The following is a 129,629-nucleotide window of genomic DNA, read 5'->3' as shown; positions in this document are numbered from 1 at the left end:
TCTAGATTCTCTCCATAGTTTGGCTATTGTGGACATTGCTGCTATAACCATTCAGATGGGGGCACCTGGGTGGCTCAGTGGGTTAAAGCCTCTGCTTTTGGCTCAGGTCATGAACCCAGGGTCCTGGGATCGAGCCCCGCATCGGGTTCTCTCTGCTCAGCAGGGAGCCTGCTTCCCTTCCTCTCTCTCTGCCTGCCTCTCTGCCTACTTATGATCTCTGTCTGTCAAATAAATTAAAAAAAAAAAAAAATTCAGATGCATGTGCCCCTTTGGGTCACTACGGTTTGTATCTTTAGGGTAAATACCCAGTAGTGTGATTGCCAGGTCTCAGGGTAGCTCTGTTTTCAATTTTTTAATTTTTTTTTTTTAATTATTTGACAGAGAGAGATCACAAGTAGACAGAGAGGCAGGCAGAGAGAGAGAGAGAGGGAAGCAGGCTCCCTGCTGAGCAGAGAGCCTGATGCGGGACTCGATCCCAGGACCCTGAGATCATGACCTGAGCCGAAGGCAGCGGCTTAACCCACTGAGCCAACCAGGCGCCCTGTTTTCAATTTTTTGAGAAACCTCCATGCTGTTTTCCAGAGTGGTTGCACCAGCTTGCATTCCCACCAACAGTGTAGGAGGGTTCCCCTTTCTCCACATCCTCGCCAGCATCTGTCATTTCCTGACTTGTTAATTTTAGCCATTCTGACTGGTGTGAGGTGGTATCTCATTGTGGTTTTTATTTGTACTTCCCTGATCAAAACCCGGCTTCTTTAAAGATTTTTTTTCTTTGACACTGGTTTTTAACAACTTTATTATGATGTACCTTGCTGTACAGTCTCCTCAGGTTTATCCTCCTTGGGTTTTACTGAACTTCTTGGATCTATAAGTTTATAGTTGTGATCATTTGGGAAATTCTGCTTTATTTCTTCAGATAGTGTTTTTGTCTCCTTTTTGATTTTCTATTTCTGGGATTTAGTTTATGCACATTGGCCTGCTTGGTAGTGTCTGGTGTTTCTTGTTTACCTGTGTGCTTTATTTATTTGTGTGTGGTGTGTGTGTGTGTGTGTGTTTGTGTCTGTACTTTATTTTGAGTCCTATCAGTTGCTATGTCTTTAAATTCCTTGATCTTTTCTTTTACAGTGTTGATCTGATGTTAATCCCATATTAATGTTTTTTCATTTCAGATACTATTGTTACCATCTCTAGAAAACCCATTTGGATCTTTTTATAGCTTCCATTTTCCTCTCCATCATGCACGTGTTACCCTCTACTTTCTTGAATATATGAAGCATTTTTACAATATTCATCATCCTTCTGTGCTAGTTCTTGTATGTCTGCCTTTGCAAGGTCACTTTCTAACGGCTGGTCTTTCTTAGGGTCATAGGTCATGTTTCCTTCTCTTTCACATGTCTGGTGTAGCAGTTACTAGTTCATACTTCATTGCTTGCTTGTGATGCTAGAACGTTTCTCCCTTGCCAGCTAGCCTGATGCTAAACTCACCGTTGCAGTTGCTGGAGAAGGGGCCTCTCTTCCCAGTTCTGTGTGTTCTGCTTATTTCTGTTCTTGACACAGGCTGGCACACAGGATGCACGGGAGCTCACTCCAATAAGTTTCTTTGGCATCTTTTCGGGTAGTTTCCTGGCTGCAAATTTAGCAGCACTCCTGTGGTGCCAGCCCTGTTACTCTCTCTATGTCTGGAAGGGGGCAGGCACTGCCAGGCAAGTTCTATGGGACCTCGTCTGGCCTTCTGGTGGCTTTCCGGTGAGTTCATCAGCACCTTTGCCCACACCCTCCCAGCTCATTTTATTCGTGCCCACATAGGTAGTTGTCGGTCATCTCCAGGTTTGGCCTGGGGCAGCCCAGTGAACTTTACACCATCCAGTGGGCTGTGACCACCCACCTCCCAGGTGTGAATCCTTCCCTTGGGTGCCCCCCTTCACCATTAGGTATTCTATAGAGTTTCTTTTGTTTCCTTTCAGTTAACTCCTTATAAATAGTTAATAATTCTTCATACTAAATTTCCCTTGTTAAAAATACCGTGTGGTTTCTGTCTCCTGGCTGGACTCTGATAGACCTGGCATTTCCTTATCGAATCCTGGACATGGTGAATTTATGTTGTTGGTTGCTGGGTTGTTATATTCCTTCAAATAGTGTTAATCTTGGCCTGGCACACAGTTAAGTTCCTTGGCATCAGCCGATCCTTTAGAGGCTTGCTTCTGAGCAGCGTTAGGGTGGGTCCAGAGCTGTCTTTGGTTTGTAGGTAATTTGGCCCCATTATTAGGGGCGATGCCCTTCTGGGGATTCTGCTTGATACGCTGTGAATTAGGAGGCTTTACCATGGTGGCTTGTGGGAACACAAAGTAGGACCATCCCTGTGTGAGCTCTGGGGATCTTTCCCCTCTGCTCCTTTCCAGGGATTCCTGCCCTGGGCTTCTCGCATAGTTTGTTTCACACGGGTATGGAGTCCTCAGCCGAAGCCTCAAGGGGACCCTCTGTTCTGTCCCTGGAGTTCTGCCCACTGTGCAGCCCCTCTTCCCCAGCACTCTGCCCTCATGTTCCTTGCCCTCCTGACTGCCCCTTCCATACGGGAGATGGCCGGCTGGGTCTGAGTTTCCCCTCGCTGCACTGTAGCCCAGAACCACCTTGGCCGTGGCAGGTGCAGTCACAGGGCTCTGGCTGTTGGGTTTCCCTTCTCACTGAGATTGCTGCTATCTGGTGAAAGGAGACGCATCACATCATCTCTTGTCCAGTTGTCCTGAGTTTAGGGGGCCCTGGTACTCTGTCTTGAATGAATAGATACATAGCCAAACAGATGTAATGGCCTGTCAGGAGCTTCATGAAATTCAGAATATTTGGGGCTCTCTGGCTAAGCCAACACTGTTAATATGCTTTTTTTTTTCTTTTATTAAGCAGTCGCACAGATGGGAACGGGAAGATGGTGCAGATTGGAAGACAGTGACGTGGTGGCAGCCTGGAGTCGGCCCCATAGCAGGCTCACCTTCACCATCTTGTGTAGTTGTGTCCTTGCTGGGCTGAGGTGCTTGCGAAGATCAAATCAACACCTCCTCACAGGAGCTACCGTGAAGAAAGGAGCTCATCACCCAAGAATTTGGAAGGGTGGTGCCCCTGCCCTGCTTCCGTGGCCCACCATGATTCCAGCAGTCTTCAGATGATGGGGAACTGGACTGACAAGGCCACCTACCTCTGGGGACTCTGGCCTTGGCCTGGACTCCTTCTCTGGCTTCGTAGGGCCCCCTCCGCTTCTGCCTGAGGCCCTGTCCACGGCCACAGGTGGGTCGAGATGGCTGCTGGTGGCCACTGCTGCCCTGCTGCACTTCCACTCTGAGGGAAGGGCACCGAGCCCTGGGAGCCGTCATGCTGGCAGCACGAAGGGAGCCTGGAAAGCCAGCCTTGCAAGGTGAGGGGACGTGTTTTCTAAAGTGGTATACAAGTGGGGTGAGAAGCAGGACTGCTCCCCAGAGCCCGGAAGGTCTCTGCACCTGCCTTTCCTGTTCTCCACCCAGCAATATCTTCCCGTCCCCACAGCCAGGGCTCTGCCAGCCTGAGATTCTTCCCTGGGGGTGGTAACCCAGACCTCTGAGGGGAGAGTGGTGGCAGGGCCCTGAGTCTGCCCACATTCAGGAGTCCAGGACAGGCAGGCTCTCTGGGGAGCCCCATGGCTTGATGGGGGTTTGGGACAGGCCAAATGCATCGTCCTTCACTCATGGCAGACCTGATGAGGCATCTGTTCTGGGGGCCAGTTAAGAGTGAAGGCTGAGGCACTGAGGGAGGATGGTTTAGCGGGAGCCTTTTCATGTGGCCAAGCCCCATAGGCCGTCACGCAGGCATGCATCCCGACCCCCCAGGGAAGAGTTCATTTAGTGAAACATTCCAGCCTGAAGCTTCCTGGGGATGAGAAACACCAAGGGGAGCTTGGGGACTGTGGTCTCCTCCACACTAGCAGGTCCACATTACTTTAATGTTCTACAGTCTAAGGTCCAGAGCTGCTCTGAGAATGGGTAAAGAGAGGCTGGGGACTAGTGGACACAGTGACTGGGGAGGCAGAGAAGACATGGGATTAGCCCTCCCAGTGGGCCCATCCAGGAAGGATTGGGCAGAGTCAGAAAAGACAAGGGTCGGTAGTGAGAGCTTCAGTGGCCACTGTGTTGTGGGGCTGCACTGTCCTGAAGGTGTTGGCTCCTGGGACCACTGGTTCTTGTGAGGATCCTTCTGGGCTCACATAAGGGCAGCTCTTCCTCTCCACAGAGGTAGGCCCACACCAGGGACTCTGGAGTCTGTTGTCTCACAGTCCTCAGCCTCTGCCTGGGACTTCCATGACAGGATGAACTGCTCCTGACTCTGCCCTCTTGGCTGTGCTTTACCCAAATAACTACTCTGATAGCTCCTAGCCCGCGGGAGCCTTTCCCTCCCAGTGAGAGCTGGAACTTCAGTGCGCCCCCATCACCCTTGGTTGTATGTCTCCGTCCCACAAGGATTTGGGATGTGGAGGCTGAGCAGCCTGGCCTGGTGGCAGAAGCCTATCCTTTCACTCTTTCCTCAGAGAGGACTGGGTCAGGCCCCTTTGTGTGAGATGCTCACACTTAGACGGGGACAGCCAGAGCGGCTGGAGAGGGTGGAGAGCATCTGCAGCCATTGTTCTGTCAAGAAGGCCCCCTCCGATGTTCATCCTTCCATTCAGCAAGTACTTGGTGAGCACGCACTATGGGTCAGGGCTTGTTTAGGTGCTGATACATAAGCCCTCGCTGTCGCTGGACTGTATCTGGTGAGACGGGTGTGCATCGTGAGACGTGATTGGTGGTAAGACGAAAATAAGGATGCAGGGGCAAAATGTGCTAATTTCAGTGGATGCTATGGGAAGGTGACATCCGGGAAGAGGCTTGCGTGAAGGAGGGGGCAAGCTGTGTGGCCATTTGGAGGCAGAATGCTCAGAGGAACAGTGCAAAGGCCCTGCGCTAGGAGTCCATTTGGGGAACATGGTTGAAACTGTCAATGGGTAACAAGCTGTGGCGTTTATAGCTGAGCCCCATGGCCAGTCCTAGGCAGGAAGCACAGCAGTGACTTGCCCTTCTTGTAAAAGACCAGCCCTGCCCATCTGGCCAAGAGGGCAGAGTCCCCCCGCCCCCAGAGGAAGGAGGCCTGGAGCTGGCCGTCTGCAAGCCCAAGGCTCCTCCTCTAGGAGTGAGGTGGTAGACCTCAGCTGAGGACACATGATCCTGTTCTCCGAGAAGCTACAGAATGAGCTTCTAGGATGTAGAATTGCTATGTCCTGCTGCCATCTTCATTGTAGGACTGGGCCGGTAAGGAGATAGACTAGAGGGTTCAGACAAGGACACAGAGGTCTTCAGGCCCAGAGACTCTTGGTCAGACCAGACGGACATGGCCTTTGTTCCTTCTGGCTATTGCTCATTGGTTTGCATACCTCTGCACAGGCCACATGCAGCTCAGAGATGTCCATGCAGCCTACGCTAGCCAGACCGGCTTGCTTTGTTACTAACCCATATCCTGTCACACACCGTGCCTGACGCTGAGTCCGCTTACCAGGTACCCTGACAGGACCAGGCAGGGTGACAGACCCACCAGAGACTGCAGTTTTGGAGTTGTCGGACAAGAGACTTTAGCTGATTGATATATTAAAGCAAAGAGGTAAGTTATGGAGCTCCACATACAATTCACAAGAAATTAATGAAAAATCTAAAATGGGAAGGTATGACTAAGATTTAAAGGTTAGTAAGTAGATGTAACCGGAGGTAAGAGGCAGCTAAAGAAAGGATTAGTGAACTGGAAGGTCAGTCAGAATTCCCCCTGCAGGTGCACCACAACCAGCCCGCACTGCCCTGTGCGCCGGGCCTGCTTGTCTCTTCTGTAGCTCCCCAATCTTGAGCAGGGCACTGGTGGTGAGGGGTTCCTGCCAAAGAAGGTTCTTTGTGCTTGGAGTCACTGGAGGGTCTTCAGAACTTGGAGAATGTGTTTCAGTGCAACGTTATTGGCAGTGCTCCTGGCATGTTGGGACCCGTCACTAGAGCTTTGCGGTGCTGATGAGATCTTTGGGGGCCTCGGATCCATCGTCAGAAACATGAGTGTGTTTCTATTTATGGTCTTGGGCTAAACTTATGCTAACCTCTCTACACCTTAAAAACTGCCTTTTTACAGCTGTCCTTTTGTTTGCTTCTCCCCTGAATGCGGAGTGAGTGCAGAAAGGTAGCATTGAGGTGAGGACTGGTGGGCTTGGGGAAGCGGAGGGCCATGTGTTTTGCAAGGGGTGTGCACTCGCTGTTCAGGCCTCACATCGTGGGTCCCGAGTGCCACCTGTTCGACTGAGGTGATGGGCACGGGCACAGGAGGACGTGGGGGCCGGGGCTACTGCGAACGTGACTGACACTGTTTTGGATCATAGCAGTTTAGATGCAGGTTGTTCTGAGAAGTTTTCCACCCTGGGCTAATGGTTTCTTTATAATGAACAGACATAAATTCATGAGGGATGTTGATGTAAGGCAGGGTCACGGGCCAAGGCCAGCATGCTGACCTACACAGGTTGCTTGACATGGATTAAAGCAGTGTCATGGCAGAGACCTCAGCCTTTTATCTGAAGGCAAGGATGGAAGCCCCGTGTCTTCTGAACTGCTCTGTGGGACAGTGAACACCCTTCCTAAGGGGAGAGAGGGAATACAGGCTGAGTCCGGCTGACTGCAGGGGAGGCAGGCCTGCAGGGCTGTGATGCTGTGGATTCTGGGAGGTTCTCGTCAGCTCAAACCAAGTGCCAAGAGGTCACTTGGAAGTCCCATAGTATACCCTGGGCTTCGAGACAGGAAGCTATGCTGGGTTCTCTGGAGGGTCCATGAGGAACGGATGTCCCCTTACTCAGCCAGGAGGGTGCTGAGGGAGGTGGGGAGCAGGAGGTGAGCACGTAGCCCCACTGTGTTACACATTTGTCAGTGGAGGGACTTCTGTGTTCCAGGCACTGGTTTAGGCACAGGAAGTTTGATGGAGCGGTTGGACGAGGTCTCTGCTCTTACGGGGTTTGTGTTCCAGTCCAGAGGCCAGCCTTAAGCAAGGGTAAACAAGTAAGAGCAAACACTTTAAAGAACCAAGAAAACAAGTGCTAAAAGTCATGAAGAAAGGTGATACTGGGATCATGTTCGTGGTAAGGGCTGTTAGGGAGAGGACGACCTCCCTTAAGAGGTGTTGTTTGAGCTGAAACCAGAGTGACAGGACAGCCCAGCTTTGCAGGTGGAGCAGAGGCCCGCAGCTGGAATCGCTTCAGCTTTCATCTCAAGGACTAGGAGAAACTGATGACAGATTTTTTTTTTTTTTAAGATTTTATTTATTTGTCAGCACAAGTGGGGTGGGGGCGGGTGGGTGGCAGGCAGAGGGAGCAGGCTCCCCAGTGAGCAGGGAGCCTGACGCAAGACCCTGGGATCATGGCCTGAGCCACCCAGGTGCTCCATTTAATTCTTCTTTTTTTTTTTTTTAATACAAATTTTTTTTTAAAGATTTTATTTATTTATTTGACAGAGAGAGATCACAAGTAGACGGAGAGGCAGGCAGAGAGAGAGAGAGAGAGAGAGAGAAGTAGGCTCCCTGCTGAGCAGAGAGCCTGATGCGGGACTCGATCACCAGGACCCTGAGATCATGACCTGAGCCGAAGGCAGCGGCTTAACCCACTGAGCCACCCAGGCGCCCATTTAATTCTTTTTTTAAGTAGGCTCCACGCATGGAGGCCAGTGTGGGGCCTGATCTCACAACCCTCAGATCAAAACCTGAGCTGATACCAAGAGTCGGACACTTGACCAGCTGAGCCGCCCAGGCAGGCACCCCAATGGAATATTCGTTTAGACAATGACATTTATTGTTTTTAAAGGATCCACATGGAATTAGTAATAGATCTCATATTTTAATCTGTCGTTCCTTCTCTTGAAAAATTTATTGATGAGATCATTCTTTGTCCTGCAGTTTCGCAGTCTGGATTGTGCCGTGTCCCCATGGTGCCGATGACTGATGCATCTCTGTCCCTTGTAAGTCAGTCCTGAGATCTAGAGGCTGCATACGTCCCCGGTGGTTTTGGCAAGCTCCTACCTAAGTGCTGTTGTGTCCTCTATTGAGGTGTGGACAGCTGGTTGTCTTCTGTGAGATAGTAACCACCGACGAGGAGTGCCTCTGGTAGGGTCCCAAATTGCTGAGGCTCACGTTCTGGCAGCCCCTCACTGCTTGGCTGGAGTGCTCCTGTACAGAGGAATGGCTCCTCGCTAACCACTGGGCGACTGGGTGCTCCCGTCTACATAGGAAAGGCAGGGAGACTTCCACTTGCGGAGTAACAGGCTGACTCCTTTTTTCGTTTTGCTTCATTTTTTAAGATTTTATTTATTTGACATAGGGAGAGAGGGAACACAAGCCAGAGGAGAGGGAGAAGCAAGCCTATGGCTGAGCAGGGAGCCCGATGCAGGGCTGGGTCCCAGGACCCTGGCATCATGACCTGAGCCGGAGGCAGACGCTTAGCCACTGGGCCACCCAGCTGCCCCAGACTGATGGATTTTTTTTAAGTCACTATGCACTCGTGCATTTAAATAGAGTTGAGATTATAATTATTCTCATTAGCAGTTTAGAGAATTAGTGAGAAGATGGGTATTCAGTCTGTTATAAATGACGAAGGCCAGAAGAGAAGATCTATTCAGTATAGGAACTACAGATAGCGTAACTCAGGCATATTCATTATGTATGTGTCAGACCCACACATTCCTGTTCGGAGCACCCCTACGTAAGGTCCCGTAATTATTCTAAGGGACTGCCTAGGCCAAAAATATCTACCAGTTCCATTAATTAAATAGGTAAGTCTGAACAACTTAAGTATTTATGTCCTAGCAACTTAAGAGGCATTGGGAAAAGTAATGTACAGTCCCTACCTTACAGTGGTTCGTCTTAACGAGTTTTGACTTTACAGTGTGCAAAAGCAGCATGCCTTCACGAGAACCCACACCTCAAGTTCTAAATGTGGGTCGGGTCTATTCCCGGGCGAGGGATCCGTGGCAGGATCCTCTCTCGGGATGCTGGGCAGTGGCAGGAGCCCCAGGGTCCAGCCGGCCACACGGTCGCAGGGGTGAGTCTGTCTGCCCTTGGCAGCCGTTCTTTTCCCACTGTCGGCACAGCAGTCCGCAGAGTAACAGATACTGAACGTGCCGTTATGAAATAGGGTTGGTGTTGGAGGATTTGACCCAGCTGTAAGCCAGTGCCCGTGTTCGGAGCACGTTTCAGGAGGCGAGCCTTAAGTTATGGCGCTCGGTAGGTTAGGCTTATTGAGTGGATTTCAACAATATTTAAACCTAACAGTGGAAAGTTGTGCTTCTCAGTGTGGTCACTGCGGTTATCAGGACATAACCTTTACGGTAAATTGAGGAAGATCTGTATATACGAATTTGAAGAGAAAACACTTTCAGTTAAGTCACTAAAATTACTTAGGAATGGAAGGTGAGTGCCTGTTGGGCACTTGGAAATCTTGGAATCAGAGTGGACGCTGCCGTCATTGGTGCCCGTTGCACACGGATTTTACAGTGATGACAGAGCCCCGCGGCCATGCAGACGTAGCGAGAGCAAACGCTGAAACCGTGGGCTCTGCCCCCACAGCGCCCCCCCACGTTGAGTTCAGCTGTTCCCCTCAGACGCTGCGAGTATCCTAGAGCGCCCTGCAGGGCCCGTGGGGCCAGACGCGCCTCAGTGCGCCGTGTGGAAACCACAGCTGTGGGTCCTTCCTGTTGCCGTGGACATCCTTGCCGCAGGGCGACATGTTGGTGTGAAGTCACCCCCACCCCAGAGCGTTCAGGAGCAGGGCAGGGGGTCTTGTGGCATTTCCTGTGACTCGCCGCCCAGCCACGTGCATGGAGGCGCCCCTCTGTTGCCGGCCTTAGTGCTTAGAGGACTTTCTCCTTGGCCTTTGATTTCAGCCACATCGGGGCTTAAGACCCGGCTTGGACTTCAGTAAACCATTGTGATGTGCAGTTCCCTTTCCTGTCTCTGGAGCAGGTTTAGTCCAACCAAAGACGGTGTCAGTCTGTCCAGACCGAAGTGAGCTCGCTCAGCCGGTCAGAGAGGGCCGTCTGCTGTTGCTGCTAGTTCCCGGCTGTCAGGACTGAAACACGCCAGAAGCTCGGGGCTTCCTGCCCTTCCCGGGCACCGACTCTGTGTCTCCTTACGGGGCTGGGCATGGAGGAGCGCACCCCTGACTGCCCACTGCTGCTGCTGGCCTTGGCCATCGTGGAGGCCAAGAGAACGTGGTCCCATTGTGTGCATGCTCTGAACCGGGGCCTCTGGAGGCCTCGGGCGCTGGCTCCTCTGCAAGGTCACGTTCCCCCGTCCACAGGAGCGAGCCTCGGGAGCTGCGGGCCTCTGAGCATGAGGAAGAAACGCGCCTGTCCGCTGAGTTTGGGATTGCGGGTCACCTAATGAGCTGACTGATGGAGGAAACGGTAAGGGTGACAGAAACAGACCATTTGCGATTACTATGCTTAAGGATAAGAGGACTTTTTAACGAGGTATGAAATGTGTGTTCCGTGGAATGCTGTCGCTTGATACTTAAACCTAAGAGGAGGGCAGTGACAGTTTTATTCCCATTTTATAGATGAAGAAAATGAGGCTTAAAATGAGTTAGGATGCGGGGCATCTGGGTGGCTCAGTTGGTTACCCGTGTGCCTTCGGCTCAGGTCATAATACTGGGGTCCTGGGATTGAGCCTGGCATTAGGCTTAGTGGGGAGTCTGTGTCCCCCCCCCATCCCTCCCTCCTGCTTGAGCACATGTGTGTGCCCTCAAGTGAATGGACAAATCTGTCAAACAAACAAACAAATGGCTGAAGATGCAGCTGGTGAGCAGGCCCAGACCCCCCCCCAGCCACAGCTCTTCTGTGGGCTGTGTTGCTTCTCCCGGGGGCCCAACTCGGAGGGGAGTCATCATCCCTGGCTCTTGGTTCCAGTGGGGCCGCAGTCAGGACCCAGGAGGGAGGGCACAGACCGCGCCTGGGGGCTCTGCAGAGCACGAGGGCAGTGTTTTCCCCAAGAGGGCGTGCCAACAGGTGCCTGCGTCCCGTGTGTTGAGAACCGGAGGGACCAGGCAGCTCCCGTGAGTGACACCTGTGCCGCCTGTGGGCGACATCCCATGTCTGGTCAGAAGCAGGGCTGGTGGCCTCCCTCCGGGTTTGCTCCCAGGCTTCGCCGCCGGGTTTCCCACAGAAGGGCCGGGCGGGGGTGGGGTGGGATGTCTGGGCAACGAGCACGGGGGAGAAGGGGCTGCAGTTCCCTGCGCTGCGCGCGCCAACACTCTCGCGGGCGGGGTCTGGAGTTGGCTGTGTTTAGAAACTCGGACTGCAGACGGGAGAGGCAGCAAGCCGATCCTGGGTCCGGCTGTGACGGGCGTGCTGGCAGCTTGAGGGCCAGGCCACCTGACTGCACAGGAGGGACACGTGAACTGACGAGTGTGACAGCTGCGGCCGTGTGTCAGCAGGTTTTCATTACCTTGGGCTCCTGGTCTTGTCGGTTTACCTTCTGGCCAGTTTTTCATCCGCTTTGCGTCTCCTGCCCTGTGACGCTCCAGCAGGATCCACACTACCCTGTTGTCTCGAGGCCGCCCCGTACCCCATCCTTATATGGGGAGACCCTTCCGGCCCGCTTTTCTCTCACAGAGCTGGCCTTGGAGACCACAGCCATCCCCTGATGGGTGGAACCCCTTCCAGGGGGTCAGAATGGCTCCCAGAAGAGACCTCTGTCCTAATCCCCAGGACCCATGAATTTTACTTGGGTGGCAGGACACAGACTTAGCTGCTGTGATCAAGTTGAGACTTTTTTTTTTTTTTTAGAGCTTATTTATTTGACAGAGAGAGAGACAGCGAGAGAGGGAACACAAGCAGGGAGAATGGGAGAGGGAGAAGCAGGCTTCCTGCTGAGCAGGGAGCCCGATGCGGGACTCAATCCCAGGACCCTGGGATCATGACTCGAGCCGAAGTCATGACTGAGCCACCCAGGTGCCCCTCAAGTTGAGACTCTTGAGATGGGGGTAAGGTTCTGAGAGTCTGGTGGGAGGCTAATAAATCCCATCCCACGGATCTGGTAAGAAGGGCTGAGAGACCCGCAGAGAGCAGCGTGTTGCTGGGGGCAGAGGGGGGTGACCTGGAGCCCCCCGGATCTGGAGATGCAGCCCCTGCCGACACGCTGACTTCAGTGCCATGAAACGGATTTTGGTCTCTAGAGCTGTTAGAGAATACATTTCTGTCCAATTAAGCCACCAACTTTTTAGTGACCTTTTTCTGTAGACACAGAAATCATCCCAAACAGGACAGGGATTCTAAAGCAGAAATGACCAGAGGCGAGGGCCGGCCCAGAGCCTCCAGCTGCTTGACAGTGTCCCTGAGACTTAGTCGCCTGAGTTACCTCCCCCTAGAACACACGCTCCTTCACCCTAAATTCCCACTGCCTTGCTGGCAGCAGAGGTGGGCCCCACATCCCGCCGCTTCCTGGGGCCCGGTGGCCCGCAAGGTGGACCCATGAGGAAGCAGCGGTTGCCCCTCAGGGGATGGCTGGCTTTGACCCGAGGCTCTAGGTCAGGCTGGGACCTAGCCAGGCTCGCACACACCTGCTCCTTTCCCCTCCCTGGGAGAGCAGCATTGTGTGAAGGACGAGGGCACCTTGGCCAGTTCATTAGAATTTTTAAAACCAAGTGCAAATATTGTCAGGTGCTCTGTTTGCAGGAGCCTGTGCCTGTTGAGATAGGTGCGCGCCAGCCACCCACGGACGTGGGAAAGCCACACAGGCAGCACCATTGTTCTCTGTCCCCCAGGTGAGGCCCTGGACAAGGTCACGGCTCCCTAAACCTTTAAAACCCCAGGGGGAGACGAACGTTGCCTGTGCTGGGACTCAGCCACAACTCTGCATGGGTCTCTCACCCTTGTTTTTTAATTCACTCTCCTTTGTAAATATTTTCTTAAAGCAGCAAGAAGAGTGTTGATACCAGTCAATCAGAGAATATCGATTCCTGATTCTTCTAAGAATTCCTATTGCCATCGTAGAAGTTGACCTTCAGGTGAGTGTCTGGTGCCTTAAGGGCAGTGTGACACGGGGCCCCTGGAAAGTGGGTGCTAGGCCTAGAGGCCACTTGGGAAGAGCCTTTGCCCGTCCTGGCTGGGTGGGTGCCTGGGACAGGGAGGGTTGTGAGCCGGTGTCCTGGCAACAGAGGGTCAGGGGCCGCCTTGGGCTGGCGACTCTTACAGGGGCTTGTCTTCTGGCGGGTGGAGGAGGGAGAACACCCAGGGCCCTTCACTGTCTGGCTCTCTGGACACTGGGAAGAGGGTTTTGAGTCTCACCCCAGCCTGCTCAGCACGGCCCACAGAAACGGGATGACTGAGACTCAGACTCTACCAGCCGCTCCTGGTCGGACGCTGGGGGACCACGGGGTACGGTCCTACTGCAGACTCACACATAAACACCCCTCCTGCAGGATGAGGGGTGCCAGGCTGACGGGGGCACTGCTCGCCTTGGCCGGCCTGCTGCAGGTGGCCCTGTCCCTAAAAATAGCAGCCTTCAATATCCGGACTTTTGGGGAGACCAAGATGTCCAATTACACGCTCTCTCACTACATCGTGCAGGTCAGTCCAAGCCGGGCTGTTCCCGAGGAACCCCAGGGCAGGGAGAGGGGACAAGTCTAACAGGTCCTGGGAACACTGGGCCAGCAGTCCGTCCTGAGGGTACCCACAACCCAGGGTGTGCAGAGCCTCTGGTGAAGAGAACCCACCCCGTCTGCTGTGCCGTCCCCCGGCCAGCAGCAGAGTCCCACGCCAGACCATGCATGAAGGCGCCCCGGGCCCAGCTCCCCAGCGTCCAGGCAGGCTGCCCCGCTCAGCATCACTGTGGCTCTGTCCGTAGATCCTGAGTCGCTACGACATCGCCATCGTCCAGGAGGTTAGAGACAGCCACCTGACAGCCGTGGGGAGGCTGCTGGATGCTCTCAACCGGTGGGTGATGGCAGTGGGGGGGGCCCGGGGAGGCGACCCTCCCCCCAGGACAAGGTACAGCTGCCGAATGGAGACAGGAGCCCTGCAGGAGGCCCTCTGACAGGGACTTCCTTTCCTTCATCCAGGGATGACCCAGACACCTATCATTATGTGGTCAGTGAGCCTCTGGGCCGCAGCAGCTACAAGGAACGCTACCTCTTCTTGTTCAGGTAAAGCCCGGGCACACACACAAGGGGGCCATCCAGGAGCACTCCCGGAAGGCTGGGTGCGGGGGGCCCTCAAGGGCAGCAGTGTGTCCTGTGGGGAGGAACTGGAGGCCACAGACTGCGGGCCTTGGGCTCTGAGCCCCACTGTGTGCTGCGCACTTGGGCCCGGCCGCAGGCTCACTCCCGGCCCTCCCCAGGCCTGACCAGGTGACCGTGCTGGACAGCTACCAGTACGACGACGGCTGCGAGCCCTGCGGGAATGACACCTTCAGCCGCGAGCCCACCATCGTCCGGTTCCACTCCCCGCTCACCAGTACGCACCCCTTCCTGGGATCCCTGGAAAGCCCTGGTCACCCCTAGTGCTCTGGTCTGAGGTTGAAGTCACTCAGGAAAACACCCCCTTGGGATGGGCTCGTGCCCCCTAACCCCGCCAGGGCTGAGCAGGACATCTCCGTAGAGGTCCGGGAGTTCGCCGTTGTTCCACTCCATGCGGCCCCCCTGGACGCAGTGGCAGAGATGGACTCGCTCTATGACGTCTACCTGGATGTTCGGCAGAAGTGGGACCTGGAGGTGAGTCCCCGGCCCCAGGCCCTGGGGGTACATGCCGTGTGCCCAGGCCAAGTGGCTGCCGTCTCCTGCTAGGATGTCCTGCTCACGGGCGACTTCAACGCTGGCTGCAGCTACGTGGCCCCCAGCCAGTGGGCCTCCGTCCGCCTGCGCACAAGCCCAGCCTTCCAGTGGCTGATTCCTGACACCGTGGACACCACGTCCACGGCCACGCACTGTGCCTACGACAGGTAGGCAGGGACGGACAGGGTCACCTCCAGGAACAGCCTTGACTCCTAGGTTCAGGTTCCCAAAACCTGGGTCAGTCACCCTCCAGCAGTCTGGGGCCCTAGCGCCTGGGTTAGGGGAGGGGCTCCCTCAGCCCAGCGAGGGCCTGCTGGACTCCAACAGCCCCACTGCGTGACCTTTCCCAGACTAAGAGATGGGGGGGTACGGGTGGCCAGCCCCGGGGCTGACGGGGACCACCTTGTGCGCGGCAGAATCGTGGTGGCCGGAACAGTGCTCCAGCACGCCGTCGTTCCAGACTCGGCTGCCCCCTTTGACTTCCAGGCTGCCTACGGCCTCAGCAGCCAGCTGGTATGTGTCCTTCCCTTCAGCTCTCCTGGGGCTGGGGCTCCGGCCCGCACCCCGGGGACTCGCGGCTGTCTCCGTTCTCTGCACCAACATCAGAGAGCCGTGGGGGGCCGAGCAGGCAATACTGTGTGCAGAGCAGGTCGTGCGCCCCCGTCCTCACTGTGCGCTTCCCCACAGGCCCAGGCCATCAGCGACCATTACCCGGTGGAGGTGATGCTGAAGAGGGTCTGACGGGAGTGGAGCCCGGGACGCAGCCTCCACCCGCTACAGCTTTGCCTGTCCTCGTGCTCACACGTCGGGGCTGAGGACCTCCCCTACACACGGCGCCGCGGGGGTGGCCTGGTCGCTCCCTCTGCCTCCGCAGTGAGTGGGGGGTTCATGGCAACCCAGCGCCCTACCTACCTTCGCAGTCCCAACACCGGTTCACTGCTTAGATTGACACAAGTTTTTAAGTAAAAAATGCTTTTAAGTAAATAAAGCTCACAGCAGGTGTTGTCACAGGGGGCACCTCCTCCTTTCTCCGCGGCTGGTCTCGGCTGCCTCTTTCTTCGTCACCCCTGCTGCAGCCCGAGTCCCTGCGGGGAGACGGGGCCCTTCACGCCGGTGGCCCCTCAGTGTCGCTCCAGGGCCTTGACGAGCAGGTGGTTGAGGCGGCCCACCATGGGGCGGAGGTCGTCGACCAGCCCCGCGGCGATCATGGCGTTCTCGTAGATCTGAGAGGGAGGGGGAGCCCGTCAGTGGGAGGACACGGCCCTGCAGAGGGGAGCGAGGAGGAGCACTACTCCTCCCAACCCAGGGTTTCAGGGGTGCCTGGGGGGCTCAGTTGCTCAACTCAGATCATGTTGTCGGGGTCCGGGGCTCTCTCAAAATCTTCACAAAAGAGTAAGGGCGCCTGGGTGGCTCAGTGGGTTAAAGCCTCTGCCTTCAGCTGTCACGGTCCCAGGATTCTGGGATCGAGCCCCGCATCGGGTTCTCTGCTCAGCGGGGAGCCTGCTTCCCTTCCGCTCTCTCTGCCTGCCTACTTATGATCTGTCTGTCAAATAAATTAAAAAACAAAACAAAACAGGGTTTTAGAGGCAACAGGTGCCCCAGGCTCACAGAATAAGAATAGGCGGTGCTGCGGCAGTTCTCTCGGACCCGGAGACGCACCTGATCCACCAGCAGCTGTGCCAGGTCCGGCTCGCTGTCCCGCAGCTGACTGAGCTTCTTGATCAGCGCGTGTCTGCGGCACAGAAAACACCAGAGTTAGCATGAGGGCCTCTGTGTTGTGAGGACTCTTCTGAGGTTGGGGTGATCGGAACCTTCAAAAAAGTGTAGTAGGACGGTCCTGTGTAAGAAAAAAAGCAGATAATGTGAATTCCAGAGGCTATACCGAGAAAACCAGGAGAATTCAGAGATTTGATCTGCAAATACAGCAGGTACCAAAGTTAATATATGAACAAGACATTCGATGTCAGAAACCCTACTTAATCCATACATTTAACAGATTACCTTAGTTCAGGTAACTAAAGTCTGTAAGCATGGGGAGAACAGCCGGGGAAGACCATGCCTAAGTGTTAAAGCGTATTTTAAGGCTCCAGTGATTGCACTGCTGGCTCTGAAAAGCCAACGTCGGGGGCCCTTGGTTGGCTCCGCTGGTAGAGTGGAGGCCTCTTGATCGCAGGGTCCTGATCCTGCTTAATATATAAACATATGAATAAACTACAGCACTAAAACAAAAAGAAAATTGCATTTTGGAGTGCCTTGGGGGACTCTGGGTTAAGTGTCTACCTTCTGCTTGGGTCCTGACTCGGGGGTCCTGGGATCGCGCTCTGCTCACTGGGGCGCCTGCTTCTCCCTCTGCCCCACCCCCTGCTCAGGCTCGCTCTCTCGCTTGAAATAAAATCTTTGGAAAGTGTACAAGAGGGAGGGTAACTGGCCAAAAACCCAGAACACTACTGGATTTCTAGTAGATTCCATAGATCAAAAGAAATACAATCATTTAGAAGAAAACAATTTGAGGACTGCTGAAGCTGAAACAAAACATGCAGAGGTCAAAAAGGGAGACTGGCAACGGCATGAGGAGAGCATTTCTGCACAGGAGAAAACACCATAAATCCCATCTGACCTTACTCATATGCAACCTACATCAAAATTGAGAAGTTTTTGGTAAAACTGAAGGCGTTGAAGAAATCGAAGCGTGTCTAACAGAGGACAGTGGGAGTCCCCCAGCACGGGTGTGGACGCTGCCCTGAGACGCAGCGGCCCATCTCAGAGCACCGGGTCCAGCAGAACCGCTCCAAGGCCGCTGGCAAACGCGCGCCCCTAATGTGGGCCGCACGGGAGACAAAGGTGCAAGGGAAAGGTGGCTGTGAGTTCCTTTGGTTCTTCCCATTTCTGGACCAGATGAACACGTTACCAATTTTAAAAGCAACTGAAATTTCAAAATCGTCTCTGGCAACAGAAACGAGCACCCGGGACAGCCACCTCCCAGCACCATTCTCGGGCCGCCATGAAGGCCAGTCCGCGGGGACCGGGAACCAGCCACAAGCCACGTCCAGTCTCACCCGCTGACTCCGTGTCTAGTCATCCGGCTCACGAAGCAGAAAAGGAGACTCCTTCCTCTCCCCGGCAATCTAAACAAAATTTATGATTATAAACCAACATGAAAAAAGCTTTATGATAATTAAAAATAGTAGAGCACACAGCGGTGCCTGGATGGCTCCGTGGGTTGAGCGTCCAGCTCTTGGTTTCTGCTCAGGTCATGGTCTCAGGGTTATGGAATCGAGCCCCGTGTCTTACTCCGCGCTCCACAGAGCCTGCCTGAGGTTCCCTCGCCCTCCCCTCCTCTGCCACTCCCACGCTCTCCGAATCTTAAAAAAACCATTAAAAAGCAAAAACAAAAAAATGAATACAACAACTTAAGACCAGAGTCCAGGAAAAAAATACACCAAATGGGCTATATAGTAAGTATGGAAGAAGACAAGCCTAGAGAGGTTTGCTTTTTGCTATTTTCTAACATTTTTGGTAACTTGGCATAATTTCATTTAAAAAATTATTGTAGGGGCGCCTGGGTGGCTTAGTCGGTTAAGCAGCCAAAATTGTTGGTTTTGGCTCAGGTCGTCATCTCCCCGTCATGGTATCGAGCCCCAATGCTCAACAGAGTCGGCTGGAGATTTCCTCTCCCTCTGCCCCTACCTCCACCAGGTACTCCCTCTGTGCAAAATAAATCTTATGAAATCATTGTATACAAAATCCCCCCAAAAGTTTTCATATACAGCTGCAAGTTAGAAGATGAAATTTCAGGGCACCTGGATGACTTACCTGCCAGGGTCCTGGGATCGAGCCCCACATCGTGCTCTCTGCTCAGTGGGGGGCCTGCTTCTCCCTCCCACTCCCCCTGCTTGTGTTCCCTCTCTCACTCGCTCCCTCTCTCTCAAATACAAGAAAGAAAAAACAACAGATCGAGCATGTTCACGGATGAGAGAATGGACATACCGATGCCAATTCATTCGAAATTGGCTGGGGATCTCAATCAAAAGCTGAACTGCGTGTGCGTGCGGAACCTGTCAGGCCACCTCGTACAGCGCAGATGTGCAGGAGGGAAGATACCCTTGAAGGGAACTAAGGGGAAGGTCACTGAACACAGACCTGTGGGGAAGACCGTGTGCTGCGGCCACTGGACAGAGACGTCCAGGCGGGTCAGCAGGGAGAGGACAGGCGTGAGCGGCTGGGTGTTCATGTGCAGTGAGATACGATGACTCTTACATCCCAAACCAATTAGAGATGGACTAAAACCAGCCCCAAAGCCAAAACGTTAAAGCTTTTAGACAGAAACGTTAGGAGAATACATTCGAGACTCTGATGAGAAAGATTTCTCAACGAGACCTAGAAAAGCACCGAACACAGACCTGTAGCACGGGGGGTGCGCGAAGTGGGCGAAGGGGTCGCAGGGCTCCGACTCAGCTGTACAGTCACAGGAAGAGCAGGACCGCACGGGGAACCGCTGGGACCGCACAGAGACGGGGTAAGGGACGTCGTGGCGAGCACGTGGTCGTGTCCGTAAACGTCATTGTTTGTCCAAAAGGGACCCCGTATGTCAACCAAACTTCAAATTAATGAGTTTTTTAAAATTATGACTTCGTTAAAATTAAGAACCTCTCGGAACACATCTTCAGGCAGATGAAGACACTGGACGAAGATGCAACTGAGAAAGTGCAAACTACAAGAACAGGACAAAGGACAGTCTCGGGCGTGTCCTCAGAAAGCCAAGCTAAAGGGTGCAAAGCGCAGGGCCCGGGGCCTCCCGTACCAGCTGCACGTGGCAGCAGCGTCTCCTCACCCCACGGAGGCCACCGGGGCAGGTGAGCCTCAGGCAAACATGGGCAGGGACCAGACAGGATACAGTGGTCCAAGCAACCCGTCCCAGCAGCCCCCAAACGAGAACGACCCCCAAGTCCACCAGGAAAGGCTGCATCACGGTGCCGAGGCAGAGCCCTGCCTGTTACTCCGCCCCGACACGAACGCCCGCCCCCTCCTCCGGCCACCGTCCGCTGAGAAGCGAAGGAGGTACGACCTCAGAAGCACATGCCTGGGGACACCACTGACAGGCCACCCAGAGCTGTGTCCAGGACACACGACAGTCAGACTAGAGCACAGTGAGGAGCTCTGAGTCTCTACAGTGAGGGCTGTGGGGCCGCTGAGGAGGGATTGGCCACACCAGGATAGCAGGACACAGGGGCATCCAGCCGCCAGCACTGCCGTGTTCTAGAACCTCCCACGGGGGCTGGGGTGGGGGGATAAACTCAATGTAGTTGGATCACACAGCTGGTGTCTGCAGTTCCCAAACCGCCCATAAGCCTTCTGCCCTTAGTAGGTGTCAGGCGTGAGCCGTACCCCCATCTGCGCAGCATCACCGCGCAGGGGCGAGTCGTGGGTGCCCCGGGTCCACGGCGCCGGGAGCCCACCTGGGGTTGATCTCCAGCGTGGGCTGCAGCAGCTGAGCGCGCTCCTCCTGGCTCTTGGCCAGCTGCTGCATGCGCAGGAAGTGCCGGGCGGCCCCCATCTCCAGCACGGTGATCATGGCGGGGTGGGTGTCCAGTCGCAGAGTCACCTACAAGCAAGGCCGGGGACCGGGTGAGGGCACAGCGGGAGGTAGGGGGGCCCTGGGGTTGCAGGGCCTTGACCGGGTCAGAAGCTTCCCCAGGGGACAGCAGAGAATGCAAGTCTCTGGGGACACCCTCCCCGCCGCCCTGCACCACTGAGAAGGGAGCGGGAACCGCAGCCACATCAAGTTCCTGGGACCGAATCCTGAACGGGGACCCCGTGTCCCTCACAGCCCCCGGTTTCTCATGTATCAGTGGCTGTCCTAGGGCCATCCTGCCTGGTTGCCCACGCCCCTCGGCCTCACAGGGGCCACTGACGTCCTACGACTGTGGGGAACCCCGCAGGCCCGCCCATCCCGATGGCCTGAGCCCCCTTCCCGCAGACCATGCTCTCACCAGCCCCGCCCAAGACGCTCCCAAGGGACTTGGCATCCTCCGGCGCACCGCCTCCCCCATGCGTGCACACGCCCTGGGAGGAGCAGCGACATGCCCGTCCCCACCCCAGACCATGGCATCCCCCGCCACCGGGAGAGCGCACACCAGGCCAGCCACTCAACAGGCAGCTGTGGGGTCACGGAGGTGGCCCGTCTCTCGAAGGCCTCACCTTCACATTGGTGACACGTGACCCCAGCGCGTTTCTCATCCAAGCCATCAGGTCCTCTGTCTCCTTCTCCGACAGGCGGTCACCGGCTACGGGGAACAGAAGGGAGTGAGCCCTGAGCTGCTACGGGCAGCCCCACCCTCTGCGGTCGTCCCAGGACCTGAAACACTTCTGCCCCGGTGCGGGCTGCAGGAAGGCTCCCTCCAGCCCCTGCTGGCCACCAGCACAAGGACAGAAGCTTCCCAAGAAGCTCTTCACCTAAGGGCGAGCAGCTAGAACGACCTCACAGAGGACTCTCCCGGGGGTGCGGGGCTGAGCCGGCAGAGCACGCGACTCGTGCTCTCGGGGTCACAAGTCCCAGCGCCACAGTGGGTGCGGTGTCTACTTTAAAAAAAGGACACTTTCGGGGTGCCTGGGTGGCTCAGTGGGTTAAGCCTCTGCCTTCGGCTCAGGTCATGATCCCAAGGTCCTGGGATCGAGCCCCACATCGGGCTCTCTGCTCAGCGGGGAGCCCCTGCTTTGCCTGCTCTCTCTGCCTGCCTCTCTGCCTACTTGTGATCTCTGTCAAATAAATAAATAAAATCTTAAAAAAAAAAAAAAAGACACTTTCAGTTGCCTGAGGTTCGTGGAATTTTGTAGGAGTTTTCTTAGCAGGATGATTTCTCATCCTCTCAGGAAGCCACGCTGGACGGGGCATGGGAGGGGTCCCAGGATCTAAACAGAAGTGGCTCCTGACAGCTGCTTCTGTGCAGGCTGGGGACGGGACAACAAAGGAGCAAGGAAGACCCCATGTCCACAGCCCCTGGGCCTGCCTCCCCTCGCGCCCGGCCACCGCCCTCGGCTGGGCCCAGACGGAAGGGGAGCCGACCTGGGGCCCCGGCCTCCAACTTCTCCTCCTTGTAGTGGTCAACAACGATGTCCGTCTCCACAGAGATCAGCTTCTTCCTGTCGAACTCGCGGAGGTGGAGCAGAGTGAGCTCATCAAACTGCTCGAAGCAGAACAGAACCTACGAGGGCCGGAGGATGCAGCGTCGGGCTGGGGACGTCTGCCCGGGACCGGGGAGAGGGGCGTGGGAGGCGCGGGCGGGGTCTCGCGTCCAGAAAGGCCACATCAGAGACCCCGGGACCTCCTGAGCCGCACGGATAAAGGGGATCACCAGACGGCCCTGAGCGGGGCCCGGGCTCTGTCAGAGCAGCAGGAACAGCGACTCCACGGAGGAAGCCACGTCACCCCCAGAGACGCAAATCAGCAGCAGCTCAGCTGGGCCTCCGGGCACCCAGACGTCACCTCGCGCTGCTTGGTCGTCCAGTGTCCCGGGGCCCATTCGGAGCCCACTCAGCCACTGTCCGTCAAGCAGAAGACCCTCCTTCGGGCGCTCAGACACCGGTTATCCGGCCCTGGCCCGTGGCACACCCACCTCCGTGTTTTTCTGCTTCACAGCTTCGTAGTAGGGCGAGTGCTCGGCCAGCTGCCGGCTGGGGGCGCACAGGTAGTAGATGGTGCGGCCGCCGGGCTGCATGCGGCTGGCGTAGTCCGGGAGGCTCGTCAGCTGCCCGGCGGGCAGGGCCGAGGACTCGTACCGCAGCAGCTTCGCGATCTCCTCCTGCGGACAGAGGCCAGCTCGCTCGTTCCAGGTCCTGCCCTGACGGCCTCCCAGCCGCCTGCCACACACCTCGGAAGCCTGTGGCTACGGGGAGGAAGGGCTCTGGCCGGCCTCACCCCCGCCTGCTGGGCCCAGGGCTGGCGCTCAGCCCCTGGGGGGCTGCAGGGGCTCTGGTGGTATCCGCCGGGTCCCCCATCGAAAGTCTAGGGAACCCTGCAGAGAACCTTCACCCCAGGAGGTCCAGGGGCCTGGGGAGAGGGTTTCTCCAGTCTCGTCCTAGGAGTGACCAGACATGTCCGTGGCAGAGACTTTCCCGACCCAGCATCCTCCATTCTAGTCACGGACCCTGCCTCTTGGGCACGAGGACACGGTGCGGAGGCCACATTCGCAGGCTTCCCTACAGCACAGACTAGCCCAAGGCGGGGTCCGGATGACAGTACACGGACGACAGTGGGCGTGTACCGAAGGGGGGGGCTGTCGTCCTCCTTCCTGTCAGCTGAAGTCAATGGGCCTGCTGGTGCCCTATCCTCTCGACGGGGGAGGGGCCTGCTAAGGACTGAGGAGCGACAACAAGCTGGGGCCTAGGTCCCTAAGGCCACCAGCCCAGATGTGACTTGGGACCTAAACTGCCTAGTCTACACCACTGATTTCTCGATTATCCAGCACAGACATGCGAGGGGGGACACAAGACGGGAGCCTGTTCAGAGGCGATGTGCGATGAAATGGCACGATGGGGATGCAAATGCCACACGTGCTGTTTACCAGAAACCCGTCACTGGCAGCGCACAGATGTTCAGACAGGCCTGTACCAGGAGCCGGCGGGGGGTCCTGCCACCAGCCAGCAGCAAGGACGGCCCGAGGCCCAAGCCCCACGGCCTGAAGAACCCCCTGGGGAACCCCAGACACTTGGTCGTGTCCTTCCTCACCTCCTGCTGTTCTGGTGCAGAAGATGAAATCCCGGCCCTGGGAGTACCTGCTTAATGGGAATGGGTGTCTTTTTGGGAGGATGAGAATGTTCTGGAACTGGATGGTCGTGGTTGCACCACTTGTGAACATATGGCCACTGAATGCTCGCTAAACTGTTGACTTTTTGATGAATTTGGGGGCAGCTGAGTGGCTCAGTTAAGTGTCTGCCTTTGGCTCAGGTCATGATCCCAGGGTCCTGGGACCAAGCCCCGTGTTGGGCTCTCACTCAGCAGGGGGCCTGCTTCCCCCCCCCCCCCGGCCCACCTGCCTCCCTGCCTACTTGTGCTATCAAATAAATAAAATCTTGAAATATATAAATAAAATGGGTGAATTTTATGGTGTATGAATTACATGACAATTTAAAACTGGCCAGAAAATGTTTATGGGATGGTTATGGGACACTTTTAAGTAATTAAACTGAACTCTGGCCCCAGGGACACTGCATTAAAGGATTTCCACCAATCACATGGTGAAAATGCCCTGAACACCCTTCCCACCACAAGAAACAGGCACCTTGCACTGTCCCCTGTCTTATGTGATCTCCAGAGCACCCCAAACTCTTGTGGGAGGAGACCATGCACGCCCACCTCCTTCCAGCATTAGGCCGGGAAGAGTTCGGGGCTGCATGACACGGTAAGAGCGCTCGGAAGCGGCGCCAGGCCTGCCACGTCCTGTGACGGAGGCCCGGAGGCCAAACGCTACCTTACCGACCCCTGCACAGCACCCCACTAGGCCATACTCATGTCCCAGGAGGCTCAGCTTTCGGGCCTCCACGGAGCATGGCAGCCCAGAGAAACGCCCAGAAACCCGTATCATACCTTGACTTCCTGCTCAGCAGTGGTCACGATGCCCTCCCTCATGAATAAGCCATAATCTTCAAAAAACTTGGCATATTTTTCGGCATCTTTTTTACTCTGGTCAATGAAGAATTTTATTAGCCTCTGCTGTAGAAGGTCCCGGAGTTTCCTGCAGAACAGAAATGCATTTATCCCAAACAACTTCTGAGAAAAGATCAGAATGGCAGGAAAAACATTCATTCCCACTAATAATCACAGAGTGAAAATAACACCATTTTGATGAAACTAAAAAACACGAAGCAAAAATAAAGGGGACCCCCGACAAACCCCAGTTGGGGAGACATGCCCCCGAGAGGCAGGAATGAGAACCGACCCCCTGCGGGGGCCACGGTCTCGGTTCCCACTGCAGATCGCACCTGAGACCAAGGTCAGCAAGCTCTATGGACCGGCTCTCCGCGGGGGTGCACGGAACAGCCCCCATGCTCAATGGGGAAGACCAGGCTAAAGGAATGTGAAAAGCCGCCAGGCCAAACACCACATCCTCTAACGGTTCTTAAGGACGTGAGAAAGTACCTCACGCTGGAAAGATGAGCAGAAAAATCCCGACATGGAGAGACCGTGGGGTGCGCGTGCGCCAAGCCTGTCCCCACCACCTCCTACGCACTGCAGTGTGTCTGCGGGGATCCACACCCACCCCCCCCACGCCGGGCACTGAACCGGGGCTGACACAGCGCATGCTACAGACACAACCAGCTGTACAAAACTCAGACTTTGGGGGGATTGGGGTGTTTACTGTGGCATTACAGAGTGACATAAAATTATAAGCAGATCCACTAATGGAATTACGGGCATTTTCATTTCCTTGCCAATATTTTGCTTTTCTTTTACAAAAGCAATATTACCATGTGTTTCTATAATAACGCAGGAAAGGGGACCAACGGTCTCATGTTCCCCTAAGCCCTCCCTCTTTGCTCTTGTCCCCAACCTCTCAGTCCCTCAGGCAAAGGGCAGAACAGGACAGCACCCACACCTAGGGTGGGGCAGCCACAGTGGCTAGGACTGGACATCGAGCCCCAGGAGGGTGACCATGCAGCCCGGTGTGGAAGGTCAGAGGCCATGAGCACAAGGGGAGGGCAGCAGCCACGGCATGGTGGGGAACTGGTCCACTTTCAGGTTAGGGGTGACAAGAAGCCGATGGCTTATGGTTAAAGACAGCAGCACACATGGGAAAGGTCAAGACCGATGTCCCAGTGGTGCCTGCAGGTCATCGGAGAGGTCGCCAGACACAGGGGCAAGCTGGTGTAGACGCACACACACGCACACTCACGCACACACACTTCCTGGATTCCTCAGCTGACTGATAAAAGGCCTGGGAGAAAGGACACCCCAGCAGCATCGGCAGCCCGAGGGCCCAGATCCTGGCTTCTTGCCACCATGCTCCAATCAAAGGAACCAGGGCACCTTCACGGAGTCAGCGGTCCCGGGGTCAGGGCAAGACGGAGGCGAAATACAAGGAGAGCCCCGACTGTCTTGGGCCCGAAGCGACGGCGCGGAAAGCAGAGCGCGGGCGCGTCCAAGGGCAGGGGCCCGTCCGGCCGGGCTCCTTCCTGCTGGCCACAGTCGGGGCGTCGAGACGCATGAGGACAAGAACATACCAGAACCCACAAAACAAAACGGGTGTTCAGTTCCTACAGATAAGTTTTAGGTATTTAAAAATGAACACATACTACAACAAATACACACTGAAAGTCCGAGGAAGCAGGGCGCCTGGGGGCTCAGCCGGTCGGATTTCTGCCTCCGGCTTGGTCGTGAAGTCAGGGTCCTGGGATCGAGCCCCGTGTCGAGCTCCCTACTTGGTGGGGAGTTTGCTTCCCTCTGCCCCTGCTTGGGCTCCCTCGCTCGCTCTCAAAAAAATAAAAATTTAAAAACCGTTTGATGGAGCAACCAGCAGTTCACATGGCTGCAAAATGCCACCCCCACGTATGCCGGCTTAACTCCAAAGGGGAAAGGACTAAAGTGACACAGACACTTGACAGACACCCTTCGTCACGTGCCACGTGAACATCCCCAGCAACGGGACAACAAGTCCAAAGTCAGGCCCCACGTGCCAGGCTGCAGTCACTGTGCAGCTCCTGCCCCTGGTAACACACGGATTCGAGTCCAGGTGCACCACTGACCGGCCTCACTGGTCTGGGACTGTTCCTGCAACCACGACCTGGTGGCGCCCCCTCAAAAGACAACAGAGGCTGCCCGGGAAAGGTCACGGTCAGTCCGGGTGAGCGCCAGCACTCAGCACTCAGGAGACAGGAGCTATTGCTACAGTCGGGGTAGGGGGCTGAGAAACACAGCCACCTCCGCCCACAGGGATTCCAGAGCGACGTCTCCGAGCGATGAGCGCCTTCACGCTATCCGTGACCTTCCTGGACCAAGATTAGATCCTTCCTAACCATCGTCCTCTGCCTCCTCTGCCTCACAGGCGGCGTGCCTGGAGTCTCCCCAGCATGTCCAAGTGGGGGCGCATCTCCCCACACACAGCCCCCCAGGCCCAGGCCCGCCGCAGCACCACACCCTGCCGGGACCCTTGGTGGCAAAGGTGGGCGCCCCATCCCACGCGGGTGCCTCGCCGGCCCCTCGCCAGCGGCTCACCTGATGAGTGCGCTCTCCTGCAGGAGCTCCCGACTGAGGTTCAGGGGGATGTCCTCACTGTCCACCACGCCTGCGCGAGACACGGGCCGTCAGGACGCTCGCAGGCCCGCGGCTCTGCCCAGCCCTCAATACACACCCCTCCACCTCCCCGCCTGTCACCGAGACCACACGTGGGTGACAGCAAACTGGCAAAGGACAAGGAGAGGAGGATCAGTGGGGCAACACCCTCTGGCCCCAAAATCCTGCTGATGTCTGAGAGCGGACGCACACAGCCCGGTCACAGCAGCGTGACCAGAGCGGCCAGCGGGAAGCTCCCAGGGAAGGGGGCTGAGCAGCCTTCCACGACCGCTCAGCCGGACCCTGCACCCATGGCAGATGAGCACCCCCCACCTCACCCGGAGCCGCGCGGTCCCTGGCCGGCAGCACGGCAGCCCACTCGGCGAAGCTCGGCCACGGAGCCCTGTACCTCGAACGAAGCGCAGCCACTTGGGCAGGACGTCGGTGGCCTTGGTCTGGATGAGGACCTTGCGGCTGTACAGTGCGATGCCGGAGCCCAACTCCCGGCTCACGTCAAACATGGATGGTTTCTGGGGGCGAGGAGAGAGCAGTGTTGGGGAGCTCTGGGGACGACGCTGAGAACCACCCCTTCCTACGGAGGTCTGCGCCGGGGAGCTGCGGGGGGCGTGCGCGGACCCAGAAGGAAGAGAGGTCAGAAGCCGGAAGCCCAGGGAGGAGCCCTACACGCTCTCGGCAGGGGGAGCAGGGAGTGGGGCTTCCCCGGGCAGCTGCGGCGCCCGCCCCGTTCCCCCTGGAGGACACCAACGGCAAAGCGCACGTCCCTGTGAGCAGGGCCAAACCCACTGCGGCCGGGGACCAGACACAGCCCACGGGAAAATCCAGCTCATCACCGGGCTGGTGTAGCCTCAGAACGGCTTGTTCACTTCGTTTTCAGTTATTTATTTTTCAAATGTTATTTATTTATTTGTTTGAGGAGGGAGGGGCAAAGGGAGAGGGAAACAATCCCACGACCCATGAGATCACAACCTGAGCCAAAACCAAGAGTCAGATGCTTAACCAACTGACCTGCCGGGCACCTAACTTGTATGCTTTTATTTTTCAACTTGTACATTTTTAAATGGCTGTGAAAGCAGGCAAAGGTTTCTTATGTCAAAATACGTGAAATCCATGGGGCGCCTGGGTGGCTCAGTGGGTTAAAGCCTCTGCCTTTGGCTCAGGTCATCATCCCAGGGTCCTAGGATCGAGCCCCGCATCAGGCTCTCTGCTCAGCAGGGAGCCCGCTTCCCTCTCTCTGCCTGCCTCGCTGCCTACTTGTGATCTCTGTCAAATAAATAAATAAAATCTTTGGGGAAAAAAAAAAAAAGTGTGAAATCCAAACTGCCGAGTCTGCAGTTTCTTAGAACGCAGCTGGGCTCCTCTGCATCCTCTGGGCGTCCCTGCTCCGGGGGCAGGGCTCCAGAACGTGTGTGGCCCGTGAAGCCTGAACTAGTCACAATCGTCCCCCAAGCCCTGCTCTAAGCCTGCAGCCTGCACGCACACCACACTGGGACCTGCTGAAACGGAAACTCTGACTCAGGAGGTCCTGGGAGCACTGAGGTTCCGCAGTCCTAACGAGCCCCCGGACAAGCTGGCACCGGCGTGTGGAACTCAGCAGTGAGGGTCTCACTTTCCAAAAGGGGGAGCCACAGGGCGTTACGAGGGCGGCAATCAGAAAAGGCCAGGAACCTCTTCCAACCACCTAGCAGGTTTCCCTGTTGCAGGATTCATCAGAACCTTCGCCATGCAGCTGAGCTGGGGGTCTTAGGGGCCAGGCACAAGGACGGAGTGCCCACCAACGCATCAAAGCACCACGGAGCCCCGTGTGGCCGCGTGGCTCGGGGGCGCACCCGCGTGCTGCCCTGAGGGACTCCCCATGGCTCTACAACAGCCAGGCCTGAGCGCCTGAACGTCTCTGCTCTACCCCAAGACGGCACGTGGGACCCCCCTCACCTAAAAACCCTGTTCCCCTAACCGGAGACATGAATTCTGCTTTTATTCGGATGCTACCAAGTTAATTCTTAGGATGTCCACACTGCTCTGTCCCCACTCAGGGCCAGTGCTCCCGGCGCCACGGGGGAGGCCCGCCCGCACCCCACGGAGCAGCAGCCCGGGACCGCCAGCCGCACCCCCGCCGCCGGGCCTCACCCCATCGGGCACGTAGAAGACACTCCGGATGTTGAGAGGCGCGTCCGTCCTGTAGTGCAGCGTGTAGCGGGGCTTGTCGTGGGCCTGAGCCACGTAGCGGTAGAACTCCTCGTGCTGCCACTCGCCCACGTCCTTGGGGTCCATCATCCAGACGGCCTGGAAACGGGGACACAGGACGCAGAGGCTCAGCAGTGCCCTCCCCACAGAGCTGGGCCGCCGAAGCCCATGGCCCCAGTGATGGCAAGTCCACCCCGCAGATGACGCAAGGCCCAGCCCATGGGACAGATCAGGGCGGCGGGCTTGGGGGCAAGCCCCCGCCCCCGACTCCAGCATGGGGAGGAAGGGGCGTCCCACAAAGACACACAAGAGGCTCGAGAACAAGGGCCCCCTCCCAAGACAGGGGGTCAGGAAAGGCCAGCCCAGAGGTGCACACATGCCTGGGGTACATCACAAATACGACAACTGAACGGACAAAGAAACATGGTCTAGCCATGGACTGTGACTCCGCCGTAAAAGGAACGGAGGACTGACATGGGCTCCAGTGTGGATGATCCCCAGAACCATTTCGGTGAGAAGCCAGATGCAAAGGTCTCAGTGTTTGATTCCACTGATGTGACATGTCAGGGGCAAGGGGAGGAGAGATGGGGAGCGACTACTAATGCAGGGAGGTTCCTTTTTGGGGTGAGAACATTCTAGAAAAGACTATGGCTCTGTGAACACACGAAAGACGGCCAAACTGCACGTGGTGCACGTGGACAGGACACAGAAGGGTCGGGACCTGGCCTTCCACGAGGGACCCCCACGCTGGGCCTCAGACAGCGCCACTCAGCCCTGACCCTGGAATGTACCAACGGTTCCCCACAGCCACCTGAGGCCGCTAGGCAGCCGAGGGTCTCACCTGCAGGGTGTTCATGCGCCTGCCGTTGAGGTACAAAGGGAAGCTGACGAAGTTACTGTACTTTGTCACCACATCTTGAAAAGACAAAAAACACACACCAACAATGAATACAGGAAGACTCCGGATACACAAGAGCTCTGAAGTGACACAGCATGCCAGACGGCTCCGGGCCAGTGGTTTCACGGGTGCGAAGCCAGGCCACGGTAGGGTGACCAGAACTCTTACGAGAACCAGGGATCTGAGGCCCCAGCCACCACAAACCCCCACACCTTCTTGGTGGCTGACATATGGAAGGTTAATGGTGAATCCTGGAAACCCTCGGCACCTTGGATAAGCACCCGGTCAGAACCGGAGGAGAAGCCCACCGCGAGGAAGCCCCGCTCTTATTCTCCGCGAAGCGGGCACAGGCCAGGCCCCGGGGCGGGGGTCGACGGGGAAAGAACCGCGTGCAACCACCGAGGGCAGAAGACAGAACCCAACCCCACAGCGCCAGCAGGCCCGGCCTCCCTTGGCCGCACGGAGCCAGCCGGCCCAGGCGACCAACCCGAGTGGCGCCCGAACCACCACGCCCCCCGCTGCCCCGGCTCCCACTCGCCTCGGACGTGGGCCTCGCTGGCGAACTCCCTGCTGTCCGGCCTGAGGTGCAGGATGATCTTGGTCCCGGTTCTCACTCCTGAGGCTTCAGCGATTTCAAACACCCCAGACCTAAGATGTGGGAAAGAGAAAGCCAGCTGCACACAGTGAGGCTGACGGGGCCTCCATCGCACGTCCAGTCACTCTTCCTGGGACTGTCGTAAGCAGGGCCCAAGCCCACCCGCAGAGACAAGCCTGAGTGCCACCATTTCTGAGCCCAGCTGAGCCCCCGGCTACTACTGTCTCCACCATGGAGCGTGGCTGCAGGGTGTGGCTCCCCCATCATGTGTCATCTCGTGGGCTCTAAGGTCACCCAAGGTGGTCCCAATGCCGAAAAGAAAGAGCAGATGCCCAGGGACCGCCCCTAGGTCAAGCTAAGCCCCCTCAACCCCGTGTTTCAGGCAGAGAAACCGTTTTCAGAGAAGAGAGGGGGACGCACCCCCACAAGTGCCTTGTCAAACCCTGGCCCATCTCCTCTGAGTGCCGCCTTCTCAGAATTAAACAGAAATGGCAGTTCTGCCTGAGGGAGACGGGCTGGGTCCGAAAGAGCCCCTCTTGCGTGCGCCACCGGAGCCCCACGGCAGACAGGAGCCTCCACCGGGAAAGGACTCGGAATGAAGGTTTGAGCCTATTGAAGTGCACGCCTCCATTTGGCCAAGGTCCAATTCTCCTCAAAGAGAGTTTTGAGATTCTTCCAGAACATCCACCCAGCGACCCTGAGAGCCACGGCCCCCAAGCAGGCTGCGGAACAAGTGAGCCTCTATAAAAGGCCACTCCTCGGGCCCAAGCTGGCAGGGGAGGCGCGGGCAGGCCCACGAGCCAAACCCAGGAACTCCCACAGAACAGAGTCCAGCGAGGCTGCCCTGGAGCAGAGGATGCATGGTGCCCGCCCGGTCCTAAGGCCAGCGACTCTCAAAGGAGCTCCGCCTGGCAGAGGCCACACTCCAGAGCACAAACACGAGGGACAGACAGAACGGGCCATCTGCAGGGGAAAGAGTAACCGGCTCCCCAAAGAGTGCGGTTCGGGCTTCACACAGGAAGCCCAGGAAGGTGCACTGACATGCCATCAGGAGACTCTCACTTTCCAAGGGAAGCGCTGATACCCCAGCTGACTCGTGCAGTGTGCATCAGGTGCGCCCGGCCGTGGCGGCCCCAGGGAGCTCCCTGTGTGTGACGTGAGGCCTGCTCTCATTTACTCACCCATCTGAGAGCCACTGGTAACCGGGACTGCCCGGGTCCGTTGAGCGGGAGTAGACCTCCACTCTGTCCGCCACCATGAAAGCGGAGTAGAAACCCACTCCGAACTGGCCGATGATCTTGCTGCTGGCCTCCACCTGGTTCTGCAGCGCGTCCAGAAAGGCCTGTGGTGGTGAAGACTGGTCAGACGGAGGGCAGCCCCTCCCCCTGGCAGAAAAGATGTCTGTGACTCCGTGTCATCCCCCTAGTGCTGGTGGGGACCACCCTTCATCCTCAAGACAACCACACTGAGTGGTTTTTCACCGCGTGGTCTAGCCCAGGAACTAAGGCGGGCAGCAAGGTGACTGGCCCGGAGAGCCCCAGCTGAGCAGCATGGGGACTGGGTCTGTATCTGACTCAGAGCCCGTAAGCCTGCCTGTTGGCAGGAGGCCTGCAGGCCACACTCCCCGGTCGCTGGGGTGGCAGTCTGAGCAGGCAGGGTACGGAAAGAGGGACCCCCGCAGTTCTCCTGAATGTGTCTTCTGGGGTTTCCAAGATTCCAAGCTTCAAGGGTAAATGGTATATACCACATTCACGCTTGATACTGTATCAGAAGGTGCTTAATTTTTATGACTCATATTTATCAAAGTTTCTAAGATTAAAAACGCAGTAAAACACACACACTTGTTGCTACGACGCCGTCTGCGAGACAAAAGTGTTCTATGTGGCCCAAAAGGGTGGCTGCAGACCACATCTGGGTACCGAGCACTCACACTGGGGCTGGTGTGCCCGAGGAACCAAGCTTTAAATTACATTTAACATGAATTCAAACAGGCAGGTGTAGCTGGTGGCTACTGTATGCGACAGCACAGACCTTCCTTGACAGAAACAGAATCAAAATAATGGCAGGGAAGAACAGTCATGGCAACGTACTTTCTTAAAGGCAGACTTTCTGCAAGTCACTTCGGACCCAGGGTTAGACCATTTCAAGTGCTTCTGTCATTTCGTGGTACCATTTTGGGCAGCACATAGGCCCACAAAACCAAGGAGAGACATGCAGGCAGCCCAGGGCCACCAGCCTCCAACTTGCTGCTGGCAGAGGTCCGGTGACCACCCGCCCCTCAAGGGTCACACAGCAGCTGCGACACCCAGGGTGCGTCCTCCCCACAGAGCCGACCACCCACCAGCGTGACCTATTCTTGTGAACAGGGCTGAGGATGGAGAGGAAGGATGACCACCTCTGCCGGGCCCCTCCACCTCAAGCAAGTCCTGAGTGATGGAGAAATGCAGAGCCAGAAGGGTGCATTCCAGACCAACAGACAGGCTTGGAGCCTGAGGTCGGCTGATTTCTAGCTACGGAAAAGGTACTGAATTCTACCTCTTCGTCTACAAGGAAAAGAAACCAGGGGTCCCCATGAAGGGTAAAGTGCCCCCACAGCACCAACACGGAGCTGGCACATGAAGCCTGCTGGGTCCTGCCCTCTCTGGTCAGGGCAGCCTCGGGGACAGAGCCCCGAGCCCTGAGGGCAGAAAATGCAGCACCTGAGAAGGGGACTGTGGGGTGGGGGGTGGGGGGAATGGAGTTTACCTTTGATCCTGACCTGGCGATCGTTCCCAGGTTGGCTACCAGCTCTTCCTGTGTCATCCCGATGCCAGTGTCCTGAGGAGAGAGGCATGCTAAGCTCCAAGGCCAGCACCTGGGAGCTGGGACGGACGTGGGCGGACAACCCCGAGGGGCAAGTGGCATCAGTTACACGTGCCAGGCAGGACTCAGGGAAGTCAAAGCACATGCCGTCACGGGGACCAGTTCTAGTCCTGGGGGCCAGGCCGCACCAGAACGAACCCTGCTAGCAGAGAGACCCAGAGAGCCAAGAGACAGAAGAGAGTCCAGAAACAGCTGCGCAGATTGTGTCCCTTGATTTGTGACAAAGGTTCCTAGAGAACTCGACAGGAAAGGAAAATAGATGGCGCTGAAACTGCACCCACCCTCGGCCCCCCTCACACCAGGTCCCCGACAGCTCAGACGCACAGAGGACGGGCAAAGACTGCACAGCTTCTACACGAAAACACAGGAGGAAATCGGACCGTGGAAGAGGCAGAGATTTCTTATGTTCCTAAAAGCATGAGACAGAAGGAAAAAGTGATCAACCAGGCTTCACGACAATTAAAATCTTTTGCTTTTTTTTTTTTTTAAGATTTTATTTATTTATTTGACAGAGAGATCACAAGCAGGCAGAGAGGCAGGCAGAGAGAGAGGAGGAAGCAGGCTCCCTGCTGAGCAGAGAGCCCGATACGGGGCTCGATCCCAGGACCCTGAGATCATGACCTGAGCCAAAGGCAGCGGCTTAACCCACTGAGACACCCAGGCGCCCCATAAAATCTTTTGCTTTTCAAAAACCACCATGAAAATTAAAAGGCAAACCACAGACTGGGAAAAAAATACTTGCAAAGTATGTATCTGATACGGATCTTAGATCCAGAATGTATAAAGAAGTCTTGTAACTCAATTAAAAAAACAAATGACTTGATTAAAAATGAATCAGAAAGGCGCCTGGGTGGCTCAGTTGGTTAAGTGACTGCCTCTCGCTCAGGTCATGATCCTGGAGTCCCCGGATCGAGTCTGCATCAGGTGCCCTGCTCGGCAGGGAGTCTGCTTCTCCCTCTGACCTTCTCCCCTCTCATGCTCTCTCTCTCTCAAATAAATAAATACAATCTTTAAAAAAGATGAATCAGAAATCTGGACATTTCACAAGGAAGATACAGAAATGGCAAACACCTGACAAGATGCTCGTGACTGACCATTAATCATGAGGGAAACGTACATTAAAATCCCACTGTGGGGGCGCCTGGGTGGCTCAGTGGGTTAAAGCCTCTGCCTTCGGCTCGGGTCAGAATCTCAGGGTCCTGGGATCGAGCCCCATGTCGGGTTCTCTGCTCAGCAGGGACTGCTTCTCCCACTCTCTGCCTGCCTCTCTGCCTACTTGTGATCGCTCTCCCTCTCTGTTAAATAAATTTTAAAAATCTTAAAAACAACAATAAGAACAACAAACCCACCATGGGCGCCCGGGCAGCTCAGTCCGTTACAGGTCTGCCTCACACTGGGATCATGACCCCTGGGTCCCGGGATTAAGCCTCACGTTGGGCTCCTTGCTTCTCCTTCTCCCTCTGCCCCCCCCGCCCCCGGTCATGCTTGCTCGCTCTCCCTCTCTAGCGCTCTTAATTAAAAAAAAAAAAACAAAAAAAACCAAAAAAAAAAAAACAAAAAACAAAAAACAACCAGGGGCGCCTGGGTGGCTCAGTGGGTTAAAGCCTCTGCCTTTGGCTCGGGTCATGATCCCAGGGTCCTGGGATCGAGCCCCGCATCGGGCTCTTGGCTCAGCGGGGAGCCTGCTTCCCCCTCTCTCTCTGCCTGCCTCTCTGCCTACTTGTGATCTCTGTCTGTCAAATAAATAAATAAAATCTTAAAAAAATAAAAATAAAAATAAAAAATAAAAAACCACACCCAGCCGCTGGAACAGCCCCAATCTCTGCAGCCAACAGTAGCCGGCACTGGCAAGGACCACAGCAGTGACCTCTAGCCACCACTGCCAGGCAAGCACGTGGGGACACCTGCTGCGGTTGGCTGGCGGCTCTCACAGTTACACACTCTCCTGGAGCCAGCAACCCCACTCCTAGGCATGCACCTGAGAGAAATGAAAACACGTGTCCAGAACAGCTTTACTCCTAACACCCCAAACTGGAAACAAGCTGAAGGTATGTCATGGCGAGTGGACCCCGAGCGCATGGCACACGTGCGGCAGAACACTTCTCCGGGAGAAAACAGGACACGCACTGCACCAGGGTGAAGCTCACAGCATTCTGCAGAGGGCAAGTCAGACCAAACTGTGTTTCTATGAAATTCTAGAAAATACAAACCCGAAGGGGCAGAGAGCACATGAACGGTTGATGGGCTGGGGAGGGAGTGGAGGTCTGGGGGGAGGAATCAGGATGGTGGTGCACTAGCAATGTGTGCACTTGAGCCCGCTGAACTTTACTGTGTGTAAATCTTACATCAGTAAAGCTTCCTACAACAGCAGCAAAAACGGCACCCACATGCAGCCCAGACGGAATGAGCCACAAGACGGCACAAGAGACCCCCGCCAGCACCGTCCCAAGCAGCCAAACCCAGCTCCCTGGGAGGCAGCGGGAAGCCCAGGTCGGAAGCATCCGCTCAGAGCCCCCGACGCTCATGCTTCTGCCTTGCAGGCGTCCCCCCAGTTCGGCCATCACCCCAGACCCTGAAGAAGCTGTCTCGGCAACATAGGGTCCCTCATTCACAGCTTAAGGAGTCCCCTGCTTCTGTTTTCTTTCTGACCTTGCTATTTTCAAGAGGCTACAGAAGCCCCGAGTACTGCTTCATTTAAAGCAAGACCACCGATCCGAACGGCGGGCTGTGACGAGACAGTACTGCAGGATACTCAGTGATGCGGGGAAACATGCATTACGGGAGAAACCTACAGTTAAAAATGTAAAAAGGGGACGCCCGGGTGGCTCAGTTGGTTAAGCCACTGCCTTTGGCTCAGGTCATGATCCCGGAGTCCTGGGATCGAGTCTCACATCGGGCTCCAAGCTACATGGGGAGTCTGCTTCTCCCTCTGACCTTCTCCCCTCTCATGCTCTCTCTCTCTCTCAAATAAATAAATAGAATCTTAAAAAAAAAGTAAAAAGGGAACACTAAAAATAACACAGAACTTAACAATGTTTAGCTGTGTAAATAAACGCAGACATCAAAAACCCACGCTAACAGTCATCAGCCTCAAATGATGGGGCAATTCTAAACCTGCTTTTCTGTGTGCCCGTGTTTTCAAATTTTCTACATTGAACAAGCATTATTTTTACAGCAAACTAAAACAAGAGTTGACAACGAAGGCAGATGGCACGTCACTTGGAGCCTGGAGAAGGAACAAAAAGGCTCGTCCGGCTCCCCTGGCCCAGGAGCGCAGAGGGCCGGTGCCCGCGGCGGGACACCCGGAGGCCCACCTGGATGGTGATGGTGCCTTTCTCCCCGTCTGTCTGCAAGTGGATCTCCATTTCCGGCAGCGTCCGGCCTTCCGACAGCAGCTTGTGGCGCAGCTTCTCCAGGGCGTCACTGGCGTTGGAGACCAGCTCGCGTATGAACACCTGCGGGAACAGAAAAAAGGTGCTAGCACCGCGGGCCGTCCTGGTCAGCAGCTGCAGTGTGCGTTCCAAGTCGGGGAGAAATGCCGAAGAATATTCTGTGTTTTAACCATAAAGACTTCCCACTTTTCTCAGAGACGGTTTCTCCAGGGCAGGTCCCAAAATGACTGAAGGCCCAGGGCTTCTCTCTGACGCAGCTGCTTTTAAGGAGTGAACCCGAACCTTGCTGCTCGTTCCCGAAAATCAAGCAGGTGCCAACCTGAGACGTCAGCTCCATCTTGAAGAGCCCCGTGCCCCCACTGCTTGCCCGACTCTGGACAGGGATGTCAAAATATCCCCCAACAACTGTTTCTTCTACTCCTTGAAAAGAACTCTCTGGCTTCCTTCAACAAAGGCCTACCGTGCTCAGGGGAGGAAAAGGCCACATGGCGCAACCACCTGTCTGTGTCTGAGAAGCACCTTTCCTTCAAACACACCTTCCTCCTGCAGGTGTGGGAGGAAGCGTGGTGACGGGACCCCAAGAGCACAGAAGCTGGAGCTCACGGGGACGCCTGAACATGGCATGCAGCAGCACGAGACCGGGAAGTATTTCCCAAAAAGTCTCTCTTAACTTCGGAGTTTTGTGCTTTACCCTTCCTCAAAATTCCCCTCTGTACTCTAGCAATACGAGCATGGACACGACGGACTGTTTGTTCTCGCTTCTCCCACAGCCTGTGGCTCCTCACTCCTCCCAGCCCCAGCTCTCTCCACATGGGACCGGGGGCTTTGCTCCAGCAGCCCCACCGTCCCATCTGGTGGCCACCCACCAGGTGACACGGTAACACAGGGCCACCGAGCACACTGCCACCCCCACAGAAGTGAACCCCAGGGCCCCCACGCCAGTATCGAGGGGTGGGGGCGGGAGAGGAGGGATTCTAAACCATCAGCAAAAATAACTCCTGGAGTCAATCTAGCACAATCTTCGGGGCCTCTCTGTCCATGAAACCCAAATGGATTTAATAAAAACACTCGTGCTGGTAGCTAAGATCCAGGTCTGTCCAAATCTGATGTGTTCTTACAGCTGTATACTACCAGGCATGTCTCTAGAACAGCATAAAAATCGTTTTTTTCAAAAGGAAACGCCACTAGCAGCGGGACTGAGGAACGGACACCGCACCTCTTTCTCTGAGTACAAGGAACGGGCAACAATGTCCAGAAGCTTCTTTGTCTCAGCCTGGAACTCGTGTTTGGAAACGGAACCTGGTAAGGAATCACAGACAGACGCAGTAAAATGCAGTTTCTATTTTCATGGAAGAATACGCGATATAACATTCAGAAAAATGTTTCAAGTAACGAATTTTAAGATTTTATTTATTTATTTGACAGAGAGAGATCACAAGTAGACAGGCAGGCAGAGAGAGGGAGGGAAGCAGGCTCCCTGCCGAGCAGAGAGCCCGATGCGGGACTCGATCCCAGGACCCTGAGATCATGACCTGAGCCAAAGGCAGCGGCTTAAACCACTGAGCCACCCAGGCGCCCCTCAAGTAACGAATTTTAAACATTTTTCAAAAGAGTGAACAAAAGGGGTCCCCAGCTGGCTGAGTCAGTGCAGCGTGCGACTCTTGACCTTGGGGGTTTTGAGTTCAACCCCACGTTGGGTGTAGAGATTACTTAAAAACAAAATCTCGGGACGCCTGGGTGGCTCAGTGGGTTGAGCCGCTGCCTTCGGCTCGGGTCATGGTCTCGGGGTCCTGGGATCGAGCCCCGCATCGGGCTCTCTGCTTGGCAGGGAGCCTGCTTCCCTCCCTCTCTCTGCCTGCCTCTCTGTCTGCTTGTGATCTCTCTCTGTCAAATAAATAAATAAATAAAATCTTAAAAAAAAAAAAAATCTCTTTAAAAAAAAAAAAGTGAAAAAGAAATGAAGTCACTGGGGCTCTCACGCAGGAGGCGTCAGAGAGGACAAGCCAGGGGCACCCCCTCTCGCCACAGGAAGGGGCAAAGGGAGCCTCCCCTGCTCCCCACCACTGAGACCTGTCGCTTTAGGACAGTTCAAGGACCTGTTGAGGGTGGCACTTCCCAAGGACGTGAGAATCAGACTGGCTCTAACAATCAGACCCTAGATTCTATTCCTCAAAACCGTGCTTTCTGGGGCCCCAGGCTAGCTCAGCTGGTTAAGCGACTCCCTTTGGCTCAGGTCATGATCCCAGGATCCTGGGACTGGGCCCCACATCAGGCTCCCTGCTCAGTGGGGATCATGCTTCTCCCTCTCCCACTGCTGCTTTGCGTGGTTGTGCTCTCTCGCTCTGTGAAATAAATAAAATCTTAGGAAAAAAAAAAAAAGTGGTTTCCAAATTAATTATTCAGAAAGCAAACAAACAAGATCTCACTTCTTAACCCAAACATCAAAGACTGTGTTGTCCTCTCACGTGAAAGTCAGAAATGGACACACGTGGGGACTGGCTCTCGACAGGCTCCGGAGCCCGCTTTTCTAGACTCCTGAGCTGACAGGCCAGCTCGAGAGGGCACGGCCAATGCCGGGTTTACACCCCGCTGCCATGATCGCTAGCAGATGTGCCGTGAATCCCCACTCCGAGAAGGGGGCCGGCCGCAAGCTCACGGGTGACCACCAGGGGGGGCAAGACACACCAGGACGGGGGCGAGCCGCTCCTGGCCAAGCCGCTCCTGGCCAAGCCGGAAACGGAGGATGCTTTGTTTGGGGGGAACCCTCCCTCCCGACTAAGACCTTTCGTCTGAAGCAAGTGCGTGGCTCTATCCATCACTGCCTCTGCCTCAAGAGCTTCCCCGGCCCAGTCTCACAGTACCCTGCACAGTCTCGGTGCTGCTGATGATGGAGTGCAGGGGCTCCTCTGTCTGGCCTTCCGCGGCCTGCGAGCTGAAGAACCGCTCAGCCTGGAAGCTCGATGCCAGGCTTCGCCTGGGGCTCCTGGACAAGGCCGGGGTCTGCCAAGGACACAGAAAAGGGTTTCCTGGAAAGACAAACATGCAGGAAGAACACTGAGTAAGACATCGGAAACACGTCTGCTGGGTCCTGCAAACGCTCCCGTGGGGATCTCTAAGGCAGGCCGGTGCTCAAAAGCCCCATTGTCCCCCAGGGGAAATCGAAGTGACCGGACGCTGAGCAGCAGTGGGTAACTCAGACGGGACTGGGTGCACTCGGGGTGGCAGGGCTGGACACACGGCAGGCACGTCAGCGTACACTTTGGCGACATACCCTCACACATATCAAATTCCAAGAAGAAATCCCAACTCAGGCAGAGCTGCAGGATGTGGGCAGAAGCCTTCGTCCCCACTGCCCATGGGGTCCCCAGAGATCCTGCACAAACCCACCAGGGTCCAGTGTGCCTCGGTGCTCACGGTGTCCCAGAGCCCAAGTCACACACAGCGGCCTTCCTTACTCTGCGACAATCATGAAAAAGAGGAGGAAAAAAATACAGCCCTAAGAGGGATCCAAATTTTTCTATTAATGTTCCGAAATAGTCCTCACTGTGTTCTAAAGAGACCTCAATGACAGTTTTCCTTTTTGTCCGAAACTGTCAGGTTTTTTAAAAAAAGAGCATTTTATTAATTTTTTTTTTTTTACAGATTTAATTTATTTGAGAGAGAGCGAGAGAGGGCATGAGGTGAGGGAGAGGCAGATGGAGAGGGAGAAGCAGTCTCTGTGCTAAGCAGGGAGCCCGATGCAGGGCTCGATCCCAGGACTCTGGGATCACGACCTTAGCTGGAGGATGACGACTGAGCCACCCAGGTGCCCCCACAACTGTCATTTAAAAAAAAAAAAAAAAATAGTGTATTTAAAAGCTAAAAACCAGCAAATGATCTCCCCTACCTCATACTCAGGAAGGGGGCTCACGGTGTCTCACGACAGTTCTCTGACTTCTTCCCAGCAAGTGGACTGAGGAACAACAGCGAGGGAGGAAGGCAAAGCCCCCGCCCCAGCTGTCTGCAGCCTGGCGGGCAGGACAGCCACCCTCTGCGGACACCTCCAGCCCACCCGGCAAGACGGAGCCCACCCTAGCAGCAACCCTTCAGGACAGCACTGCTCACGGACTCCAGGACCATCAAGCCAAAGCAGGCTTGGTTTAGTCAGTGCTTAATGCCCAAGGCTTTCCAGGAGACAGGTCGGACACTGCAGGACACCCCGCATGAAAGTCTAGATCCGTGGGAGCTGCCCCGCCTGCTGCGTACCACACACGTCCAGTCAGAAAGGAATGATTCACAATGTCCAGGAAGGACCTGGAGGTTTCAAAACAACATATCAACTTGCACGTTCCTACAAGGTATAAAAACTGGCCTCTCCTTTAAGCTTATTCCTGGATTTACAAATAACATGACCTTTGCCTTTACCTCTATGCACTACACCTTAAAAATATCTAAATAAGGGCACCAGGATGGCTCAGGTGGTTAAGCCTCTGCCTCTGGCTTAGGTCATGATCCTGGGGTCCTGGGATCGAGTCCCACATCCGGCTCCACACTCAGCACAAAGTCTGCTTCTCCCTCTCTCCCTCACCCTGCTCATGCAAAGCTCTCTCTCAAACAAGTGAACAAAATCTTTAAAAAAAAAAAAAAAGTCCAAATATTCAATTTCCAAACAGTTTAAATATTTAATTATCTGGGCCCACCTGCATTGTTCACTTTATCCACACAGCTTAAAAATTAAAATAACAACTTAAATAAGGGCACCTGGGTGGCTCAGTCAGTTAAGCCTCTGCCTTCTGCTCAGGTCATGATCCCGCTAGTCCCAGATCGACTCCTGTATCGGGCTTTCCGCTGACCTTCCCCTCTCTCATGCTTTCTCTCTCTCAAACAAATGTTAAAAATCTTTAAAAATTTTTTAAATAAAAACAAAGAACACATCCCATTATTCCATTTCAGCACACAGAGCTCCTTATTCTTTTTAACGAACAAGTAACACCCCGCGGCAGTGGCCCTGTGTTTAGCACCCGACTGCTGGAGGTTTAAGCTGCTTCCAGGCTTGTGCTATTAGAAATAATGCCCCGTAGTGCCAAAGAGTCACCTACAGCACATCACCCTGCTTTATGGGCGGCAGGAGCCGTGCGAAAGATGCACATGTTTTACGCCCCCATGCACAAGAGACACAGGCAGGAGGAACCAGAAACCTGTGAGATCGTTTCCCGGGGCTGCTGGAACGAAGCACCCCCGCCGGGTGGCTAACAACAGCCCAAACAGCCCCTGGTGGTTCTGGCGGCCAGAAGTCCAAGACCAAGGTGTCGGCAGGCTAGGTTCCTCCCAGAGGCTCTGAGAGGTCGGTCCACACCTCTGCCGGCTCGCGGTGCTGCCAGCAGTCCCAGTGTCCCTGACTCGAAGCAGCCTGGCTCTGATCTCTGCCTGTTGTCACCCCCCAGGTGTGTCTCCCATGTCCCGATCTCTGCGTAAGACGCACCAGTGGCGCTGGATTTGCGGCTTCCAACTCAGTACCCCTCCCCTTTATGCACACCTGCAAAGACCCTATTTGCAGACAAGGTCACTTCCACAGTATCCGCGGTAGCACCCTGACATAACTTTTGGGGGCACACAATTCAAACCGTAAGAAACGGATTACCTAGATGTGTGCCATTTCCTGGGCTTGCTGTGGCCAAGCACCACGGACTGTGCAGCTGAAACCACAGCAACCGTCCATCTCAAGCTCTGGAGGCCAGAAGTCCAAAATCAGAGTGTTGGTGGGGCCGGCTCCTTCTGAGACTCTGAGAAGAACCTGCCATGGGCCCCTCTCCTTGGCTCCGTAGCCTCTGGTGTCCCTCGGCTTGGACATGGTGTTGTCCCTCTTTGCATGTCACTCTGCGTCCAAATCCCACCGTTTCATAAAGACATGGTCACTCTGGACCAGGGCCAGCCCTAACGGCCTCATCTTAACTTGGTCAGCAGCAAAGACCCTATTTCCAAATAACCTCACACGGACAGGTCACGGAGGTCAGGATTTCAGCATCTTTTTGGGAGGCAGCAACTCTACCCCTAACAGGTATATGGGGACGAGACAGACAGAGTAAGGGGGTGGGGACAAGAGAGCAGAGCTGAGGGGAATGTGACCTTTCTGAGTATGCCCTTTTGTGTATCTAACTCTCAGAACCACGGTTCTCGCACAACCGAAGAGTAACCAGAAATGCCTATGGGGTGTGGGGAGCACTCAGAGAGAAACCGTAACAGATGCCCAGAGCCGTTTTATGAACATAAGCACCTAAAGGACAAGAACTAACCTAAGTGGCTTCAGAAAAGGGTGCTGTGGGGGGTGCCTGGGTGCTCAGTTGGTTAAGTATCTCCCTTTGGCTGGGGTCATGATCCCAGGGTCCTGGGATCGAGTCCCACATCAGGCTTCCTGCTCCTTGGGGAGTTTGCTTCTCCCTCTGCCTCTGTCTCTCGGGAATAAATAAAATCTAAAAAAAAAAACCAAAACCCCCCAAAACGGTGCTGTGGTTGTCCAGGGAGCCTCCGAGAGCACCGCGCACAGGCGCTGCAGCAGCATCGTCACCGCCTCTAAAGCCGTTTTCGGCAGCTACTCAGCTCAGGCAAGTAAGTACCCTGTGGTCCCCAGTCAGGAGGAAGCAGTCGCCGAAGGAGGAGGGGGAGGCCTGGTGGCACCGCACTGCTAATGGATGCGAGAGTCTCAAACATGGGTGTGTGTGTGTGTGTGTGCGTGTGTGCACGCACACGTGTCTTCACATGCGCGTGCGTGTGTGTGTGTGTCTGGCCCGGAGGCCAGGAAACAGCAGCAGCAATGAGCACACCTGCACAGGGAGGACAACTGTCCCAGAACGGGCCACTCCCAAGTCCCTGTCTCCGGAAACACCTCAGTCCTGGGTGAGCTGTGCTGGACAGTGACCCTTCCCGGCACCCAGACCCTGGTGTGTAACTGCCGCTCTCCGGGGCTGCTGGTGAATACAAAGATGGTGCCAGAAAGGGAGGAAGGGACCCAAGGATGGGGTGCTTGAAGAGTGCACAGGCTCCCAACAGGAAGGCAACCCCGAAGGAAAAATCTAGGACCGTCTGGGCAATAAGAGGGTAACGGTCCGCACAGTAAGCTTACAGCCAGCGAATAAACTCATTATCTGTTAGTCCGTGCTTAACGGACTTGTAAATCACCGGGGGAGAAAAGACCTCTTCCTCACAGCAGAATTAACTAGTGTCTAAGGAACGGAGGACACTGTCACCACGGGGCAAGCACAGTAGCAGCTGTGATGGTACAAACGGCTGATGGTTTAAACGTCCACGAGAACATTTGCACAGTCTCACAGGACCCCCCACAAGACACCCATCAATTTCAAAAAGAAAACCAGTCGTTTGCCGAGAAGTGACAGATACCTCCTGACCAAATGACCACAGTCACTGTCGCCAGGAAGAAGACGGGTCAATGCCCTGCAACCGTGGTAGCGTGGGAGGGCAGGGCCTCCCTCCCCCAGTCTTCTTGCCAAAAATGCCTCTCAACCTAATCATAAAACCATCACCAAACCCAGCCCGTTCCAGCGCTATCCCATGAAATCACGGGCAGTACTCTTCCCGGCCGCCATAGTCCTGAAGGACACCCCCAGACCGAGGAACCACCACGGCCGGAAAGGCCCTGCAGCGTAGGGTCCTGAACAGAGAAGGACGTCTGTGGGGAACCGGGCTCAATGTGCGTAAGACGGGCCCGCGAGTGAGCACCACGGCTACCGCAGTTTCTAATCCTCGTACCACGGTGACATAAGATGCTAACATCAGGAGAAAGTAAGGGAAGGGGACCCTGCGTACTCCTGCTGGAGCAGCTCGGTGAAGGTTCAAAATACTCCAGAACAAAAACTTTCAAAGCAGAAAACAGAACTCTAAGGAACGTTCTCACACATGTGTCATCTCCTTCCTGCATGGACACACGTCAGGGTACAGATCTGTAAGTGGGGTCCCCGGGTCCCAGGTTATGTCCAGTTTACACCGTGGCCGATGCTGCCAAGTCACCCTCCAGGGACCGCTGGCTCACATCCGCATGGGCGGGGGTCACCTCACACACCGGCCAAGACGGCATTAGGGAAGCTCTGGACCTTTGCCCACCTTTTTACTGTAGTTTTCATTTACGTTTCTCTTGCTACGAGCAAGACTGAGCACCTATCCATATTTTTAAACATTTTTTTATTTCTTTTTTTCATGATGAACTGTTGATATCCTATGACCATTTTCCTACTATATTTTTCTGACTGACTTTTAAGAGCACTTCATAGTTTCATGTAGTCAGTCTTTGCTGTGGTTTTCCAGTAAAACCTGCACCTAGTGTGACAGTGATGAGACGGCAGGCATCAGCACACGCCCTGTCCCCCATGCAGAACAGCAGCCTGGCCGTGGGCCCAGGGGCTGCCTCAGTCTCCCTGCCACCAGCCCCCTCCCCGCATCCTCGTCCTGCTCGCCATTCTGGCATCTGGAGAGAACATGGGCGAGGTCCAGGCTCCATGTCAGCATGTCCAGGGCAGCTCGGTCCTCCAGACGCCCCCTGTGCGCTCCTCTCGGGAGGCCCCCCCATTGCCCCGACATCAGTCTTGGAGAACAGCGCGTCGGTGATGCCTCTGCACTCACAGTCAAGTCGCTACAGGGGTTAATGGCCCGGATGCTGGGCGTGGATGATGGTGGGTTGTGGCAGAGTCATCGGTGGTCCCTCGCGGAGCTTCTAGCACCGGCACAGCTTCTGTTCCACCTTCCAGCTGGGGAGCAGGCCAAGCGCGGCCGCGGACTCCGTGACATTAACGCAGCTGTCCTGGGCGAGGTCACGGCCTTCCAAAATCAGTCCTACTGGTAAAGGCCTTCCTCACGCCAAGATTCAACACCGTTTTCCTATGTCTCACTTTCCCTACTCCTGTTGTTTTCCCCACTGAATATGATCTTTTTGGAATGATCTGCTATTCATGATGGGAGAAACAGAAGTCCTCCTCAACAGGAAAAAGGAACAAACAACCAATCCGTATTTCCAGCCAGGGCTTTCAGAATTCCCATTATAATTCCAAGACTAGAGGGATCAACAGCACTGCTGAGAGCAACTTTCCACGCTGCCTGGACAAGTAAACCAAAAGGGGACCCCGCCTGAGGGAGATATGAACACTACCTACACCGCAGCAGTCTTCATGCTGCTCTACACCCTGAAGGAAACACCACAAGCCTCGGTGCCAGGCGGCAAGCACTGCGTGTTCACCTGTGCGGTGCTTCGGGGTCACACAAAGTGGGAACGATAGTTTGGATCTGACACCGCACACACCCCTGCCAGCGCTCACGCCATCTCCTCCAGCTGCAAGCACGTCCCTCTCTCCGCCCCAACTGTTTCAGAGTCCAGTGTGAGGTGCTCCCGTCCCCACACCCTGTAAGCGCCCCTCCCACTGTGAATTCACAGCACTCACTTCCGATGCCACTCGCCACTCATTTCCAACTGCAGCTCTAAGCCAGCTTGTGGCATTTCTAGGTTTTTTTTGCTTTTTGTTTTTTGTTTTTTTTTTAGTAGGCTCCACACCAGTGCGGAGCCCGGCTTGACCTCACAACCCTCAGATCCATACAACATTCGGACACGTAACCAACTCAGCCCCCCAGCCACCCCTCTAGTACTGACTTTGCTCACAGAGAACGTGTCACCACCCCAGGGCAGGAACAAGTCTCTTTCTTAGTACCAAACTCAAGGAAGGCAAGAGCCCCCAAACTTCTCCCGACTCCCCGGCCTCTAGTGCAGAAGCAGCTCTCGTTACAAACATGCAACTTTTATCACCACAAACATCACCATGCGCAGACACAGGACATTTGTCAGTTTAGTGGTCCTGCAGGGCCATGTCTCATGAGGAAGCAAGAATTAAAAATGTTCTGTGTCAATTGGGGCGCCTGGGTGGCTCAGTGGGTTAAGCCGCTGCCTTCGGCTCAGGTCATGATCTCGGAGTCCTGGGATCGAGTCCCGCATCGGGCTCTCTGCTCAGCAGGGAGCCTGCTTCCTCCTGTCTCTCTGCCTGCCTCTCTGCCTGCTTGTGATCTCTGTCAAACAAATAAATAAAAAAAAATTAAAAAAAAAAAAAAAAGAATTAAAAATGTAACTGCCTACAGGGGCAGCCAAGTAAGGCAAAGAAGTCCAAACACACGGGGTACTTTTTTGTTTTAATCACTCATTTCCCCTCTACATCTACCATTGTTCTTAATATGGTTGTTTTTTGTTTTTTTTTTTTAAAGATTTTATTTATTTATTTGACAGAGAGATCACAAGTAGGCAGAGAGGCAGGCAGAGAGAGAGGAGGAAGCAGGCTCCCTGCTGAGCAGAGAGCCCGATGCGAGGCTCGATCCCAGGACTCTGAGATCATGACCTGAGCCGAAGGCAGCGGCTTAACCCACTGAGCCACCCAGGCGCCCCTGGTTGTTTGTTTTTAAAGATTGTATTTATTTATTCACGAGAGACATACAGAGAGGCAGAGGGAGAAGCAGAGGCAAAGCAGGTTCCCCACTAAGCAGGGAGCCCAGTGTGGAACTCGATCACAGGATCCTGGGATCATGATTTGAGCCAAAGGCAGACGCTTAACACACTGTGCCACCCAAGCACCCGTTCTTACTAGGGTTTTGCTTCTTGTATCAACATCTACTTTGTTAAGGATTATTTATTTATTTGACAAAGAGAGTGTATGTGCACAAACTGGGAGGGGCAGAGGGAGAGGGGGAGCAGGCTTTCCACTGAGCAGGGAGCCCAATGTGGGGCTCAGTCCCAGAACCCTGAGATCACGACCAGAGCCAAGGGCAGACACTTAACAGACTGAGCCCCCCAGGCGCCCCTTATAACGACATCTTAAGTACTTTAGATACAGACACAGTATTTTAAACCATGAGAAACATATAGACTGTTCTCCTGGAATTACATATCCCAATGGACAGTCTCCCTTTTTACTTGGGGAACAGGTAAGAACAATGTAACGATTTACTACAGAGTGCCACTTGCGGGTCAGCAGGCTGAGTTACAGCCTCCACCCAAACCTCCTGTGGATACCAACCATGGACTTCGGAACCACAACAAAAGGACTGCCTAAAAGGCTCTGGAGAAATCAGCAAAAGCAGACATGCTCTGGATGACAGCGGACACTTGGAAGGGAAGAGCACAGAATGGGGACAGGCTCAACCAAGGGGGGCTGGCTGATGCACACATGATGTACACTTTTTCTGGCCGGAAGAACCAGAGGAGAGAGTAGAGTAACCATAAAAGGTGGAAGGCGTGTGTGTGCGCAGAAAGGAGAGAGTAAGAGAAAGGGAGCCCCCAATTTGGGGAATAAACTCTTTTAAGTCTCTGGCTGACCCCCGGAACCATGCATGTGTGGGGCAGGCTGCAAACAGCCCATTAAGGATAAAAGAATTGAACGGTTCTGTTTGTGGCTGGGCTCCAACCAGTTTAATAACCCACCTGAAAACAAGAACTACTCTTCAGAGGAATATAACAGAATCTAGAGACTCCACAAGGTAACGTCCACCATGTCCAGGATGCAATAACAAGTTATTCCACACACAGAAAAGCAGGAAAACATGACCCTTACGCAAGAGAAGGGTCAATCAATGGTGACTGGTGCCAAGAAGATTCAGATGTTGGAATCAGAGGGTTTTATAATAGTCATTACACTACTATATGACCTACAGCAAAATATGCTCAAAATTAAAGGTGGGAAATTTCAGAGACATAAACTGTAAGAGAAGAACCAAGTGAAAATTCTAGGCATAAAAAATACAGTATCTAAAATTTAAAAATTAATTAGGAGGCTTAACAACCAAGTGGAGACACCAAAGAAAAGTCTGTGAACTTGAAAATAGACTGACAGGAATTATTCAGTGTGAAACAGAGAAAAAAAGACTAAAAACAAATGAACAGGGTCTCAGGTATAGACAGAAAAAAAAGAAAAAAGATATACATGTAACTGGAATTCCAAAAGGAGAGGAGAAAGAGAACAGGGCAGAAAAAAATACTTGAAGAAATGATTGAAAATTTCCCGCAAAGTTTGTCAAAGACATCAATTTACAGACTCAGAAGCTCAGTAAACCACGAGCAGGATAATTTCAAAGAAAAGCACCCAGGCACATCACAGCCAATTGCTGGAAACCAATTAAAAAAAAAAAAAAAATCTTAGAAGCAGCCAGAGAAAAGTGACACATTACATGGGAAAATAATAATGTGAATGACAGGGGCGCCTGGGTGGCTCAGTGAGTTAAAGCCTCTGCCTTCGGCTCAGGTCCTGGTGCCAGGGTCCTGGGATCGAGCCCCGCAACCGGCTCTGCTCAGTGGGGAGCCTGCTTTCCCTCCATCTCTCTCTGCCTGCCTCTGCCTACCTGTGAACTCTGTCTGTCAAATAAATAAATAAAATCTTAAAAAAAATAATGTGAATGACAGCTAACTTTCCAGAAGACAACGGTACATCTTTAAAGTCTTAAAGAGCAGACCAGCAGGAAAAGAAATGCTGTAATTCTGTAGGCTGAATGGAAATGTTACCAGATGGAAACGTGGATCTTCAAGAAAGAAGGCAGAGCATCAGAAACAGCAACCCAGATAAATATGTAAGTATCTTTCTCTTAATTTCTTTAAAATATATACAACAGAGCACCTGGGTGGCTCAGTCGGTTAAGCCTCTGCCTTTGGCTCAGATCATGATTTCAGTGTCCTGGGATGGAGCCCCAATAAAACACAATACACACAATAACTTAAGTAAACTTAAAACATTGTCTTATGGGGTGACACATAACACAACTGTCACATAAATGACGGAGTAGAGAGAGGAAAAGCACACTAATACAGCCGCAAGGTTTTACATTTTCTACAAAATACCACAATACTAACTAATTCTAAACAGACTATGGAAAGGATGAACACTGCATTCACCAGACAAACCACTAAAAAAATGACACAAGGCAGCATAGCTAAAAAAGCATTAGATGAATTAAAATGGAATTCTAAAAAATATTTACTGATCCAAAGGAAGGAAAGAAAGGAAGGAGGAGAAAAAATGAGAAGAGACAATAAAACGATAGAGATAAATTCAACTACACCAAAAAATGCATTTTATATTAATGGACTAAATGCTCCAATTATTAGGCAAAGATCGTCAGAATTGATGAAGCAAGACCTAATGACACATGTGTACAGAACAATCACTTTAAATATAAAAACAAACACAGGGGCGCTTGGGTGGCTCAGTGAGGTAAGATCTGACTCTTGATACCGGCTCGGGTCATGGTATCAAACCCTCCACAGGGCTTGTGCTCAGCACAAAACATGCTTGGGCTCTTCTCTCTACCTTCCCTCCGCTTCTCTCCCTCCCTCCTCAGCCCTCCTGCATACACTTTCTCAAATAAATAAAATCTTAAAAAAAATATATATATATATAAAAACATAGATACACTGAAAAGGAATAGACAGAACACGAGATACCATGCACAAAGTCAGCCCATCAACGGTGGAGGGGCCATATGAATATCAGACAAAAGAGGCTTCAAAACAAGTATTACCTGAGAAAAAGAGGGGTATTTCAGAATAAAAGATACAATTCACCAGGAAAGCTTAATCACAAAATATGTGTCTAATAACAGAGCTTGAAAATATGGCATTAAAACTAAAAGAACTAGAAGTGCCTTGGTGGCTCAGTTGGTTGGGAGACAGACTCTTGATTTCCGCTTAGGTCATCATCTCCAGGTCATGGGACCCGCTAGTGCCCAGCTCCCCTGCTTGTGCTGAGCCCGGAGTCATCCTGAGATTCTCTCCCCCTCTGCCCCTCCCCCAACTCTTGGCTCTTCTCTTTCTCTTGCTCTCTAAAATAAAGATCTTAAAAACAACAACAACAACAACAAAAAACGAGGGGCACCTGGGTGGCTCAGTGGGTTAAGCCTTTGGCCCAGGTCACAAAGGTTAACTTAGGTTAACAAAGGTTAAGCCTTTGGCCCAGGTCACAATCTCACAGTCCTGGGATCGAGCCCCATGTCAAACTCCCTGCTCAGCAGGAAGCCTGCTTCTCCTTCTCTCTCTGCCTGCCTCTCTGCCTACTTGTGTTCTCTCTCCCTCTGTCAAATAAACAAAATCTTAAAAAAAAAAAAAAAAAAAAAAAGAATTACAAGAAACACACTCAGAGCTCGAGATTCAATATCCCTCTCTCCACGAATGATAGGAGACCAAAAGAAAAAATCAAGAGACAGATAGTCTGAAATACAGTATGAAATACTTTGACTTAATGGATACTTATGGAGGGGTGCCTGGGAGGCTCAGTCATTAAGCATCTGTCTTGGGCTCAGGTCATGAACCTGGTGTCCTGGGATGGAGCCCCATAATGGGCTCCCTGCTCCACGGGGCCTGTTTCTCCCTCTCCCATTCCCCCCGCCTGTGTTCCCTTCCTTCTCTTGCTCTCTGTCAAATAAACTCTTTAAAAAGAAAAAATAAGGATACTCACAGAATACTATATACCCAAGTGCAATATATAGTTCTTTTTGAAAGTATTTTTTTTTCAAATGCACATGGTATATTCACTAGGAAAGACCATAAAGTGGGCAGCAAATCGTAATAAATTTAGAAGGGCTCAAATCATACTAAGTAAGCTCTCTGAATACTACAGAACTAAATAAGAATCAGTAAAAAAAGTATCTAGGAAAATATCCAAAGAATCTGGGAACTAAACAACTAAATGATCTATAGGTCAAAGAAGAAATCAAAAGGAGATTACTGAGCAATAATGAAAACACCATATTTTGTTAAAAGCTGTGGGGTCGCCCACAGAAGCATGCAGCAGGAAACTTACAGCTTCAAATGCTCGGGTTAGAAGACAATTCTAAAAATCAACGACCTAAGGTTTCGTCTTAGAAAAAGTACAAAGTCAACGCAAATAAAATATAAGGGAGGAAATAACAGCACAAATCAATGAAACAAAAAATAAACACTGAGGAAAATTAACAAAGCCACAGCTGATTCTTGAGAAAGATCAACAGGAGTGATGGGTAAACCCCCAAATTGATCAAGAAAAGAGAGACCACCCATCCTTAACATCAGGAATGAAGGTGGGGTTATCATTACAAATTCTACAGACATTAAAAGGATAATAAGGAAACATTCTGAACAAATTCATGGCAAAAAATATAACAACTTAGGTAAAATGGTAAATTCCTTGAAAAAAATTAAATTTATCCAGGGTGACAGAAGATGAAACAGGAATTTTAAATTGCTTTATATCTAATAAAGAAACTGAATTTGTTTTAAAAAATATTTCCACAGGGCGCCTGGGTGGCTCAGTGGGTTGGGGCCTCTGCTTTCGGCTCAGGTCATGATCCCAGAGTCCTGGGATCAAGCCCCGAGTCAGGCTCTCTGCTCAGCGGGGAGCCTGCTTCCCTTCCTCTCTCTGCCTGCCTCTCTGCCTATTTGTGATCTCTGTCAAATAAATAAAACCTTTAAAAAAAAATTTCCACAAACGAAAGTGCAGGCTGAGAATTTTTATTGGTGAAATATATCAAACATATGAAGAGGCAATAATATCGTTCTTTGCGAACTATTTCAGAACAGAAAAAGAGCAGATATTTCCTGACAAGTTTTATAACATCATAACCCTAATTATCAAAGTCTGCCAAAGACTTTGATTACATGTGCACAATAAATAATAAGAGATCAATATCCCTTATGAACATAGACATGGAGGTCCTTAATAAAAAATCAGCCAATTGGGGCGCCTGGGTGGCTCGGTGGGTTAAGGCCTCTGCCTTCGGCTCAGGTCATGATCTCGGGGTCCTGGGATCGAGCCCCACATCGGGCTCTCTGCTCAGCAGGGAGCCTTCTTCCTCCTCTCTCCTCTCTCTCTCTCTGCCTGCCTCTCTGCCTACTTGTGAGCTCTGTCAAATAAATAAATAAAATCTTTAAAAAAAAAAAATCAGCCAATCAAGGGGCACCTGGGTGGCTCAGGTGGTGATTGCAGGGTTCTGGGATCAAGTCCTGAATCAGGCTCCCTGCTCGGTGGGAAGCCCACTCCCCCTGCTTGTGTTCCCTCTCTCACTGTCTCTCTCTGTGTCAAATAAATAAATAAAATCTTCAAAAAAAAAAAAATTAGCCAATCAAAGCCTGCAAAATGTAAAAATGATACTACATCATGACCAAGCAGGTTTATCCCAGGGATGCAAGGCTGTTTAGCACTAGCCATCAATCAAGTAATTTGCTACACGAACAAGCAACGGGAGAAGAAATGGCACCAACGGGCTCCGGATGAAGAGCAATGGAGAGCGGTGCCGGACCAACAGCAGCGGGCAGGCCCACCCGCAGGAGGCAGCAGCCATCACTATGTCCCCAGGACTGCTGCCACTGTGGAATGCAAGCCAAAATCCCCAGAACTTCTTGGTTTTCAAAATTAATAAGGAATTCAAATATTTATGTGAAATCTGACCTCAAATATTTGCAACTACTTTTTTTTTTTTTTTTAAATATTTGGGCCAAACACAATTTGTTTATAGCCAGAATTAGCCTGTGATTGCTAGTCTGCAAGTCCTTTCTAATCTATCTTGAAAATGAAGTCCATGAGAAAATTTACCAGCAAAGAGAGAATGAGTAAAGCTTCAAATAAAGGCTCCTACTCCTGTTTGGTAAAAATGGATCAGGAAACAGCTTTTATGGAACTAGATGATCTTTATGACCTTAGGGTAAACAGAGGCTGGCAAACATTTTCTGGAAAGGGCAGACAGTAAATGTTTTAGGCCTTCTGGGTCCTGTGGTCTCTCTTGCTCAACTCTGCCATTACAGCAGGAAAGTGGCCACAAACATGTGAAAGTATAAGCATGCCTGGGCCCCAATAAAACTTTATTTACAGGGACGCCTGGGTGGCTCAGTTGGTTAAGCGGCTGCCTTCGGCTCAGGTCATGATCCCGGCGTCCTGGGATCGAGTCCCACATCGGGCTCCTTGCTTGGCGGGGAGCCTGCTTCTCCCTCTGCCTCTGCCTGCCACTCTGTCTGCCTGTGCTTGCTCTTGCTTCTCTCTCTATGTCAAATAAATAAATAAAATATTTAAAAAAAAAAAACAAAAAAAAAACTTTATTTACAAAAACAGGCGGTGGGCCTAACCCAACCCACAGGCCTTAGCTTACAGAACCTTGGGTGAACTACAAAGGAAAAGACTGGTATAGCTGACAAAATTAAGATTAAGAACTTCCGTTCATCAAAAAACAAAACATGGGGCGCCTGGGTGGCTCAGTCATTAAGTGTCTGTCTTCGGCTCAGGTCATGATCCCAGGGTCCTGGGATCCAGCCCCGCATCAGGCTCCCTGCTCATGGGAGGCCTGCTTCTCCCTCTCCCACTCCCCCTGCTTGTGTTCCCTCTCTTGCTGTGTCTCTCTCCATCAAATAAATAAATAAAATCTTTTTAAAGGGAGACGGGGCACCTGGGTGGCTCAGTCAGTTAAGCATCTGCTTTCAGCTCAGGTCACGATCCCAGGGTCCTGTGATTGAGCCCCATGTTGGGCTCCCTGCTCAGGGGAGTCTGCTTCTCCTTCTGCCTCTGCCTCTCCCACACTTTACCCCTTGAGCTCCAGTGCATGTTCTCCCTCCCCCTCTCAAATAACCTAAAACCAAAAGCAAAACAAAAACAGAGGCCAGGATGAAAGTGGAGCAGTGAGCCGCACCTCCCTGGTGTGGTGAGAGGGAAAACACATTTCCAGCCAATCGTTACTGAATGACAAAGGATAAAGTGATAGAAGATTAGCACCCATAAAGAATAGATACAAAAATACACAATAAGAAAAATCAACCAATCCAGAAGAAAATACTGGGGCAAAAGACATGAATAGTATTTCACAGAAATTAAATAAATGGCCAATAAACCATGGAAAGAAGATGCTCAATTTCATTAACAATTCATCAAAATGAATGAAAATCATGACTGAAACATCACTTTGTAACCATCAAATTCACAAACATTTAAAATGTCTGAAAACAGGGTGCCTGGGTGGCTCAGTGGGTTAAAGCCTCTGCCTTTGGCTCAGGTCATGATCCCAGGGTCCTGGGATCGAGCCCCACATCGGGTTCTCTGCTTGGCGGGGAGCCTGCTTCCTCTCTCTCTCTCTGCCTGCCTCTCTGCCCACTTGTGATCTCGGTCTGTCAAATCAATAAATAAAATCTTAAAAAAAAAAAAAAAAAAAATGTCTGAAAACCCTGAGTGTCGGTGAGGACCCAGCACAGCAGCAACTCCCTCTGGCAGAGCTGGGGAAACGTACCTCAGGACCCACACAGGAAAACTGTCACAACTGTGCGGTAACACACCGTGCCCCAGCTCCGACCCCGGTTAACCTTCGCCAGCTCCGATGGAGGGGCAGACGCCCACACACCCACGTTACTTCAGGGGCAACTTCCAGACAGTACTTCCAGTGGCCTGTGGGTGAGCTGCACAGGGCAGCAGGGACTGGCCTGACCCTGCGGAGGGGATCTGGCCACACTGGTCAAGACGACAAATGCACACACCCTCTCATGTCTGGCAATTTTGCGAGGGTACTTTGCTCCCTGGATACATCCCACGCACTGGAACACAGTACAGAACAGCCTGGAAACCACCTACATGTCCTGCGGGGAAGACAGGACAGTACCACGGAGCCTCCCAATGCGGAGCCACTCCTAGACTCCTAACACTACCATGTGGCTGTCAGCGGGGGGGAAAAAAAAAGGAAGGCAGGAAACTGTGATGCGTTACAGCAAGCCCTGCAGGGTCTGCTCAGTGACTAAAACACAGCGACAGGGGCTCACCTGTACTTCCTGCGTTCACATGAACGCAGGCAGATGTACGAGCGACTCCTAACCCAGACACCGTAGGAGGGCGAGGGCCAGGACATGGAGAAGGGGACCAAGCTGAGAGCCAGACTTCTCAGTGCACACCTTTTCAGTCAAATGTTTAGTCACTTAAAATTAACAATAAACTCTTTTTTAAAAAATTAATTTGAGAGAGAGCATGAGAGACAGCATAAACAGGGGGAGGGGCAGAGGGAACAGACCCCCCCTGCACCACTGAGCAGGGAGTCCAACATGGGGCTCAATCCCAGGACCCCGGGCTCATGACCTGAGCTAAGGCAGACGCTTAACCGGCTGAGCCACCCAGGTACCCTATAATTAATACTAAACTCTTAAAGTGGCTGTCACAAAAGAGCTAGCCCCTTCCCAACAACTATCAATGCTGGGGTCACGCACAGGCCTGTACAGATACACCAGATGAGGATCCAGAGTAGAAGCCCCTGGAAGGGCCAGGGGACAATGAACAGGTTGATGGTCGGCCATAGCAGAATATATATATATACATATATATATATATACACACACACACACACATATATATATATATATATATTAAAAAAAAAAAAGAACACTGTGACACAGAAAAATGAGGTAATCTGTGTGCCAAGTGTCCCAATGCTACATTATCTCTGAGATACATTAAGAAATAAACCTGGCCCAGGACAGTGGTCTGCAGATGCTCCCGTGATGTTTAAACACGTATGTACGTGTACACATACATGGACATTATTCTCACACACCAAGTGTATCTCTGCAAGGCCACGAAGAACCTGGCTAAGGGGGTTGCCACCAGGAGGGTAACTGGTGTCTGAGGGTAGCAGTGACAGAAAGGTGCTTTTCAGTGCACACACCCGTGTGCCGTTTGAGTTCCTTGCTGTATCTATGACCTATTCATAAAATAGCCTATCTATAAATAAAAACACACTAAAAAAATTTACTAGGCACATAAAACACATTTACAAAGGGATCAAAAAAGCTCAGCCATTAACACATCCCTATAAAAACACCATCAATTTTTTTCAAGGAAATGGAACAAATAATCCTAAAATTTATATGGAACCAGAAAAGACCCCCGAATAGCCAGGGAAATGTTGAAAAAGAAAACCAAAGTCGGTGGCATCACAATTCCAGACTTTAAGCTCTATTACAAAGCTGTAATCATCAAGACAGTATGGTACAGGCACAAAAAGAGACACATACATCTATGGAACAGAAGAGAGAGCCCTGAAATGGACCCTTAACTCTATGGTCAACTAATCTTCCACAAAGCAGGAAAGAATGTCCAATGGAAAAAAGTCTCTTCAGCAAATGGTGTTGGGAAAATTGGACAGCCACATGCAGAAAAATGAAACTGAACCATTTCCTTACACCGCACACAAAAATAGACTCAAAATGGATGAAAGACCTCAATGTGAGACAGGAATCCACCCAAATCCTTGAGGAGAACACAGGCAGCAACCTCTTCCACCCCAGCCGCAGCAACTTCTTCTCAGAAATATCACCAAAGGCAAGGGAAGCAAGGGCAAAAAGGAACTACTGGGACTTCATCAAGATCAAAAGCTTCTGCACAGCAAAGGAAACAGTCAACCAAACTAAGACAACTGACAGAATGGGAGAAGATATTCGCAAATGACATATCAGATAAAGGACTAGTATCCAAAATATATAAAGAACTTATCAAACTCAAAACCCAATCAATAAATGGGCAGAGGACATGAACAGACATAAATGCAAAGAAGACATCCAGATGGCCAACAGACATGTAAAAAAGTGCTCAATGTCATTTGGCATCAGGGAAATACAAATCAAAACCACAGTGAGATGCCACCTCACACCAGTCAGGATGGCTAAAATTAACCAGTCAGGAAACGACAGGTGTTGCCAAGGATGAGGAGAAAGGGGAACCCTCCTACACCGTTGGTGGGAATCCAATCTGGTGCAGCCACTCTGGAAAACAGCATGGAGGTTCCTTAAAAAGTTGAAAATAGAGCTACCCTATGACCCAGCAATCGCACTACTGGGTATTTACCTTAAAGATACAAATGTAGTGATCCGAAGGGGCACATGCACCCAAATGTTTACAGCAGCAATGTCCACAATAGCCAAACTGTGGAAAGTACCTAGACGTCCATCAACAGATGAATGGATAAAGAAGATGTGGTGTATATATATATATACAATGGAATATTACGCAGCCATCAAAACCCCCAAAATCTTGCCATTTGCAATGAAGTGGATGGAACTAGAGAGTATTATGCTAAACGAAATAAGTAAATCAGAGAGAGACAATTATCATATGATCTCTCTGATATGAGGAATTTGAGAGGCAGGGTGGGGGGTGGTGGGGGGGCAGGGAGGGAAAAAGTGAAACAAGATGGGACCAGGGAGCGAGACAAATCATAAGAGACTCTTAATCTCAGGAAACAAACTGAGGGCTGCTGGGGTGGGGGTGAGGGATAGGATGGCTGGGTTATGGACATTGTGGAGGGTATGGGTTATGGTAAGTGCTGCGAATTGTGTAAGACTGATTATTCACAGACCTGTACTCCTGGAGCATATAATACATTATATGTTAATAAAAATAAATAAAATTAAAAAAAAATTTTTTAATAAAATAAATTTTTAAAAAAGAAAAAAGCTCAGCGAAATGTCCCTGGATAGGAAGAGTAAATATTTAAAAACATCACTTCCCTGGGCAGCTGGCTGGCTCAGGTGGTGAAGTGTGACTCGTGATCTCAGGGTTATGAGCCTGAGTCTCACACTGGGCATAAAAGTTATTTAAAATAAACATGGGGCGCCTGGGTGGCTCAGTGGGTTAATGCCTCTGCCTTCGGCTCAGGTCATGATCCCAGGGTCCTGGGATCGAGCCCCGCATCGGGCTCTCTGCTCAGCGGAGAGCCTGCTTCCTCCTCTCTCTCTCTGTCTGCCTCTCCGCTTACTTGTGATATCTCTCTCTGTCAAATAAATAAAATAAAATCTTTTTTAAAAAAAAAAGTTATTTAAAATAAACAAAGACAAAAATCGGTCTTAAAATAAACCTGTATTTTTTTTTTAAAGATTTTGTTTATTTATCTGACAGAGAGAGAGATCACAAGTAGGCAGAGAGCCCAGTGTGATGCAGGACTTGATCCCAGGACCCCGAGATCATGGCCGGAGCCAAAGGCAGAGGCTTAACCCACTGAGCCACCCAGGTGTCCCAAATAAGCCTGTATTTTTAACATGAGCCCAGTGAAAACTCAATTTTAAACTATTCAACCTAATTCTAAAATTCATATGGAAAACTAAACTTTTGCATGAGTAGCCAAGATTATTTAAAACAACGAGGAAAGACTATTAACTGTGTTAAGCATATTAACTTAAAGCTACCATATTAAAATTAATTTCCTCTCTCAATATTATATAAAAAATTGCAGATAGGCTATAAAAGTGAAAATAAAAGTTAGAAATACTGGAAGAAAACATAAGCGCTATTTAAAAAAAAAATATTTTCTTTATTTATTTGACACAGAGAGACTGAGCACAAGCAGGTGGGACAGCAGGCAGAGGGAGAGGGAAAAGCAGGCTGCCTCTCTGAGCAAGGGGCCCGATGTGGGACTTGATCCCAGGACCCCAGGATCATGACCAAGCCAAAGGCAGGTGCTTCACCAACTGAGCCACCCAGGCACCCCTATAAGAGATATTTTAAGAAGCATTTTTGGTGGGGGGGCTGGGTGGCTCAGTTGGTGAAGCCTCTGCCTTCAGCTCAGGTCATGATCTCAGGGTCCTGGGATTGAGCTCCACATCAGGGTCCCTGCTGAGTGGGGGGTCTGCTTCTCCATCTCCCTCAGCCACTCCCCCTACTTGTGCTCTCTCTCTCTCCCCCCCTTTCTCTGTCACATAAATAAATACAATCGTGGGGGTGGGGAGAAGGAAAAAAGCAATCTCCAGAAACCTACAGACTCAATTTCCGGGAGCCCTAACATCACCCTCCCCTTACTAGAATATAAACTCTTACATAATCAGTCACTCCTCACCCCCCAGTGCAGCTCCTTCTGCCCATGGGTCCTGTCCCCGTGCTTTAATAAAACCACCACTTTGCAACAAAGACGTCTCAAGAACCTTTCCTTGGCCATTGGCTCCGGACCTCAACACTCCAAAGTACATCATAATCACCTGTGGTTTTCATTCCAGCCTCTGGAGGGGGTACGAGGTAACCCCTCAAGATTTGCCTTTCCTACCAATAATGATCATTCTGACATCTTTTTCTTTGACTTAAGGGGAAATGATTTCTAAACAAAATACATAACTCAAGAACCATAAATTTGTGGAGCACACAAAAATTAAAACAAACAGAATCAATCATAAAAGTTCTCATCACTTGCTGGCCCCGTTGACAGAGCACGCAACTCTTGATTTCAGGCTGTGAGTTTGAACCCCACACTGGGTGTAGAGATTACTTAAAAATACAAGAACATTTTAAAAACAAAAATAAATAGGGTGCCTGGGTGGCTCTGTTGGTTGGGCGGCTGCTTTCAGCTCAGGTCATGATCCTGGAGTCCCAGAATCAAGTCCTGAATCCGGCTCCCTGCTCACTGGGGAATCTGCTCCCCCCCCCGACCCCCTCCCCTCTCATTCTCTCTCTCAAATAAATAAATAAAATCTTTAAAAATAAATAAAAATAAATACAATTTAATTTTTTTTAAAGATTTTTTTTAAGATTTTTTTTATTTTTATTTATTTGACAGAGAGATCACAAGCAGGCAGAGAGGCAGGCAGAGAGAGAGGAGGAAGCAGGCTCCCTGCTAAGCAGAGAGCCCGATGCGGGACTCGATCCCAGGACTCTGAGATCATGACCTGAGCCAAAGGCAGCGGCTCAACCCACTGAGCCACCCAGGCGCCCCTTAAAGATTTTTTTTTTAATTTATTTATTTGACAGAGAGAGAGAGAGAGAGAGAGATCACAAGTAGGCAGAGAGGAGGTAGCAGGTTCCCTGCTGAGCAGAGAGCCCGATGCGGGCCTCGATCCCAGGACCCTGAGATCATGACCTGAGCCGAAGGCAGAGGCTTTAACCCACTGAGCCACCCAGGCGCCCTACAATTTAATTTTAAAAATATATACATGGGGATCCCGGCTGGTGCACTCGGTAGAGTGTACAACCCTTGATCCCATATACATGGACGACTGAGAACAACCGCGCTACCAAAAAACCAAACGCAGTCGGCAGACAGCAGAGGGCCAGCTTGCACACAGAAGGTCACTTACAGGTCTGTAACAAAAATGCCAGGAGCTTAACAGAACAGGGCAATTCCCAAAAAAAGAAACACCAGTGGCTCTGCATCAGGAGACGCTTGACACATGCAGGACTGAAGAAAGGCGTGTGGAAACAGGACAGCATGTTCGCTGTCGGGGTAGCAGAGATTTTAAACCAACGTGAGACGCGCGCCGGGGAAGGTATGAGCAGCGGCAGGCGGCGTGGCCTGTGATTCCGGCAAACCCGGGAACAGCCCGAACGCCCCTCGGGGAAGGGCCGAGCGCGGCACCCACACAGGAGACGGCACAGCCGGCAGCGGCGGACAGGGACCCCAGATGCCGCGCTGGAAGGGCGCGAGAGGCCCGACGGCCGACCCGGCCGACCCGGGGGGCCCCCCTGCAGCTTCTCCTGCCTAAGGAGCGGGGTGCGCGCCCCCCTGTCGCCGCAGGGGCTTTTCCGCACCGCTGCGCACTAAGGGAGGAAGGAGATTTTTTTCACTGTAACAACCGGTTCTGGAAAACAGCCCTACTTTCTCAGTAACAAAAACTTGGAAGGATTTTTCTCAGAAAACTCCCATAACCTCAGCCGGCCGCTGAACTCCGTGCAGCGTCGCACCCACCCGCCACATCGCGGTCTGAGACTCGCACACCTGACCCGGCTCCCAGCTGTCCCCGCAGCACGCCAGCCCGCGGCGGCCTCAGGATCCTGGCACCGGCCGCTGCCTCGACTTGAGCCGCCCTTCCGCAGCCCCCTTCCCCTTCCCCGCGGCGGCCTCCCTGCCCCCTCTCTAGCAGGAGGCCTTCTGCTCTGCTCTCCTCGCCAGTGCGACGCTCACCCCACGTTACTCGTCTCCACCCCAGCACCTCGCAGGTCAGGATTGTGTCTGCCTGGCCCCGGGGGCGCACAGGAGGCAGCGGGATGGTTCCTGAACTGCTAGCACTACCCAACGTGGGAGACCGTCTGGGGGCTCTCCTGGACACTCTGCGGTCTGTCTTTCCCACAGGACACTGGAGTCAGAGCAGGCCCTCAACTAACACGTGGTTCTCTTCTCAGAAGGCACAGACACTGAACTCAGACAGCTTCGCAGATTACAGGTCTAGACTGGTGACCCACCAATCCTGGTGGCTGGTTTCGAAATCACTGAATGTGGGTTAAACAAAACAAAACAAAACAAAACAAAAGAAAGAAAGAAAGAAAGAAATGGAGAGGCGCCTGGGTGACTCAGTCCGTGAAGCAGCTGCCTTCAGCTCAGGTCATGATCTCAGGGTCCTGAGATGGAGCCCTGCACTGGGCTCCCTGCTCAGTGGCAAGCCTGCTTCCCCCCCCCCCCCCCCACCACTCTGCCTACTTGTGCTCTCTGTCAAATAAATCAATAAAATCTTTAAAAAAAAAAAAAAAAGAGAGAGAGAGAAAGAAACATCAACTCTCTAAATACAAAGAAACAAAACAACAAAAAAGGAGGCTTTAGTCACCCAAGACTATTCTTGCCCTAACAACTCCTCTTTCTCTATTAATTTTTTGAAGATTTTATTTGACAGAGAGAGCAACCGCGCACATGCGCACATGTAGGCAGAGCGGCAGAGGCAGAGCAAAAGCAGCCTCCCGCTGAGCAAGGAGCCCGACATGGGGCTCGATCATGACCTGAGCTGAAGGCAGATACCCAACCGACTAAGCCACCCAAGTGTCTCCCCCGCCACCCATCTTTCTCTTTTAAAAAAAAATCTGCAGATGGGGCGCCTGAGTGGCTCAGTCGTTGAGCATCTGCCTTCGACTCAGGTCATGATCCCAGAGTCCTGGGATCGAGCCCTGCATCAGGCTCCCTGCTCGGCGGGAAACCTGCTTCTCCCTCTCCCACTCCTCCTGCTTGTGTTCTCTCTTGCTGTGTCTCTGTAATAAACAAAATCTTTTAAAAAATAAAAAATTAAAAAAAAAATTAAAAATCTGCAACTAACAAGTTTTGTAATCTAGTTTCCAAGCCCACATCTGGAAATTGGCAGAGGAGGGAACATGGCCCCAGGAAGGCCTGATTAGCTAAATAAGAGGAAAGAAAGCTTAAAACACAGCAACACCCAAATAGCAGTTTCCCTGTGGGGACACGTTATACATGGGAGTCGTCCTACCCCATGGCCCTCAAGGGCCTTTATGTTACCAGAGAAAACCACAGACTATCACAATGACCCTGAAAAGATCCAAGGAAGGTTCAGTTACGTTCTGTCTGATGTACCTGTTTCAGAAAGACTTCCAATCATAACGGCTAAAATGAAATGTTTCGCTTCTTTAAAAGTAAGCTTCATAGAAGGTCCCCTCCGGCGCTCTGCTCTCCACAAGCTCGAGAATGTCGGTGTGTGTGAACACAGTGGCACTGAGCCGCACTGGCTAGCTGACACATCCACTTCCACCAGAGGACGGAGACCTACTTGTTAATAGTGCTGCCATATAATCTGGTTTTTAAATTTTATTTAATTTTTAAAAGATTTTTATTTATTTATTTGACAGACAGAGATCACAGTAGGCAGAGAGGCAGGCAGAGACAGAGGGGGAAGCAGGCTCCCAGCTGAGCAGAGAGCCCGATGCGGGACTCGATCCCAGGACCCTGGGATCATGACCTGAGCCGAAGGCAGAGGCTTTAACCCACTGAGCCACCCAGGAACCCCGGGTTTTTTTTAATACTATATTCATTTTGGCTATCTCAAAATTAAGGGTGTGGTTTTTTTTAATGTTCTAATCACATATCTTGATTATATGGCTCCTAAATAACGGAACTGCTCTTCAAATTAGTTAAGCCCATGCCTCGGAACACCTGAATTCCATCTACCTAATCTGTGGGGGTCGTCCGAGGGAAAAGCAGGCAGGGAGGATGCCCAAGTAGACATCAGGTCTCTAAGCTACAACTTTCATAGTCTGTCATTCCCAGTGGCTTTAGGAGCCGTATCAGAAATGAAAACCCCAAAATTGATCTTTACCAAATGCTACAGAATTTCCTTGTAGAATAAGCAAACAGCAGCTTCCTAGTAAAAGTCGAGTCTTCCGTATCCAAACCCAGGTCAAGATGCCAGGGTCCTGGGATCAAACCCCACTGGGCTCCTTGCTCAGCAGGAGCCTGCCTCTCCCTCTCCCTCTGACTACTGCTCCCCCTGCTTGTTCTATCAAATAAATAAATAAAATCTTAAAAAAAAAAAAAAAGAAAAGAAAAATTCTAGCTGGCTACACTGAAGGCACTGAAAATGCAATTCAAGAACAGCCTCTGGCTTTGAAAGAAAACATTTTTTTTAAAAGATTTTATTTATTTATTTGACAGACAGAGATCACAAGTAGGCAGAGAGGCAGGCAGAGAGAGAGGAGGAAGCAGGCCCCCCACGGAGCAGAGAGCCCGACGTGGGGCTCAATCCCAGGACTCTGGGATCATGACCTGAGCCGAAGGCAGAGGCTTTAACCCACTGAGCCACCCAGGCGCCCCGAAAGAAAACATTTCACTGGAGTGTGAACCGAATACACTTCGCTGATGCCAAGACAGTATTTTGGTTTGACACACGGACCACCAATGCTTCGGTCAGTCTCCCTACAGAAATCACCTTTATTACCTGGGATTGGACTCTGGGGGCAGAGCTGAGAAATATTTGTTTCCCCTCAATCCAACTCCGGCCCCCCAACCCCGCACCCCCCACCCCTTCAAGCAGCAATGGTCTCAACGCACGAGGGCAGCAAACACTTAGGAGATTTTTTTTTGGAGGGGCCTTAATTTTGGCCAACTACTCAGCTAGTAACTAGTAAGATCTTTGCTAACCTATTACACTCAGGTTAGTCTTATCTTCTGCAGGTACTCAGCCCTCTGGTCCTGCCAAAGCACTTCATGCCCACGGCCCACCTGGTGGCTCCTGGGCAGCAGACCACATACCCCACACCCCACACCCCGGGCCTGGTGCCTCATGGTGCTGACTGAGGCCCCTGCACCACGGTTTATAGAGGAGGCAAAGCCATTCGAGGTCCGAGCAGTTAACGATCAAGCCTATTACCGAAACGTTCTGTCAGCGACAGGGAGAGGTTTTCGCGGAGTGAGATCTGCCCGCAGGACTGCTCCGCTCATCCTGCAGAGAGCCTGGGAATGCCAGCATTTGCCTCAAGTCTCATGACGGCTGCAACAAGAGCTGTGAGGGCACGAATTACACGGCATGGGCCCCCAAAGAGAGAGCAGACAGAGGAAGCAGAAGAAATCAACAGGAAGATAAAAGCAGTAAATGTAAGACTGGGGCTGTACAAGGTCCAGGCGGGCTCGTTTGGGGAAATAAATCTGCCGGGCTGGAGACCTACACCAAAGTGGGCAACCCCGCTCTTCGGACTCTTCTGGTGCTTGGGGCAGACTCCTCACCCCTTCGAAGTCTCACTTCTAAGTTAGAAAATTCCAGCACAGGTTCCGGCTTACAGAGACTAGAAAAGGCAGAAAACACTAACCCGAGACCCAAGCAGTCCTATGGTGGCTGCCTCGTGATGGGGTCCTGGCGAGGCCAACAGTGAGAACAGCGTCCTCGAGAGCAGGACCAGGGCTCAGGGGCTGTGGTACACGGCAGGTACACGGCAGGTACACGGCCGCGTGAAAAGACCAACCCACCACCCTCTCCACCTCAGAACACGATCATCCGCTTTTGGAGACCAGGCCTGTGGCTGACCTTTCAAGCCCATCGTCTCTTCCTTGGGAGTCTTCCTTGTCTGTCTACCGGCAAATCCATTACTTCTGTTACTCATCAGAACTGGTGCAAACGTTTGATGGCAGTTTATATTTTTTTACTATGAATGTTATATTTTCCAGATTACCCAGGCTCTGACAACTCTACTCCTTATAATAACTACCTTCTACCAGTGGAAGGAATTACTCATTGGTTCTCTACCACCAGTCAACTTGATGCACCGGGGACAACGCTGGAATCAGCCACCCACCTGGTCCTGAGCGCGTGCAGAAAATCAGGTGTGTGGCCCTCACAGTGCCTGCAGCTGGGTTCCCCCCAAATATTGGCCCATGTCTGGCACTGTGGCTATCCTGAGAGTTACAGAGAATGGCCCACAAGTCTACATGCAACAGAAGAGAAAGGACATAATTTTCAGCCTCCTTCACCCTCACTCCCATATATTCCCATTTCTTGTCAAACCCAGTCATTCAGTAGCGCCTCCATACCCTGCACCTGGTGCAAGACCAGGCTCATAACCCTCTCCTGTGAGATCCACTTGAGCAATCATCCGCACGTTTCTGCCCTCCCTGACTGGCCAAACAGGCCTCCGATATGGCAATATGGCCCAGTACACTGCCTGGAAAACACATGCTCCCACTTAACCTATGACCCCAACAGCAGGGTCCCATCCTCTCTGAAGTCCCAGGGAGCATTCAAAATATGTATTTTTTTATTATTTTTTTAAGCAATCTCCACACCCAACGTGGGGCTCAAACTCATAACCCCGAGATCAAGAGTTGCATGCCTTGAGTGAGCCAGCCAGATGCCCCTCAAAATGTATCTGTTGAATTAAGTAATGAGCAAAAATGAAAAATAAGTCCACAAGCTGAGACTGTTCCACACATCACAGAGCAGGGGGGAAGGACTGGGAGGGTGACAAAGGCAGACTCTCAGACGCGAAGCTGAGCACATGTTAACATTTGGCAACACTCTCCCACCAACATAGGAAAAAAAATACAGGTGAATTCTGAATTTTCTGTCGAGGTGACTTCTCTCATTCTCTTCCCCCACTGTATAAGATACATATTTTCTAGGCTAAACTCATCCATCCCTCAGTCCCTCTAAACAACTGCACCTTCATGACTGCCCACACGGGTGGGCATCAAGGGCGTCTGCAATACGCCACGATTCCAAAATGTTCTCGATCCCAGATTCAAAGAAAAGACTGTGACAGAAGTTAAGAAGAGGGACGCAGATTATTATGGGAAAGAGTTAAAAAAATCAGAACAAAAACTTGCTGGGCTGAAAACCGGCGCGTCTTCCCAGCAGAAGAGACACTACGTGGTACAAAGAATGATTTACAACACACATGGCTGGAACATCTTAGAACATGAACAAGAAAGAGAGAAAAAACCCTTAACCTTAAGAAAAAGGTAAAAAGAAAAAAAAAACAAAACCAAGTTAGCTACAAAAGAAACAATAAAATTGTTAAGACCGCTCCTCTGTAACACAGATGCTAGAGAACAGCAGATCAATACCCGCACTCTTCGAAGAAAAATCATTTTGACCTGGAATACAGTACCCAGGAAAGCTACTATACAGGAATAGCGCAAAATGAAATCTTTTAGACATGGTGGGGCTTAGAAAATTTACAACCCAAAGACTTCTGCAAAATTAACACAAAGGTATACTCTCGTATGACAGGAAATAAATCCAATAAAGAAAGAAGATAGTGGGTACAAGCAAAAGTATAAAATTTACAGTCAACATGCATTAACCAATACATTTTTAAAAACTGTTTTAAAAAAAGTAATACTGCACCAAAATTTAAAACTCAGGTAAGGGGCGCCTGGGTGGCTCAGTGGGTTAAAGCCTCTGCCTTCAGCTCAGGTCATGATCCCAGGGTCCTGGGATCAAGCCCCACACTGGGCTCTCTGCTCGCTGGGGAGCCTGCTTCCTCCTCTCTCTCTGCCTACTTGTGATCTCTGTCAAGTAAATAAATAAAATCTTAAAAAAATAAAAAAATAAAAAAAAAAACTCAGGTAAAAGAAAAAATGTAGGAGACGTGAAAAAGAAATTCACAGAAGATATAGAAATGGCCATTAAGCAAATGAAAACATTCTCACTACTATCCTTGGAGGACGTGCCTTGACACAGGCAGTCCCATTCCCTGCTAACGGGAATGTAAACTGATAAAGCCTTTCTCAACAGCAATTTGGCAATGTCAACTAACATTTCAAATATGCACAGACCCTGAACCATCGATTCTAAAACTCAGATTCTGAAATTCTAAAGAAATGCCATACACGTGCCCCGAAGATTTAAATACTCGCCCATTCTACATAACAATGTAATGACAAAAACAAAAAACCACAGACATTAACTCTATTACGTCCATTAACAGGACGGCTAAATAAACGGCGATACTTCCACAGCACAGGACACTATGCAGCCACCGGCATCGGGGGTTACCGACACAAAATGCGTAAGCTTTGCAGAGAACGTTAAAAACAGTTCAGGAGGAAACTACATATATAGGTTACGCCTTTTCACATAAAAACAGACACCTGTCCACGTGTGTGAGTGTGTGCAGAGCCTCAAAAGAACGCTGTAACGTTCGCTCATGGCTTCTTCCGAGAGAAGAGTAAGAAAGCAGTTATGGTTATTCTTTTCTTTTTTTGGCCATTTACTTGAGCACCTACCAGTTTCAGGTCCTGGGAATACCGGGGTCAAGAACCCAGAGTCCAGGGTAGAAGCGGTTCTGCCCGGTTCGCGGCCATGTCCCAGGCAGAGTGGGCACTCAGTGTTGTTCCCACATGCACACCACGGTGGAGACCAAGTGGCTTCTGCATCGCCCCGATATAACACAACTTGGGGGCGCGGAGCAATAGCATTGTCACGAAGGGGCTTACACGGTCGCCCAGGTGAAGTTCGTTCCCACTCCCCGAAACTGCGCTCGGCTGCAGGAGCGAAGAGCCTTCGACCTCTCCGCCCCAAAACGAGCTGGAGGGCTCGACGGGGAGAAGCCCCTGCAGGAGTCCCGCGGGCCGGAGCTCCACCCCGCTACCTGAGGGCGGGTGGGGGAGGAAACCCGGGCAGTCCGGCAACACCACGACGCTCCACGCTCGCCGCGCAGGTGGCGCCTAAATCTCACAGAACCTCCGTGCCTCCCACGGAGGAGGAAGCGCGCCCAGGACCTGGGGAGGAGAGGCCCGCCCGCCCACTCGTCGACCCTTACCTCTCGGGGCGGCAGCCAGGGCCGGCACCCGCAGGCTGCGTCCCCACAGCAGCAACACTCGCAGCAAGCGCGCCATGTCCGCCCTCCCCGGCACCCGTGCAGCACGCGCGGCGGAGGCGGGGCGGGGCGGGGCCTTCCTCGGGCGCGGCGCGGTGACGTCACGGTGAGCGCAGGGCTGCCCAGGCCGCTGCCTGAGCCGGAGAGTGGGCGGGGGCCTGCGCAGCGCGCGCCCTAGGCCCGCGCGGGGACAGTTGGGCCAGGGGGCGGGCCCCCCGTGACCTTGTGTCGCGTTGTCAAGGGCGACGGGAGGGGCCGTGGGGCACTCGCCCGCCAACAGGGCCTCACTTCGTGCATCCCTAAAATGGGGCTGACGTTCGCAGGCCCGGGAGGCTGTGAAAAGGCGGCGCGCGGACTGAGACTGTGATCGTACCCCCCCAACTCCCCGGCCACTGGCCGGACCGAGGCGGGCGCGGAAGGGGAAGGGACGGACCTCAGGCTGGCCTTGTCCACTCCCTAGCGCGAACGCAGTAGCCGCCCCCACCAGCACAACCGGGCTTATTCCTTCCTTGTCTCGCGTCCTGCTGGAGATGGGGCTGAGGCCGAGACCCACCACTCCTTTTAATTAAGAAAAAAAAATTTTTTTTTTAATTTTAGTATGGTTGACACACTAAGATTAGTTCCAGGTGTAGAACGTAGTGATTCAGCAGCACTGCAGCTTGTGCTGCTCTCAGCACCCTGAGTGTAGCTGCTGTGGGTCACCACGCGACACCGGTACCCATCCCGTGACTGCAGTCGCTGTGCGATGCTGCTCCTGGCCCCGTCGACGCCCTTTGTCGCCCAGGGCTGCACCACACAACTTGCAGGTTCTCTGACGCCGCCTTAGGAGAGGCCCCGGCGCCCCGTCCTCCACCCCCAAATGATTCTGAGGCTCGCTGGAGACTCGCTACCAGAGCAAAAACGCCGCAGAAACGGAGGTGCTTTGGATTTGACCCAAGCTGCGAAGTCCAAGAGTCAGGGAGAGTCCCTCTGGAGCCGGGACACAGCCGGGGGGTTGGGAGGGGCCCTTCTGGGACTCTTCCAGGTGGAAGATGTGAAGGATGAGCCCCACCTGCCAGGCTTGGGATGTCGGGTGGGTGGACTCAGCTGAAAGAGCAGTTCTCTGACGTTGGAGGAAGACTCCAGAAGCCTCCTCCCTGGCCCCCAAGGCAGCTGGATCACACACTCTGCAGTCACCGTCCTCTCGTGCCTCCCCAGCACACAAAATCAGTTCCAAACCCCTCGGCCTCCAGGCCCTACACAACCTCACACCTGCCTCTCTCCTTCCCCCACCATGCTCCAGACGCAGGGAGCCTGTACCAGGCCAAGCCAGTCCAGTGTATCCCTGCCGCTGCTGGGCCTGGGGCTGGAGGGAACCGAGGGGTCTCAGCCTCACCTTGCGTTTGTTATTCACCCAGGAAGTCCTCTATTATAAGAGCCGATACAGTGATCTATGAGGCGATAGATCTAGGCTGGGGAGCCCTTTATTTCAGGAAGAAGTGGTCTTTGGCAAAGTGAAGATGGAAACCTACACTTCACTTAAGGATGGGGGCGTCTTGAGCCGCCTGGGTGGCTCTGTCGGTGGAAGGTGTGCTTCTTGGGGTTGTGGGTTTGAGCCCCAATTTGGGTGTTGAAATTACTTTAAAAAAAATCTTTAAGGCAAACAAAAAGCCTAAGGCAATTTCAAAGTCAAGGTGTGGTCCTTGGTCCCCTACAGCCTTGCTACTCCAAGTGGGCCCAGGCCTCACCCCGGAGCTCCTTCAAAACCTAGAAGCTCAGTCTGCTTCCCCCTGCCCCGGCCCAGACCTACTAAATCGGGGTGTCAGCAAGAAGTCAGGTAAGCTGTCTGCGGGTCAGAGCTGGGGAAGCGCCATCCTGAGCACAGGCCAGCAGCAGTGAGGATGTGTGCTCCCGAGGGCTGTGCTATCCTGGACCCTGACAAAGAGACATGTCCTCGTTCCAAGCAGAAAGCCAGGTCGGTGGTCCGGCTTCAAGCCCTGGCGCCACCTTGCACCTTCCTCCCGTGGCTGATGGTGTCTCTGGGGGGAGTTCTCCAAGGGCTGGGGTCAATGCCTAGGATCCGTTCGGTAAATGCTTTGCTGAATGAGCCAGCCTGGTGCTCGGACAAGACCTGCACGTTTCCCTGTCAGCTGGAAGCGGCAGGCGTACACCGGCTCTGGAGAGAAGGGGGCCTCGGCTCGGGGTCCACTCATGTCCTTCCTGCCCTTTCTCACACTGGTGGACCTCTCCCCACAAGAGAACCCCTTTTCCTTACCCAGGAAACCAGAGACCAGAACGCCAGTGTCTAGAGGCTTGGGAACAGCCAGAACCGGCTTCCCCAGAAGTTCAGAGGGTCCCCTGTGCTTCTGGCTGCGGAGGTCCAGCTCCCACAGGGGACACCCGTTCTGGCCGCTAAACACTGGGCAATTCTGGTTGACTCCTGCGCAGAACCCTGCCCCCCGCCCCGAGTCTGTTTCCTCTTTCTCTGCACCTGCAGACGTTGGTCTGGTCCCCACCACTCTCCCTCCCCGACTCCCCAGCCTCCAGATGCTCAAATCACTTGTGGGAGCACGTGAAACAACCCTCCCTCTTCTGAGACCCCCCAAACCTGTCCCAGACATGAGGGGTCCTGGGTGGGGTCAGAGACACAGAAGGGGTCCTGGTGCAGGGAGCCCTGACACACCACCCTTCCCCATCCTCCCAAGGGTGTCCTCTCTGGGCATTTTCCTGAAGGACCACCCTCACCTGGAACATTCTCTAAACATCACTACCAGACTTGAGGATCTTCAAGTCTGAACTTTGCTGATATGCCTATATAAGACTACTCAGTAAACATCCGTTTCCAAGAGGCTTCCTTGGTGTTGGCCCAGAGCCCTGGGGTCCCAGCACCAGAGCATAAAGCCCGTTTCAGTAGCAGCCCTCTCCAAGCGCTGAGCCGGGCACCAGGCACCACACTCAGGCCGGCCCAAAGTCCCACTTAGTCCTGTGTAAGATCCTGGTTACCACTTAACTACTGTCTGTGACATTGGAGGAGTTAGAAGAATTATAATACACCCCCCTTTCCTCAAGGTAACCCCAAAGTGAGTTCAAGGTGAGCCTCCGGAGCTAGTAGGGGAGGAAAGCTCCTTTTGGGACAGCGGTGAAGCACGTGGCTCTGGCTGAGCGGACCACGCCACCCATGAACTTGGACAGGTCCCCACACAGTCCTACCTCACGGCAAGGACAGGGGAGCTAGTGAGCCCTTCCAACAGCACTTATTACCAAGCGTCGTCAAGGAAGGCAGGCGGAGTTGAGAGGGCTCATACCCCACCAAGGCCCTGGCTCCTGGTGGCCACCACCCCGATGGACCCACTGGCCATCCCTCCGTGGGGACACCGCAGGCCCCCACTTCCTGTGCGCTGGCCTCCTGCTCGTCTCTCAACCCCCTGAATGTGTCAGATCAGCCCAAGGTTTTCCATCAGCACCTGCGGATTCTCTGCTGGGTACCATAATCTGCCTCTGGGGACTCTGTCCACACAGGCTGGCAAGTCGTCTGGAGGAAGGTGTACTTGCACCAAAGTTACCATCCGCCTGTTCATCCACAGTTCCTGTCTGTCTTTCAGCCTGGGGACGACACTCGGTTACGTTTCAGAACTGACCCATCTCCCTACTCTCGACTTTGCACAATGAAATCACACCCGAGTGCTGCAGTGGCACGAACACAAGACATCCCAGGAAGGTGCAATTTGGTTTTTCCAGCCCCCATTCCTATGCACTCCTGTGCTCCTACTTGCTAAGGCGGCCTGGCCGGAGCGCTGACTTCCCGGCAAGGGTCCTTGGGTGACGTGCCTCCCGAAGGTCTGTTGGCAACCAACCCGCACTCAGCTCCTTCATGAAGGGACTTTCCTTTTTTCAGAGCAGCTCACTGGTCTGTGCAGTGCTAGAAGCACGTTTTGGCTTAAGCGGAATCTTTGATTCCATTTTGTTGCAAAAAAAAAAAAAAGAGAGAGAAAGTTAGGTGTTCAGTCTGAGATTATACAAGCCGAAAAGACTTCACCTCGTTTTCCAGAGATTGTCTCCTACTCCTGTTTTTAACATGCTATGTTCTCAGAAGCGTCATCAAACACACATACTAGGCACACTCAACCGAGACCCTCTGGTCTAACGAGGGCTAGCTACTAAGAAGCTCATTCCAAGGGTCGTTAGCCACTGGGACCATCTTTGAATCCAAGCAGTTTTACCAGCTTTTATTATAAACACCAGCACATTTCAAGTTTCCTCTTTTTGATCACAAATATAGGACTTTTTTCTTCTCCTCTTAAGTATACAGCATGAGACACAGCGCCGGGCCTTTCCCGCTGTCTTACAGAATCTCCTTACGCCGAGTGCGGGGTTAGCATCCACACACCACACCCTCGACCGCAGCCCTTGGCGGATTACACAGGACATGGACTCCAAAAAGATGAGACCTGTACACAGAGTTTTGGATCCCACGACGACCTGAAAAAGATGCCCCCGCCCACCGGCCCCCTTAAGTGGTAGCCCTGCACTACGTGTCCGTGGCCCTGGAGCTGCTCCTCCAGGGCCCCAGACGGCCCACCCCTTCCGTCTGCTTAGGGTTTTCCCATCAGTGGAGACCGTGAGTCGGCAGAGGGTCCCAGACTCAAGAAGCAAGTAAGCAAGCAAGGATGGCCAGATGGCCACTGGAGGGCCGTGGCCCTGCTTTCCCTTCTGGGGCTGTGGTGGGCGTGGCAGGTGGCTGGCAGTGCTAGAGGACGGTCTAATTATCTGGCTTAATCTAGTTCGAACTCAAGATTTGAAGCTCTGTGCAAAAATTAATTTTTTTCAAAGCTTCCTCAAGTTTAGATTCCCAAATCAGTATTTTGAAGTGATCTCTGTGAATACATGGCCAAAGGGGAAGCTATTTGGGCCATGAATTCTAAATTTGCCACCACCACCCCCCGCCTCCCCACCCAGGTTGGAGGACCAGGGACACAAGAGGCAGGACTCGAGTCCCTTGTGCTTGGTCCGGGAGGGATGCTGCAGTCTAGAGGGCAGACTTCCACGCTCCCCGGAGGTGCTCCTCTGCTCAGACCTGACGTTCCCAGCACCCAGGGACTCAAGTGTCACCCTCTTGGTAAGGGTACCCTGAACTGGACCCGGGAGCAGGGGGAAGCAAGGGGGTGGTGGTGGCGTGTGGGACCATGTGGCCAAGCGCCCATCCCTCGAAGCCGGTGGGGGGGCGGCTCTTTCACCACAGCGCTGCCCTCACAGGCCCTGTTTCTAGAGGGTAGAGAACAAAGGCCAGACCTCTTCACTGCCCTGCCCAGCCCAGCATTGGAGGCCACAACAGGACACGCTGCACGCAGCATCCACCCCTATGGAGCATAGGACGTGGGGAAGCAGGAACCACCTCTGGTCCCTGGAGCCAATTCTGCACCAATTTTGGGATTTGCATAAAGGAAAGGGGAGGGTAGGTACCACTGCAAACAGCTGCAGGAACCATCCCTACTCTGGCATCTTGAGGCTTAGGGGAGGAGGACAGGAGGCAAAGTGCTGCTTCGGACTCGTCTGCGGCCTGAACTCTGTGGGTGAAGCTCCCCGCGGAGCAGTGGGTATATGAGGCCCCCACTGAGCTGGACACCTCGGTTCCTGGAAAGAGAACCACCCAGGCCTTGGCTGGGCCTGGCTGCCACCCACATGGCCACCAGGACCATGGTCCCTACCTCTCCCCTGTGAGCAATCCATCAGAATCATGTCTTACAAAGAACAGACTCCAAAAATATATATAAATAAATAAAAACCTTAAACATTCTTACAGGGATCTTAAAGAACAGAATACATGTTAAAAACTTCAGTAATTTATATCAATTTTAAGCGGTACTTTATATACAATGGGGGAAAAACACATGCATAGTCCAAATACAATGTTGAAAACAGCATTTTCATAACAAAAAAACCCCGAACACTAAGTGTTAATACCATGTACATGAATTCAAGAAGGACCACCCTTTTTGTCTGTTGCACACAGTTTATTTAACAATATGATATAAGAAATGAGTTGGTACTTTACCATTCTATACAGTGATTGAATCTTCTTGAATTTTCTTATTTATAGTAATTATAGCGCTTGCATGATTTACACTAGAATTGCTTTTCCTCATTTCAAGTTTCACATAGAAGAAAGAAAAGAATGCTTCTTCTCTATTAACATTAGCATGGTCTAAGAGAGTGATCATCCCTATTTTTTGTCTAAAACCAGTTTTATCAGAGAAACAAAGCAACAATTTCTACATCTGCAAGACAAGAGTTTGGCTTAGGCCAGTATGTATAGATAGATGTGTGTGTGGGTGTGTACGTGTGTGCACGCAGGAGCCAATTCCTATCGTCCAGGGGTAATACTTGGAGAACGCCCACAGAGTTCACTATAGAAAAAATCTTCCCGCAACGTCAGAAAGTTATCGGGATACATTATAAGCTTGCATTATTTCAAGAATCAGTTTCTGAATATTATTTTTCTTCTCACTTTTAAACATAAATGTTTAAAGTCTTGAAATACAAATAAAAAATATGAATATAATGAACTTGTTTTTCCCGTTAAAAAAAGGCATGAGTCACCAGAAATGACGACAAAAAGAATCCAAACAAAACCCCCCTCCCCCCAAAACAAAAAAAACAAAAAAAACAAAAACAAAAAGAGAGAAAGAGAGAGAGAGAGAGAGAGAGAGAGACCAGATATTTAAATCAACTGGTTTTTAACAAAAAAATATATTCTTTGTATTGTTTCTTTAAACAGCAATCTACCCTTCCACGGCTTGGAAGTAGCGGTTCCATCTAGGCATAAAAAGAACCTAGACGCCTGGATTTCAGTACAAAAGGTCCAAGAACATGAAAGGGGGAAGAAAAGCGATGCTCTCACAATGCTACAAACCCTCCACAAACTTTTCTAGGGTGTCTCCTGTGGTGTCGCCGACCAGGGACAGCTCACTGGACAGTGCACTCCTGTTGGGGGTGTTCAGCTGTGGGAGCATTGCACTCTGTTCGGGGTTCCCCAAGTGTCCCTGATCTATGGAGCTGGCCATGGTGACTGCGAGTCCTGGGTGGGGGGAACCAGTCTGGGGCGAGACGTGGTGTGGTGAAGGCTGGGGCTGTATCCGTGGCGACGGGCTGGAATGTGGAGGCTGGGACTGGGGCCGCGGAGACTGGACAGGGGCCGGAGACCGCACCTGGCTACTGAGGGACGTGGCCATCTGCTGGCCGGGGAGGTGCGAGGCCTGCGGCTGTCCTGAGAGCATGTGCTGCTGGGGGCTCATGGGGTTCGGCTGGCCCGGGGACCCGATCTGCTGCTTCATCTGCTGCTGCTGCAGAATCCGCTGCTGCAGGGCCTGCTGGATGTTGGGGGTGCTGTCTGCGCCCAGCCCCGGCTGCCCTATCTGGCCGAGCTGTCCCATCTGAGCTGCCATCTGGCCCATGGAGCTGCCCTGGATGGGGAGGTGCTGCTGCATCCGCTGCTGCTGCATGGCCGGGGGGTAGCCTCCGGGTCCCTGGGGCTGCTGGAACTGGCCATGCCCGGCCATGCCCCCGGCCATGCCCGTGCTGCCCTGCTGCTGCTGCTGTTGCTGCTGCTGCTGTTGCTGCTGCTGCTGCTGGAGCAGCTGCCTCCGGAGCATCTCCCGGTACTGTGGGTTCATGCTCGCCATGCTGGGGTTGTGGCCCGGGTTCATGATGTTCAGGGCCTGGCCCTGGGGGTTCAGGCCTCCCATCGCAGGCTGCTGTGGAGGCACACCGGGCCGGGGCCCGCTGGCTTGCATGGCGTTCAGGTTCTGCAGGCCGGGCTGCTGGTGCAGGCCGGGCTGGGCCTGGAGGCCGGGCTGGGGCTGCAGGCTGGGCTGGGGCTGCAGGCCGGGCTGACTGGCCACGTACTTGGCTGTGCGCTGCTTGATGAAGGCCGCCATCAGCTGAGGGTTGGACTTGAGGATGTTGAGCACCTGCTGCTGCTGCTGCGGGGAGCTGGGCGACTTCAGGGTCCGCAGCAGGTCCTGCAGGGCGCCGGGCGAGATGCTCCGGGGAGGCTGCACGCCGGACATCCGCGGCCCGGCCACGGCCGGCTGGGCCTGCATGGACAGCACGGGCCGGGGCAGGCCCGGCATCGGCTGCTGCTGGGGAAGAGGCGCCTGCTGCCACTGCCCGGGGGGCAGGTTGGGCATGACCGGCCCGCTGACCTGGCTGGGACGGGGCACGTTCAGGCCCACAGGGGCCATCTGGCTAACCGGGGTCACCATGCCCGCGCGCCCCGGGGGCAGGCCGTTGTTCACGTTCACCCGGTACAGGTGCTGCTGCTGCTGGGCCTCGCGCTCGATCTGCCGGGCCGCTTCCACCGCGGCCGGTGGGGGCTGTGCAGGGGGCGGCGGGGCCGGCACCTGGTTGGTGGGCTTCCCGGTGGACACCGTGGTGGGGGGCTGAGTCCGGGCCACGCTGGGGAAGCCGGCTGGTGACATGCTCACGGGTGAGGGCTGGGGCTGGGCCGGGGGCTGCGGCGTCTGGGGCGTGCCGGGCTGCTGCGTGGGGGTCCCGGGCGGAGCTGAGGTAGGGGAAGGCAGACTCTGTTGAGGCACGTTGCGGGTGTTCATGGTGGCCATCCGCCGGCGCATGAGCTGGGCTTGCTGCAGCCGGTGCTGGATCTGCTGCTGCCGGAGCTTGTGTTTGATGTTGAGGCAGAAGGGCACCGGGCACTTGTTCTCCTGGCAGTGCTTGGCGTGGTAGCAGCAGAGGGCGATGAGCTGCTTGCACACCGGGCAGCCCCCGTTGGTCTTGCGCTTGCAGCCCTTGGTGTGCTGCACCACCCGCTTCATCTTCTGGCAGGACGGCAGCGAGCAGTTGGCGTTGCGGCACTGGCAGGCGTGCACCAGGGACTGGATGCAGCGCTGGATGCTCAGGCGCCGCGACTCCTGGGGGCTCTTGGACTGCGGCTCGCCCTGGCTGCTGCCCTCGTCGTCCAGGCCCAGCCCCCACTTCACCATCTTGTGGGCGTGGCTCTTGGTGTTGTAGCAGTTGATGCAGAGGTCGTAGTCCTGCGGACAAGCACAGGGCGCAGGCTATGGTCAGCCCGGGGCCTTGGGACCAGACAGAGGCCACCGCATCCATCCCCGCAGCCCTACCCCTCCCCTCCCTGTGCTCTCACAGGCTCTCGAGTGCGTTGGCTGACCTCTGGTCCCCTTTCCTTCCTTCCTCTGCCCCTGGGGGAAGGGCGCCCAGACCTACAGTGTCCTGCTCCTGAACCTGGCCTGGGGAGCCTGACGGCTCCTCCCGAGCTCACCCAGGTGCCACCCAGCTCCCCGGGGCCGCTGCCAGGGGCCCTGGTGCATCCCCCAAGCTCTACTGGGTGGCCCAGGGGGTCTGGGGGACTGAGACACCTTCCCCAGAAGACAGGCCTTTGGCTCAAACCCCAGTGACAAAACGCACACTTATGGGTTCTTTAAAGTTGCTTATACCTGCAGACAGAGACTACCAGGTACCAGGTCTGGAGAAGAAGACCCTATGACCGGGACCCACCCCTTTTCCAAAAGGACATGAAGATCCCAACAGTGGGAAATGATATGGGACTAAAGAAGGCTGGAAGAAGTGGGAAATGAAGACAACGGCATTACAGAGGCTCCACCTGCTCCTTCTACCCAAGATCACAGAACCCCTACGGGCGTGTGGCTCTGGGAACCGTTTGGGAAGCTAACACTGGCAAGGTGAGGACAGGGTGCGGGGTGGAGGCTCCACGACAGCCTGCTTCACGCCCCGTGAAGGACCCATCTGGGCAAGGGATGGCCCACACCCCTTCACACAGGGAGCCAGCATGTGCAACCACGGGGTCCACTGGGACAGGGCCTTCTCAGCTGCTTGGCTAGATCACAACTGGAGGCATGAACAGGGGAAACCACTCAGAATCCCAATGGGGCTGAAGCACAGCCTGTTTCCTGCTCCTGCCCCTGCCCTGCACCAGAAGGCCCGTGGATGCTCCTGACGCGCGGCTGGTGTTAGCAAACAACAGGGATCAAATCAAAGTGCTCTGTGATCAATTCTTCCTGAAAAAGTCAGCACAAACACTGCCCCCCCAGGAGGCCTGCCCACTCCACCTCCCTGGGAGACCAGCCCCTCCTGCCAGGGTCCAGGCGTAGCCCAGACACACATCGATGGCCCTTTGTTATGCTCAGCTGGGTTGGGAGCACACATGCTCCACGAAGGGAGAAACGCTCCTTCCTTCCTTCCCTCAATGTATGCTGTTGAGCCTGGAGCGAGCACAGAGCACGGACTTTCTTCTTCGTGACCTCGGAAACCCAACCTCATGACCAACAACTCTCAGAGAGGACCAGGAGTCAGGTGCACCTTTTTCATCTGCTTATCTGGTCCCCGGGAAGATGCTGACCACTTCACGGTCTGAGCTGAGACGCTAATGCACCGATGGTGCAGAGAACTGAGGACCAACTAGGGTCCCAACTCGCGGCACACACATTGCCCGCCAGCCTACCTCGCAGACGGTGCAGTGCCAGCGCGTCTCCACGTGGTGCTTGCACTCGTTGCAGGTGTAGACGAAGCGGTCCTGGCCCTGGGTGTGCAGCTCCACCAGCATGCACAGTGTGGACCACTTGGACCGGCGCAAGGAGGAGAACTCCCAGTGCTTGTCTCGGGCGAGGGTGAGGAAGGCGTCACGCCCGTCCATGAGGTCACAGCTGAGCAGGGGGTCGGGGTCCACGATGGGGGGCAGTGTGTTGATGACGGGCCCAGCGTGCAGGTGGATCACAAAGAAGACCTGCAGGGGAGGACAGTGTTAGCCCACGGAGAGCCGCGGCTGCTCTGCCTCCCGGGGCCAGCCCTCTCCACAAGGCCCAGGATGGAGCGCCAGCAGCACTCTCCCCTCCTCTGGGTGGGGGCCGGCGTTGTGGATTCTCAGCAATCCCTTCTCTCTTATCCCACAGACCAGGAGGGGTCCTGGCCTGTGGCCCCGAGAGCCCCCCCGCCCCGAGCATCTCTACCTCTTTGTGCTTCTCCATCGTGGCGTAGAGCTTCTGGGACAAGTCGTTGGACACGTTGGGCATGCTGGGCTTCTTCTTGTTGGCTCGACTGATGCTGCTTTTATTCTTGTTGGTTTTCTTGTTGTTCTTCTTCTTGGCGTTCTTGCTGTCGCCCTGGCTGCCCTGAAAAGATACACGGGGCTGTCGCAGGGGCCCAGTCTCCCCTCCTGAGGGCGCTCCAGGCCGCCGTGCCTGCAAACACACAGCTGCCTGCAGAGGGTGTCACGGAGGCAGGGGCGAGGAGGACGGGAGCCTGGCCAGGGGTCCCCTCTGGGGACACAGAGGCCACGGCGGCCACACGGCAGGTCATCTGTTGGGAAGAATACGCCCAGGAGGGACTCCAACAACGGAGGGAGGCCACGTTGCCCCGGAGCCCGACCGCTGCATGCCACGGGCCACGTTCTCAGTCCCACACGGTTCCCAAAGTCCGCTGCGTATGAGGCAGGGAAGGGCGCCATGGGAAGCTGCTGCGTGGGCGGGAGAGGGGGCTCCAGCACGGCCCATCCACGTCCTGGGCAAGGCTGCCTGAAGGGGGGACGTCCCTATGACCCTGCTCCCAGCCCTAGGCTCGCGTGGGCCTGAAACCCCCATCATGAGCGCTCCAGGGGCTGAGGTGTGAGGGGTCCTGCCCCGCAGTTAAGGCGCTTCTGCTCCGGAAAGCACCCCCTTCGTCGTTCAGACCCCAGGTCAGGTCCGAAGAACCTTCTTCCCAACAAGAGCAGAGAGAGGGCGAGACAGACGCTCTCGGTGCTGAAGGGCGCTAGTAGTACCCGTCTGGGGCCCAGAGCAGTAGAGGGCTGTGAGGGAGGGCGGGACTGCAGCGGGCAGGCTGCACAGCCGCTCCAGTTCTCAGGGAGCCCTGAAACCATTCTAAAGACGAAACTTTTAGAAAATTATAAAAGAAATAGATACAGTGCACAAAGTTCAGAAAATATAGCCAAGTAATAGTAACAAAAAAAATGCTTTTTTGGCCACCCAGAGCAACAGCATTCTGGTTTTTCCTTCTGGAGCTGCACGTACAGGTGGCTCCCGCAGGTGGTTTTCCTCAGAGCTGGGGTCGCACGTGTGATGCTGCAGCCTCTCCCTTCCCCACGTCCCCCAGGAAGGACAGTGCCAACGGCAAAGCAGCAGCCCGCCCAAGTGCCGTCCACAGTGGAAGGCACTGCCTGCCACGCGGTTCTGGGGTGTCTGTGGGGTGGGACCTGCTCGCTGCCTCTGTGGACTGGGCATGGAAGACCACCGTCTCTCTCCACCATGGGCAATTCCCTGACACTGCAAAGGCTGGCAGGGTGCGGCTGCTCCACCATCTGGGTCCAGACCCTCTTCTCCTGGTCCCGGAGCCCAGATCCATGTTCTGACTCAAGCCATCACCCATCCGAGGTGTGGGCAGTGGCTGACATGGAGAGGAGGGACCTGGGCTCACAGCTCAGCTCTGCGCACTCCCCAGCCAGAACTCCCTGGTTTCTACCCAAACAGGATTTCCGGCTGCCTCCCAAAGACCCCAGTGGAGCAGTTTCTCAAGCCCCATTCCCGATATTCAGAAATATGGTTACGGGCGGTCAGATGACAGATCCTGCCTCCAGGGAGGCCCTGGCGGAAGGACCCCCGTGGCAGACCCCAGTTCGGAGGGCCCATCCTGCACAGCCCCTCTTGGGTGTCACCAGGCATCTCTGTGCCGGTTCCTGCAGGGCCTCTTTCCCCAACATACTTCCCCAGCCTCCTCCTTTGGGTGGAGGCGGCAGCACAGACTCCGTCACTGAGGGCCCAGACCCAGCAGGCAGCCCGGATCCAGGATCTCCCTCACACACCACAACGATCTGCGTCAAGTTCTAGGGCTGCTACTTTCAAAACACCTCATATCCCCCCACTGCCTCTACAGCTAAGAACCAAATGGAAACCCCCATCCTCTCTTCCGCAGACATCCTGAACACAAGCACACTTGCTCCCAGCATGAGCCGTCACACATCTCCCCCTCCCCGGGCAGTGTCGGTCCCTTCTCAGCAGGTCAGCCTCCGTCGCCTCCCCAGACAGGCCCCGCCGGCAGCCCCCGCGCCTGGCCGATCTGGGTGCACTGTTTCCTTAAGCTCCTACCGCTGCCTCAGGACGTGCTATTTTCCCTATTAGAACCTGCGCCCTGGGAGGGAGGGACAGAGCCTCCCCCAGCTTGCCACCGCACAGCGGCACCCGGTAAGCAGACCCGAGCGCGACAGCAGACGGAGGGCCATCTGGTGCGGTGGGCTGGCTTGTGACAAAGTCAGAGAAAGAGGCCTGTCCCCTTCTCAGGGAAGGTCTGAGCACGGGGAGAGCACGGGGCTGTCCACGCGCTCGGCTGCCCGGCCGGACGTCCTCCTCTCTCGTCCTGCTGCGCCTCCAGCCTGCCTGCCCCGCCTGGGAGACGCCAGGGCCAGCACTTCCTGCCTGCCCGCTCCCGCGTGACGCGTCTCCCGCACCCGCATCTCCGCTCGCCCCACGAGCTCCGGCCCTGACCGGCGGTGGCTGGTGACAAGGGGAGGGCATGTGCGAAAACTGCAGCACCGACAAAGGTGGCGGCGTCTGTGCCCCTCAGTGTGGCCGGGCCTGCCACGGCGCCTCACCTCCGTGGTCTCGCAGGCCGCAGTGCTCTCCTCCTTCTTCCTCTCCTCTTCCTCCTGCTCCAGCTCCTTAATGCTCTCCTCCAGCACGTTGGGCCAGAAGTCACCCTCAAAGTAGGGCAGCTCCTTGGCACTGGTGAGCCTGTCTTCAGTTGCTTGTTTGAAGATATCCTGGAGAGCGAAGGAAGCACAGCGGAGAAGAGGGACGTGAGTGGCGCTGGGGGTGGGGGGGAGCGCATGGGGGCCGCGGCCGCGCTACGGACGCCCACTACGAATCTCCGCCAGCTACATGGAAGGTGCTTCTCCGGCTTTTCCCTGCGCCCGTCTTCCCGAGGTCTACTCCTCAGAGGGGACTAGAGCTCGCCCTCCTCGCACGAGCCACCAGGTACCTTGTAGTCGTGAATGATCCGCTCCGCGAATGCCTTGTCCAGCATCTTCTTGTACCACTCCTGGAGGCGCTTTGGTTTGGGGATTTTCTGGTCAGGGGGGTGGCAATGGAAGATATAGTCGTCTCCTTCACTTGGGGGGGCAGGCCCAGATGTGTCCTGTGACATACCTGCAGGACACACAGCCACAATTCAGACCACAGAGCTGAGTGAAAGCCTCCCTGCCTGCCAAGGAGACTAACAGCCGAGGAAGAGGCACCACAGCAAGGACAGAAATAACTAGAAGAAAACAAAGAAACTACCACGATGCTTGCGATGAAATAGAACAGGTTCAGGGAAGTTCCAAACCAGTGTGTGGGGGAGGGGCGTGTGGGCGGGGGAGGCTACATCTCTGCGAGCAAGAGCACCCCTGGAAACCGGCCTCAGATGCTCCCTCTCACGGGGTGCGTGGTGGGCAGGGGTCAGGACTCCAAGGACTCCTGTCAGCATAGGACACAGCCTGGGAGATGTGGCTCTCAGGCACGTGGAATGGCTTATGCCCAGGGATGTGCCGCATTTCCTACTACTACTTCCTGTGCAATGAAGGGGCAGCTGGACATTTCTAAGCGGTCAAAGTAAAAATAAATCTGTTACTCTGTTAGAGACATGTCAGTCAAATACCTCTAACTTTTTCAAATTTGGGAAGGGATGTGACAGATCTAGAATTCTGAAACAGAGAAAAAATCAGATGCAAAAGACCCGTATCCTGTAGGATCCCATTCATATGAAACGTCCAGAAAAGGCAAATTTATATAAAAAGAAAGTAGACCAAGGTCACTGGGGTAGGGGTGGAACAGGGATTAACAGCAAAGGGGTGTTGGGGGCCCCACCACTAAGGGGAGGACAATGCTTGGAAACGGACTGATAGCCACGGCCACGCTGCTCGTTGAAGTTACTAAAAATTAATGAAGTGTACACTTGACACAGGCAGGTTTTATGATATGTAAAATATTTCTCAATAAAGTTAAAAAAAGAAAAAAAAAACGAGACTAGAATAGGAAAAAGAGTGAGAAGAGCAATAGAGGGCAGGGCAAGCATGTGCGCTGAGCTAGGGAGCCCAGACCTGCGGGGCCCAGGGGAGCGTCTGGGAGTGGGGCTCAGGAGAACTTGTAATCAATCCGAGGACATTAAAATAAAAACACATATGACTTTAGAAAATACTCTAGTTCTTTCACAAAACACACAGTGAAAATTAAAAATAGCATTTTTATTAGTTCTAAATAATCTGAATTAAACTCACCCCAGTTTCTTCACATATTCTAAATATCCAATAAGGATCTCATGGTAAACAGCTGTCCGGAGGCATCGGGGCCGGAAGAAATGAATACTGTCTAGATAAGATATGTACACACGCCTGGGGGAGCAGGGGGGGAAGAAAGTAATTGGTATCCTCCAAACTTCAAACCAAATACCAACATCTAAAAAAAGCTCCAGAAATAAATTCTGTTTTCATAGCATTTATACTGGCCACACAGACAAGACATAAGAAAACTCCCATCACCAACTACCACTGCCTGTGAATAAACGATCCCATCACTGGACCAAAAGCAGTGGATCGCCCACCATGGAGAGGCATGGAAAGGCCAGGGCAAACGAACAAAAGCCTCTTCCAATTCCCTCTCCCCTGGATTCTTGACTGAACGTGAAATAACTCTCGGCAGAGGTCCTTTGCTCTTACAACTCGTGGGACGCTGGAGTGATCCCCACCCCCCTCTCTGTAGGTTTACCTGGCCCAGGTAAGACAGGGACAACAGCAAGACCAGGACTAGAACCCAGGAGCACTCACTCTACGAAACATGGTTTAAACAATCATCAAAACCCTTCATTTCTCACTGGCTCAGTGGAAAACTCAACTAACAAGTTTGGTTTGTCAGGCGTGGCGTATTTGATTTAAACCGATGTCTGGAGCACACAGGCTCTCCAAGACACTTAGGGTCTCGGTCTGCTGTGACACCGGGGGCCCACTGACCTGCACCCAAGAAGAGGAGGAAGACTACCTTGTGTTTGGCGGGGGGCAATCAGAGCCATACTCTTGCACGTGCATCCCAAAGAAGCACACGTCCACTCCGTCAATTTCCTCAAAAGCAAAGAGTGCTTTGGTTCGATAGGGGAAAGAGTCAGACATTTCCCCAGAATCCACAAACCTGAAATAAAAGTCAGAGCCTGAGGTCTGCACACATCATTATTTTACCAGGTGCTTTTTAAACGAGACTTGCTGCTCTAAACCCACGAGGTGCAGAGGAGCTGAAGGCCTGCTCACCTGTGCTGACTGCTGCCCGGAGCTCTGCCCGCCAGCCTGGCCTTGGGCACCCTATTCTTCGTGACACGATCTCGCTCAGCCAGGAATTTTACCTCCCCTTATGAATGTGGAATACGGAGAGAAGGACTGACTAGACCATACCCGCTGAAAAACCTTTAAATTATACAAACTCTAAGCTTATTTTTTTAGTACTCTCTACACCCAATGCAGGGCTCGAACTCCCAATCCCAAGATTAAGAGTCACATGTGCTACTTTTCAGGTATCCTGAATTACACAAACTCTTAAAGGCTTGCCAGAAAGTGGGGCTTTGGCTAACCAGGGACGGGACCCCTCAAACTGTGTGTTACAAAATAGCACAACATGTGCACACAAACCGTGACTTCATCCCGGGCTTGACCTCCACAGTCTTGTCTGAACTGGCCACCACACGGACAAAGACCTCCCCGGCTTCAGGATGATTCTGTCGCCGCAAAAACTTGTTGACTCGGTCTTCCAGGTGGTTGCCCAATCGTGTGGTCTGTAGTCCTGGAAAGTCCAGAACAAGCAGGTGAGGGGGCTTTGGATGGGCTATGAAAAAGGTGGCTAAGGTCACAGGACCCACCCTTCCTACAGGGCAGTTTTATTTCTTTTTTTTTTTTTTTTTTTAAACTTTTTTTTTTTTTTTACAGGGAGGGAGGGAGGGAGGGAGGGGGAGAGAGAGAGCGCAAGCACACACAGGGGGAAAAGAGGGAGAAGACAACTTCCCACCGAGCAGGGAGCCCGATGTGGGGCTCAATCCTAGAACCCTGGGATCATGACCTGAGCTGAAGGCAGCCGCTTAACTAACTGAGCCACCCAGGCGCCCCTAGTGCAGTCTGATATTCTAAGGATTAGTGTTTTCAAAATCCAGAAGGGCCCAGCTTGTCCCACAAGGTGAGCATGTAAGGGAAAGGTGACTCTGTAATCTCCAGGTGCTCCACACAGTGACGACTGCGGTCATTTAAACGCCTACATATTTCCACCTTTTTTTTTTTAGCTTCAAGAGCAGAAAAGCCATGAAGGCAGACAAAGGGCTATGGGGTAAAGTAGAAGGAGCAGACACAGAGGCCTCACTGAGACCACCTCCTGCCTCCTATGCCTTGGTCCTGAAGTGTCCTTTATCTAGCCCGGGCGCCCCCACGTGGCTGCTCGGTGTCACAGCTGTGCCCGCAGCCAGAATCCACCCTGGAGAAACTCTGCTTTCCTTGGAGGGCAGGGCTGCTCTAGCCCTCCCATCCAGCTCACAGGATCCCCCCCACCCCCCCCCCCCCCCCCCCCAGCGTTGCGAGCCCCTCCCAGGCAGCAGCTCACACCGTATCAGAACCCAGTTCAGCCCTGAACCCCCTCCACACCCTCCCTCTCCTGGGGATGCGCCAGGTGTGGCCACCATGACAGGACTTTTCCAACAAGCCATCCCCAGATAAAACACTGGTCACAGCAAAAAACTTTGCACAAAGGGAAAAAGGCTAGAAGGAAAAGCCACAGAAGGTTAACAGTGATTATTTACAGATACAGGATTTCAAAGATATTTTCTTCTTTTTATTTATTGACTTTTAAATATTTACTACATGGATAAGAAGTATTTTTAAAAAGCTATTTGGGATTTCCTAAGATTCCTTAATGAGGCCAGAAACTACCTGGAAAATTTAGACTTTCTAAATTCTACTTTTCTGTAATTAATCTATCAATAGTGGAGATTTTTTAGGAATTAAGTTATACCTGCACACAAGTGATTTTAAAAAGAAAACACTACACAAAGATAAAATAAAAACCCCACAGGAAAATAAAAACTTGAAAAGCTGTAAAATGGAGGGGAAAGTGGATTTGTGACAGATTTCACACCTGGATGAAGGTGTGCCCTCCACGAAGCCGTGTCAGCTACACTGAACGCTGTGGCTATGACGGCCACCCCGGGAAACAGGTGCAGAAGGGGCCCATGGGCCGTCCCATCTATCCAAGCAGCAGGCCATGGAGGAGACCCTCACGTTCTCACCCCCACGGGTCCCCCTCATGCCACTGCTGAGCGAGTCTGGCTCCCCTCATGATGTGGTTTCTGATCCAGAAAGGCTGGACCCAGCTAAGAAGGGCCACCCTGCCGTGGTCCAGGAACTCTCCTTCCCATGTCAACACAGAACCCGATACACAGTGATTTCCAAGTAGCAAATGGAAAAATAAACCTTTAAAATCAGGTCTTTAGGGGCGCCTGGGTGGCTCAGTGGGTTGAAGCCTCTGCCTTCGGCTCAGGTCATGATCCCAGGGTCCTGGGATCGAGCCCCACATCGGGCTCTCTGCTCTGCAGGGAGCCTGCTTCCTCCTCTCTCTCTCTGCCTGCCTCTCTGCCTACTTGTGATCTCTGTCTGTCAAATAAATAAATCTTTTAAAAAAAATTAGGTCTTTACTTTTTTCTTCAAATAACTTGAATTACCTGCACTTAAAAAAAAAAAAAAAAAAAGGAGCAGCTGTACATGAGACCATGTATGACAATCTTATAGGCACCAAACTGAGCGCTGTGACGGTGCTGAGGGCTAGAGAGGTGCCCTCTGGGGCCCCGAGAAGAGCAGATGCTCAGAGGTGCGAATGGAAGGGGTGCGGTGGCTCCTCTGGCAGAGGAGATGCCGGTGCAGAGGCATCCTCGCACAATGATTTTGGGGGCATCGTGCCCCTGGTGTGTGACACACACAGCTCTGCCTCATTCTGCCATGCTTTCCAATTTCCCCGAGGGCCAGCCACTCGCTCTCCCATCCGTGGCTGCTCCTCACACTGCAAGGGCTGTCCTCACACACCCCTCACATGCACAAACAGCTTTGTGGGACACGCGCGTGCAAGCGTAATCACGGAGTCAGAGAGTGAACACTGGATCGCAGTCCTCCTTCCTCCCCAGGCTTTCTTCGTGCGCTTTCACCCACAGCATGTGACAGGGCCTTTTCTGTTCCTTTACACAATCAGATCCTTCGGCCTTCTGCTTGCCAACACCGGGGCTGCCCCATCTCCAGGGAGGCTTCTCACAACGCGACACAGGGACTCGGATGAAGAATTATCGCTAGTGGTTCCCCTTCTCTCTCCACCCGGCTGGGCTGCGCAGGGCGCAGGGCATCAGGCAGAGAAGGGTGGAGGCTGGGAGGGGAGATGGTCAGTTGTCGACCGTTCTTCACCCACTGGCCAGCAGCACGGCACCGGTGCAGATGCGAACGAGGCAGCCCGTCCTTTGCGGCCTACAGACTCTCGCAAAGGCTGTGCCCACACATCCACAACGAACGTCGCTGGGTGGCCGGACGTCCAAGGTTCTCTTCTGTCCGTGAGTGCTGTCCATCTTCAACCCCAGGGCTCCCGTCGCAGACCTACTCTTGGGTTCTTCTGCCCCCGTCTGCTACCAGCTGCAACTGCTGTCCGACCCAGGCCTGGCTCTGCTGGCTACTGTGTTCTAGGCACGAAGCTCTGGCCCAGAAAAGTGTTTCTAGCATGGTGACTGCTTTAGTGATCTCACTCCGAATGGACTCTCTAAAGCAGGGGCTCTCAGTGGGAGCAACTCCGCCCCCCAGGGGACATCTGGCAATGTCTGGAGACATCGTGTGACATTCTGAAGGTCACCGCTCATGGGAGTAGGGGTCATGTCACTGGCATTTAGTGGGTAGCAGCCAAAGATGCTCTTAATATCCTACAAAGTGTAGGATAGACCCCAAAGAATTATCCGCCCCTGAATGTCAATGGTGGCTCAGCTGAGAAACCCTGCTCTGAAGAGAAATATTGTAATGGTCTATGAGTTCATCGGTATTTCAAAAAATTTTACAAGAGTGAGATTAGGTTATAGGATAACTGTGGATTTTGGTAAAGACAATCTATCCCTAAATTAGCAACGACCTGGAAGCCCACAGAGTGGCTTCCTCCTTGCTTGCTCCCTCTCTTCTCCTCCCCCTGGTGTGGGTCTCTCTCCAAGCCCGTCTCGCCCAACTCCCCGCTGGGGAGGGCGACAGCTGCAGAGAGCGCCGGGCAAGCAAGCTGTAAAGGCTCCACGGCAGGCGGCGATCTTACTCGGGGTCACTGCAAGCTTAGCAGAGGACAGCTCAGGGACGTCACACTATGGAAGGTGGCCCCTAGCCCTCGAGAGCCAGTCGAAGACGATCTCATATTGTACACTTCTGAAAAGAATGCTATCTCTGAAAGCATCAAGACTACCCTGGAAGAGTTCCCCGGAGTAGCACGAGGGTGCTCTCTGCTGTGCGGGGACACTGGCAGCCACGCACGCAAATCCTCGTGCACACTGGGCTGAGCATGCTGGTCACGACAGGACACGTGTGTGTGTGTGTGTGTGTGTGTGTGTGTGTGTGTGTGTGTGCTGGTCACGACAGGACACGTGTGTGTGTGTGTGTGTGTGTGTGTGTGTTGCGGGGAGGGGTCTTTTTTCTGAGCTACTTGAAAAGGACCTGCTGACAAATTTTCTCTCTCCACATTTAAAGTTAAATTTTTTATCTGAGCTTTCTGAACTTTCATTTAAAACATGAAGTGACCATAAAGCTAGTTTTCATGTAAAGATCACGCCCAGGGACTCCATGGAGGGTAAGAGCAGACAAGTACGAAGTGTGGAAAACGAACTCCAGTACAGAGCCTCAGACAAGGGAGCCCAAGAGCCGCCCACAGAGCGGAGCCGCAGAAAGACGGGGAAGGGGGACAAGCCCCTCACAGGCAGACACGGAGACAGAAGCCCTCCCACAACTTACTCTTAGCACTGAACTTGTTTTCTTTCCGAGTTCTGCCAGTTTTCTTCAAACAGTTGTCACACACAAAGCTGCAAAAAAAGAAAGGGTGTGATCAGAGTGTAACACAGTCCACGCTTCCGAACCAGCGACAGGCAGCTCGAAGCGCTTTGCTGGCGTCATTATTTACAAGTGAAGAGGCAGCCTGTTTTGAGCCTCAAGTCCCCAAAGCAGGCAGATATTTGCGATGTAAATAAACTGAGAACCGGCTGCCACCCGGCGTCTGGCTTCTGCCCGGAGCCCTTGCTGGTCCCGGCAGGACCCCTTGGCCCCCAGGCTGGGCAGGGAGGCTTTCCCTTCCCCAGGATCACAGGAAATCACCAGGGAATGACTCACCCTGAAGGCCAAATGATGTCATAGTGCAGAACACAAATCTGGTGCATCTTGCGGCCACACTCCTTGCAATCGACAAAGCTGGAAGGCAAAGAGAGCGCTCCAGCCACAGCAGAGCACGCGAGGGGGCGGTCTGCGCCGCGTCCGCACGCTGCCCTCCGGACCCCTCCCTGTCATCTGTGGCTTTAATGCTGCTGCAGCCTGATTCAGCCACATTTTACTTTATTTTTTCCTCTAGAGTCAGCTATACACCCAACGTGGGGCTCGAACTCGCAAATCCAAGAGCAAGTTGCACCGGTACGATACTTTCCATGAGAAAGTGGACTTGCTCCATTTCTCTGCACAAACGCCCGTCCCTCACTTCTCCTCATCTCCCTGCAGCCAGAAATGAAACTTTACTTTCAAAAACTAGTGTGACAGAGGCGTAATTCACAGGCCAGTATTTCTGACGTGAGGCACCTTTTCAAGACCAACGCTTGCTCTAGGTGACCACGTATGCCCAAAGTGCCTCAAGAAACAGAACAATGCTTCCGGTGTCACAAACACCTGCTCTTAGCCAAGGCGCAGGACGCATCTGCTCGGAGTCAGCTACGAAGGTGGGAAGCGCCAAGCTGACTGGTCAATGCTGGCCTTTACTCACGTAAGTCCCGGAGAGCAGGGCCCCCCATGCTGCTCACGCTCTGTCACAGCTCCCACCCCGCCTCACCTGCCCTTGTCACCTCATTTGGGAATCTTAGTTGCCAACATGTGTGGATGTCAAAACCTATTTTTTCTGCCACTCTCTTAACCAGCACCACAACTTATGCCTCGAGCAAGGCTCCAGGAACTAGAAAGTACCATACTTCCCGCAACTCTGCTGGGTTCTGGCTCCTATCAGACTCTTAGCACTGCCCTGAGTTCTGGGCCCCCACCTTTCCACTGTTTCTGCTGAGCAAGCCTTCAACCACAGATCCAGCCTAACCACAGTACCCCACCCCCACGGGACCCCCCAGCGGCTTCTGTTCCCATTTGGTCAGGAGAGAGAAAGGACACGTATGTGCAAAGAGTGCACCCCAGCAGCACCACTGCCAAATTCACCGTCCTGCTAGCTCTGTCTGGCAATCCTGTGTTGTCGCCACCTTCCCATCCCCGCCCCACACGGGGGCTGCTCCGCCCCACACCGTGCTGCTCCCTTTGCTGCTGCCTCACCCCTAACCGGCTGCTTCTGCGAAAGCTTGGCGGTGGAGCTCATGCTCCACGTTAAGAACTCAAAGGGTCAGCAGGCAACATCTCTGTTTCTGTGCCCCCTCCCCTTCCGAGAACACGCGACTCTCAACTCTTTCCTCCTATGCCAGGGAAAAGAACTATCAAAAAAAAAAGTTCTAGACCCAACATTATCAATTTTGAATTTCACCGCCCCCGACTAATACTAACCAAGTGGCTGGCTGCCACGCCTGCGTTTCCCGTCCCAGGAGCAGCATCTCACCTATACTGGCCCTTTCCTCATCCCATGGTGCAGCTTCTTGTACCAGGAGGCCCTTCTCTATTTAGGTCAAGCTTCCACTTCCTACTTCCTGCCCAAGTTGTTGCTCTGAGTCTCCTAACTACTTTCCCAACTAGAAATCAAAGTCATTTCCTCGCCTGGTAAATCCACCTCACAGATCCAGGATGATCTTTACCTAAGGGAAACCAACAAAGTCCCTCAAAGCCTCCCCAGCACATTCAGGAAGAAATGTACAGGTCGACGAACACTGTAAGTGGCCCTTCACCCAGGCCCCCGCTTGCTCGCCCCTTGGGGCTCCACCCGCGCTCCCGACCACCACACCCCCGAGCTGACCAGCAGTGTCATCGAACATCCCGCGTTCGTGCGTTTTTTGTGCTGAGAACGCTCTGCCCTCCCTCCCCAACCTGCTGCCAGACGAGTGTCCCCTTCCACAGGATGCCGCTCAGCACAGGCCAGGGCCCTCCGTCTCTGGAGCATGTGTGTGTGCTGTGATCTCATCTGTGTACTTCCTACCGTCAGCACCTAGTATTTTAAGGCACTGTTCTGAAACTGAAGTCAAACTGTAAAGCTACGCAGGGGGACATTACGTGAACCGGGACACGGGACAATGATCAGAGACCATCCACTGGTCATGAACGATCTGGGTGGAGCCTGGAGCCCCCGCAGGGAGTGTGCCCTCCCTACCACGGGGCACTGCTGCTGGGAAACCCTAAGTGAGCTCCCAGGAGGAAAGCTCAGTTTCAAAATGAGGCCCTGGCCCTCCACTCCCACAGCCTGTCTTCCCAGAGCTGGGTGTCGGGGACAGAGGGAAGGACGACCTGTTTCTCGGCACTCACGCTTCCAGTGGCGCTGGAGCCTGTGCTCACCCCCTCCAGAACACAGATGGGCACTGATACACACTGGGTGCTCTCAGGGCTTGGCTTCGGGGAACTGGAGGGACCGCCGTATGGAGACAGCTCTGCGGCCTCATTACGGACGATCACAAAGTAAACCTGGCAAATGAGGCGCCCTCACCGATGCCCGTTCCTGATCTTTCGAGAGTCGCTCCTAAGAGGTTTTCTTTCTGAAATTTCCCTTTAAGTGAGATGAGCTACTCCGCCTAATCTTCCTACTTTTAGTCTCTGAAGAGTCACACTGAACACTAAACGGCTTCAGTAACAATGGCGACCAGCTTCCCAGAGAGGTTCTGACACAACCAGAACCTCCACCTCGTCTTATCAAGGTTTAAATTCAGTAGGGACGCCTGGGTGGCTCAGTTGGTTAAGCAGCTGCTTTCAGCTCAGGTCATGATCCCAGCGTCCTGGGATCGAGTCCTGCATCGGGCTCCTTGTTCTGTGGGGAGCCTGCTTCTCCCTCTGCCTCTGCCTGCCATTCTGTCTGCCTGTGCTCGCTCGCGCTCTCTCTCTCTCTCTGACAAATAAATAAATAAAATCTTAAAAAAAAAAATGTATTAAATTCAGTAGCTGGAGAACACACTACAGGGACATACGTGTTTGGTTTGAGTCAAAAAAGAATCCGTATCGGAAATAACTTAGTCATTAAAAAAAAAAATCCCACCCAGGGCAACATATTTCCAGTGTTCCAACAGCGCCTTCTCCCGCAGCCCAGTCACAAGGAGGGAGTTTCCTGACCAGAAATTAAAATCCTAAAGTCAAAAAGAAATCACGGTCTACTCACGGTTCAGGATCTAAGGTATCATTTTTCTTCTTTTCAAACTGATCCTTTGAAATTGTCCTTGTTTAAAAGAAAAGGAAAAAGAGAAACGTGAATTAACTAAAATTTATCTGTTGAGTCTAAAATACATGGTCTGTGGGGTATTATTTTGTAACTAGTTTTTCAAATAAAAAGTAAATAATGGTCAGCTGAAATCTCAAGTAGAATAACGACAGCATGAACGCACACAATCTCTCTCCACAGAAAGCACCACCATCTGTTTTTCTCTATCTGCCTTGGGATATTTCCTTCCAACTACCACCAGCACGTATTCTGAGATCCAAACCAATATATTTTCAATCAAATCTGTATGGTGAATGGTTCCTGGATCTGATGGACAACTGGTGTAATCAATTCTTCTAATTGTAACGAATCAGAGGACACAAGATCAGCATCTACTAGGGAGTATTTTATTTATTCTTAGAGGACCAAGGACCTGGTTTCTAAACTGTCCTCTTGTTACGATCAGTGTACATAGAAATTATTTCTGATTCACAGAACTGTATAATCCAATGATCAATCACATAATTGGACCAAATAACTAAGATTACAAGGGATATAAAAATAAATACGTAGAATTTCAGGCATTTCAGTTTATGTGCCTCCTGAGTGGCTACGGTTCGTTCTGCTTTTGGGGCAAGTAAACGTGAAGGCCAGAGACCATGTCCGAGACTGCTGGAAGCTGCTCCGGTGGGAGGGCCCTCCTGCCTGTAGGGACAGTCCCACCAGCAGACTTCCCAGCAGGCCAGGGATCACGGCAGAGCCAGGAGAAAAGAGACAACCACAAAACACCGGCAGTCCTAGGCAGACATGGTGGCTGGCAGGTCTTTGGTGTCTCAAGCAAATAAAGGACTTGACCGTTCAACCGGTGGACATGCTCTTTCTGGCCACAGTCTGACCATGTGCCCACTCAAAGGTGAACTCAGTGAAGGAATGAATGAACCAACTCAAGCCTGGGCAGGCCGGAGCCAGTGAGCAAGAGCCACCGCTCCAGCAAGGGAGGAGCCATGTTTCCACTCCCGGGCCTCGCTGTCTGTGTTCTAGGACAGGCTCTGCGGCGGATGGGACGGAGGCTTCAGTGGAAGACGAAATGAAGGCTGCAGATGGGGTATGCACACAAGATTCGTTTCTCGCTCTTGCCAGTTCTGTCAAAAGGGAGATCTGCTTTCTGAGGTGTAACTGAAAATCTGTAACTTCCCCCAACGGAGGAGGACCACCGCTAGGAAAAGGCAAGTGTTTCATAGGCAGACATGGAGCAAGGTCGAGAGAGACCAGAGAACCGTGGTGGGGGCTCCAGCATCATGGTCTCGAAAGGAGGGAGAATATGGAAGTGGTCCTGGTGTTGAGCTAAACAGCTACCTTCCAACGTGTGCATGTGCGCGTAGCGAGTTCGAGAAAATGCACCATGCACAAGTCAGAACAGCGGAGGTGCTTCCCTTTTAATCATGGGCAGGAGGGAAAAAACAATTACGAGTCAACCCCGAGAAAAATGACAGGATGGTACTTACGTCTGGGGCTGTGAAGGGTCGTCACCCAGGGTAACATTCTCCCCCTGGATCTCTGTGAAACACTTCTCACAGAAATGATACCTGTCAGCAAGAAGGCCATACTTGGGTGAACTGGTCCATCATAACACACAGCCACCCAAGCAACGAAGCCACCAATCAGAGCAGGGCAGATCACCACGACGAAGGGGGGGCGTTGTTGGTTGATTGATGGGTCAGTGAGGACAATGGAAGGAACAGGGGCAGGTGGGGAAGGGCAGGATTAGAGAACAGGGAAGGGAACAGATAGCACAGACAGAGAGGTAAGACGCAAACACCGAGACAACACAGAGCAGAAAGCCAAGGCAAAGCTTGATTAGCATTCGGTCTCACTGCACACATCACAGGCCATCATCGCTAACAACGGCTGGGCTCGGGCCAGCTCCAAGATGCAAACGTTTTCAAGGAGTTGTTAATACTAGAATTGCAAGGAGCCTCAATTTAGGAGTTTGATTTTTGTTATTACTTAGAGAAAATAAAATATAACTCCAGGGTTTGCGATGGAAAAAAATTCACTTTTGAACAAAATATCTGACAAAGGCCTTAAAAAAGCAATTATTTTTCAAAACAGCAAATTTATGCTTGACAGCAATTCACAGATTTTATTTGTGGTAGTAAGCCAGATCTTTAAGGTACTAAAAATGTTGAGCACACAGAACGGGTTTTAATTTTTTCTTGTTATTTTTCCATGTTAATCACTTAGTTAATTGGGTTATAATACAAATGAAACCAAATCCATATTCTAGACAAACATTTAACAGAAATGCAGTCGGGGTCAAAGACTTTCCAGCCATTTATCAGTACGAATGTACAGGAAAAAAAGCTGAGATATATTGTATGAATAATACAATATATGTAAATCCACGAACAATCTTAAAGACTTTTAAAATTCAATTCTAAGCTTTGGTTTAAACTTTTTGGTAATGGGACCAATCGTTCACCAATCTGAGATCCTTAGTGATTAACTGCTCTGACTTGGTGACAATCCAAGTTAAGCAAATTTAGAGAGTTGATCTTTAAAGCACAATCTGCATTTGAGAAATTATCCATCACCCCAATTTCTGGAAAGAGAACATGGAGCCTGGGCTCAAAGTATCAAATACGAACGGTGAAAAACTATTAAATGTTTGGAAAGGACACGCATGAGAAACCAACAAAAACGCAGGCTGATGCCGCGTACAACAAGACGGGCGCACAGGCATGCTGCAGAACAAGCCGGACGGAGGTGAATTACACGAGCGGAGAGGAGTGTAAGGTAGTGGCAGCAGCACAATCAAATGCGGTTTTAGTGCTCAAAACTAAGTCTACAAGATGCCACGAGGATTAGTGTTAGACACTGGGACGAGACCCGGAGCGCCGCGCCGCACGGACACCCGCAGGGCATGCGGCAGCTCGCAGGCTCACTCACGCACGCGCACACACGGCTGCAAAGGACGGAGGCTCAGGCCTGCCCGGCCGTCTGTCTCCGTTACTGCTCAGGTCAGTCCCCCTCAAGGTCTAATTCTAGTCTGAGTTAAACACACTGAGCATTTGTCTGCTGTACTTCTCTGACTGAACACACAGAGTCCGTTAAAAGCACGAAAGTTTAGAGCATGCACCCATCTCAAAATGATCTGATCTTTTAGCTCGTGGAGGAGGAACACAACAGATTCACTGTGGGTAGCAACTGGGTTAATGAAAGTTTCTTCTGGGACCAGGTTATTGGGGATGATTCAAACAATGAATTCTGCCAAGATTAAAAACTCTGACCAGGAACAGATAAATCCTGCTATTTAAAAATATCTGTATCTAGACATTTTTCTCCTGAATCAACGGGCTATTTGCTATTTTGTAAATATTCATGTGTAGCCTTGAAATTATGTAGTAAAAAGAATTTCCAGGTGCAGGAGGGCATGACCATCACTGGCACGAAAGAATTAAAAATACAGAAACCATAAACCAAATCAGGGGTGACCACGGCAATATACACAAGAGACATCCCCCTCAACACCAAGTGTCTCCCTTTTGAAAATAAAACTTGGACTTAAATGTTCCAATTCATTTTATGACCAAACGTATAGCCACTGCAGGTGAGCAAAAAGCTGAACTCACCTGGAAACGAAATCACTACGATAATTACACGGGAGGCAAAAAAAGGCTTTAAAATCCTGGACATACTCAGCTTTTATCTGAGTAGGATATCAAGGCCAGGAACATCCAGGAAACAAGCATCATAAGCCCACCATTTTCTGTGGCGGAAACCGACCCAGAACGGAACACTGATGGCTCGAGGGCAGGCCTTGCAGCTGTGGAAGCCCACGTTCTCCGGGTGTAACTAGCTCTCTTCTGCAGAGAACCTCAGGGTCAGAAAGTGGGAGGCACGGAGAGAACTAAGCCGCTCTAGTGCCGCTCTAGTGCTTGTCCCATATCAAGCAGAGACATGGGAGAATCCAAACTTCTGGGGTCTGAGAGGGGGTGGGGAAGCCCCAGGCCTCCCTGCAGCGCCCTCCTGAGAGGTGTCAACGGTCTGGAGAAGGGGCACAGCCACCCACTGGTCAAGTCTGCTGAAACTGCCTTGGCAATCAGTGGGGGGACAGACAGGAATGCCAGACTGCCCCCACGTGATTACCTAGTCCAAACTTTATTCACCATAAAGATACAGAATGGTTCAGAAAGTCACTTTCCAATCTTAAGAGCCTTGCTGACATCAGCCTTGTGTGGAGGAAGCGACAGGATGAATACGGACTTGCAAAGGAGAAGCACTTCACATAATCCGATGGTGATGACGTGCGCCTGGTGCCTGAAGTTAACACAGTGTAACTGCACAGCTGGTCTCTAAGGGTAACTTCATGTATGGAGTAAATTTTCAAATGCAGATTGTTTTAAGTACCATGTCACTATATACTAATAACTGAGATAGCTAAAGATAGCTTCTGGAAAATCTACAAAGCAGTTTTCCCAACGTGAGTTACTTTCAAATTTTCAAAGCATGGAAACAAGTGAAAATATACTCATATGCTAGTATTAAGTTTCACTTGTTCAAATGGTCTGTAGGACTTTCTCTAGTTCGAAATGCCCAAACAGTTTAGGACTGTAAGTGCCAAAACAGGTACTCCTGAGAACACCGGTGCTCCCAAGCAGTCACAGATGCGAACAGAGGTGTAAGCCATTAGGATGATCCTCGTAGTGAGGCCGCTGTTTTCTTAGCACCACGACCTGCTCATCTCGCCAAGTACGGTGTTCTGGGAAGTGCGCCTAATAAGATTCAGCTAAGGAGCAGTATCCCTCCACTTTAAAAAATGTACCATTAATAGAAAAGAACTCCTTTGTTTATGTCTCTACTTGTAAGGAAAATATATTACTTTTGTTGAATAAAGATAAAATTCTACGCAAAACTAAAGCTGGACATTTCAGAGCTTTCAAAACAACCCTGTGTTTGCACTCCACGCATAACCTTCTGTCAGAGAGTAGCCGTGTGGCCTGATCCTATCAGCTCTATTTAAAGTAACTGCTCTCCACTTAAAAATGGCCAAAATCTGTGTTAATCAGCAAAGGCGGGGTCTCAACAGACCTGGGCACAGTGAAAAGGCCCCAAAACTTAAGAAATGGCCGCAAACAACCTGCTGCCTGCTCTTCCCTCTAGACCCAAACCACACCGGGCGTCCAGCAGCGCTCCTGAAACACCGGGATTAAAATCTGTCCTCTTGAAGTTTCTGAACTTTATTTTACTCGGCCCATAAAAGTTCCCAAAGTGAATTCCTGTTTGTTATTTCATGGAAACTGGCAACTAAGGTTGTCAGGGAAGGTGTCACACTTGATACGTTACGGGATGTGCGGGACGACACGGGGCTAAAACTCACTGGTGGGGCCAGAACCCCCAGAACAGCACATGTTACTACAGGAGCGACTCGATCATGAAGGACTGTGGTATTATTTTAAACGCTCCCATCAACAGAAAGGACACTATGATAGGAACTAAGTTTTAGGCACAGGGGCACAGACCACATTCCCGTACCCCCCAGAACTAGCACCGGCATCTCACGCTGCCACGGGGCCAGGACGAGTGGGCTGGGCAGGGCTTGGAAATCTTTCCTTGAGACACTTTTAAGTCAATGGTTCTTTCCCTCTCTCTGGTTTTTTTAAGTAGGATTTTGATGGGAGTTACTAACTGTCATAAATAGGATTAGATTTTTTTTTTAAATGCAAATACTTTAAAAGTGTAATCAGAAGATAAATATTTCAAAACTCCAAATTATTTAGGCCTATGAATGTACCTCTGGACAAAAAAAAGGCCCTTTACTTGACTTCCTCAAAATGAGGACATGTGCATGTAACCACTATAAGCACACAAGATCAAGTTATAAAAGCATCAAACCCTAATGCTGACATTTAATCATTGAACCTAAAGAGGAAGCAGAGGCACAAAGCGGCACCTTGGTCACACACATTTCACTGCCTGTTCCTAACATGGAGGCAAAGCGACTGAATGTGCCCAGATTGACCACCTGTGCCTCTAGGCACGACGTCCTCACGCTCTGGCAACATGGAGCCACTTGGAGCAACAGATACAACTAAACTTGATTTTCAACCCCACCCCACCCCACCCCGCCACCAAACTGTGGGGGTCGTTTCTGTATGGCAAATGAGCAACAGAAAATATTACTTTCATGCTCTTCTGCTTAAGACAGGAGATTCAGTCATCTCTACATTTTAAGAAAATGGCAAAGATTTCTCGAGGACACCTCCCACTCATAAAACCCTGAGACGGCCATCTTGTGACAGGGGAGTTCATGTGGAACTCAACAAGAACACTCATTCTGCGTTGTGCTATTAATTAAAAAAAAAATTCTCTAAGTCTAAAGCTTTAAGTACTTTTTTAGATAAATTACCACTAATTCAAGCCTTCCATCAGACTGTCCAGGCCAAGTTATCTGGGCAAATACTTACATGTAAATAAAGTAGTAAATACAATGTATCCACTTTACTAAGATCTTCAAAAAGGTAAGTCAACCTTGACTAGAATCATCTCCAGACTCTTATGTGGTTACGTTTTTGGAAGGACCACAGCTGAAGAATGAATGCTCCTGATTCAAGTGGTACAGTGAGCAGTTTCGAGCTTAAATTTTTAAACTGTAAAAGCGTGCTTTAAAGTTAAGAGGCAGTGGGCCTATCCGAGTGACTAAGCTGCCCTGAAACTGTGGCCCATTTCATTAGAACTTCGGAAAAGAAATAATGTACCCAGGCTACAATCAGATGAACACACCTTGCCCTAGGACGTTCCTTGTGTCCTGTAACTCGGGACACTGGCTCAGTGCTTACCTATTCTGATAGCTGTAGTAGGCAGCGTCACGAGGAATTGTGCACAGCTGCTTCCCGTAGCAGCACAAAGTCTGTGGGGAAAACTCATACTGCAAAAACAAAGGAGAAAATACTAAAAATATATCCCAGCTACTGTCACATCATGTTCTAGTTCACTACAGAGAAGTCAGATTCAGCTGGTAAAATATCTGTTAGTACACGGTATAGTTTTCTAACAATCTTCACAGCTATTCAGAGATATTTCTGGATTCGATGTGACAGAATCGGTTGCCAAGGACACTTATTATAGGTGGATAACTGGACACAGGGGTAGCCAAAGGCATAACCCAAGGTCTCCCCCAGTAAGCACCTCTAGCTTCGATCATCCATTACACGGCCTCAGGCAATCAACTGTCTTTCCAAAAGCCTAGACCCCATCTGGGTCCTTCCCAGCACACAGGTATGGCTAAAATGTTGAGTCTATCATGTCACCATAATACCCTCTCTGGCTGGATTAACCAGGGAAGTTCACTTTCCAGAAAAAGTTTAAACTGTACCTTGCGTCCACAGCAATATCCAAGGGACTGCATGACAGGGTCAATCTCTTGCTCGAAGACCTCTGCAAGTTTACTGCAGAACTTATAGACCCGGGACGTCTTACGGTTATAGAGCCAGGCGTTGTTGAACATAAGCCAGACGTCGTCCACGTACTGCCAGGGCTCTTGGTACTGCCCTGTATCCAGCTTCCGCTTGATGGTGGAAAGGTCCATGGGATTCTTCACAATATCAAAATAATCCTTAAAGACAAAACAGTCTCAGTCTAGGGGATGCCCTAAGTACCAAAGCCAGCCTTGCAGGGCAGCTTTACCTTAAAAACAAAATAGAAATAATCAGCCCCAGAACAACTTCCATTTTTAATAGTAATAAATGGGAACTGAAGAGAAAACAGTCTCTGACCTTCCTCTGCTTTTATTTTCTATTGTAATTAGGATCATCAAGTGTGACCAAATGATTTCAAAGGCAAAGTTAAGGGCAAAATAGCATCAATATATTATTTAATAAAAGAATGAGTTTAAAAGATGTTTTTTAATATACAATTTTAAAAATACGCATTTTAATCCACTGAATTAAAATGGTAAGCACATTTATCAGACATATTTTTCTAGAGATTTACTCTTGGTCCTGGCAAACAAGAAGAAATTCCAAGACAAACACAAGAACAGAAACAAAAATAGTGACACTGCTCAACGGAAACCTGTGGGGTCGCCATGGCCCTTAACAGATGCCCCGGAGATCCCAGAATGAGGCCCACGTGCTTTCTAACTGGTGTCTGCTGGTTCTTCAAACCCCCCTTTCAGACAAAGGCTCACACGAAGCCTCAGATAGACGGCGGGGCTATGGAGGCCAAGTGCGAAGGCAAGCGGGCAGCCACCCCAGCCACGGACCCCTAAGGCTGACAAAAAGGTGGGGAAACACATGTTCCAACCAATGAGACAAAGGTTTATTACTGCTTTGACAGAGAAGTATTTTTTTCTAGGAGAAAAATCTTCAATACCCAATTTTCAGGATAAAACATGGATATTCTCAGGATCACTGGTAAGGCTTTCTTTTCACTGGGTTAACTTACCGGAATTCCTAGGAGCTGGGGGTCTACAGGCTGCCGGAAAGGTAGGGACTCCGGGTCCTGTCGATATAGCGCTTCGAGCGTTGGCATAAGAGCCTGGCGTAACTCCTCCGGCTTGAAGACTACGGTCAGAAAACATCGGGAAGTGACACTGCTTACGAGGCACTCAGCCCCCTCGACCACCACATTTCAGATGGAAGCCTGGGCAGCTTCCAGAAGGCCCCGATCACCTCCATCCCACTGCCCCCCCGGCTGTGCAGCTCCCAAGGGTCCTCAATTCACCGCAGAGGCCTTGGGCATTCTCAAGCTGCGACCCAGGGCCTCTGGGAAACTGCTTCTACGTCAGCAGGCTATATGCTGCACGGACAGGTCTGCTTGTCCAGTAACGGGTTTCTGACATTACAACTGTGTTGGAACAGAAAATGAAGCTAATTCCCAAATCTGCTTCTTTGAGCCAACGGGTGGTAACAAAGCCATTTCACTGGAAGGGGGCCTTTCTCCCTCTGGTGAAATTTGTCTATTCCTGGACGAAGTAAACTCAGACACCTGGGACAAACGGTTTTGTATTACAACCTCACAAATGGACATAGTAACAGAGAAACAAAACCAAGTATTTCCCCCAAAACTTCCTGAATCATTCCCTCCACCGCGCAGCGACTCTATTTCCCACTATACTTCTTTGTCCCCAGTGCAAGGATAAACACAGGCTGCCAGCCAAATACATTCGCGACGACACATTCATACAAAACCCAAGCAGCTTTACTGGCCGGGGGAAACGTGTGGAACCTCTGAAGGTGAGAGGCAGGTCAGCGCGCGGCCCTTGTGTTCCCTGCATCCCGCTTTGGAGCTGGGACCACTGGGGGCCGGTGAGCAGATGGGCCCCACGGGAGCCTCACGAAACACATACACATCCTGCCTTCAGCGAGCAACTTTTCTTCTATTCTGTTTCTACAGTAATGGAGTAGCATTTCCTTTGAATAACTCTTTCTGAGAAAGTAACTCTTTAATCAATAGCTTTTTCTTTCTTCTTAGTTCCGGGTCAGCAAACTTGGACCCACTGGCTCAAGCTGGCCAGCCACCTGCCTCTGCACAGCTTGTGAGCTAAAACTGGTTTCTGTGGTGCTTCATGGTTGGGGAAAAAAGAATATTTCATGATACATGAAATCACATGTTAGTCTCCAAAATCAAGGTTTGTCAGGAGGCAGTTATGCGCCTTTGCTCCCAGACTGTCTGCTTTCACACCGCCGAACAGAGGAGCTGCCCTCGAGACCTCCTGGCGCACGGAGCCCGACGGGAGCGAGCCGAGCCTGCTGCAGGCCCACTTTCTCCCAGTGGCCATCTCCCACGTGGCTCACCGTGGTCAGTCGCTCGTTACGCACTACACGTTTGCTGAAAACACCCATGCCGAGGAAAAAGCAGCTCCTAACCGTCTTTAGGCACCGGCCTGTTGTAAAATCATATCCTCAGTCACCCTCACCCTCACCCTATTTCAAGGGCTCAGGAGCTACACAGGGCTGGGGACAACCACAGAGAGCACAGACATGTGACATTCCTGTCCTCACACCAAGTCCTAGCACTGCTCCAGGCTCTTTCTTGGGTCTGTGCCATCAATCAAGTTTATTTCCATACATAAAAAGACTTTCATGATAACACTAGGCCATCATTCGCCTGGTGCATGGGGATGACGTTGGCACCAATGGGCCAAAGGAACCACGAAGAAAGTCACTCGCGCCGCAGCACAACACGGGCAGCGGCACCAAGGCCGCCTCAGCTGTCACCGTGCTCTCAAGCCCTGGCTATGTGTCCGGATATTGCGCGATCACACGGGAAGCTGCCACCGGGCAGCCCGGCTGCGCACACTGGCGGTCCTGTGAGGAAGCGCTCGAGCGTGCACAGTGAGCGGACACGGCTGCCTTCCTGCACGGAGCACGTGAGACTGGGAAGGACGGTCAGACCAGCTACGGTTCTTCAGATCCGGGAACATGGCAGACATTTCCCCAAGAAGGAACACAGTGGGCCAGTTACACCAAGGACAAGTGACAGTATTTGTTGCCAGTGATAAAGTTTGGACTTATATTAAAATTTGAATTTGGAGAACTTGTATCGGTTACATGAGTTTGACCGCTTCCCCAAATTTCCAAGACTTTCTTGAGGAGATTCACAGTGATATTAATCAGTGTGGTTTTTAAAAATATTGTACAGTGAAGTGTGGTGACATCTGGAAAATCTGTGTAACTCATGAGCCAAACTCCAAGATGACCGAAGGATTATGTTATTTAAAGAAAGAAAAAAAAAATCACCCAAGGGCAAAAGACTCATTCACAGCACAAAAGAGACAAATGGGCTCTCATGTCACCGGGCATGAAAAGCTCAGAGCTATGCATCCAGACTTCACACTGAAACTAACCTTCAGGAAGCTTGCACTTGTTGAGTTTGGGTGTAGTATTAAAAAAGAACACTACAATTATCTGAAAAGGCTCTTACTCTTTCTTTTATCAGCCACCTATCTGCCGGGGCAGGGTTGTCTTCAGGGACATGAACCAAACAACGGGGCACCAGAGAGACAGCAGGGGCAGCAGGAGAATTCAGCCACATTTGCCGTAATCTCCAAGATGTAAAATTGTAAAAACAAAAACAAAAACCCGTCACTACTCTAAGTATGTTTGTTGTGGGGAACTCACTTTTCATAAAAATGTGTGGTTCGTGGATGCCATGTAACAGATTAAATGACTGTCCTAAAAATTTCTACTACAGTCAATAGCGACAGATAATCCACACGAACAAAAACTCTGAGGTCCTCAATTTTTAGAAGCATAAACAGGTCTGAGACCAAAAACTTGAAAGCTTCTGTAGGTTTTCCCTCCCAGTGGCGAAACTATACAGTATTAGCCACTCACAGTTCTCTGCTGGCTTTCCCAAATGTGCCACAAGCAGCCCTTAACTTCCTGAGCCACATCCCCGATTTGCAAGGGTCACCTAACGATGTTCTGACACCTGGTCGACCTCACGTTGGACCTCTAATGGGTTCCCCTCCAACCCCCCCTGCAAGGGAGCCCCTTCACTTACCTGTGGCCCACCCCCCGCACAAGGCCGCTGGGTCCTACTGCCCGGCCACTCCCCACGGCACACAGGCTCCATCTCGAACACCGTGCAGGCGTGGCGAGCACAGAAAGCCCAAGCTCCTGGGGAGCACAAGGACTCAGGTGCAACCTCTACTCTGGCCCCACAGCCAACGACAGCGCAGAGGAGAGACATGCTCCTGGGCTGCCCCTCAGAGCCGTGGCTCATTTCTCATTCCTGCCGTCAACCCTGCGAGCCCTTGGGCCGGAGTCTAGCTCACTGCCATCATTTCTGAAGAGGTAAAACTTGGGGAATGGCAGGCAGGAAAGATAAAAGCTTTAGCATTTAGCCCGCAGTGTGAGATCACGACACGATGGAAAAGCAGCACAGCTGAAAAGTTTAAGGGAAGACGACCTACTTTTTTTGCGTGGCTGTGAAGGAGACGTTGACTGAGAGGCGGCCCCATTAGCGTTGTTCTCTTCTTCCTCTTTAGCTTCTACTTTGACTTCCGGTTTCTTCTCGTCCACTTCCATGGGTTCTGATTTCTGTTCCGTTGTGTCTGTTTCTTCTTTAACTTGAGAAGATCCTTGTAGATCCTCCTCCATCATCTTGAGAAAAACAGAATTATAGACATCAATGTATGACCATCAAAGATCTCTACTCTTAACTCAGCCTTGCTGGAGGTCTCCCTACAACCTGTTGGGCTCATCACACCGTCTACCCCTTCCTCTCCCCGAGGGAGGAACAAGGCATCTGGGGCCGGCTGACTTGCCTGAACACAGCACCACTGAAGTCAGAGTCCTGATCTACAGATTGCACCTGCTACAGTGCTTGAAGGCCCTGCACATGTACACCTCACCACCTGCTCAGTAGTTTCACGTATAGGTATGCAAAGTATCAAACAAGAACCTCCGTGAAAATCAGGGAAAAACCGAATTGCTCAGAGGGACAGGCAGCTGAAGTAAACAAGGTAAAGGAGGTATGTGAGGCAGCAAGGAGGAGTGGGGACTCGGGCAAACTGGAACGTCCCGGCCCCAGCCGAAGGTCCCCCCAGAACGCTGCCACAGGAGAGCAAGTGGAGTGCTTACGGAGCTTCTCATTTTCAAAGAAAAGCCAGAAATTCAGAGTTTCATTTGTAATTCCTCGTTTTTAAAAAATATTGTGTGGGCCAAACACCACATGTCTGTGGGGCCGCATCCAGGTTTCAACTCTTGCCACAGGTTCATCAGTGAACGAGCACACCCCTGTGCAGTTGTGCGGTCTAACTGCACAACAACTTAGGAATGAAGAATGGCAGTGAAAAGTTTCTGGATGATTCATTTAAAATATAAACAAGTACTCTTATTTCTGGCAAAATAAAGGAAAACCCATTCCTAATACCTAAAAATAACCACTCTATTTTCACCCTATATCCTCTCTGAACCCACCATCAAATGGATATTAAAGCACAAAGCAGCATCACCCACGGAGAAGCCGTGGTCTCTCCCCTTAGGACACTTCGGGTGACCCCTGTGCAGGCTGTGCACCTGCTCACGCCCTGGGATGGCACCTACCGCAGAGCCTGGCTCCCCCTTGGATTCACTGGCGTCAGGCTCAGTGTCCTCGGTCTTGACCTCTGCCTTCACTTCCAGCATTGGTACATCGGGTCCTGGCTGCTGGGAGCTGGTTTCCGCACTGGCCACCGAGGAAGGAGTAGGGACCCTGTTATCGATGCTGGCTGCAGCCTGGGAAAGCTGTGAGAAACCAGAATTATTTACTTCCATTAACAAGACGACAGAAATGCTGCCGAACTCCACGGGGCACCCAACACAGTTTCAGGGTGACACTGCTCAACACCACCCTAATAGACACCTGTCTCTGAGGTAGCTAAGAACAGGATTTCAAACAGGGCCCCAGAGGAGGTCAACATCGCACAGAAACACAAAGACCTGCCGACCAAGAATGCAGAGGGGGAAGAGCCGGGCTTCCCATTTTCTGATATAAGATTATTTTCTGGAAGTTTCTACCTAAGTCACAGAACCTATTTTAAAATTAATTCCTTCTAATAAGGCCATTAAAGTTTATCGTAAAAGACTAAACTGCAGATCCTGAAGTGCACAGGTAGGAAGGGGGATGTAGTGCCTATAGGGGCTGAGAACGTGTCATCAGCCTGCTCCAACCGCAGGGCCGATGCTGGTGGTGGTGGAGGAGGAGTGCGCAAACATCAAAGCAGGGGACCACCACAAGAATTCTCAATTTTCAAAGTCTCACTCACTGTTGTTTTTGTTTTTAAGATTTTATTTACCTATTTTAGAGAGAGACAGAGTACCCAGTGGATTCGCTGAGTCGGGGGGGAGGGGTGGGGGGCAAAAGGGAGGGAAAAGGATAAGCACACTCTGTCCCAAGTTCAGAGCCAGACACGGGGGTCGATCCCACAACCCTGAGATCATGACACAAGCCGAAACCAAAAGTCGGATGCTCAACAGACTGAGCCACCCAGGCACCCCTGCCTCATAGAGTTCTAACTGAGGTAAACAAAGGGAATATAAAATTACAATGGAAACTTATTTAAAAATAAGAAATATAAAATAAGGATTAAATAATAAACACACTCCCTGTGAAGAAATACATAAAGCAATGTTATCTTCGGGGTACTGTTAAGATCTATTTTGATATTTTATAAACAAACACCCTCAGTCCCTAAGAATAAAGCTAACGTATTTCGGGGTAAGGGTGGTTTCTAAGTCAGACTGTTATGAAAACGGATGTGATGATTTCAGTGGTAACTGGGGTAGGGGTGTGGGCAGGGGTGTGCGGGGTGGCGAGTGGGCAGCCTACAGCTGGGCCCTGCCAACAAGCAGGTCCACGGAGGACTGGGCAGACATGAGCCACAGGAAGCGCTGACCTGGGTCTGCCATTCTGTCCTGAGAAGAACAGGCTCCAGGTCTGAAAACAAGGCTGACAGGCAAAGTCAAAGCACATACAGTTAGGAACGCGACTTGGTTTGCCACATCCTCGGGATGTTAAGAGAAAAACTATTAGGACTCAGAAGACACCCACTTAGGATAGATAATAGGGAACACATGGCTCCTATGTACAGGGGACCCACGTGTGATTTCTTTATAACTGATTTCTGAAAATTTGTTTAATTAGAGAAGATAATCTTTAGGTCACATCCTGCCAAACACAAACACGGCCTTCGGAGGCAATGTCGGAAACAAAACATAGCTCATATGGTTCGACCAGGGGACAGATACTCTCTGGAGCTGCACAAGACACTAAAGTAACCCTGTGACAGGATTTTTTTAAGGAGAAGTTCTCGATTAGGAGTCTCAGCCTAAAGACAGACTGTGGGGCTCACCGGCGTGCCAGGAGGCTGGGCGTGCACAGGCGTTGGCTGCTGCTGTGATGACTGAGGGGTGGCCACAGACGGGGGCTGGACTGGGGTCTGAGGCTGTGGGGTCACCTGGGCCTGGGCTGCTGCCTGGACCGTAGGGGTGCTCTGGGTCTGGCTAGCACTGGGCACTGAGCCGGGAGTCGGGGTGGGAGTCTGCCCGGAAGACGACACGGGAGTCGACGGCTGGGTGGGAGCTGCTGGTTGGGGAGGAGTCATTCCAGGCGCCGTTGGGTGCTGGAGAGACGGCACGCCAGCGGCCGTGGAAGCAGGCGGTGGTGTCTGGTGCAACGGTGACTGTGTCACTGGCGGGCAGGGCAGCTGGCTGGCTTGGGGCCCAAGCATGTTCAGAGGGTTAGGAAGAGCAGCACCAGGCACCTGTCCCTAGCAGAGGGAGCAGAGGAGGTTAGAATTATTTCCCCATGTGGAAACACGGCAACAGACCCGAAGAATTAAACGCATGAATATGTAATCGTGGTTTCTTGGTGAGGTCTGCTGGTTTCAAGGCAATGTGCCATTTGTAAAAATTCACCCTGCTGTATACATAATAACATGCGTTTTCCAGTAAAGTTATTGCTACAGAATGTTTCTCATCCTGTGATTTGCAGAACTGTTGAAACCTCTGGCTTAAACTAACATAGACCCACTCAGCCTACGGGCTTCATGATCCAAAACAGCTACCCACAGCTTAAAACACTGAAAAAGATATTTCTCTTTTTTTTTTTTCTTTTCAAGAAATGAGTTACTAAAACACTGAAACGTTTCAGCAAAGTGATTCCCAAATGGGGACACGCTTTGCAATTATATGCTGACTTTTTAAAAAAGTGATTCCAAGTCACTGCTCCAGAGCAGGGGTCTGTGAACTAATGCCCACAGCCCACTCCAGTGAGCTGCCTGCTCCTGGGAGGAAGTGTCGCTGGAGCACAGCCACGCCCACCGCCGATGTGTGAATGGTCCGCCCTCTGCTGCTCCAAACAAGGAGTGGAGGAGTTAAAGACTGCGGCCCCCAGAGTCGAAAATATTTACAGTCGAAAAATATTACAGTCGAATAATATTTACAAGTCTGCTGCTCCAGAACAATGGGATGTTACAGAAATGAAGAATTAATAAATACTTAGTGAGTAAATCTGGTGTAGTCAATGACCTTTTTCAACATTACTGCGTGTAAAAACTGAAGACAGGAGCACTGTCTTCCAGAGAAGACCTGGCCTGTTCCAAACACACGCACATGTGTATATGGTAGCAGTTCCATGCACGACAATGAACAATTCTCCAAAGGGTGAAAAAGGCACTAGAATGAATGGAAGACGGTTCTCTTCAGCTTTAAACAGAATAATTAAAAAGATACTTGACAAGAAGAGAACTCCTCAACTGATCCAGTTAGCCGACCTCACCCAGGATGCCCAGAGGGACAGGCAATAGGACGCACCATCCAAGGTGCTGGCCGAGTGCGTGGGGCCTGTCCTCACTCTAATACTCAAGGTCTCTCAGGATCACATGTGAATTTAAAACAACTAAAAACCACGAAGATGACAACTAAAAAACCCAAAACCAAACACAAAGCCCATGAACCAAAAAACCACAATCCATTCCAATTTGAAGTCCACCCAGACATAATAAAAGTAATTCTAAAGAAGATGAAAATAACACAACAAAATGGGGGTAAAAAGTCAAGAGATGCTCATACATAATAATGAAATGTGTATTCTGGAATTCTCATCTCCATGAAACGAGACAGCTTGAGTCAGGAGGAAGCGGGGCCCTGTCCCGGGTGCACGGTACCTGTGGCACGCCTGTCTGGGCCGCCGGCTGCCCCATGCCCACACTGTTCACACTCATCGCCCCACTGGAGGACTGGAACTGGTTCTGCGGCAGGAACTGGTTCTGCGCAGGCGCCTGGGCCATAATGTTGTTGGCGTGAGTGCCCATCATGTTTGGAGGCTGAGGCATCCGGGAAGGAGAGATGGCCATCTACAACACAAGCAGCGTCCACAGATCAGAGGGGAGGGCCGGAGTCTTCAAGATAATCTAGGAGAGAAGCACTCCGAATCCTCCCTTCCCCATGGGGAGAAAGCCTCTCACTAAGCCCTTCTGGCCCCCAGGCACTTTGTATGCTCTCTCATGCAACTTCTCCAAGAAGCCCATTTCAAATTCATCTCTGAATAGAAATCAATAGCATGCTATACTTTAAAGTTCAAAATACACCTTTCACAATTTCTCTGACGTGTTAAGAGAGCAGCCTTAGGAGAGTAAGCACCAGGAGCCGAGAGCCGCCGTCAAGCATCTCTTAGCAACGTATCTGAGGTTGCGCACTCCAACCTCAGAATTTGTGTCTTTTGTTTTGTTTTCGAAGATTTTATTTATTTATTTGACAGAGAGAGATAAGGAGAGAAGGAACACAAGCAGGGAGAGCGGGAGAGGGAGGTGTAGGCTTCCTGCTGAGCAGGGAGCCCGACACGGGGCTCTATCCCAGGACCCTGGGATCATGACCAGAGCCGAAGGCAGACGTTTGACGACTGAGCCACCCGGGCGCCCCGGGACTTGTGTCTTCTCACGAAGTCACAAGTCCCTATGAATTTATCATCCCAGTAAATATCAACAATGGTCACGTAATTCTCATTTGTAGTCATGAAGACTAAAAAAAAAAAAAAAAGAAAAAAAGGAAGAGCGATATGAGGTAAATAAAGCATAACCACATCCAGAGAAACAACCACCATAGGATTCTTGATCTACAATTTCACTGTGTAGAGAATTTTCCTTATTCGAGCAAGGCCTTCTCAGCACAGCTGAGGCAAACCGAAGCGCTTACCCCTGGAACGGAGCCCATGCTGTTCATCGGGACAGAGTGGTTCATGGGGGACGCTGCACGTGGTCCCATGGGAGCTTGTGGCAACTGTACATTCCCCAAGGACATTGGGGTAAATGAATTCATCCCTGTAAATGTACCCACAATGGTTCATTAGAAAAAGCACCCACAGGAAAACAGAGCTACAGCTCTCCAAACTCTAAGCAAAATAAGTTGGAACACATACATAAGACACACAACAGAAATCACCCCAAGCAATCAGAAAAGATGGTGACGTAACACTTTTCAAATACAGAAAAACGGCACCGAAGTGGCGGCGGTTGAGAGGGGTTTGGCGGGTGCAGGCAGGGCAGCACGAGGAGAGGAGAACATCAGGTCAACCACCAACGAACGCCGCAGCGCCACGAAGGCGCGCCTACCCTCCACAGAGGAGGTGCTGGCTAAGGCCAGGGCACCCATCTAAGCCAACCTTCCAACACCTGCCAGAGCACATGGCTCCCTTCTCTTCTGCTGGAAGGCCTGTCCCATCATCCCAGGCCTCCTGGCTCTTCAGCTGGGTTTAAATTTATTGTTAGAAACTGGGATAAGACTCAAAATACGGTTTTAATTTTGCAACCATATAAAGTGTTTAGAAATGCCCAAGGGTCAGCAATTCTCAATCCCATCTCCTCTCCAGACCAGCAAGGTCTCCCTTTCATGGCCACTTCCCCCTTCCCAGGGGTGTCCACAGCCCACAGGAATATCACACCGTGAAAGACACCACACTGGCTGCTACATGTCTCCAGACCATGGGTCTCATTCTTCCTCACTTCCCACCATATTCTGTGAACTCTACACCTACACGTAAAGCTCTACATCAATGCTGGTCCAAGCAAGTCTTAGAACGGACAGTGGCAATCTAACAGAATCCTCCAGGTGCCACCTTACCACTGGCACAGACATGAAAAGGTCTCAGAGAACATGCATCTCCCAAAGCATTATCTTCACGGACACCTAGAAATGTCACCCTAAAAAAACCAGTGCCTGCATGAGCCCAGGAGGACTTTCCAGGAAAGCTGTAAGCTTCCCCCTCTCCTTGAGGATTTTAATATAAGAGAAAAAGGCGGTGCTGAGAAAGCCCCTCACACGGACGGAGATGTGCTGGTAAGCACAGCAGGAGCACTCTGCTATGAACCTCCTTCACTACCCTGCTCAACAGGCCTCCTCAGAGCCCAGATCAGCCCCATCTCCCACGCCGTCCCCCACGCAGCACGCAGCTACGTTCTCAAGGCTCCATTTCCCTGACTTCTTGGGTTTCCTTCACTCTCTTACCTAGTCTGTGCACCAAAACACATCCCTGAAGTTTCTCCCCAACACCAGTTTACCTACCATGTCTCTTTAGTACGCAATATAAGATGACCACAGCTTTTTAAAAGTTTTTTTATTTACCTTTTGAAAGTAATCTCTACACCCAATGGGGGCTCAAACTCACGACCCCAAGACTACTGCAACCTTTAAAAAAAAAACCTTTTTCCCTCTCGGACCGCTCTGCACACAGCAGCAAGGCCGTGCTTTGGAATCTCCTAGATAACGTCGCCCCTCATTTCACAACCTGTGAACAGGTCCTGCCGCCCAACTCTCATGAGACAAGAGCCATAAAAGCCTTGAAATGCCCCTCCCCCAACCTCCCCGACTCCGACGACTGTTCCAGACACAGACACCCTAGAATCTCAACCTGAGAAAGAACCTTTAAAAGTCGCTCAGGCCAGCTGCCAGCACACCCCAGCCTGAGAGGAGCACAAACCCCGTTCAGTCCGGCTCAGTGCTCCCCTCAGCGGCCTTCGGACAGGCTTCCTTCACCCACCAACGAGGCTTTTGAAGGAGACTGTTCCTAAGAGTAATGTGCCCTCCTGTCCGTTAGGGCAAGAAAAGGCTAGACCCTACTTCTCATCTCCCAGGGGGGCTTTCCTATGGTCTTCTAACTTCCAAACACCACCGAGTTATCACTGCCTGTGGAACTGAATTCTGATCATCAGCAGAAGGCATAGGGGGCTAACAAGGAGCTATAGAGAAATGCAGAGGGAAAAGGAACAACGAATCATCTTTGTGGCTGTTCAATGTTAAATCGAAACATGATTCACAACAACAGTTCAATACCTTGGGACACCTGCACGCGGTTCACTGGCAGGGGCATGGGTCCGTCTGCAATGGCAGAAAAAACCTGCTTATTTAAAATAATCCTTCATGCGGGAAACAAGGAATTTTACCTTCTGAAAGTCAAACTACACCAGGGAGTGGGTGCGAAGGCACCATGCATTCTGATGCCTGCGCACCCTCCCAAGGCCTCTCCACACACAGGCCGATGCGGAAGGCCATGGCCACTACCACACAGCTTCCAAAGTGTGTGCTCCCCAAGAGCACAGTTCTCTAGGCTTAGAAATACACCCCAAACCCGAAAGGGAAAACAAGCCAACAGACTGAGGGCTGGCAGAAGGAAGTGAAGTCCTTACTTGGAGGCCTCACAGGCTGTGCCTGCGGAATCCCTGGGGGCTGCGCCCCGGGAGCCGGCAGGGCAGGCTGGTTACCCAAGATGCCTTGTTTGTGCAAACGCGACCTCCGTTTTTCTTCTAGTTCTTTTTGTATCTTGTAGATTTTTTCTGCCAGTAAGTGATAGTATTCATCCTAAAGAGCAATAACATTCAACGTTAAGCAGCCAAAGCTGTAAAAATAAAAAAAAACCCAATCTGTTTTATATATTTTAATAAACTAACGAGCTTTGACAATAAGTACGTTGGCAAAGGTCATTATTCAGCCCTTCTGTTATTTTTTGTTTCACTCTTGGCCCAACAGGGGGCTTGAACTCATGACCCGGAGATCAAGAGTCCCATGCTCTACTGACTGAACCAGCCTGGCGCCCCAGTATCCAGCAGCACTTCTAACCAATAAACCTAAAGCCCAACTTGTTGAATGCCTAGCGACATTACAGGACTTATCAGACAAGGGGCGCTCAATGCACGTAACAGTCATTCCGCAGTCGAATCACTTCCTGGATGGTTGACGCTGCCGGTAATGCAGTACCAGCGTTAGAAACAGCGCCCACTGGAAAGTCCATCCATGGATAAAACACAATTTTACATGCCTCGTTCACCACTGTAGTGGATGTTTGTAGTCAACCAAGAGGGTTGTGCGGGGATCTGCTGTCTTATCTGGGACGTCTCTCTGGTCAGTGTCCTCGAGGTGAGAGTCTCCCTAACGGATTTCCCCATTCCCAGACGGATGCCGTTCTTTCAACTGTGGGTGTCACGCGGCTGGACCACGGACGGCAACCTACCCTGCTGTTGGCAGACTCATACATGTCCCCCTCCACCTTCTTAGCGTAGGCCACCAGGTTCTCCATGCGGCGATCCTTCAGGGCTGCCGGGTCGGGGGTTGGAAAGATGGCTTGGACGCTGCAAGGACAACATACCCCGTCAAAAGACTGTCAAGACACCATCAGTATCTCGCTAATTTACACATGACGACTTGGAGAGAGAGAAACGAAACCATCTACTTATGGGGGGGCAACATACTGCTGAGAGAAATGCTCGATCTCTCTCGCCCAGTATGCGAACGTCACTTTCTGGAGACAACACTCACCTGTCAATTTATCTGTATGTCAAACACACCAATATTTTGCTATTTATGGTAACTGTTAGGTCATCTCAAGAATAATATGATTTCAAACTCCTAATTTTTTAAGACTTGTTTATTTGAGAGAGCGCGTGAGCACGTGCGTGCGAGCAGAGGGCAGAACAGAGGGAGAGAACCTCAAGCAGACTCCCCATTGAGCATGGAGCCCGGTATGGGGCTCAATCCCTCAACCCTGAGATCTTTACCTGAACCGAAATCAAGAGCTGGGCATGTGACTGACTGAGCTACCCAGGTACCCCTTGAACTCCTAATTTTTAAACTATTTATCATAAATAGCTTTCACTAAAAAGATGAAGGGGAAAAAAAAAACCCACTCTAAGGGAATTAAGCTGATCTAATTTCCCCTTCAATTTAACTTAAGTAGCTCAAGAAAGGTAACTGCTGAGTTTCTGTCGGTGAATATACTGTATGTGGCACGATCGTGCCCCTCTGTATTCACCAGGCCAAATTCCCCCAGTTCTCGTGGGCCTCCACAATTATAATCTTGAGTTACAAAACGAGGGAAAGCTTCTGAGCTAACGCCAACTCCCTGTTGCATGTCAAAGGTCAGAGGACAGAAGGTCTGGCCACTCTAGGAGCCTTGACCTCTGTGACATGGGCGACAATTCATGTCCCCCTGCAGGGCAGGGCCATGGACACTCTGACACCCGCCAACTGGGATTCTCAGGCCTGCCAGCAGTGGCTGTGGCCCCCTGAACAAGCATGGGACCCTCTTCAGCTGCTAGGGCACTGTCAGCTGAGACCCAGAGACCACTTAGGAATCCAGTCAGACATCAGGGACACCACAAAGCTGTCATACTGCTGTCAGCCACTGAATTCATTGTATGTGAATAAAGGCGAGGTGGGCACATACAGTTTATGCACTAAATGGCTCCGCAGGTCCTGAGTGACATGTTCGTGCCAGCCTTTCCGAACGCCGGTGCTGGAAGGAGGGGCCGCTGTCGGTATAGTGCTGAGGGTCCCAATGTTTGCAGGGCTCGAGCCATCGTTCATCAAGGGGCTGGGGAAGAACAAGAACACTCGTTCCACCAATGAAGCGACGCAGATGGGCTTCATTTAGAGGAGGTTTTTCAACCACACTGGGCTTCTAAAAACCGAGGACAGCCCAGTGACGTATGCACGACAAAACCGAAGCCGTGTTTATTACCTACAGCTGTTATAATAACAACAACAACAATAATAAAAAGCACCCCCAATATTACCTTTGCGGTCACACATTTAAGAAACTACCACAGTCCTGTGATACCCAGCCCACTTTCACGTGTGCCGTCATTCAGACGGGAGCCGACTGAAACACGGGTCTTACTTTGTGGCCCCGAGGGAAGCTGGAAGAGCTGATTCTGAAATCAAGTTTGGTGGCTGCTGATCCGTTGTTATTCCTCCTGCTGGAATGTTCATTGGGTTATTTCCTTTAAAGACAGAAAGAAATCAACCAACTCCTAAATTACAACATAGACTTCAGAGTTCTGATAACATAAACAAGTCATCGCATAAGTAAGTGATTCTTATGAGTGTCGCTAACAGCCGCTGTGGCAGGACTCTGCAAGGCGGTCCTGTTCTGAAGGTCACCAGTGTGTACCACTGAGCTGCAGACTCCTCACTGCATTCTGTAACCACAACCACAGGCATTTCTGAGGAGGCTGCTGGTATCGTAAATGGACTCTGTGGCTGTGCAAAAACTGACAGAATGATCCACTGGCAAGCTTCACACTCTTGTTCCGGTTTCATTAATATCGTGCCCTCAACAACTATACTGACGTGTCATGCAGATTTGAGTCAACTTTCCTTCTCATCTCAGAAAACAGGATCACAGAAATCCCATGCAAGTGAAAACATCTGTGCAGAGTATTCACTTTTTAATTTTAATTTTTTTAATTAAAAAAATTTTTTAGATTAACATACAATGTATTCTTTGTTTCAGGGGTAGGGTACTCCTCGTAAAGTAAGAAAAAGCTGAGACTAAGAGAGGTTAACAGTCTCGTCCCAAATTATACCCTCAAATAGGACTAAGAGTCCGCTTACAACTCAGGTCTGAGGGCTCTGACCCCGTTGCAAGGCCATTAGAAGTTAGATACACATGAGGGCAGTTTTGTCCAAAAAGCAATAAATGAGATGTTTTTAACTGGTCAATCTTAAGAGTCATTTTTAAGATTAAAATATGTACTTTATCAGGAAAACAACCGAACTAGGACAACAATCTTGACTTCACTGGACTGATATAACTGCTCGGCTCACTTTAAGAGCACTGTGTCAACTTAAAGCAAAGTGTTTAAAAACACAATATGCAGAGATGGCAGAAACAGCGGAGATGCGCTAGCGAATGAGCAAACCCTGGCTACTGACGAGCTGCGGGGATAGCAGGGACGAGGCCGAGGCAGGAGACATCGGCTGAGACTCCGGTCAGGCCGCTCCTACCCGGGCTGCTCACCTCCAGCTGTGGGCTGGCCTGTGACCAAGACCCGCCAGGACCTGGCGGGCCACCTACGAGTTCTCCACCAGATCAGTGATTTCTAAGTGGGACGGTCATAATTCTAGCTTGGGACATTCTGCGTTCTGAGCCTCGTGAAATGCCCCGTATGAACCCGGTGCAGACAGCAGCGGCAGAGTGGTACCATGTTGGTTCCTTTTTTCTCAAACCCATAACATCTCCCTTGCACGGGCACTGTAGCCTTTTCCTGAAAGTTCTTTATTTCAAGTGCTTAAAAAAGATATCATCATCATAATTTATACGTCTGTTAATTTGAATTTAAAGTAACAGCAGTAACAGTATACAGCCTGGGGTCCCAGAAGGGCATGTCATCCCCAACGCTGCACTGGACAGACAAGTTCCCAGGCGCTCCTCCACCTACCCAGGGGGTTGAGAGTCCTCATCTGCTGGTGACTTTGAGGCTGTGCTGGTTGCTGGCCGGGAACCTGAGGCTGCAGCTGCGTCTGGGGCTGGTTCAGGTAGGGGAGTCCGAGAGCAGCGTACGCGCGCTGCATGGAGCTGGGGTCTATGGGATTTGGGTTACTTAAAGACGCGGCGTTCTGCTGGCCTGTGCCAACAGAACCAATCGTGTTCTGAATCCCACTAGCTGGAGACCCCAGGATGGCTATAACAACAAACAGACAAACGAGAAAGGTCAGTGAAAGGAAGAAGCCCATAAACGACTGACAAGCTCCTGAGAAGCAAGTACAATTTCATCAACAGACTATCTGAGTATGTCATGAGGCAACCGAACAAGGCTACTGAGAACGGAACTACGCAGGGAAAAGGGACCTGGGCTAGTCACCTGTTCTGCATAGCAGCGCCTGAGTAGCAAAAACCTGAAGGAAATTCAAGCTTTGATCTTCCAAAGCAACACATCACAAAATCAGAGATCATTAATGAAAATTATGTATGAAATCTAGAGACTCAGAAGTCTGTTTCAGGGAAGGGGCCGACAAGTGACAACACGAAGTGTTTTTATTTTAGGTGGGGTAATTTCCCATCACTGACAGGAACTAAGGGGGCCTCCTTTGGCTGCCACTTTCCCTGAGGTCCTTCACTGCTCACCCGCATGGGGACAGAGGATTAAAGAAGGGGCAGCCGTGATACCCAGGTGATCAGTTTTGTTACTTATTTATAAATCGAGGACATGATCTTTTTAACGACAAAATTCCAATTCCCTGAAACTTCTATGTACAATGGCATTAAGACCAAACCTTTCTTTCCTACGGTTTTCTCCGCAGGAAGGCCCCATGCTAAGCTGTCTGGCTACTAAAAGCTGCTCAAGATATACTGTACTTGAAGGACTGATCTAGCTAAAATTAGTGGATGGAAGGAGGTCTGGCGATTCCGCATGGATTTTCATTTATCCAGGCGTCACCTCAGTACCACTGAGGTTCAGGCACTGGTACTGCGTCGTGCAGCCATCCTCAGCCTCCACTACCCGGCCTACCGATGGCACGCAGGGCACTCCCTGCCAGTACTCCACCACCTGCCGAGGCCAATCCCAAAGACCAAAGGAAAATCTGTAGCAACATAAAGATTCCCAAGGACTTCAAAGTTAACAGAGATGACCACGAATTTGCATCTCTTTAGTCACTTCAACTTCAATCCATCCCTCTGTCCAACCATCCAAATGTCCTCATTTGGTGAGCACTTACATAAGGCAGAAGTTTTATGTCCTATCATTTGTTCTTATTCTTAAGATTTCCCTTCTTTCTGACTTCCCCAAACCGTAGAGCCAGGTATAAACAGTAGCTTATAGAACTGATACTATAACACACGATCTTTGATACATTAAGCACTATCACAAAGCTTTCTTTTCATATTCTGACAATTACATGTAACGGTAATATTCTCACATTCATCCATGCAACTATAACATAAACAACTCACGTGCTTATCAGAGAATTTTAATTAAAGCTAAATGTGTAAAAAAAAATCTTGGTAATTACACATTCCATACTATTAACTTTTCTAATAAGGATATTCAGATCTCAAACTCATTAACGTTCATTAGACACAATTACACACACCAAGCACCTCATTATTATAAATGAAAAGCAATTCCCAAAGTACACTTTATGACAAGTGTGTAGCTCAAATCATGTATGATTTCTTTGAAAGTACTTTCTCTAATAGTTAATACTCCCTCCCCGCCCCAAACTTTCAACATGTGCCCACCCGTACTCCTAAAACTGACAGGCCAGGTTTTCTCTTCTTTTTAAAAAAATTTTTTTACAATTTATTTAAATTTATTTATTTAACAAAGGGGAAGGAGAGAGAGAGCACAGCAGGGGGAGCAATAGAGGGAGAGAGAGAAGTGGGCTCCCTGTTCAGCAGGGAGCCCCGACGACATGCAGCTCGATCCCAGGACCCCGGTCGGGATCATGACCACAGCCAAAGGCAGACGCAAAACCAACTGAGCCACCCAGGCACCCCAGGCCAGATTTTCTAAAAGAACTCTGATGTTAGGGGTGCCTGGGTAGCTCAGTTGTTTGAGCATCAGATTCTTGATCTCAGCTCAGGTCTTGATCTCAGGGTCTTGAGTTCAACCCTTGAGCTGGGCTCCACATTGGACATGGAGCATACTTCAAAACAAAACAAAACACAACATTCTGATGTTAACAAGAAAGTAATAATGGTAGGATGGCTTATTTTTCTATCACCTACTGGTGTAAGAAATAACAAACCCAGAGTATATTTGCGACATACGGTCATGAACTGTGGAGAGGAATTCAAAGAAAGAAGGTACCTAGGTGGCCATCTCAGGACCTGCTGCCACTTTTCATGCCCTTCCTCCGAGACAACGGAGACGGCTGCACGAACAGGTCCCACATCCAGTCACACTGCGAACATTCAAGTCCCCAGTCGTCCGCAGTAAAACGGAGTCGATGTGAAAATCCAATGAAAATGGACAAACTAAATCTCAAAGCTCTGTCTGCACGGTCAGAGACTTACCATGAAGTGGGCAGAGCAGCCACTAACCAGGAACCGCTCAGATTCTACTGAAAAAGCCCTGATGCAACTCAGACCCGCAGACGTCTCTGCAGAACGGCCCCCACGTGCCACGTGCACCAGGACGGCCTTCCTCTCCAGCATCTTCCCTTCCTTTTTTTCAACAAGCAAGCTCTACACCCAGCATGAGGCTCGACCTCACAGACCCGGTTTTAAGAGTCATATGTTCGGGCGCCTGGGTGGCTCAGTGGGTTAAGCCGCTGCCTTCGGCTCAGGTCATGATCTCAGGGTCCTGGGATCGAGTCCTGCATCGGGCTCTCTGCTTGTCAGGGAGCCTGCTTCCCTCCCTCTCTCTGCCTGCCTCTCTGCCTACTTGTGATCTCTCTCTGTCAAATAAATAAATAAAAATCTTAAAAAAAAAAAAAAAAAAGGGTCATATGTTCTACTGACAGAGCCGGCCTGGTGACCCTCCAGCATCTTCCTGTGCGAGGCATAGGGCAGGACAAGAAAGGGGAACACCTAAGCCCCAGGGCCGGACCTTTAGCACAGCCGCCACCGAGCAAGAACACACAGGCAGAACACACAGGCGTGCAACAGTGTCTTCTGCAGAAGCCAAACGACTCAGGAGGAGGACCACCGTGGGACCCAGAAGAGCAAGGCGAAAGCTACTTTGATGAAATACATCACAACTGACTGCTGCGTACTTAAGTTAGGGGCAGACGAGCCTACAGCTCCAACCCTACAGCCATTCAAGTTCCCCTGCAACCTCTGCTCCCCATCCCAGGCACAGGCCGTCAAAGAGGCATCTGAGAGTCTCTGAAGGGCTCTCCGGTGGAACAAGGGCCTGTTCAACACCACTTACTGCGCCCCGGAGCAGGCTGCTGTATGAGCAGAAGCTTTAAGGAGGCAGATATGGACTCATGTCATGAAGGAAGGCACTTCACAACCACAGTGGCTTAAAACCGGAATAAGGAGCCAGACCAGGTAGTGAGGGTCAAGCCGCTGGAGGTATTCAAGCACCGTACCAGAGGACTGCTGACTCCGACACTCCTCACCGTCAAGCTGTGGCGGGGCTCAGCACGCATCTAAGGCGGCTGTGGCAGTGACTGGGTTTGGTCTGGGAAGAGGCTGGTCCGACAGCACCGATTTTGACGATCCTTATGGGATTCTGAGCTGGGGAACCCATGATTTCCCCAGAGTGACTCGAAACTTCTCAAGAGCTTTGGGACAGACACCCAGCCCTTCAAGGCATCCAGGGCTGCGCATCTCAGCTCTTACTGTGCATACCGATCACCTAGGACCTTGTTAAAATGTGGATTCTGATAGAGGAGGTCTGAGATGGGGCTGCACTTTCTCCATTTTTGCCTGTGCAGCCTGGTCTGAGGGCTATACTTTGAGGAGCAAGAACCCCACTGATGAGGCAACAGGAATTCACGTAGGGAATTTGGTCTTGTGTCCACACACCCCTGTGCACTGGAATTTACTGGAAGTCAGATGCCAGAACTGACATTAGGTATATACCTTGAAAACTCCTAACTATTCAATAAAATCCAACTATCTCTGTAAGGGAGGGGCAGCTCAAGATCAGTGACAACCCAGTCTCAAGAAAACAACTCAGAGAAAAATCAAACAAAATCTCAACATAGGCCAGGAAGGTAACCAACGGTGTGGCTTCGATGATGCGGGCAGGTCCTGTCAGCAGAGACAACCATGGAGCAAGTGAGGCAGTGCAGTGGGAGAGCATCTGCAGGGAGCCTGCCGGCAGAGTAGAGCCTTCACAGGCACGGCGAGTCTCCCGGCAGCCCCCAAGGGCCCCAACCTCTGGCCACAAATACTCCCTCTCTCCTCGGATTCCCCTCTCCTGCACAGGAACTTCTGAGTCCGTGCTGGTCGTGCGCACACTGTCTGCGCTGTCTGGAGTGTCTTCCCATCGTTACCGTAATGGAAGTGGGCTCCATCAAGCCCACCTCCAGGGAACGCGGGTCCTCCCCTCCTTCCTGAGGCACGACTGTCACATCACCACACTGTATGTATTCTGACTCTGGCCCCTGACTTGAAGCTGTCGGGAGGGCTGGACCCACACTTCCTCCCTGCTGCCTAACCTCCCAGTGCGCGCACACCACCAGCACAGTCAGCTTCAGGTGAGGAGGAAGCACGCTGCTAGAACTTTCTCACTCACCACATCAACCTCTGCCCTCCCAAAACCACAGTGCTAGAGAGAGCCAGAAGAGTACACTCAGGCCCGAAACCCCGTTTGAGGGGCATTTAACCATTACTAACGTAAGCGCTTTCATTTCTTTTACAAAAAAGTTACCAGAACCTCGTATAAAGTTAATCGAAGTATTCCTAGTGACTACATTATAAAATCAGTCTGGTGACACCTTACATTATGACTGGTGGAAACACTGTGGCTTACCACTTCAGAGCACGCACCAGCTCCACTTTCACAACATGCAGCAGTTACAAGGATGTTGAACACACACACACACACACACACACACACACACAAAGCAAACCCACATGTATTTCTTCTTTTTAAAAACAAAAACCACATAACTGTTCCTTAAAAAGAGAAATCACAAAAGTTTAACATTGTCATGGCAACACTTAAAAACAAAAGGTCCCAGAAAAGCCACACCCCCAAACGAGAGGTTCAGAATGAAATCCTAATGTATTATTCATGGAATGAATATTTTGGCACTGAAAAAGCCTGTTACTGAAACGTGTCCTAAAACACAAGAAAATGTAACCACCACAATATACTAGTTTAAAAAAACAGTTTTACACTGTGAAGAAAAACAGGCTTTATCAGCAGAACTACTATCCCAAATACACGGTTCTGAGAGACCTACATTCCTAGAACTTCACTTCATGTAAGAGAGGGCCTGGAAAACTGAGTATTAATTCCAATTGTGGTTCAAGAAAAATTTAACTGATCTGGGGAAGTGCCTTTTTAAAGGAGACTTAGTGTGAGTCCTGCATGGAGGGAAGATGACGGCCCCCAAGCGGCCACCCACTCAGGAGGGATGCCCCCAGCGTCACTGGAGCGGCACCCGTGGCACCCTGAGGAACAGCGTGCTTCCCGCTGTGTCCTGGGCCCCAAGGAAACAACCAGAGAGACAGCCGCACAGGCTCTCCAGGCAGCTGCGGGGTCTTCACGCAGATGGTCAAGAAGGATGAGAGCGATGAACACGCAACCACAAACGAGATGGAACAGACAAGATGGAGGAAGATGAGCAAGACTGTGTGGGGCTGGAGGCCACGGGGAGCAGTCCAGCCCAAGGGGCGACAGGACACTGGAGGGCATGTCCCAGCTGTCCAAACTGAGGGACACACCCAAAGACCACAATTTAACCTCTGAAGTGACAGGAAAGGACCGAAAACTGGAAGAGATGCTCATGCCTTCGCTACTCTGATGCCCGCAGAGGGCAGGGACCCACCCCCCCCCCGCCCAGGGAGCCAAGTTCAGGCCTCCCAAGCAGGGGCCTCAGCTCTGCCGACCAGCTAAGGGCTACACGATGGCTCGAAAGACAACGGAATGATGGGAATGGTCAGGATGCGGCCAGTCCTGGGGTAGAGACTCTCAATCTGTGCCGAATAAATTGTTAGTCACGAAAACAGGTCTGGGAACTGCCTCTGCACGGAGGGCAAACCTCCCAAGTGTCTACATGTGGCATTTCATGCTGACCCTGCCTGCCTGACTCTTCCACTGCGCAGCCCTCTCCAAACTTACTTTAGGATAAGGCATTTCAATTACGAAGTAAGTGTCCCCTCTCTTTCCCCCTCCCCTCAGAAGTCACTGCCATTATAGTGACGTGACATTCAAACCCTCAGATACTGAGTGTCTGTCCAGACATAGGAAGCCTCGTCACGTCCGCTCTGCGGTCACAGCGACCCTCCTCCTTTGTTCTGCTCCACTGCTGCCAACTGTGGTGTGTGTGTATGCAGGGGGTGGGGACGAGATCCCCAAGTGGCCCTGTGCACACTGAGAATCCGTCTCCTGCTAAGCTCCGCTTCCCCCGGTGTCGCGGGGCAGCTCCACCTCTGTGTGTCCGCTCGCCGCTAGACTTTGTGCTCGTCACTTCTGCCCTGCTGCCTACCTCCTCTCCCGCACTCTCTTTCCAAGTAGCTGTTCTCACCTCCGAGCTTCTCTACCCCCAATGCTCACTTACTTTGTTGGTTTCGCTTGTCACTGGCATTTTTCAAAGGGAGGCAAACAGGACAGTCATGTCGTGTGCAGTTCTTCCAATGAGAGATGATTTGTCGTGAAGATGCACAATGGGCAACTATGACCAGAAAAACAACGAGATGTTATTTTTCTATCCAGATCGTCACACTTTCAATTACACCTAAATTATAATGCCAGATTCCATAAGAAAATGGTAACACGTGTAACCATAACACAGTACAGGCAGTCCTCAACTTACAAACAGGGTATTTTCCAAAACGTTTGTAAGTCGACTGGTGAGAATTCTAAACACAAATTTCCCACAGAGGCAATGTCATGGATGATGGTGATTAAGGTTCGGCCCACAAAACAAAAACAAAACAGAACGAAAACTATCTGACTTGAAATACTGAACAATTGGAATGAGAGTTAGGACAAATTATGTCGTGTCACTACGGAAAATAAAAATTCTACATTATGTTCAAGGATGAAACCAGCTCAACACTAAAGTTCAAGAAATACATACAGAGAAGCAAATGAGAAGTCTGGGGAGATTCTAAAGGGGACGCCGGGCACTTTTCTTAAGTACGTGAGAGGGTGACTGAGCCTAGCGGTTACTCTGAGTCTTCATTCTCACTCCGCACCGAGGCGCTGTGACTCCTTTCTAAAGGTCTAGCGTGACCCTCTTCTGCTTTTCCATCAGGATCACGGTTATGCTGGGGACTCACAAAGGTCACAAAAGGAGAGAGAGGGAGGTCAGGGAGAGAGTCTCCCGAAGGTCCAGGAGCACAAGTAAGAAGAGAGAGGAGGAGGACGAAGATGAAAGGAAGTACAGCTGTTAGTAAGAAACGCTCTCTTCGGCAGACTTGAGGTGTCCGCGAGAAAAGACGGGAGAAAGGGAGCACAAGACATGCCTGATTCACCCCCTTCTCAAGGAGAAGGAAGGAGGTGGCAGGGATGATACGGTGAACACGGCTCCCCGTGCCACGGATCGTGGCCTAGGACAACGTCGCTGGTATCCTGATCGGCCTCAAGAGGAAAGGGCAGAGGAGAAAGGCAGGGGCCCGGCAGTCGAACACAGGAAACAGCTGCAAGACAGATGCGCTAGGTTTGGGGAGGGGCGAGCGCACGTGCCTGGGCCATCCTCCCCGAAAGAAAACCAGGCTCTAGACATTTATGGTAAGACAATGCTCAACAAGTGACAAATGTCTTCTGTGACAGAGGAAGGAGGAAGAGAACAAAGGCAGGGCCCGGCCTCATCCAGCAGAAGCTCACAGAATATTAGGAAACCAAACCACCGTTTTCCTGAGCAGGCGAGCAAGCCAGTGGCCTGTGCCTGGCTGGTGTGTGCAGACGGAGGCTGCAGGAACCTTACTAACAGGAGAGCGCCCGAAGAATACTGAAGACACATTTCATCCTAAGCTACGCCACCAGGATTTCAGAAAACGGCACTTACCTTGACAGGCTTTCCCAGCCTGACAATGTGTCATGTGATTCAAAACATTTTTCATGGTTCGACAGTGTGGGAGAGAGCAGGCCCGGACCTCTCCATTCGCTTGCTCTCGTCTCTGACACTTGTGGGCGTGAAGCAGGAGAACCAGCTGCTGCTGTATGAGCTTGCGCTTCTCAGGGTCCGCGGTGGGGCCCGCCGCAATCGCCTGTGTGGGGACAATTCCCACTGAAGTCTGCATCTGAGACTAAAATAAAACAAATTAAAACATTTTAATAAGCTTTCAAAGGTCTAATGCACATTCATTATTTCTCAAGCTAACATTAGAGCTGATGGGTAATACTGGCCACAGAGAGAAGGCAGCTGGTATGGTTCTCTTTAATTCACCAGCAATTTTAAGGAAGATCCAGAAGCACAGAAATAAACCAACTCAGAAACTGATTAAAATTCACTTGTGCGTGAGGATCTCGGCGCAAGAAAATGACGCTTATTCTTGAACTATCATAAACAAACCCAGCTTCGTCTATGATATACACAAGTGCAGGAGGGGCTGTGGGCTGTCTGAGCTTGAACCAAACAGAACTCTTGTTTCCGTGAGGCACACACCACCACACGCTGGCAATTTCCTACAGAGTTCAACCTGATGAGAAAGACTGTGGAGGCCTGGCCGGTCACAAGCCACTGCAAACCCCCAGCGCATCAGAAGAACCGCAGCCCCGCACAGAGTGGGTCTCACTACCTTGTGGCCAGGACACTGCTTGCTTCGCTCCTGACCTCTCCTCAGAGGATAACAGGACACACAGCCTTAAAGACCCTTCTGCACAGTTGCTCATGCTCAGCAAATGCTTTGCTTTCTATTAAAATGTCAACTCGGATATCTGACCAGTTTTTCAAAAAAGTACTTGATGATCTGCTAAGGTTCAGAAAAAGTGTTTAATTGCTTTCATCCTTTTAAACTAACAAGCAAGGCCGACTGCACCTCCCGACCGCAGAGAACGGGAAAGGGACCTGTGGAGTCGTCTTATTCTGTACAGACGGCCGACATCCTTCAGAAAACTCACCGAAGAAACTCAGGGAGTGAGGGGACTGCGATGTTGCTACTGGGCAACAAGACAGTCCGCGGCGCCGGGCTCTCTAACCTCCTCTCCGCCCCGACCCCACAGCTCCGGGCTCCCAGCACCCCCGCCTCCCCCGGAGTCTGTCACCTCTCAGACTTTTCATGTGAAGCCGCAAAGCCATCTCCCCGCCATTAGGACACACAAACCACACAAACATTTCTTAATGAACGCAAACTCATTTTTAAAACGTTAAAAGAGTTTTGTTTTGTTTTTTTCTTTATGAGAACTCAGAAAGTAAGTACATAGAAAAGCCGCAAGGACCACAACTCCTGGAAGCTTAACTGGGGTTCGGCGCAAAAGCGAAGTCCTAGCTGCGAGGCAGAGCACGCCGGCCAGAGAAGCACCAAATCCTAGCGTGAGAGAACTCTCCTTCCTCACGCTAATTTTTCCCCAGTGTAAAAACACCATATGCACACTGCAGAAAATCTGAAAAGCAACAGAACTATGAAGGAAATGATTAACACTTGAAATCCCAACATCCGGAAGTCCACTCTAAAGTGCAGACAGGTTTTTCTTCTTGCAGTCTTTTCTTCTGCGTCCATGCCTAGGTACGAACCATAACCAATAGTCTTCTCTCTCTCGCTCACTCACAGACACACACGACTTGGTATTTACTCCAGGCTCTGTCCCGTATCATTAAGTTGTTTCATACCATATGACAGCGGGATCTGTAATGAGCATATGGCTATTCATTCATTTACCCAATCTCCCACTGCTGAACATGGAACTCTACTCCCTGCCCCCTTTCCTTGCAACTTAAAATACAGCTTTCACAAGCAGCCTGACTACGCCTCCAGCAGCATTCACCCCAACATTCAAAGTGTCCTTCTCAATTGGGCAATTCCCACAGAAAGTCCAATCAGAAATCAATAGGAATGGAGAAATGGAGGAGGACCCTTGCTCAGGCTTCTCTCTGTTGCATTTGCAAAAATATCAAATATACAGAAAAGCAGATAAGAAAGCTTACCATTATCACACCTAACAAAGTGACCAGTAATTTCTTAATATTCATTAATACTTAGTCCATATGTGGGGCACCTGGGTGGCTCAGTGGGTTAAGGCCTCTGCCTTCAGCTCAGGTCATGATCCCAGGGTCCTGGGATCGAGCCCCGAATTGGGCTCTCTGCTCAGCGGGAGCCTACTTCCCCCTCTCTCTCTACCTGCCTCTCTGCCTACTTGTGATCTCTGTCTGTCAAATAAATGATAAATAAAATCTTTAGAAGAAAAAAAAAAAAAACAACTTAGTCCATATGCAACTTCTCTAGTTGTCCAAAAAGTGTCTTTTAGAGTTGGTTTGCAGAAACAGGACCCAATTAAGGCCCACAGCCCACATTTGATGGTTGTTTTTAAGGTTCATCTATTGCTTCCCTCCCCCTTTCTCATGATGCTGACGTGTTGAAGAGCCCATGCCAGTTGTCCTAGTTCCTAAAATACAGAAATGCTACATACAAAAATATAAATCGTATTAAAGTCGGGTGAAACGCCTAAACTTACAATTGAATTATAAATAGACTGGCTTTAGGTTACTAAAAATTAACACATTGATTCTCATTTGGGATGTTCTTAATAGCGTTTCTTCAGCTACACTTACCATATTTTGAAAGCTCAACATGTCAAAAGAGCACAGCCGGGAAATCTAAGGCACACGTTCATCAGCAGATGCTCAATGAGCTCTACACATTATAGACACGTGTCTCAGGCAAAACGGAACAGAAGACACACCTCAGGTGCCTGCGTCTAGCCCAATGACTCTGGAGACTTGTACGGGGCCAGTCCACTTAGCAAGGTGCTGACAAATACGAGTCAAGTGCCTCCACTCTCAGACTGATTATCTGAGGAGACGGGGGAGCTGCAAGGACTGCGAGTGTCCCGAACGCCACCAGAAACAGCCTTCAGATGCCACCAAAGTCCCTGCTCATGCTCGCTGCCCGGGTGGGCTGAGAATGGGGGGGGAAATGCTCAGACAAGAACCTTCCTTTAAACAAAACAATCCCTGCTATTTTTTAAATCTGCCTAGAAGAAATGTATACATTTTATTCAACAGCCAAGAAAATTCCAAAAAATAGTAAAAATAATGGGGGAACCTATTTTGTCAGATACCAAAACTATAAAGCTATAGATTTCTTTATTTGTAAGTCTGGAGAAAGACACATGTGTATATGAAATTAGTGTATCATAAGATGGTATCTCAAATTGGAGGGTGTTGGTAGTGGCAATATGTGACTCCTATGTCACCTTAAATATAAATTCCAGATGAATTAAAGTGAACAAACATAGATTAAAGTTGATTAAAGTACTAAAAAAATAAAAACTATTTTTAGAATGAAGGTAAGAAAACCTAACATAATGAATAAAATTTAAAAAGCAAAAAACCCGAAGAAAAAATGGTTGTTTTTGAGAAGCAAAACAGTCAAACGAGAGGGCCAAAAAAAAATTTTTTTTAGATTTATTTATTTGACAGAGAGAGAGAGAGACAGACAGACAGAC

The 129,629-nt window shown here is 51.6% G+C and overlaps 3 protein-coding genes across 5 annotated transcripts in view; 1 reads left to right on the top strand and 2 right to left on the bottom strand.

Moving 5' to 3' along the window:
• Positions 1-11,970: 11,970 nt before the first annotated feature.
• LOC111156151 (deoxyribonuclease 1) lies at positions 11,971-15,579 on the top strand. 3 transcript variants are annotated; one of them, XM_022516842.1, is made up of 8 exons: positions 11,971-13,622; positions 13,900-13,988; positions 14,114-14,197; positions 14,392-14,507; positions 14,652-14,764; positions 14,837-14,991; positions 15,241-15,337; positions 15,512-15,579. In XM_022516842.1, exons 1-8 carry the CDS (start codon positions 13,374-13,376, stop codon positions 15,563-15,565), a joined length of 957 nt encoding a protein of 318 aa, XP_022372550.1. In that variant the 5' UTR covers positions 11,971-13,373; the 3' UTR covers positions 15,566-15,579. The 3 variants fall into 3 exon arrangements, with proteins under 3 accessions (XP_022372550.1, XP_022372551.1, XP_022372549.1); XM_022516843.1 differs by lacking the exon at positions 15,241-15,337; XM_022516841.1 differs by having other exon boundaries at positions 15,241-15,579.
• Positions 15,580-15,592: 13 nt separating this feature from the next.
• On the bottom strand, positions 15,593-69,069 carry LOC111156137 (TNF receptor associated protein 1). Its single transcript, XM_022516795.1, has 18 exons — positions 68,979-69,069; positions 39,900-40,064; positions 38,255-38,337; positions 36,961-37,101; positions 33,530-33,601; positions 31,966-32,126; positions 30,728-30,837; positions 30,133-30,206; positions 29,235-29,390; positions 27,499-27,619; positions 27,033-27,102; positions 24,408-24,555; positions 22,438-22,623; positions 21,888-22,026; positions 21,023-21,108; positions 20,281-20,426; positions 16,484-16,556; positions 15,593-16,047 (listed from the first exon to the last, which is right to left on the bottom strand). The coding sequence occupies exons 1-18, from the start codon at positions 69,052-69,054 to the stop codon at positions 15,946-15,948; spliced, it is 2,109 nt and encodes a 702-aa protein (XP_022372503.1). The 5' UTR covers positions 69,055-69,069; the 3' UTR covers positions 15,593-15,945.
• A 6,644-nt stretch (positions 69,070-75,713) lies between these two features.
• LOC111156131 (CREB binding protein) overlaps positions 75,714-129,629 on the bottom strand; it is a 123,825-nt gene continuing 69,909 nt past the window's right edge. The window contains 29 exon segments of the mRNA XM_022516775.1: positions 75,714-78,064; positions 79,510-79,791; positions 80,015-80,176; positions 82,648-82,815; positions 83,034-83,171; positions 83,173-83,200; positions 84,310-84,423; positions 85,067-85,213; positions 85,705-85,855; positions 90,064-90,131; positions 90,436-90,513; positions 93,593-93,649; positions 95,137-95,217; positions 100,471-100,559; positions 101,007-101,246; positions 102,077-102,195; positions 105,552-105,741; positions 106,687-106,866; positions 108,474-108,890; positions 110,289-110,477; positions 111,316-111,440; positions 113,449-113,493; positions 113,802-113,973; positions 114,623-114,740; positions 115,835-115,981; positions 116,288-116,390; positions 117,831-118,073; positions 124,579-124,692; positions 126,031-126,271. Coding sequence (XP_022372483.1) covers positions 75,917-78,064; positions 79,510-79,791; positions 80,015-80,176; positions 82,648-82,815; positions 83,034-83,171; positions 83,173-83,200; positions 84,310-84,423; positions 85,067-85,213; positions 85,705-85,855; positions 90,064-90,131; positions 90,436-90,513; positions 93,593-93,649; positions 95,137-95,217; positions 100,471-100,559; positions 101,007-101,246; positions 102,077-102,195; positions 105,552-105,741; positions 106,687-106,866; positions 108,474-108,890; positions 110,289-110,477; positions 111,316-111,440; positions 113,449-113,493; positions 113,802-113,973; positions 114,623-114,740; positions 115,835-115,981; positions 116,288-116,390; positions 117,831-118,073; positions 124,579-124,692; positions 126,031-126,271 — 6,354 coding nt within the window. The 3' untranslated portion in view covers positions 75,714-75,916.

This window comes from Enhydra lutris, unplaced genomic scaffold (genome assembly GCF_002288905.1).
Source record: "Enhydra lutris kenyoni isolate GAN:26980312 unplaced genomic scaffold, ASM228890v2 scaffoldscaffold45, whole genome shotgun sequence".
Classification (NCBI taxonomy): Eukaryota; Metazoa; Chordata; class Mammalia; order Carnivora; family Mustelidae; genus Enhydra; species Enhydra lutris.
The sequence above is the reverse complement of the archived record's forward strand: the minus strand, read 5'-3'. Positions and strand labels throughout refer to the sequence as shown.

Coding starts and splice junctions, on each gene's coding strand:
- LOC111156151 (XM_022516841.1), top strand. CDS start 13,374: ATGACTGAGACTCAGACTCTACCAGCCGCTCCTGGTCGGACGCTGGGG. Junction 13,623..13,899: donor TCTCTCACTACATCGTGCAG/GTCAGTCCAAGC, acceptor CTCTGTCCGTAG/ATCCTGAGTCGCTACGACAT. Junction 14,992..15,240: donor ACGCACTGTGCCTACGACAG/GTAGGCAGGGAC, acceptor TGTGCGCGGCAG/AATCGTGGTGGCCGGAACAG.
- LOC111156137 (XM_022516795.1), bottom strand. CDS start 69,054: ATGGCGCGCTTGCTGCGAGTGTTGCTGCTGTGGGGACGCAGCCTGCGG. Junction 27,103..27,498: donor GTGGCTGCGCTTCGTTCGAG/GTACAGGGCTCC, acceptor TGTCTCGCGCAG/GCGTGGTGGACAGTGAGGAC. Junction 24,556..27,032: donor CAGGAGAGCGCACTCATCAG/GTGAGCCGCTGG, acceptor TCTGTTCTGCAG/GAAACTCCGGGACCTTCTAC.